We start from the raw sequence: 138,502 nt of genomic DNA on the forward strand, positions 1-138,502 counted from the left end.
TAAAATATATATATTTTAATTGGGCAATATACAAAAACAACTTTTGAAAAAACAAACGCACCCAGATTCATGATGTGTGTAATAAATATGTTTTTGTAATTTATATCCAACACACTTGTATCATTGTAATTACTTCTCTTGCATAAAGTCTTGAACTTGTGGATGAATTTGAATCCCTTTCGTAATTGATATGTTACCTAAGCTTTTGTTGTGAAGGTACACATCGGAAGTGTTTGTTTTAGTTAACTGCATTTCTCCCAAAGACGCGAAGCATGTTGAAGTTTCACTTTCCCACAGTTGCAATTTTTTACGTTGACTGCAAAGTCACAATGAGGACGTGAATAGTTTCTACTTGGCGTACAGAAGTCGGCAATGATGGCGTTTCAGTAATGGCTGCACTACAAACTTAGGAGCCAAACTTCTTTGCACTTGGAATCTCTCTCACCCAAATCTGGCCTCTCTCTCTAAATTCGGGAAAAGAGCAGTACCATGGCACACTGCGTTTACAATCCTATTTTTGCATTTGTTTGCAGCGTTTGCCTAATCGGCGTGAGCAAGAGTTATTTGTCCATACCTCTGAAAATCTACCCGGGGAAGTACAACGTGTCCTCGCCCGTGGGTTTGTCCGTCACTCGCCTTGTAGCGCTCGCTGCTGATGGGAAGGGTCTCTCACTGGCTTCCGATCCTAGCGGTCAAGTCAACTTTATGGACATGGTGGGTAACCTCCAAGGGGACTCCGGCAGAGGCTACTACATCGAATTGTTGATAGGCACTCCCGCACAACGGGTAAGTGTCGTTTAAGCTCTTAATGCTTATTTAAATTCACTTTTTCTCATTTGATCTGGATCAGTCAAGACCTCAATCACAAATGACATTACTTTGACATTTTTGTTGTTGTGCCATCATCCTCAGAGGTTCATAAAATCAACAAGTCTAATTTGACAAAGTAAGGTGTATAAAGTGCTACTGTCTGTTTTTCAAATGCAGGGGTAAAAGAAAAATGTTGTTATTCAAATAAATACTAGTACAGATACCTGAATGTTTTACTCATTTCTCACTAGGGCAGGAAACACCCTTAATAACTTTATTAATTCACTGCCTGCCAGTCATTGGTAAAAAAATGTACAAAGAATTTCACGATGATTCCAGGACTCGTTACAAAAGATCTCAAACCCAAACTACAAGTTTCCGCCCTTAAGTATGGGCCAACACCGAGATCAACGAGATCCTACAGATTTTGTTTCAGAGAGTGCACGAGACAATGAGAATTGTGGACATAACTTGTGGCTGCTTGACAATGCATCTGTGCATCTGACACTTCCTGGTCAAGAAGAAATCGTCATGGTGGGGCAACCTCCCTCATCAACTGATCTTGCTCCGTGTGATTTTACAAAAATGAATAGAAAACAAACAAACAAACAAATAAATAAACAAATATTTTTACCCTTTCTGGGTTATCAGAAGGACCCATCTTGAAGAGGTCTGTCTGCATGACCATATACCGCATCATAATGGGGCACAACTATTTCCTCTCTAACTTGTGGAACCTGTTTTGTTGTTCCATTACGTGCTTCACATAGTATTTGCACCAAGAAAATGAGGAAGAAACACAAAAGCAATCTGTTGTTAATCAGAATTTTCTGATTCTTCTCTACTGTATACATTTCTTAAATTGTCTTGAGTAGTTTTAAATATAAAAGCTAAAAGATATTTAGAAAAATACAAATTCACACCAATTATAAATGAATAAAATTTCTTTCCACATAAAAATCTATTAACAAACCGTCAAATTCATTCCAAAGCAACAGGTGAGATGACGTCACCATTATCGTGTAACTGTAATTTGAGGAAAGTCATTTCTGGAAAAGAAGAAGTAACAACAATGGCAAATCAAGGAAAGAAGTTCTAATCATACGTGGAGACTCAGAGTCAAGTTAATTTATTCCTGAAAATCGAATTTGAATCTAAAGTTGCCAAAACACAGACAACACCTGCAACATTGTGCGGGTTTGCCACTTTTCATATCTACATCCAAATACTAAAAACTTGGCCTGAAATTGAGTTTACAATAGAGTTACACTTTCCATTTTTCATGCTTGAAAACGGGAGTCTAAAAACAGAGGGCCTCCACGTGCCTGTTAAGCAATGGGATGAGCAAGTAGATCAAATCAGAGAATTTAGAACAGGGCCGCGGTATCATTCACAACACATACAGTGTTGATTTTAGTTGTGTGTAGTTGGTGTGCATGTGTGTGTTATTGTTGAACAAGAATTGTTTTGACGATCTGCCACATTATCGGTTCAGGCATGAAATGGTCATTTCGGTAAAGCCCAGCTAAAACAGCTATGTTCTCTCGCCCTCCTACTTTTTATGAAAAATCTGGCTTCTGAATTTTAAAGCCACTCATATTAGGACTCTCCACTGCATCAAATAAATCGTTTATTTACATATACCGTATTTTCCGGACTATAAGGCGCACCTTCAATGAATGGCCCATTTTAAAACTTTGTCCTTATATAAGGCACACCGAACTATAAGGCACACCATTAATGAATCATGTCAGATTTTTAATCCAAATCAAATCATTCTCCATTTTATCTTTTTTTATTTCAACTTCAGACGCAACAAATTACTTTATAATCACAAAATAATGATCCATCGTCTTTTTGATTCATGATTCATAGTCTTCAGGGGGCCACTTATGATTGATTTCATGACACAATGCTTCGGGCCACTTTAAATTTAGGGATTTGGTCCATATATAAGGCGCACCGGACTATAAGGCGCACTGTTGGCTTTTGAGAAACTTTTAGGTTTTTAGGTGCGCCTTATAGTCTGGAAAATACGGTAAATGAAGAGCAAAATATGATGTCAAAACCATCGATTTTAGATGATTTATACACAAGGATACGTTTCACATACATTGCGGCTTCATGTTGTGCCGCTTGACGCAATGCGAATGTGCTCTCCTGCGCTCTTGCCGACATGCGTCAGATATCGTTTGCTAATTTAACACTTCTTTCATAAATCAGTATAACCAGTATGGTGTTCTGCGGAGTGCTTGCAAAAGCTGCACTTTACAGCCCGGAGGTGTGTAGGTAGACTTAGCCCCGCTCACATGCGCTCACATGATGTTGGCCTGTGAGAACCACTGTTTCTTAGCAGGCAGCTGACCGGGATTACGAGGCACCCATGAGCGCTGAGCTGCCCCCGTACTTGCACTGAGCAGCCACTCTCCAGTCTCGGTTCTGCATTCTGGTTTTCATCGCGATTAGACAGAAATATGCTCGTTTTCAACCACTTTGTTTAGCTTACTTGATATGTAAAGTGCCTAACAAGGTCATATTAAAGTTTAAGGGTGTTTAAATGGTCCCGGGCGGATTGGGCGATTAAAAATACATAATGCTTCAGGGTGTTGTAGGTTTAACTCTGTTTTCTCGTTCTGGCGAAAGATCTCATTAGTAATTTCACACAGTCTTCTCAACCGTGTCAAGTTACACAGATGAGAGCTTGTGAAGACACTTAGCACTTGAGCCTCCAGTGTCGCTACCCTGCTTTGTCAACTTCAGAGCTAGACTTGCTTATGTGTAGTTTTAACACAACTGTAGGAATAAAAACATCCACAGCAGGCATATTTCTGTTGGATGACACGATGTTTTGTAGAAACAGCTTTCGCTTCATCGTGGTATGGTTTGGCCCAGCATTGTTGGTTTGCATTTCAAAAGCGGAATGGCCAGTATTGGAGAAGAAAGTGTGCTGACACTAATGAAGAAATACTTGCAATCTGTGCTTTCTCAATTCAGATTTTTTTGTCAAATCCAACTTGGCACACTTTCATAAGTAATCCTTGATTGGAGACTGATTTTTTTTTTTTTATTTGCAATGGTACCTTAGTATGATGGCCTGGTCGCCTTTGGTATCTGACCTTCATTTCATCCAAAGTCCTAAATGCACTCTGTATGGGTGGAAGGAGAGTGCTTGGAGCTGGGAAATCAAATCTGCAAAGTTGTTTTGAGTAACAGTATTGACTTTGTATTTGACTCGAATTGAATCCCACTTGAAACATCTCCTCTGGAGATATAAGAGGATAAAAAAATTAACCACTACACGTTGCGATCACATTTATAAATATAGCTATAAAACATCCATGTGATTTCACAATATTGTGTTAAACCTTCATGTGAAGATGATGATGTGATTACATTAACAGCGCCAGTGTTAAATGAGGCGCTGTCTAAATGAGCCGCTAATTGTCGCATCTGTTAGCATGTGGCGGCGACACGGGTTGAGGCGGCGGCGGCGGCGGTGGCGGCTGGAGAGCTCCTCATTCGCTAATTGCTACAAACAGGTGTCAGATGCACATTGTCGCCACAGACGCCACCAATTAGACAGTGAGAGATCAACTACGTGTGACTGCAGGCCGCTTCAGCATCACACTGGGAGTGTTTGCCCGAGGCACAGTAGCCAAGCGGAGAGAGGAAAGTGCGACACAGGCGGATCACCATGAGGAAATGCCCAACGCACCATTTCACGTGTTTGTTTCAGTACGACTTGTTTGGCAGGGATGCCATCCAAAAATCACAGTTGGTATTTTACATGGCGCAAGTTACCGCACGTGGACTTGTTCCACTGCAGTGAGGGGGGGGGGAAGCGATAAGCAACACATTGACGATAACAACCTACGTCAAGGAAGTTAAGGTGCCAAGACATTGTGTGAAAACTGGACAGAGGGTGAACCAAGGAAGAATTCTTTGCATTCAGGAACGATTGCTTAAAAGATAGCAAGAAAAATTTTTTCATGGCCTTGCTGATTGAAATAACTCTTGATTGTACTTTGTTTTTATACATGCTATGAATAACAGTGTTATTCTTATCTGAAGGGATGAACAAGACAATTCGAGGAAGTCGTTGAGATTGTTTATAAATTAGGTAAAAATCCCCCTGGAACCGGAAATGTAGTCAGCTAAGGTTGAATTGAACTGTGTTGATGTTGTAGCATAGCACTCTAATACTGTCACAGCCATAAATGAAGGTTGGCAACAGATTGGTTTTTAAACTTGTTTTTTTTTTTTTTTTTCTGGCCTGAAATCAGCCAAGACTTTCTGCAAAAAGCGGCTTGTGGGTCAAATCTTGAGTGGCTCCGTGGCTGTGAGTTACCATATTAGGTTAATGACCCCATCAGGGTAAAGGGACACTTGCACAAGGGTGTTAATGTGGCCTTCCATTGAGTGGTGAAGGTTAAAGACGTCACAAGCAAATTATTTCCCGCTCATTAATTTGATGCCTGGAAGACAGCATTATCTCAACTGCAGTTAGTTAGCCGCTTGCCACTTTGCGCATAACACGTAGCAGGAGAGCTGGACACGTCATGCCAGAGCCTGCAGTCTGTTATGGTCCACTTGAGGATAACATTGTCGAGTAACCCTTACAAGCAAGGTGGTTTATCTTAAATAATAGTTTGCCTGACACTAGAATGTGTGCAAATCGAGGTGGGGCAGGGTTGTAGCTCAAAGGCAATGTTTGCTAACGCAGCAGCTCCTACTTGGTGTCTTTCAGCTGAACATCCTGGTGGATACCGGCAGCAGTAACTTTGCAGTGGCCGCGGCGCCGCACCCATTTATTACGAGCTACTTCAACACTGCACTGTGAGTAACATGTTTGGAAATGTTGTTCGATGGAATGAATGTAGTGATTTGACGCTTGTGATGACTTAATAAGTCACAAATTTTAGCCATGATTTTCCTGTGATGTCACCAATTTGCCCTACAGATGCAAATATTTAGTTATACTGTGACATGTTGTAAAAAGTTACAGATAATGTTACATTTCAAGGTCTGTTTGAATTTGGCTACTGTGTGTGTGTAGCTCCAGTTCCTTCAGGTCAGATGGCCAAAGTGTAGCTGTCAGGTACACCCAGGGAAACTGGATGGGGGAGCTCGGTGTTGACCGTATCTCCATCCCCAATGGACCGAATGGTACCATCAGTGTCAACATCGCTACCATCTTGTCATCTGAAGGCTTCTTCCTACCTGGGATTAACTGGCAGGGCATCCTCGGACTAGCCTATCCCATGCTGTCTCGGGTAAGTTCAATCAGATGTGCTGCTTCGAAATGATCAAACAAAAAACAATGTGATGTTCCATTAATTTAAACTGGACACATTGTTTCATCATTATACACAGTCAATGACAAAGCTATGCATCAAACACTTTAAGGGGTTATTTCACATAACATCGACTGATTTTTGTCTGGTTTATTTTTCCATTCACTTAATATGTCTTTTCTTTTATGTCTTGAACACTGACCATAGCAGATGCTGACTGTACTGTATAGAAAAATCATTGATAATAAATATCGGCTGTGGTCGCCTACCACCGTTTTTAAATGCAGTACTCTGGAGACAGAAGAAAAAACACGAGTATGCTTTTGGGCCATTGCAAGCTGTCCGATTTCTGTAAATTCTATGTTAGTGGGGGAGGAATAGCTTTTCCGTCAGTGCTGGTTAAAACGACTTGCGTGGTGAAATGATACCGACATATAATAATATTGGCATTATTTAAATGTAATAATGATATGCCTAAAGAATCTATAAAAGTAAAGCGTGTGTGAAAATGAAATGTAGGGAATTTGAAGGGATTACCTTTGCTGTAATCAATGGTGCTACGTGATGGAGGAGTCGTTACAGCTTCATTTCATTCCTGTATTACTGCCTTGTGGCCATATCGAATGGGAAATAAATGTCAAATAAAGCAACCGTTGTTGTTTATGTAATTTCAATGTTTGGGAAATGTCCTGGTTCCGTCAGGAAAATGGAATCACCTCGCAAAAGGGAAATGTGCCTTGACTAGCACAAATAAGTGATTTTGTTTGCTTTTTTGTTTTGTTTCAATCAGCCAGATTCATCTGTGGAACCATTCTTCGACTCTGTGGTCAAACAGCTCGCTATCCCGGATATCTTTTCCTTACAGATGTGCGGGACTGGAATTTCTGCTAGCAGCGTCGTCGACCCTCCGGGTGGTAGTCTTGTGAGTAGTCAGCAGGGTTTAGCGCACAGAGGAATTTGAGTTGGAAATAATAATACATCACAAGGATGGATTGTTTCAGAAAAAAAAAAAAGTGACTTCATGTGGAGGAAATGGAAGTGTTATTGTGGCAACGATCCATTGCCAAATGTCTGATCATATGGTGTGTGTGGGTTTTTTTTTTTGTGTGTGTGTATGCTTCAGATCTTGGGTGGGGCTGAACCAACTCTGTATCGGGGGCAAATGTGGTACACCCCTATAGTTGAGGAATGGTACTACCAAGTAGAGGTTCTAAAGCTGGAGGTCGGTGAGCAGAACCTGGACCTTGACTGCAGAGAGGTGATTGTTGGATTCAGTGAAATAGTCAACAACTGCATGCACAATAAGTCAAACTAACAAACAATTGACATTCCAAGATGAAATCAACCTTAAGCACATGTTCAAATCAACGACAAAAGCCTCACCAAAAGAAAATTGAAAGTATGCTGAAGTGACAAGCTCTACTCGTCTGTCTCACCTTTCCTTTTCAGTATAACATGGATAAAGCGATAGTTGACAGCGGCACGACGCTACTGCGACTTCCCGTCAACGTTTACAACGCAGTGGTAGACGCCATCACTCGCAGCTCTCTGGTACGCCAACGTCTTTCGACGGGGAATGATGAAACATTTTGTCAGTGCAAAAGAGATGAAGGGGCGGATGGCACTGTCACTCAAGGATGCAGTTTCTATAGCACAATTCAGAATGTACTACGGGGGGGGTTATCCTACATTTTATCTTTATTTCTTATTTGAAAATGCCCAAAACATGATGGACTGCATCAATGCCAATAAATAGAGTATTTAGAGCTCTTGGTGTGTTGCTAGTGGGACTTTTTTTTTTTTTTCTTTCATTCATTCAGATCCAGGAGTTTTCATCAGGCTTCTGGGATGGGACCAAGTTAGCATGCTGGATGAGGGGCGATACCCCCTGGAGATTTTTCCCCAAACTATCCATCTACCTAAGGGACACCAACACCAGCGAGTCCTTCCGTATCACCATCCTTCCTCAGGTACAGAGAGGCAAGCACGGAGCTTCCTCAAAAGATTCCTAACCAGTCTATCATCATCATGACATTTTTTTTTTTTTTTTTTTTTTTTGAAAGCTGTACATCCAGCCAATCACAGATGTGGATGGCACGCTAGACTGCTACCGCTTCGGCGTGTCGTCATCTGCTAACGGCCTTGTCATTGGAGCGACGGTTATGGAGGGTTTCTACGTGGTGTTCGATCGGGCCAACCGTAGACTGGGCTTTGCCCTCAGCAACTGTGCCGGTGAGCAAATGTAGAAGGAATAGTTCCTGCAGTTGAATGATTGCATTTCTAGAGAATTACAATGTCCCATCACTGGAAAGCTATTTTTAGGACAAGCTCACGGGCTACTCATGAGGTCCTAATGGGCGACCTGGTGTCCATGGGCACCACATTGGTGACCCCTGCGCAATACTATAGTTACTTTACTTTAAGGCACAACCTATTACACCATCAGCGATGCATTGCCAGATTTAAAAATTCAGAATCATTTTTGTTGAGGTATGAGAAGTAGTTTGGCTCCTGTGTTGTTTGTGGTGTTTCTGCTTGAATTGCTTTCCTGTAGTCGGATGTTCTTGTTTCTTTTCTATTCTGCCCTCCCGAAACACGCCGTGTGTCGTTGGGCAGATAGCAAACAGTTCTCTCAAAGAGAGGCTAAGTGTTCTTTGCTTTGAGCTGTTTAGTGGTCTCCATAAATCACGGCAATTTCCCATCATTATATAGGATCTAATGTTTCAGAGATGGAATAACAACTTTTGTAAAGCATAATTATTGTATATTTATATACTGTCTCATCTTGTACCTCTAATTGCCAACAAATTAGAGACAAAAGTTTTGGCTTAAGAGCTAGCGGCCAATCATTCGTGCTGACCTTTTATCTCGTTAACCCAGAAAAGCTCATTTACTTTTACACGAAACGTAATTGTTTTGAAGTTTTATTTTTAAATAGGGACTGCCTGTATACTGTTATTGTGACTTTCAGCTTTTCCCAGTTGCTACATTTGAATCGTGCGGGTTTCCTTCTAATGTGACGTTTCTCCACAGTGAGCGGCGGTGTGGCTCTGTCCGAAATCGACGGGCCCTTCTCGGCAGCAGACGTGGCGTCAGACTGCTCCGGCCGAGCGCTGAAGGAGCCTCTCCTTTGGGTGATCTCCTACGCGCTCATGGCCGTGTGCGCCGTCATCCTCATCATCCTGCTGCTTCTGCTGGTCCTGCCTTGTCGACGGCGGGGCTACTCCGGGGAGATAACCGACCAGTCTTCTCTGGTGCGACACCGTATCAAGTGACTGAGAGCGAGGGCAACAGGCGCAAACGGGCGGGGTGCAAGCGAGCAAAGCGCCACCGCTGAAGTGGTGGGAAAAGAAGTGATGCTGCACAAGGTTGATGTGGAAGCATCCACCTTCTCCGAAAAGGACAATCCTTCTGATAAAATCTCAAAAGACACTGTCACTGGTGTAAGATGAACTTGTGGTTTGTAATTTAATTTTTGATTGTTCATCAGAAGTGCTGCGTCTATGTGGATGGTTGAACCGATCTTTGAATCATCAAAAGATGCCTGCCCTCACAACCGGATATTGAAAAAGCAAGCGGTGCAAAAGGCACTGAAACATTTAACAGTTGCACATATCAAAAGGTAGAATGGTCATAATGCCGTTAAAGTTCATGCTGAAATTTTAAGCCCACTATGCATAACCTTTTGGGAGTGGTGTACATTACACATCATTAGGCAAACCAATCCAAATCATTTTTGCTACGTATATTTAAATATGCCTTCTGCCTGTGATCAGTGCTTTTTAAATCCACTCCCAAATTATGGTGAAATGCATGTTGGATAAGCAGCTAGGACAATTACTGACACTTTGGTAGTATTTGAAAATATGTTTACATTGCTCGTAGTGCCTTCGAAAACTCTTAGTGTTTGTCCACTCTTAGACAACACTGTCATGAAACCGAGTCCACCATGCTTACATGGCTTACACAGACCCAAAACTCCACAAGCAAGGGGCTTTATGTATTCTTCTGGCAGTGTGTCAGAACTGTGCCAAAATATTCTCTTTTTTAAAAAAAAAAATGTATTAAATAAAATGATCCGCCATTGTAGTTCCAATCTACACTCATGAAACTCAGCTCAGTTCAGTTCAGCACTTGACATTTTGTTACATTAGTCATTATAGAAAGATTTGACAAGAGTGCCTCAACATTCTGACCTGAAAGGCACAAAATGGGGAGCTTCACCTTTCTCTTAACATGATTCCTTATGAAGCCAAAGTTGCTTGTTTTATTCATTGTATCTATGTTCAATTTATTACTGAAATTATTTGAATGTGAGTTTAATCTGAATTTTGGCACACGCTGCACATTTGCCAAAAAAAAAGATCCGAAACATGGGTTTTAGCTTCTTTTCAAACCGAAATGCAGTATCTTCCGCCATCTAGTGGAAAAACTGGCGATTGCAAGCAACTGACTCGTGATGACCGCGAAGCCAAAGCTACTACGAGTTCTTGAAAATTATTTATATTATGTAAAGTGTATTTTTCGGTACTAAAATTTCTGTAAATAAAGACCTTATTACCACTTTGTATAGCAAGTTAATTGTAACTCTGTGCTCGATTGTGATGAAATAATGATCCTCATTCACAAGAAGAATGGCTGGCCTGAGATTGATGATATGAACTCTGGCAAAGCGTGTTTCATTTTCTAATAAGTGACGCCTGTCTAACTCACCTAAATTGAACATACTATCATTTCACGTGTAAAGTTATGCAAGATGTGCAGCAGTTGAAATGTGACATCTTTATCAAATTCAGATTATGGCTGCACTCGCTATGTACTAAATTGTAGGTTTAGGAAAATAGCGATAACCATTAATTTATTTAGAATAATTCCACATAAAGCACAAACACAAAAGAATGCATTATGGAAATGACTTACATTATGTCGGCAATGAATAAGAACATTTAATCCAAGTGTAAAATTGATGAGGTCATGTCTTCAGTCATTTTGATTTTTCTGCAAATACAAAGAGTTAAGGTGATCATGGAAATTTGTCCTCATCAAAAATAGGTTGATTGATCATTTTGAGATATCGTCAGTCAATGGTGCTTTTGAATCGGTGTATAAACAGATCGACAGTTACCTTCATCTGATGGTATATCCAGTCCAAAAAATAGGTGACATTGCTATAAACACCAGGTTTGTTCAGGTCAGTGCAACCTTCTGGCCACATGTTATCTCCAACAAGCCACCATGAGCCATCCCTCTGCCACACCAGAGGACCACCACTATCAGTCTGAAAAATAAAACAGAAAAAAAAAAATTCACATGATCTGATGATTATGAATCAAATATCAAATGGAACTGCAGCCCTTACTTTGCATCCACCAGATTCAGTCTGCACCCCTTTGGTACACAGCATGTCTTTTGATATTTGTCCTTTGTAAGTCATGGAGCTGTTGCATTTCGCAACATCTATGAGGGAAACCTGAGCCTCAATCAGGTATGGAGAATCTGAGGCACAATAGATGTGCAAATATGTCAACTTCAGGAAACTGACTTGAGTTACGCGATACAAAGCGGGACTCCGGCAAAAGGTGACACGTAACTCTTGACTTTCTAATTGCATCGACATAGTTGGATCTCCTTTGCCTTTTTTTTTTTTTTAATGAATATATTTAAGCATTAGAATTATTCCAGGAAAGTGTTTAGAATTTTGACAGTTTTTTTTTTTAAAAATACAAAATCGCTAATTGCCTTTTTGAAAATAGAGTCAATAATTAAAGCGACGCGGAGTAGCTGCCAGCTTCGTGGCAACAAGCTCTCCACCTTCACTCATTATGGTAACAAACGCTCTCTACTCAGCTTTTTAAAAAAAAAAAAAAAAAAACAGAATTACCCGCCAAAACAGAAGAATTGTAACCGGAGTCAACATGTGGATGTTTTATAATTCATGCTATATGGTAACTCTTGGGAAACCTGACTATCCTATTTCTCCTTTAAGACAGCCATATTTTGTGCATTTTCCCTTGACTAAGCAAAAAAGCCACTTGAGTAGTTTCTCACCTCCATCGGCTGAAATACCATAACCTGTTGTCCAACCATTTAGTGGGATTGAGATGTTTAGACCAACATTTGGAAGGCACACGGGACCAACATTACCAGAGGCTGCCAAGGCAAATAGATACAGTATATCAAAAAATACATAATTGAGCAAATTAATCTATTTAATTGAACTGCAGCTTTTATTTGAGAGGATATATTGTATGCTTGTGTATTGGTAAAACAATTGATCAGTTGATTTCTTTTAATTGATTTCTCTTTTGGTAATTCAATGTGGTTGATTAAAGTTTAGCACTTGCTTAGGAATGAAGACCAATATTTTGTGGGCTACTTGAGCTTGCTAATGGATGGATAAATTCAAATCATTTATTCTGCATACACATTGCCACTAGTGTTTAATGTATTTTGGCAAATACGTCATATATGAAACTCAGATGAGCTTTGCTGTCTCTTACCTGTGAAGTCCAAAGGTTTGCCCAGCCTCATCAGAGCAATGTCATTCGTGTAAGTAACTCTGTCGAAGCCTTCATGAGCAATGACACGGTTCACAACGCCCAAAGGTTTCACAAGTCCTGCATACACTGACCAGTCTCTCGGACTGGAAGCCCTAATAGAGGAGATACCAAACACAACAGCTTGGGTACAAAAGACGACGTCCATTTCGACTTCAGCTCCGGCTGGGGACTCACTTTACTGCACAACGGGCCGCTGTGACAATCCAGTAGGGGGAAATGATAACGCCGCCACAGCGGTGGGAGCCCGCAAGTCGTAGGCTGACCTGCCATGGCCATGCTTCGAGGGAGCCGTGGTGGCCCCGAGAGGATCTGCTAGAATTTCCTCCACCTGTACAATCTGACACGTTCTTTTTCTATACTGCTTGTTCTCATTAGGTTTGAGGCCGAGCTATCTTGTTCAAAATATCAAAATATATATTACAACAACATTCCAAGTATTAGAAGCTATACCTGTACATCGCAGAGTCACCACAGTGTTATTTGGGCACGTGTTGCTGCAGAAGGGAAAGAAAACAAAAAGTGAGATGCAGTTAGTTGATTCTGCATGTTTTTAAGTTTAGCATTCTACCAACCTGACAGTGAGCTGCTGCACTAAGGGTAAATGAGGCTTCGGGTTGGATTTCACCATCACAAATGCGTCATCCGAGTGTGCCTCATGAAGGCCCGATGTAACACTTGTGCTCCTGTCAAAATACATGATAGGAAACACAACATAATGCAAATGCATCATTTGAGATGCTTTCGTACCATAATATAGATGTACTAACAAAGGGCAGCCATCTTACGTTGCCAGTTACTGACAACTTTTGTTTGGTTTGTGCATGTAGCGTTTATCCCAAACTTACTGGTAAAACAGTTTGCCACATATTGTGGAATTTTTGCCATGAGACAAAAAGAAAGATGAAAAGGCCGAAAATGAAGCAATATATTCGAGGCAAGCGCTTAGCAACGCAAGATGAGCATCGGTGGCTTTGCTTCTCTCTATAGTAAGTAAGCGGCATTGTTAGTCCATCATATATGACGCCATGCTTTTTACCCGCTGTATCCAATGTCCTGGCAGCTTGCTCGACCCAGTTGGGCTGTCCAGCCATGCGAACAAACAGCCCTCCATTGTTTGGTCTGAGTTGAGATCTGAAGCAGGAAACCGGAACCATAAATCCTCACTGGCCACGGAAAGAAAACAAAGCAGAGTGGAATCTTAAATCATGGAATGAAAACATTTTAGAAATAGTCTCTCATTTTAAGTTTGTTAGCCTACAACAATCAGTTTTCATGATGATATTAAATTATTACCACAATGAGCTTCATCTTGCCCCCCCGGACAGTCCACCACGCCATCACACCACTGAGACTCCCACACACAGCCTGTATTACTACCGCATGGTATTCCATGCACACAGGTGGAGGAATCTGCAAGAAAGAAAAGCGTAGAGACTTGAAGTCATAAGATGAGTGTTTAGTCGACTGGGGAGGAGGAGCAGATGAAGACGTACTTACAGTAATAACCCAGGAGGATACCCACCAGCAGCAGGAGCAGCAGCAAGCAGATTACAGCAACCACACTACACTTAACACACCTCTGCTTGAAATCTCTCACAAAACAAACAAATTATGATTATTTAAAAGTTGTAGAATTTCCATCATCAGGAGAGCATTTGAAAGGAATTTGTGTGTTCAACTAAATCAACCCTGCTTTCTCATTACATAAGTAAATCTCGGAGTAAATTGAGATGATTATTATTTCAGTATTTATACTTTGTTTGAAATCTAAAGTACCTTTTTGCTGTGGAGTCGTGAGGGTAATTTCAGGCAGGGACTTTGGGGCCAAATGGTGAACATACTGAGGCTTGATTTCTGACCGATTAGGAGGACGCCTCCCGTCAATGGCCACCCACTGAGTATTTCAGAGGAAAACTTTAGACATGAGAATCTTTATTTGTTTATTTTGTCTAAGGCACGACCCTCGTGTTATACAGGAGCATTCATTAGAATCTAAAGAATGACCAGGGGGGGGCTACCAAGGAGGATTCAGTATCAGAAAAGGAAGAAAGCAATGAAATGGTGATGGATCCAACATACGGGTACACACCACACACACATGATAAATTATTTTTTTTACAGTAGTAAATAAAATATTAGTAAAATAAACTATTAGATGCATTTCTAAAGTTTAGTTTTATTTACCTGGCTCATTCATCTTAACAGAATAAATTCTGAACAAGAGTTTGAAGACAGGAGTAACCCAGAATTGATTAATAATGAAGTATTAAATGGCAGACAACAAAAAGGGACAAAAGGCATGTCAATAAGGAGGGTCTTACACACATTACGACTTGTAATGGCATAATAAAAGCATTTATTTGATTTAATTATACAAAAGTTACTATGAAAATAATTTTGAGAAACTTACCCGATTGGTGCTCATTTCTATTTTTCGTACTATGTCCGTCAGCTCAAGAATATTTTTCGGTCAGGATAGATTAAATGCCCCACATTCAAATCTGTTCAAAACTAACTGTTAGCAGCCAATGGAAAGAATGAAATAGTGTTATTCTTGAATAGCGGCTCCTTCAAAAAAAAAAAAAAAAAAGGTCTCTCTCTAATGTCACTGGGCTGTGTCACCAGAGTGACCAAATGAATGATGGTGAGGCTACATGGACACGCCTTGTTAGTATCTGACATCTAAAGTTTTCCACCTCAGCCTACAAAAAGCACAATGAGCTTTGTTCACTTGTCTAAACACCGAGCTACGCTCGAGTGCACAGTCCAAACACTCCAAATGTGTATTTTTTTTTTTTTTAGTTTATTTTAGCTGTATGTAATAAAATTACCAAGTAAGAGGATCACCAACGTATGACATTTAGCAAGGTAATCAACTTAAAAGCATTCAAATTACAGTAAAGAATTAAAAAATGGCAACAAGCAGCACGTTTGCAAACATCATAATGAATAGCTTTCCATTTTTTATGTAAAAATGAAGATACAGATAATGTTAGAACCTGTTCTGGTGTGTCATCTACACCCAGGCTTGCCAGCCTGGGAAGAGCCTGCTAAGGTTTTTGGGGTCCATGGCCTGTTGGATGAGCAGATTAACCTGCCCACCCACTGAGAGCACCGTGCCTCCCTCCACTCCCTTCAGTTTTTCCTGCAGTCGCAGCAGCACTCGCTCCGCCACTTTGTTGAAGTTCTGGCTGTCACTGTGAGAGGAAGAGCATGTGTGCCACACGATGTAACACGTTTATTACCCAGGAGTGCCTTAGACTGTCCACCGTAATGTAAACAAGATCATATCTGAAAACAATACACACATCGATAGATCGATCGACATAATATTTTTATGACTTACTGCATTGAGCATGCAATAAAACAAATAGTGCGGCACCTGTGTTTACGATGATTGTCCAAGTCGTCCCCTCCCATGGTTGAACCCAGCGTGGCGTTGAGCTCCTGCTGCTCGTCATGTTGCAGGTTAAAGGCTTTTAAGGGGCTCATGGTCCAGTCGAACAAGGGGTCATAGAGCAGAACCTGCATGACGGAAACCACATAGGGACACACACAAGCACAACGTTCACTGGACTTATATTTCAATCAAAGAAACATTGGACACGTTTTATGTTAGTGTGAATAATCAATCAGTTGGGTGTGAGGGAGTTTTTGAGGTACCTCCACAATGGTCAGCAAAGCTTCTTGAGAGCTTCTCATGACCCTCATGGTCTTCTCACAACATCTGAACAGGGGGAAAATTACAGTTAACAGTTGTTTGATTATTCATTCACAGATAAATTAAAAGTGAATTAGCTATTTGTATTAGATTTATAGATTTTTGGAATCTGTTTATTGTGAATCCAATGAATTTGAAATTTTCAAAGGTATTTTAATTTCCTGAGATGAACATGTAGTCATTATGTACAGTTGCCACTGACTATTTGACTCATAATACCTCATGCTGTAAAAATGTACATGGGTGTTTCATTATTCTGCACAGATAAAAAAAAAATATTATTTCACTACTTCATTCTATCCCAAAAAAGAAACCACCGAAAACAATCAGCACCAGTCACATTTTAAACAACAGTCACAGTTTCCTCCATCAGTGCCTCCTCCTAACCTTCTGAAAACTCCCTCTACTCCAGTGATGCCCATCCCATCCACAATGTCCCTGGAGAGCCTGAAGGGGACGGTCTCTGGAGTGGGCAGAATCTTGCCTTGCTCAAATGCCACACCTGCACAGAACCATAACGCAGCGTCATGGTCAAAGGTCGTGGTCGTAATCCTAGTCACTCAAGTGTCGGATTAATACCATTTAATGATCCTCATTGTAGAATTGATGATGATGTACATACCTAAGTCAATGTGCACCAGCTCAGCGGTCTGCTCATCAATCAGGATGTTCTGAATGTGTCGGTCACCGAGGCCAACGATGTAGCCGACTGTTGGTAACAAAAACAGTCATGATATTCACCCGCCATTTCAAAACATCACATCTTTGCCATTGTCATGATAAAAACATAGATCTTACTGAGGCTACGCCCACATGAATGTGGGCTACTTATCATAAATTGTTCAGCATCCAAACAACTGTTTGGACTTGGCGTGTATCAATCAAAAGTTAAATTGTTTTTGAGTACCAATGGAAGAAGTAGCCACACTGCGGGTGTAGGCCAGCCGCTTTTCCATCCACACTGCGGGATCCACGAAGCGTTCCATGCAGAAATATCGGAAAACAGGCTTGAAGTTTTTGCACACCTCCATGTAAGCATGCAGCTTCTCGTCAAACCCATGTAGCTGCACTTCCTACAATGACAGGTTCATAAAAAAGTGAGATTTATTTTGTTTCAATGCATAATAATTATGGTCATGGCCCCGGTCTTCCAGAAATAAGTTTATAAACCATGAAGGGGTGATTCCCAACCACTCGGCAGCAGCACTTTTGTGTCGCGTGAGAGATCATCCTGTGTGCTACGAAAGGTTGTCCAATTTCATTTTTGTTCGAAATGTTTGGGAGGCCGTGAGAGTTTTGTAAAATATGTGCCTTGGCTCAACAGAGGTTGGGAAACACTACCCAGAGCAATGATTATAGGGTACCATCATCTTCTTGCGGCAGGCTAGGTTGGACGCGTCCTGTGGTCTGTATCGCTTGTGGGCCCCTTTGGTGGGGTTCGCCAGGAACTCTCCAAGGGGAACCGTACCGGAGCACCATTCCAGAACCCCGCTGCACTGAGAGAACGGCACCACCTTGCAGCAAGCATAAAATGATCATTCCTTTATAAATATCATGAAAGGAAATACAGTAGGTACTTATGACAGATTTTAGTCTGTACGGTGGTGACGTAACCTGAAAGTCACAACAAGCCGTAGTCGTTCACTTAGATGCACTAAAGAAATAAAAAAGAATCTTCCTCGTGATTGATTGATTTAATAAATCTAAACGAATTAAATGAAAAACAGTATGTACAACTTTCTGCATCTCGTAGAGAAAGGATTTATCTGACACTAATGTGGCTCAAAATATGAATCTGAGCTATGAAAGCATGAGACCTTGTATCTTCTGATGTTGAGCTTCCTCTTGCGAGTATCGGTGTTGCGCTGCAGCAACATGGAGCACATGGCAAACACCTGCTGCATCACCGCATCTTGCCGCAGGTCGTCTTTACCCTGTTCACAAAGAGAGACAATTCTGATGATCACGTGTTTTTATTGTTCAGAAATTATTCTCATTTGTTCACAATACAAAACACTAAATGGAAATTTACAATTGTAAGAGAAAATAAGTCACTATTCTATGATGACTGTGTCAAATAGTAAATGATTAGCTTTTAGGTTCTTCCACATACACACATTTAAAAACATACACTCCACTATTGGAGATAAAGGTGCAAAAAAACTATTTGTCATCTACAAACTTAGTGTTTGCCTGCACAAAGAAACACCATTAATTATTAATAGAGGGCAAAACGAGAGACGTCACCAATCAAACAGATGAGTACCTGGGACTAAACCAGAATAAACATTTAAGAAAAAGAAAAAAAAAACACTTTTGTGACTGGCACTCAGTGTAACCAGAACTTCAAAGCCAGATTTTGAAATGAGCTGGAAACACACACACCCAGCAAATAAACATCCACCCACCTTAACCAACTGCCTTCTGCACTTGCCATCAGAGCCGACGCAGTCTATGATCTTGGGCCGGTTGGCTCCTCCAGCCAGGTGATAATGAGGCATGAACGAACGGACAGTCACCACGTCATCATAGCAACCCGACGGGTCAACCTATTAGAGCAGGATAACAAATGGTTTAACTTTTGCAAAATATTGAAACAAATCTGGCGTTATGGGTGCCATTTATGTAATATACGTGGTTACACTATTGTTGAAAATAATTCTCGAGTTAAGGGGTACAGTAGACCCACGGAACTTGACTGGTTTTGTGGTAAGAAAGTGGAATTCAAACTATAAAGTGAAATGAAAATGTAAAACAAACAAACAAAAACATTTAAGTAAGGCTAGTTTGGACATCAGGAAATGGCTGATTTCACTTCTACGGAAGAGGATTAGGGCTAGTGAAGAAGAAAAGAAAGGGGGTGACAGGATTCTGACTTTTTTTCTCAGAATTCTGACTTTAAAGTGAGAATTCCCACTTTCCGACTTTAAAAATCAGAATTCTGACTTTATCAGAATTCTAACTTTAAAGTGGGAATTCTGACTTTACAATTTCCACTTTAAAGTCAGAATTCTCACTTTAAATTGGGAATTCTCTAAAGTCGGAATTCTCACTTTAAAGTCAGAATTCTGAGAGAAAAAGTCAGAATCTTGTCACCCCCCCTTTTCTTTTCTTCTTCACTGGTCCTTATCCTTTTCTGTACACTTCTCACTCCTCCAAGCATGTATTTTTTTTTGTTTGATAAAGTCTTCCAAGCAGGGAGGACACAATATAAGTACAGTATATGTATAGGAAAACTTAACGGTACTAAATGGGGACTTATTTTCTTCACTGTGTATGTTTTATGAAAAGAATATTACAAAAAAAAATAATAATAATCAATTCAATTTCATTATTTCAAAACTTATCAGCTCCCCATGTGTTCAATTGCCGTTGAGCACCTTGATCTCAAGAGTGGGAATAGCAACGTCATCCAGGTCTTTGATTTGATGAATGGGCTGATCTCCAGGAATGGGAATTGCCTCTGTGATGAATGACACAGAATTGAAATTAGTGCACTGTGACTAGACATTAACTGTACTTAAGTATTCCTAACATCCAGTACAGTGAAAAGCTGTTCACCAGAATTGTTTGTACTACAGTTTGACTGTTTTACTCACTCCTATCTGGCTTGTGCCTGCTGGTATCCAAATAAGCAAGTGTGATATAAGCATCACATAGTCGCTCGATATCCCGGATCATCTTGCCTCTCTTTTTCCTGATGGCATCGGTGATCTTCCGGGCCATATCTGAACGCTCCTACAAGTCAAAATATACTTTAAATTGAACTGAATCCATGTATTTGTTTTTCTCAAACAGTTGCAAAAAAAAAAAATCACCAAATATAAAGGGAATGAGAGGAACCGCTTCCATGGGCCAAAAAGATAATCGATGGCTATGTTCACAACTACGCAAAGCCCATTTCTAACTGTAACGCCCTACCATATCAAATGGCGATGACTGATGTGGAGCACTCTTAGTTAGCCGACTAGTACAAAATTGTTCATCTTTGTTGGCGTTGACCAGGGCAAAGATGATGAACAGTGTATGATGTGGATGCTCAAGACAGGAGCGGAAGATCAACTGTGAGGAGACAAAATAAGTGTAAAAGCAGTAAAAGTCACAACAGAAGTCATGTTCACATCACTCACGTCACTAAGGATGTCATGGAAGCCCACATCGTCCCCTATGCCAGACGCCATCTTGGTTCCCATACGGGCAGCAAGCTGATACATAAGGGGTAAAAACTTGTAGGAGGGGATCGTCTTCACTCCTTTCTGCAACATGTGACAGAAGGACGATGAGTCCAAATTGCAAACTCGTACACCAGACCATACAAGGCAAAAACTGCAATGAGAAACTAATCTAATTTTTCGGGACAAACCTTCATCATTTCATTGACTGGCATAATGTCAGCATTTTCCAGCCAGAGAGATGCCAAGCGGAACACCCAGGTGTCGTGCTCCTCACCTTGCTCCAGACATTGTATGTAGTTCTCTACTGCCTTACACAGGTAGAGCTGTCTGTCTGTCTGCAGGTTGTGAAGGGCCCTCTCATCCAGCTCCAGCTCTCTTTCAACCTTTACTGTATACCTGGTTGCAGAAGAAACACAAGTGAATTGCCATCAATTTCAAAAGCTTGTAAATTGGGGAGGATCTAAAATGAGCTTGGATTGTTAGTGGAGTGAGGGAGAGTCTTCCCCAGCATGTGCAATAATAAATAATTTGGGGAGCATCACTGACTAATTTTTCCCCACTTTTCCCTATCTATGTAGAGCACAAAATAAAACACAATGAAAATCAAAATACTCCATGTATTGTTGCAAACCTGTTCATTCTCACGTTACGCTCCTTCATTAAATCCACTTCTTGTTTAGCCTTCTCCAGCAAGGCTTGCTTATTCTCAAACTCAGATGAAGTCATGTATTTATCAATGCTCTGGTACTGGGCGTCTGAAAAACGAGCCAGCGACAGGAAGGCCTCCATTCGTTCATTCTGAAGCTGGGCGTCCAGCACTCCAGACTCGCGCTCAATTACCTCAACAGCCTGAAAGAATATTACAAAAAGACACATTTACCGCACTGGTGAAAGGTTTTTGGATAAAATAGGACAGGTAGTTTTTTTTTTTTTGCTTCATGAGTTCAGATAAGTGGGAAAAAAGTGCAGGCAAGCTCCTACCCTCTCTAAGTACTTCTCTAAAATGACTCCAGGACTTTCCTGGCACGCTTCAGCCAGCCAGTTACCACAGAGCCTGAGGCACTCAGTGTAGATAGGTGCCAGAGCAGGATTGAAGTCAATCTGTGAACAGATACAAAAAGACAACGAATAAGGATGACTTTTTTGCTCAAGTTCTTGTTCTCTTCTAATTACGCCAATCAACAGTTCAAGGAGTGAAAAAAAGTTTTGAGTTGTCTTACCTTTTCCTCAAGCTTCTGTACCATCTGTCTCAGGAGGCCAAGAGCCAGACCCTGTTCTCCCTTCACCCAGAACACTTGCGCTTCCTCCAGTTGCCACGGTGATACGGGTGATGCAGGGTGGTATCCTTCAACTCCATGCTGCTTCATCTGAAACACTGCTCGCTCTGCCAACTGGACTCAGGAGGTGGCATGTTGATAACAATGAGAGGGCTACAGTCACTCATACGATGTGAAACCTTCTTACTAGGAGTTAGTCTGGGTGGTGGAGCAATGAGAATGTCAATTAAAATTGCATTTTAGGGTAAATTGAAGTTGACCCACACCTACATGATTGATATTTTTGCCATTGAAAATCGTGAATAAACGGATAAATGCTCCAAAGGCATAAGAGGTTATCAGAAAAGATGATTAAATGCATCAGCATCAGGTCACCCATGGTTACACAAACCAAATTAGGGTTTATCATCCAAAACATATTACAATTCTCGAATGTGAGTTTCTGTGGACGTTACCTGCGTGTTCCCTGCTTTACGAGCCAGCTGGCACATCTCCAGTAAGTGGTCGGTAAGTACCGAGCTGAGATACTGAGCAATGTCGGGGTCCAGCGCCTTGGACATCAGAGTGTTGTAGGACACAGACCGAATGGCCAAGATGGGCTCCACCAAAGCAAACTCACTGTTGGCTAGCAGCTGGGAATGCTGCCGCCACTGGTTACATACATTCTTCACAGCCAGCGCTGAGAATGGTCTGATGGTGGTAAGGATTAAAATGGCAATTTTAACAGTTTTAAGACACACATTAATATTCCGCTACTACCTTGAGAACAGCAGTTTGATGCTCTCCAGCTCTCTGATGCTCTGCAGGTTCCTGAGGGCTGGGTACAGTGACGACACTGCCTCCAGACTGCCTCTGCAGAGCTCCTCTACTTCTCTACCCCTTAAGGGGGAAAAAAAGTCCAATTATTTGACCATCTTCTTTTATGACATCACATCAATACCTAAAAAGGCAACTCACCTCGCCCGTTTGAGTGTATCATCAAACATGGAGAACTCCTTGTCCCTCAAAGCTTGCAAAGCAGAGAACACAGATTCGTGGAATCCTGGCTTGTGTTTGTCACCACTGAAATTCATGAAGAATACCAAGTTATACTTCACGTCATAACATACAATTAAGGCCCATCTCCCCTCACCTCACCTCTCAGACAGATCACAGTCCCACTGGGTGTTCCTCCAGGCAGCCTGGAAACGGAGCTCTCTCAGTTCAGCTCCCCACTCCACCCCTTCACTCTCCAGACCCCTCATGTAGGTGGTAAGGATGCTACTCAGACCAAAGTTCTGCAGACCCTGTAAGAGTCATACTTATGTGAGAGACAAACATAAAATAAGCACAATGCATGGACACACATATTGGGCCAGAAACAATTTAAACGGCACTGTGTGCTGATCTATATTTAAGATGAGTGAATGAGTGTGCACTTCATGTGCAGATAATCTGCAAATTGACATGGGCTGGTATATTTAACTTGCCTCGACAATTCCCACTTGTCGAGTGACATCTGGCAGGGTTGAGTGAAGGTCATATGAGGTCAGAGCTTTCCCCCACATAGCTTCATGCTCGTATGTTCGAATCCTGCAAAATCGGTTTGACATACTTCTATGAGTCTGATCAGCTGCTGAGAACATGCCACATTGAAAGGGATGTCTGATTACCTTGTTAGTGGACTGGTCATTGTTTCTCCTCCACAGCCATAAAGACTGTCGGGCTCGCCGATGCTACGGTAGACATCGATTAGCAGCTCCTATGATTATGTTAATAAATGTGTTACATCATGCTATGATAAATACAGCTTTACTTCTCCTGCTAAAAATCTAATTCAGCCTTCTAATGTGATGAACTAATTTAATAAGCAAAAAAAAACATGTAGCTAAGAGGAAATCTAATAATGTTCCTTGAAAGTGTCGCATCAGACACAAGGCTGACCTGCAGGCTGATATTGGAGTCCTTCATACTTTTCTCAGTCAGGCTGGCGATGGTGACATTTTGGCTGTTCTCTTCAAAGTTGATCTTGCGTGTTGCTCTTCCTTTAGTTCTGCTCATTCAATAGAGATCACAGAACACAACCAAAATACAAGTGTGAAAACAAGCAATGTAGCATCCCTCAGAAAATTAATAAAGCCATTGATAATTAAATTTATCAACCCACAATTTCCTGGGATTTTATCAAATGACTTCATGATAACTAGAGTACTGTACATACCGGCTACTGTCCTCCAAATTAGCTTTAATCTTATCCACATATATCTCAGTGTAGAGCAGAGCAGTGAAGTGAGCCGAGCATGACTGTGCAGATTTGGCCACCTCCAGGTAGTTCAGGTCCAGCCAGAAATTGGAATCACACACGGTGCCACAAGACTCGCTAGAAGATAAACATGCAAGTTATGGAATAAGTGTCTGCAGACTGACAGACCATTTAAGCGCTCTATACAAATTCTTGGGTGTGTGCCCAGCTATAAAGTCTAATTTTCTATCATCTGAAAATGCATCTGTGAGCGAGTGGTTCTTAATTTGCCCTATTGTTACATGACCATGAGAGGGGGGAGTTATTTGTGTTTTCCAATGAGTCTGCATAGATCTACTACAAATGATGTGTTAGTCAGCTGTTTGGTGACCAAGTGCTGTCGCTACATTGCTCTGTAGGGAGTCTCAAAGTTTCCAGTGGCTGGTTGATTTTTGGTTGCTCAACATATAAATATAGTGACAAATTTACCAAGTTTGCACCACTATAGGCCTCGCTTAAGCGCAATGCATTAGTTTAATCCTTAATCATCACCTAACACAATAAGCAACTTCAACCAGTGTGGAAAAAAATGTCACCTTTGAGAACTTTTATCTCATGGGAGCTTTTTTAAATGGTGGAAAAAATGTATACAATATATCTCTTTTAAATGAATACAGTTTTGGTTTACAATATATATAAATAAAAACCTCAAGGGTCTCTGCTGGTGTCTCAGATAGTCAATAACTGCCAGCATGGTACGCAGAGATGCCTTGTCGTACAAGCCTTGGCTGGCGGAGTCAGTCTCTGCAAGAATAATTTATGCTAATAACACAAAAATATGACAAATCACTGTTATCTACTGTCAAGTCATGATACCAGAGTCAACGTTGAGTGGTGTGGTGGAGCGGCTCGCAGCCTGAGCACTTCTGGAACAAAAACTGAAGAAGTCCTGGATATGGGAAGAAAGCATCTCTCTCCAGGAGCCCTGATTGTCATCCAGGAGGATAGAATGAATGATGAGCGGAAGCAGCCTCTGGCAACAGTCCAAGTTCACCTATGGGCAGAGAAGAAGCACATCAACCGATGATGACAAAATAGTGGTATTAGAAAAAGTTGAAATGTTGCTTCTCGGGCTGCTTACTAGACAAAGAGGTCGGGACAGTAGGAGAGCCTCACTCTTGACTCCTCCGCTGTCCAACAGGGCGGTACATAGAGACTTCAGCCAGACTGTGTGGCTTCCCATCTGTGGGATCCAAAAGTCTTGGTTCTCTAGCTTCTCCCTGCCCTGCGAACCTTCCTCAGCACTCACAGCAGCCGCCTGACAATAAGAACAAACAGTGCTAATGCGTAACTCCAACGTGGTTCCGTTTGAAATATAAACCGAAGGAATCAAAGGATGACAAGCAATAGATTTGTCATGATTCAAATAGTCCTTTATGCAACCTTGTTAAAGTTATCAAATGAGCACATTTCCATCTGTGTTTTCAGTTTACACAAACCCACCTTCCTGTTGGCTTTTCTAAATGGGTTTAAGTATGCCAACATAGAGTCTCTACTTTGTTCGTGCTGCTCCCAAAAGTTGATACCAGACTGAGTGGCAAGGATGTCCTTCACAGATTGAGTCGCTGCTTGCCTCACATCAATACTGCCACCAAATCACAGAGTGGAAGAGTTACGCAATAGCTCCCTTCACTTCAACACATTCACAGACATTAAAGTTACCCCCTTACCATTGGTGTGTGAGCGAGTCGTTGATGCAGTTAAGGATGATGTAAACACACTGCGAAGCAGTGGACGGGAAGAGGCTCACAGCCTTTTCATAAAGCGGATCTCTGCCGTGGAGCAAGACGATGGTGGAGAGATCTACAGGGCCCAGTTCTCCCAGAATACTTCCTGCGGCCTCTGGAGGACACATTATAGTTTGAATATGCAAAGCACAGTCCCCAAACGCTTGAATAAGCATACCGAGAATATCAGTTCCATCAGGGTGGTTGGTTGCCATCTTACAGAGCTGCAGCAGATTCAGAACCAATTTTACTAGGATACTGTTGGTGGGCTCCACTAAGGTGGAGAAAACCAGAATGTATTAGAGATCATGTCTAATGAACATAGGACATAACACGAAATGAACCCGGTGTCCTACCATGGCACTCTTTGAGTAACTGTTTTATCTCATCCTTGTTGTCATGTAGTTTTTGGGAAAGTTGCTCAATTCCCTCAAGTCTTGTCAGGGGTAATGAGTCAGAGGGCATCACAGACAAGAAGTGTGATATCTCCTGTTGATAAAAAAAAGTGAGGCAGTTCAACAGAATATCACATAAATGTTATCAAAATATGTCTAACCACAAAGTAATCATTGCTGTCACAACATAAAATACCAGAAAATTCTAACCTGTCTCAATGTGAAGGTTCCAGAATTGTATTTGAGATTGTTCTGGACAGAACGCAGCTCTTGGAATTTAGGTAGGTCAGGAAATGACTCCAATTTGCAAATGGCTTCCTTCAATTTGTGTTGATTTTTAATTATAAGAAAGTGCAATAGACCAAGCACCTAGAGGCCCACAGAAGAGACATAAATATGGTGAGGTTACTTCAAAAGAATATATTACATTGCATAAAAATTCCCCTAATTATAAATAACATATCATTGGAACATGCCATGATTTGAGGTATATTTCATCCTGTTTGCTGAGGCTTAAATTATCATTAATATTTCTTTTGACTTTTAAACAGCCATTCATTATCTGAACCACTGTTATGCTTGAATATTCAAAAGGTTTAAAAGCAACTTTCGGAACCTTGTGCAAAAAAAAAAATGTAACAACTGAATTATTCTGTAAAGCATTGAGGTCAATGTGTGAGTTCTTTTAAAATGAAAAGCTTACCTGCTGAGAGATAGCTGGCTGGCTGGTCACCTGTGCAGTGAGACTACCAACAATGACCTTTAGATGACAGTCTAGAGCATCATCACAGAACTGCAGAGCAGTCTGACACACCACAGTCAAGAGGTCACAGCACAGGGACAAGCTTCGGCTGGATACCTCATCACATGGAACTGGTCTGGGGGGGGATGTAAACAATTTCCTTTTATCAAAATTAAGCCATCTTTTTGAAGTCTTGTCCTACACAACTAGAAAGATTATCGAAGCGTGAATAGTGTGTGCATGTGCAATACTATCAATTGACCTGTGTGTATCTGGATGCACCAGCCAGCTGTTGATATGGTGGATGAGTGTGTAGATGATGTCCCTGAGGACAAAGGCCCAGGCTCCTCCAAGACCATCTTTCACCTCCTTGAGCAGTAGGTTGACAAAGAGGTGATACATCAGGAGGATGCGATGCCGTTCGTAACCGTTTGTTGTCATTGCTGCCTTTTCACACACTGCCAGCAGAATGCTCTGTATAGATATCTGAGGAAGATAAGAATAAAAGGGACATCTTATATAGTACACAGAATGTATGATAAACAAGAAAAGTAGTGTTATAATCAGACAAGAACATCTTACTGGAGTTTTTGACAGAATGGTCACCAGGGACTTATGGTTTGCGCTATGGCATTTGCTGAGATAGTCCAGTGTAGCTTTGATGACATGAGAGCTGAAGTATGGTGGGTTAGGGACAGGATCCAATTCCCTAAGAAGAAGTTAACATTGGCCCTTTTTAGTAAGCTTTGTATTCAAATAGACATAATATGGTGTTACATAAGCCAAGTACTTGAATCCAAATTATACAATGAACAAATTAGTAACTGAAAAACTAAGTGCAAAATGCAGGTCTGAAAAAATGGTTAACAAAAAAAAAAATCAACATTCTTACCCTATAAAGCGTTTCAAGTCTCCTCTGTCTCCTTCAGCGGCACCCCCTTCATAGAGGGTCATAAGCAGTTCAACAACAATCTCTGGTAGGTTACTGTGGATCAGGCTGTCAATTTGCTATGGAAAATATAAAGAGGAATATGAAGTGTAGTATGGTAAATATGACATTCATTAATCATCGTATAATCCTGCATGAGAAAGCAGGTGATGTAGAATGTATCGCGACATGGTTAACACACAATGGGCTAAGGCTATAAAGTCAGCTTTACCTGTTTGCCCAAACAGTTTGCATCTTTGAGCAGGTCATACACACGATGGGCCTTCTCCCTCTGCTGTGCTACCCGTTTCTCCGGGCCAGACAGCGCAAAGTATGGGAGAATGTTGACCATGATCTTGGGGAAACAGTCAGCTAGAAGCTCTCTCCAGTCCCTCTCGAGATACCGACCAATGGACTTCACCTGCTCGAAGTCATCCAGGAAAACAAGGTGCGGGATGAGCACCTGGTAGGAAGAGCTGCAGGCAGGCAAAATTATAAGGAAGGGTTAAACAAATGATTGTTAATATTGAGAGGCATATTCAAGGTTTTTTTTTCCTAACCTATAGAACTCTTTGAGCGTGCCATGGTCAAGTAGCGTGAAAGGGAATGATTCAAGCGTGTAGCTGTCGTCAGACTGTCTCTGGGAGAGCCATTCGGCGACCAAATAGTACAGGTGAGAGCTGACGAATGTCTTGATCTTGTTGTAACCGAGTGCTCTGGATACACTACACAACATCTGTGACAAAAATAAAATTGTTGTAAAGCCTCTTCATATATTTTTGGAAAGATTCTACACTCAGTGGTCAAAGGGGTACAAATTTGAGTGGATGTTCACTTAATTTCTGTCTGATAGTTACAATAATTACAATAATAAAACTTGTCATTCATTTATATTGTACAGGTCTTTGTGTAATACAGTTCAATTACAAAGTTTTATTTAACTGCAGCTTAATGCATACATTCCAAAAACTACCTTTTTGAATAAATATAATTTTGAATGTCCTTGAAAGAGCTGCAGATTAAAGGGTTCTGGTTAGGTTGGTAAATGTTATGACAAAGCATTTCTGGCATTTTACCTTCTTAATGAGGTGCTCCTCTATATTATTTTCCTTGTATGACTGGAAGAGGGCAAACAGGGTCTGCTTCTCACAGACTGGACTACAACACAGCACAACTGACAAACTCTTCAGCAAGGTGGCCTTACAGTTGAAAATCTCATCCTGCTCGTCATCGGCCGAGTTGCTTTTCTGAATTTGAAACCAATAAATTATTGCAAATTAAAAAGCATACAAAACAAAAGAATAATAGCGACAACCAAGTCTCATACCACAGGTCTCATTCCCTCTTGAGCTTTCAGGTAAATATTCTCAAAAGCTGCTTGTTGATGCGACAACATCTTTCTCCTGTCTCTGTGTTCTGGTCTCATGTCCAGAAACAACCTGGATGCAAACGACCACAATAAAAAGTCATTTATTGCCATATAATTATTTGTCACTAAGTGACTAAGCTAGTTTTAGCACTTCACCATACCTTTCCAATGACATTGCCACAAGCATGCGGACCTGGTGATGGGAATCTGCAAGAAGAGATGGAAGGATGACAGACACTGGACGGTCTTCCTCTCTTTCAGGCTCCCTGATGCTCAATATGGCCCACCTGCAATCTGGGTCAGCCTGGCAGAGTATGCACATGATAATTCTAATCTTTACATATTGAGGAGCCTACTAAATGGAAGCAATATTTTTCCCTTAAAAGCCAAACAGATTAGTTGAATGAATTGTTTTGCAGTATATCATCTAGCACTTCCTTGGCAGAATTGTAATCTAAGAGCTAACATCCATCCATTAGGCTTACCTCTAATAAAGTAATCAGACATCGCACTAAAGCAGTTCGGACAGTGGCCGTGCATTTCCCCGTTTGGCTCAGGTAACTGCAACGGAATACCAGCATACATTTTGTTTCAAAAACAGAAACACCACCAGGTGATAAAATATTTGCAATGATACAGACCAGAACGCTGACACCACTTGTAGTAGGGACCCCCGCACATGTTTCATCTCCAATTGCATGTTGTGGGTTCTCCCCAAGCTCCTGATGGAGGGCAATAAAGCCAAAAGAAGTTCGACACACATCTCTTGATCCTGACGATGCCGAGAACAGAGGTCCCTGAGAAGATAAGCATAGTGTGTCAGTTAAAATACATATTTTAGGTTTTACTGACAAAACTAACTAACATCTAGTTCAGAGCAAGTAAAGGCAAAAATGTTTCCCTACGCCATAGGACGGAGCAGGGAGTCAAACTCTTCAGGGGTGAGAGAGTCCTCAGCGGGAAGCTTCTTTAACAGGATGAGATACTACAAGGAGAGAAGAGAAACTTTTTTCTTTGCCTGCTTGGCCTAAAAAAATTGCGGTAGAATATCTAAACCCTTATGATACCTACCATGTTGACATGGAGGGCTATGCTAGGGTCAATCTGTTCCACCAGTAGCAAGAGCCTCCGTCGCACATCTTGAGGTTTAAAAAGTTGGCCATGGACGGGCTGGACTGAACCGCACTTAGACAAGAACTCCAAGATTCCGAGGAGAGCAAGATCCTGGTGGGCCAAATGCTCGTCAGCCAACAGGCTTTTTGCACCTACAGAAAGAACACCATTGAAGTTTAAACTCATTTTGTGTATGTGCTAATCATATGAATAATAGGGTGAACGCTGTTTTGTGGAATTCATCCTTTATTTCTACAATTGATATCAAACTGTGAAGAGATTTTCTCTCACCTGGTCCACCTGACACTTCATTGTCATCTCGTCCCCTGGGTCTCTGTGTCCCACTGTGGGACTGCTCATCATCAAATAGAGGATCGTCATCTTCATGCTGAGCTTTTGTCATTTCCAAGTCATTATCCGTAGGTTCGTCTTCATCCATAAATGCAGCTCTGGGAGAAACACTGCTAAGCTGAAGATATGGAGATCCTCATTAAATGAAAGTCTGTCTTCCACCCTAAAACTACGCTAAGCACTTTACATAAAAAGGAGGTCGTCTCTAACCATGATTTTATACATTTCTGCCAGCTCGTTGACAAGACTCGCTGGGAGAGTCATTATGAAGAGACGAGAGGAGATTGTGCAAACATTTTCCTATTGAAAAAAAGTTGTAATTCATAAGGTGAAATAAAAAACTTTTTTATTTTCTTATAAAATATAAACATGGTAAACAATTAAACCAAAAGAAAGATTACCTTGTTTTTTGTTGTGACAGAAATAGTGCACAGCCTCATGACAGACTTCAGTGTGGTCATGGTCAACGCCTCACTCATCTTCACTTTCACGCTTGAAACAAATCCACTTAACTCCTGCGCCAGGGTCTTCAAACAAAACACACTTTAAGGACACAAATCTAGAGGAATTGATATCCACTTAAAGTCTTTGAATGCTCACTTTAGCTTTAGTGAATAGCTGGGACCCTCCTGCCTCATCCTCAGTCAGACAGCCTGTAGAGATGTAAGCCGCTTGAACACTTGTCAGCAGGCTCAAACAGCGCAACAGGCACTCTGGAGGGGTAGACTGAGTCTGTGGAAGGTCCAGCACGATAAGTCTTACCATGACAACGGAACACAAACATGCACGCAGTTTCAAAACTCACGTCAGGAAAGTAGCGATTTAGAAGGTTGTCGGCGACACAAAGAAGAGACTGCTCCAACTTCTTTCTGAGACTGGAGATGACTGTGAAGTGTCCATTTGTTGACGTAACCTTGGACTCCTTGTCAGGCGCTCTGCTTTGGGCCAACTGCGTGTTGAAGCTGAACTGCAAGTACAATCTCTCAACCTCGTCTAACTCCTCATCGACATTCAGCGATGCCGACTCTTTTGAAACAGCACTAAAGGAAAGAGCAACTGAAATCAGAGTACTTCAATAGAAGATGAATTTTCGGACATGGGGTTTTTTTTTTTCTGCTTTTGTTGTGTCACTGAACATTACTTCTCACCTCTCGACACCCTCAGAACCGAGAAGGAAATTCAGGCCAGTGCGGGTATCTTTTAAAGTCAAGGAGACCAGGATGTTTGCGATTAGATTGTGAGGAAAATCGCTGTAAAACACCAAAATAGAATCAAAACGTTAAGGAGACTGAACCATAAAATCATGACGGGAACTAAGACTATGAGGAAGAAAAAAAAACAGCAACCTGCAAATGATTGGATGAGGTCTGGAGCTATCCTCCATCTCATCGCTCTGATCTGTCATCAACAACCAGCCTATGAGGGTTTCCTTCAGGTTAAGTGACCCTGATCCATCTGGGAGTCCTAGATGCCTCTTAGGGACTGAACACTTCAGAAGAGCCTGGGCCAAACAAATCACTGCGCTTCTACAAAGAAATACACAGTCAAGAAGAGCTACTCGAGAGAAAAACATAAAAAATGTATATATATATTGCTGCTGTATATGTTGATGCATTTGTATTCATTCCTTTGCTTGAAAGGTTAAAGCACTGCAAGATGTTAATTAGTGTTAGCATTCAGCCAGCGGCTTGAAATTGTTTTAAATAGACAAAGCGCAATCGTTTTTGTTTTATGTTTAGCTTGACGGTAAACTTCAACTGGCAGAGGTGTTAAATGGCGAAGCTTTTCTTTTTATTAATTATTTTTAGAAACCACCACGACTATTTTGAAGTGTTTTGTTCACTGCCACCGTAGAGTACTTCTTATCTAAACGTTGACTAAAATCGACTGAATCACAGCTCATATCTTGAAAAACACATTAGTTGGGTCATTCAAGGCTCACCATATTCTTATTTTATTCATGTATTGTGGTCTGTTTCATGTTTGCCCTCATTTTACAGCTGTGTTTCTTGTTAAAGTGCTCTACAAAGTTGAAGGTGTTCCCTGCCTGAGTCTAAATCAGGATAGCAGTATAGAGAACAGACGGATGGATAATGTTTCCGAAGGAAAATGAGCAGTGACTCACTGGGATGGTTTACATGCTGATTCTGAAAAGAGTTTCCAGAACTCTCTATCCATATTGACCAGTCCACCGTGGACAATGGAGACCAGCAGGTCAAGGCTGAGCACTTCTAACTGGGGTGAGCCCACACCCCGCAGTGACAGAGGCCACACCCGACTCCATAGTCTGTCCAACTCTGGCTTGCAAACTCTGATCCTTTCTGGCAAATGGGCTTGACATCGGGCTACTTCTCGTAAACAACGCAGCACGTACGGCCCCCTTTCTCCTCTCCGGTGTTCGGCCAAGAGCTGGTGCAACACTGATAACAGTGGGACAATCGCTCGGCTGGGCACCATAGATGGGTACTTTGATACGAGCGCTTCCGTAACCTGCAACCTGAGAGTTCAAAATTAACATGTTTTTTTTTTTTTTCCTGCCTCTCAATAAATCATTAACACAATAAAATGTGTGTTGTAATTTCATACCACGGGATAATATCAAAGTCGCTACACTGAGGTTGCAGGCGGTCCAAGAGAACATTCCAACTGAGGTCAATTCGCCGTCGCTTGATTGGTGTTCCAGAGAAGGAACTAGCCATCAGGGAGGAGGATGCATACGTCGCCTCTGAGATTTGAGAGTCTTTGTCAATACTGAAAAGCTACGAAATGCAGCAAACACATGATTATAGTATCAAATATGCAAATTGAATTTAATTGATCAAATAGCGGCCGTCATCTTTGTTACCTGGTGACAAATATCAGCTGTGAGCTTGATGATGTTGTCTTTGACGTCAATGCGTCTCATGCCAGTGGCATACTTCCCTCTGCTACCAATATGACTGATTTCTCTCACTAATGCTTCGTAGAGGTTGTACATCAAATCCCGCCATTTGGCCCAGTCTTCGGCATGCGCACCTAAATAGTAGAATAACTTTATATTTACAATGCATCTAATCTACAAGTACCCAAAATACAGACACAATTGGGATCATATTGTACATGATAAGAAACCACAAGTTAAAAACACTTTCAAACACAAAATAAAAACGTTCGAAATACAATCAACTAATGAAACCATCCAGACTTTTTTTCTGTGGCCAACATGCACATGTAATACAACAAGTCTTCATTCATAAAGCAATTAATTCAATGACCTGTGTCCTGGGTCTTTGTTCCTTCGGGATGGTGTACGCAGAGCTGCAAGTTGAAGAACTCCACAATCCCCTCTTTGAGAGCAGGACTGGGCCTCATGTTGGTCCAGACATACAGTATTGACGGTAGTATTTCCTCACCGAGTCGACACACCCTCATCCGACAGTTCTTTGCCACAACTTTCAAGAAGGTGTTAAGCGCTGAGATGATATGCTCCAGAACCGTCAAGTGCTTCTCATGCCTGACGAGAACAAAGTTACATTCAAATACAGCACCATATTTGCCAGCGGCCACTTAGTCGGGAGGAAAAGGTGGTCATATTAAACATAATACCTTTCATAGTTTCAAAAGGTTCTAAAAGTTACTCACCTTGCATCGAGAAATGCTTTGGAGAAGAAGCCAAACAGGTCTCTGTTGAATCCATCAGTCTGCACGCACATGCCCTGCACCACTGTGTTGATGACCCGACTTACAAGAATGCGGTTGATGGATTTGGATGAGGAGATGAAAAAGCCACTGTATGCATCCAAAAGACCTTCCACAAACATCAATTGATCATTACCAGGCATAAATGTCTGTTGTTAAATTTCATGAAACTAAATATATCATGTTAAATGTATTGTATTCATTTTTTTCACTGACTGTGCCACTGCTGTGGAGTGATGTCACACCAGTACTTGCGAACAGACAGGATTTCCTTAAGGAGCAGGCTGCTGTAGTCTTTGCCATAGGCTGAACAGCTATATGAATTTTGAAGAACCTCAATCACATGCTTAAGAAGCTCACTGCACTTTAGCCGTGGCCCACCTGAATAGAAAGAAGAAGAAAATTACACTGTGGTACCCACCACATATTGAACAGAAATGTAACATACCCATAAGCTCTGTAAAAATACAAAGGAAACCTACTACCTCTTGCAAACATAGAGTCCTTACGTTTGTTTGCGTAGCTGACAAAAAATTTGATCAAACTGCTCATTTCGGCCATCTTCTTCTGGCGGATGGCCAGCGTTGTGCTGGTGACGTTGGATTTACTCAGTTTCATGGCTTCGGTCTCCCGTTGGAGGTAACGTTGCAGAAATCTTCAATAGCAAAAATTAAAGATGTGCAGTCAAATACTCGGACTAACATAATTCAACTAGTTTTGGAACATCACAGCTACAATTTATAGATATCAAGTTCTACCCGCCGAAAAACCTGGGCATTGCAATATGCCCTGCAGTGGTTTAGAAATTCTATTTTGACAAAAGTAGCTCTTTGCTGCCATCTCGCAGCATCTATAAGCAATTAAGAAATGTGTTTTGTATTAGATGACACCATTTAGCAAGTTGCAAGGGAATACTTAATTCCTTACACACTCTCAAGCTGAAAATCCAGAATAGTACCTGAAAACAGCATCCCATGTGAGCTGTTTGGAGCCTTTGGTTTTAAGCCCCGAGGTCCGATCAAGTTCTTGCACAATCTCAGGAGATCGAATGAGCTGTCTGAAGCGTTCCGCTTGTTTCTGAAGGCATACATTATGAACACCAACAAACAATGGGTCAGGTGGACCTGGACCATAAATGCAGCTATGGGGATCATAATATATAAAGATTTTAAAATGCTGGTGTGACTAGAGTACCTTCCTCTCTGTAGCCTTGTCATTCTCCAGTCCCCTGCAGCACACCAAGAGATCAGAAAGAACCAGACTCATAGTGCCTCAAGTTGTCAATAACACTGCAAACAGATGAGTCCACCTACAACGACAGGGTGATTAGAATTTGTTATTAGTCCAAATCATTTCTCGATCTCAGGGCACACCACCAGACAAAATTGTTACAAAAAGTGAAATAATGATTTTGTCGTCCAAAATTATTATAATAATGTAATTACTCAGTGTAAAGCCTCTGCCATTCAGTGGAAGAACCTGTATGACACAAGCATCGATAGATAATCAAGATATATTTGGAAGTAAGGAATAATATTTTTTTGGACGAATTAGGTGAAGGTGGATAACTTCTGCAACACCAATGAAGAGCTTTCACCTCACAGCACACAACCATGACAAGGCACGCTTTCCATGATCACACTACACTACTGTCACTGCAGATAATTACATATAGATTGATAGTTTGATTCGCAGTTCTAGAAAGAGTCATAACTTCTAGCGGGTCTTGTCCTTAAACTGAGTAGCCTGGAAAATCCAAAAACAAATGACTTCGAGTTCTAAATTTGCTAAACCATGCTCTCAGCTCACCTTTCGTCTCTACAGACACTTTACCAATGCCCCGTCACATAATATGATGCAGTTTAGGTGGTACAGACGAACGTGCTGTACATCCCACATAGTTTCAATTTAACATGTGTACAAAACGTAACAGGAAATTCCCGCCTCTTGAACCACTGAAAATGAAACGCAGTTTCCGGATGATACGCCATTTCCTAAAAATGACATTGACGTTTCCGTTTATTTTATGAATAACTAATTAATATTTGTACTAATAAAACAATGGTAAATTACGTATTAATACTGTGTACAAGAGTTAAGTAATTACACCAATGACAAGAAAAGGACTGTAATAGAAGTGGAACACCAAACCTGGCGTAGAACTACAAACTAGGCTTGGAACTACAACTCCCAGCTCCACAATCGCTGGTAAGAATGACTTCCGGGTCCAATGAGCTTGAGTTCCCCGCCTTTTGAGTTCAACGCCTTCCCAACAATACAGATGAAGTCTAAAGTTTGACGCTATAAAGCATCTTTCGTAGTGGACATGTGAATGAAGTACTGGAGGATATTTACTCTTTGAAGCAATCTGCTGGCAGCCATGTTGCTGCCATCCGACGTCGCTCGTCTCGTTCTGGGTAGGTCTGATCAGAACAAACGAACAAGTTGTAGCTGTAGCATTAGCTAGCATAATTATAAACACAAACAGGGTTGTCAAAAGCTTTCGCGCGTCAGCTGGGCTTTACAAAACTAATAAGTGTAAAACAATGTTCAATGTAGCAATATTTTGTTGTGTCCATCTGTTAAAATATCGTTTTCTGTCATCAGGCTATCTACAGGAAGAAGGTCTCTCCGCTACAAGCCAAGCATTCATTCAGGAGAGCCCAAACCTTAAAGAATATGCAGAACACACCATGGGAGATGGAGCTCTCCCTGCTTGTGTTTTTGTAAGTTGCACGCATATATACAGTCATGAAGAAAAGACAAGTTGAAATTAAACATGTTGTACATCTCACCATGTCTGTTATCTCTTCCCCGTAGTCTGTCTTTGGAAAGGGACTAACAACGATTTTAAATGAGTATATGGCTGCAAAAGCAAAAGGTATTCATGCCACCTTTAATATAACCAGCTAATGATTATTATTATTATTATTTTCCTAATTTCCCATTTGGTCTTTTTACAGAAAGTTGCCATGAAGTACCCGCTATGTTGACATCATTGTGGAAAAAGCTGGATTTTACACTCAAACAAATCAAGTAATACAAATTATTACCAAACAGAGTATGGCCTTGTCAGCCTTGTTCCAGTGTGGTTTTTGAATGTTCTTTCTGTGCTTGTGATGACATTCTGAACTTCATCCCACAACCATAAAACATGCTAGGTTTACTGGAGATTCGAAGTTGCCTTGTCCAAGAAAACCAGCTCAGAAAATGCATGGAGGATGGGGTTTATGATATTGTATTTATGGTTTATGATATCATCTTTCTCTAAATATAAACATTTTATCTTTCTCTCAGGTCCTTACAGAGTTCTCCAGCTATAGCAGCAAGTCAGAGAGGTGAGTAACTAAAAATAAAATGGGAAATTCTCGACGCTGTACTCTTGAACACAATTTATCTCAGAACACTTTACCCCCTCCGTTTACCACTCCCTGAGGAATTTTCCCAAAGAATACAATAAAAAATGAAATTGTGTTCCAGCATCAAACATTTTGTCTCAGAATTTATTTTACTTGGGAAGTATCATTCTTACTTGTTATTTATAAAAAAAAAAAAAAAAGATCACTCTGTGATAAATTAAATCAAATCAAACTTTGGATTTAAAAGATTCATGTTGACAAAAGTGTGGTGTCGAGAAGGAACTTCTGAAAGCAAGCCAGATTGGTGCATTGCACTCTTTAACACTCTTAATCATACAAATGTTTAAAAAACGGTGATACAATAAATTTGGTACTAACAGTAATCGAAAACAGCTGAATGGTGTCAATTCAGAGTTTCCTGTATGTGTAATGGAGGTTTAGTTGTTGCTACTGCTTTAGCTGCTTGTCGCAATACCCCTAGTCAAGTATTGCCAGTAGCCATTGTGCTGTCATCCTAAAATGATCCAAGAATGGTGTGATTGATGATTTCAACAAATTTTTAACCCCAGACCTTAACTAAACAGTTATGTAAATGGTCTTTCTCCATAATAGCACGTTCACGCATCGGACTGGCAAACTTGGCGAAACAACGAGGTTTGACGATGACTTCAACGAGCAGTCTTGTATGTTCTTCGGAAGCATCCTTAATCAGCAGCCCGGCACTCAGCACACAGAGTACGCTCAGCCACTCCATCCCTGTGAACTTCAGTTCTCCCCAAATCAGAGCCCCTCCGGGTACTGCAACAGCTCAGCAGTTCCATGATATTAGCCAATCACTCAATATACAGAGTAAGTATCTCATAGCGTCTTGGTATGTAAGGAAAAAATAAATCATATATTACCATGCTTGTCTCTATCAGGAGATTTCCCTATACAGATAATAGTTTCAGAACAGCGACCAAATCCTGGACCAATGTCCCCTGGGCGACGGAAATGGTAAGGAGCTATTATATTCGTATGCATGCTGGAAAAAATACTGGGATGTTCTTAAATGGAAAGATGTATTAGTGCATTAAACACCACAATCATGTGTTCTGTCCTCAGGGACACTCCAAGGAAAAGGAGCACTGCTCTGGGGTGCTCTAATGGTCCTGGAAAGTCGAGTACACCTGCCAGCAATGTCACTGCTGAACCACAACCTGAAGAAGTCGTTGATGAGAACTTCCCTGTAAGTATATGCGCATTTCGCTTTCAATAGGAATAATGATACAGATAGTTAGTTGTACAACTGCAAATTTCACACCAAATGTATGTCCACAGCAACTTGTGATACAAAGTGCTCGTGATAAGATTCTGGGAGACCGGTCATTACAGGAAAAACTTGCTGAGAACATCAACAAAATTCTTGCAAAGTAAGTGTTAGTTGTTTTTTTTGTTTTTTTAAACGTTCAATACTGGTAATGTGCATATTAAAATGCAGACAATACTTTCTTCTTGTTTTTCCGTCAAACTTTAGTGAGCCAACTCCCCAAACAGTAAAGGCCCCATCAAGTTCGATAGAAGAGGACCAGTCAATTGATGAGATCCTGGGATTACAGGTGCTCAGTCCTTGATTTTGTATTTTTTTTCCGTCAAGCATTCCTTGTACAGGAGTGAATGTGGTAATACATTATTACAGTTAAATATTAACCTGATTATTTTTATTCAGGGAGAAATACATATGAGTGAGGATGCGATTCATGATATTTTGGAGCAAACGGAATCGGACCCCGCATTTCAGGCCCTGTTTGACCTCTTTGACTACAGTAAATATACGTTGTTGTCTTTGTTTTAACTGTAGTAAAATATTTCAATATATAGCATGGCTCTTCTTATTTACGAATGCATAACGCAGATTTTCCTTTGCAGATAAAACACGAACTGATGGAGAACCAGGAAATATGGATATGGACAATAAGACAGGAGAGAATGATAATGCCGGACCACCATCTACAGTCGGGCAGCTTCAGAGTAACAATCCAGGTACGATGGTCAACTAATTTCAGAGCTGAATTTAAAATCCATCCGGTGACAACTAAGATTTTGTACTCTTGTCATTTAACAGGCACCACAGTGCAAGAGACATCAGATTTAACAGCGGCAACGGTGAAGAACAAACCTATCCAAGAACGCAAGACCAGAAAATCAAACACTCTGTTGAAGAAGAGTGTCATCGGGCCAAGCAGCAGATCATCCCAGTCAGACAACAGTACTGAAAAAGAAAAAGCTTCACTTTTTAGTCATAGTGTTGATGCATCACCAATGGATATTGACAGCACAGTGGATACTTCAGCTATCTTGGAGCATACACCCACTCTCGGAGAACTGTGTGTCACTAAAGACAACGTAGCCACCACGATGTCCCTCATCGACTCGACAGCTGTCCTTTCATCGAAAGCCACTCCTACGGCGGAACCGGTCGTTCGTGTGGCAACTCAAAGGGGAAGTCAACAAGAACAAGGCTCTCGAGTTGAATCTTCGGCATCTTTATCTTCGCAAGGTGATGAGCCTGTGTTTTTGTCTCCTGGTCATGTCAAGATGAGTGGAAACCCTTCTCTTACTTCAGTTGCGATCAATGCTGGAGCAATTCAACCTCAGATGAATCTCTCAGTTACGCCTCAGTCATCCATGAGCCCATTTTCTTCCGCCGACTCCACTGTTGCTAACAACACTGCAACAAATCTAGTAACGGCTTGTCCCCAGCTATCTTCTTCTCTCAGCACACCTCATACAGGTATACTTGACTCATCGACTTTTACATCCGCCCAATCCCCAATCTCTGGAATGCTCTGCGCTGCTCAATCTAGCTTGGCCACCAGCGATAACAACACCCCAAGAAAAGATGTGACCGATTCCAATAACGTGGTTTCTTTGAAGATCATCATCAGTGATAACCCAGATGAGATTTCCTCAAGTGATAAAGCTTTGACTCAGGCAATTTCCAGTATTTCTACAGAAAAGCTCCCCACAATCTACCTTTCTTCACCCGCCAAGTCCCCGAGAGAACCTGGCACACCAAGAGGCACTAACTTGGATGAAGCCGCACTGGCGGTGCATGGCTTACAAAGCTCCGAGGCACTTGCTAATTCCCCTTCCAGAGCTGGGCCACTTCTCCCATTCCATCAGTTAACCTCAGCAACACAAACACAGCTGGCAAATTCAGCTAGTAGAGCCGGAGCACTAGTTCCATTCCATCAGGTCACATCAGCAACACCTAGTAGAGTCGGAGCACTAGTTCCATTTCATCAGGTCACATCAGCAACACCTAGTAGAGCCGGAGCACTAGTTCCATTTCATCAAGTCACGTCAGCGACACCTAGTAGAGCAGGAGCGCTGAGTCCATTTGATCAGTTAACAGCGACAACACAGCAAGCTCATTCACCTAGTAGAGTCGGAGCGCTAGTTTCTTCTCACCCGTTACCGACGACGACGCCAACGGAGCAAAGCTACATTATTCAACTACCCTTGGACACTGCTAACCCTGCGCTTCAAGGAGCGAGTACAAGCTATTTCCTCATGACGGAACCCCTGACAGCAGACACTTCAAGCAGACAGGTGCAGGTGCCTGCAGGTTCCTCAAAAGGACCACTTTTGTCCCAAAACAGCCATTATAGTGTTTCAGCAGCAAATCCCGCACAAAGTATTGTCACTGGTAAGAGACGCTTCTCATCCGTTCTCATTTTTATTAGCTGCATTAGCGAGTGCTGATATTAAGAATTCTTCACAGGGCCACCACTCATCTTGCCGTCACCTGCTAAGCCTATGATGCTTCCTGTCTCTGTTGTGGGGCAGAATACGACTGGAAATGTCCAGATTGTGGCTAATCAGGTAAAAGAATATGTTCGGACTCCTATTCATTCTGCTCAAGACATTTAAGTGAATGATGAGAGTATTGATTGCTTTACAGGGTGTTGGAATACCAAACCTAGTGCCAATGCAGCACACAGTAACTTTGGATCCCAAACTTTCCATGCTTGCCGGTAACCAGTCCACAACTGGTGGTAAGTTTTAGCTGTCTTCTTTGGTAGTGATATACAGGACATTGATTTCAGAATGGTTTTGAACCTCCATGTGTTCACCGTACCCGCTCACTGCAGCTTTAATCCCCTTTTAATTTACGGTGGAAAAGCCGAATGCATGCTCATTTCTCTGACCTAATTTCTGTGTATTCTAGGAATGATGCTCAATGAAGTCACACAGAATTTGCACAATGCAAATCAGCATCACAAATCAAAGGATTCTGGTTCCAGCCATAAGAGAATTTTATGTTTTGAGTCCTCTACCAAAATTCAGCCAACAACTTCGAAACCAACAACGGCCACCTCTTCAGCTGGGAATGTGTCAACGTCACCGTGTGTCACGCCGTCTAAAAAAGGTCGTTCACAAACGACACGCTGTACAAGGCCCACTATCCTCCGTGGCAATAAGCACAAACGGAGAGTCGAGACCGTGAGGTGCTCGGCAGATCCCAAAACTGGCGGGAATTTGGATAAGAATTTTCCTTCACAACAACAAAATTGCGATGCTAACATCCCACATCAAAAACCTCAAATTGCAAGTGGGAGCAGAGTCGATGTGTCTCAAACTGAGTCGATAAAAAGCTCAGAGCCAAGAAACAAATTGAAATCAACAGCAGGGAAACACCATCCTAATGAAGTTGAGGTAAGTGATGGAACTAAGCCAAAGGATGATAGCTCAGAGTCGTCGTCATCCGATTCTGCGCTAAAATCGGGCAGTAAGAAAAAAGTTGACAGCAACAAGAAAGAGCCTCCGGAACAAACAGACGAGACCATGCGCCAACCAAACGTGATAGCCGACAAAGAAAACAAAACGATGGGTTGCTCGCCAGTGCAGCAACAGCAGCAGGCCACTCACACGCCAGCAGACATAGTACCTCCAGCTGTCACACCTACGTCAAGTTCCCAATCCATAGCTGCCAAAATTCCCTCAAAGACCACTGCTCTGGCCACAAAGGCAGCTGAGCTTCTGCAGAACATTCAAGGGCTGAACTCTCCTCCCAGACCCGCTAAGAGATTACCGGTAGGACTCAACAGCCCAGATCTCACTGGTCCACGAACCCCAGGGACTGGCGGTAGTAACCCAGAAGAGTCGATGAAAAGTCCAAGGACTCCCTTGCAACAGAAGAAGGCTAAAGATGCAGAGGGAACACCTAAGAATCTTCTTCCCCATAACACCCCAGAAGTCCCGACCTGCAGCCCCGCCAGTGAGACTGGCAGTGAAAACAGCATCAATATGGCTGCTCACACGCTAATGATCCTGTCGCGTGCCGCCATCGCCAGGACTGGCACTCCACTCAAGAATAGTTTGCGCCAAGAGGCGGGCGAAAAGTCTCCCGCAAACTTGAAGAATTCAAAGAAACGGAAGCAGTCCCCTTCCACAGCAACCCCCCCTGTTAAGAAGTCTTTAAAGCAATCTCCCACTAAAAAGCAAAAAAAGGTAAGGCACATCGACTAGGTATTATTTGAATGGATTTTAACGTTTGTTTTTTAAGGAGCCTCTTAAATCGATGGTCTTTCTGTCATAACTTGAAATTTTACTCCTGCCATTTCAAACCGAGTCAATGACAGAAATATCTAAACTGCCTCCAAGTGGTGCAAGACCACATCAGAAGATTCTGGCTCTTCTCTGTAATATCCTGACTTAAAACAGTATTTGGTGAAAAAATTATCACTTTGCAAATGAGAAAAAGAAGACAAGAACGAAAAGGCCACGCACGAACAAGCAAGGATATATAACACTATAACTATTGAGTTTGTTATGATGGTTTTGAATTTTCCACTGACAGGCAAAAATTGCATGTTCTGTTGTTAATGGCTGTTTAATATAACCTTGGAAATGATTTTATTTTATTTTTTTAATTCTCATCTAATTCCCACTCTGTTTTGAATCCTGCAGCAAAAGAAAAACCTCATAAATTGTTTCCCACATGACTTGGATGTGGATAAGTTCCTTTCTTCACTTCACTACGATGAATAAAAGCGGAACGGGAAACGGCTGCTATAACATGAACTACTTGAGTTACGTCCAGGTATAGAACAAGCCATCTGGTTCATTCGTATTACCTAACCTTACATCTTGTCAATTGAAATCAATCTGTTTTGCTCAATGAAGCTTTCTTTTTACCAGTATTGTTGATTTGCAGCAGTTGAGCAGAGATGGCACTTTTTTTTTTTTTTTCTTCCCATCATCACATTTGTTTATGATTATGATACTGTTTAGCAGCAGTAGTTGTATCACTTTGTATTTCTTTGGTCAATATTTGACTCCGGTTTGATGAAACCAACTGACAGTTAAACATGTTGCTGTGTACAAATACTTTTTGTAATGTGTTTTCCAATAAATGTATTACTCTGTTTGAATTTGATTGTTTTATCTTAAAAATGTGATGTAAATGAAAAATATGAAATGGAAATGAAACATTTTAGAATGTAAAGTTTGGGAGCAAAAATTCAGCATATCTCGAGCCTGTGATATTAACTAATTGTATTTTTTGCTGCGCAATAAAGTTGGCTTGCAGGTTTTTGTGTGTGATGATGAATGTTAAAATATCTGTATTTAAATTCACTGGAATTTTTTTGTTTTGTTCTTTGCTGTAAATGGTCAACATCTAAAAGTGTGACACATAGACCCCCTGGACAATTTTAGACAGGATATGACTTGTAATGTCCTCCAGGTTTTTAAGCATACACAGACAAATAAAGCCTCAAAGCATTTTAGTAGGCTAAACCTTCTTCAATAATGTCCACTTTACATCCTCTTGATAATAATAACAATAATAATAATATTAATACATTAATAGAAGGTGAAAACTTCACGGATCATTGCTCATCTCCCCAACACACTCGGAATTCTCAATAGAGACTCTTTGGCGACCGACTGGGCAGGCAACAGGTTTCTCGCCAGTGTGGATTCTTGAATGAGTTTTTAAGGTTCCCTTCGCTGAAAAACTTTGGCCACAAACTGAGCATGAAAAAGGTTTCTTGCCAGTGTGGATTCTTGTGTGCGTATTTAAACTTCCCCTCTGAGAGAATTTTTGGCCGCAAACTGAGCATGAAAAAGGTTTCTCGCCAGTGTGGATTCTTACATGGATTTTTAAGTTTTGCTTCTGATCAAATTTTTGCCCACAAACTGAGCATGAAAAAGGTTTCTCGCCAGTGTGGATTCTTGTATGCCTTTTTAAATGTTCCCTCCGAGGAAATTTTTGGCCACAAACTGAGCATGAAAAAGGTTTCTCACCAGTGTGGATTCTTGTATGTTTTTTTAAGTTTTCCTTTTGACCAAATCTTTGGCCACAGACTGAGCATGAAAAAGGTTTCTCACCAGTGTGGATTCTTGTGTGCCTTTTAAAAGGTTCCCTCTGAGAGAATCTTTGGCCACAAACTGAGCATGAAAAAGGTTTCTCACCAGTGTGGATTCTTGTATGTCTTTGTGAGGTTCCTTTGTCAGAGAATATTTGGCCACACACTGAGCATGAATAAGGTTTCTCACCAGTGTGGATTCTTGTATGTCTTTTTAAGGTTCCTGTGTCAGAAAACATTTGGCCACAAACTGAGCATGAAAAAGGTTTCTCGCCAGTGTGAATTCTCGTGTGCCTTTTTAAATGTCCCCTCAGAGAGAATTTTTGGCCACAAACTGAACATGAAAAAGGTTTCTCTCCAGTGTGGATTCTTGTGTGCGTTTTTAAAGATCCCCTCAGAGAGAATGTTTGGCCACAATCTGAGCAGGAAAACCTTTTCTTTCTTGTGTGCATTCTCATGTGTTGTTTTATATTACTGCTATGAGCAAAAAAAAATCCAAACTGAGAACATTGTCTGTTTTTGTTTTGAGACTCATCATCATCATCTAATGATGGAGTTGCTTGTGATACCCCACAGTGGTCTCCATCATCTTCTCTGGTCATTTGTTGACTTGAGCTGCAGCTTGGCGGCTCCGCCCCTTTGCTCACCTCATGTTGACCCTCATCTAAACTCTTCAAATGGATACCAGTCAATGGCATCTTGCAGGCATCCTCCTCCTCTTCCTTTTTAATGTCATAGGAGTCTTCTCTCTCGTTTTTAATGTCGCAGGAGTCCTCTCCCTCCTCTTTTATACTGCAAAGAAACTTCTGCTCCATTTGTTCATTGAAGTGATGGACCTCTTTGGCCACATCTTCCTCTTTCATGCGAGTGCGCTCTGGCTCCTTCTGCTTAGCACAAATAGCTTCACTGATGTCTGCAAAACAACACAAACCCATTAACAATGAAAGTTACAGTTGAAGAGAAACTGGTCAAACTTATACAAGACCTTTTTTCAATCTGCCAATGATTTTGATAGAATTCTACTGAAAATAAACACTGGAAGAGGATTCAAAATAGAAAATAGCCATCTACTGACCTGCTCTGTGCAACACAACGTAAGGCTGCAGCCAAAGAGCTTCCGGTCGTTGACTACGGCCCTTTTCTTCCACGTACTTTGCTGTGGTCCTTGTAGACATTTTCACACTGCAACCACTGTCAGGTCGAAGTAGGTACAGACATTAATTCACACACTGAAACACCACCAGACTCACCAACAGCTTCATACTCCAGGCTGTTAGGATCCTGAACTCTCTCCCCCACTCAGCTGCATAACGTCCTGGCATTTTGGGCCACCTTGGATACCTTGCACTCCTCCTGTACTTTTGCGTTATGTTCTGGATGCCCACTGTATGATGCACACTTGCTCCATTTCAACCATGTTGCTCTTACTTATTCATTCATTTATTAATTATTATTAGTTATTATTATTATTATTATTATTTACTCATTGCTCTTATTTATTCATTGTATGTGCCTTCTTGTTTTTACTTTTTGTCTTGTTTACTTGAATGTTTTGTTTGTCCGTGGACCAATATAATATATGTGCGTGCGTGCGTGCGTGCGTGCGTGCGTGCGTGCGTGCGTGCGTGCGTGCGTGCGTGCGTGCGTGCGTGCGTGCGTGCGTGCGTGCGTGCGTGCGTGCGTGCGATGTCTCGTCACCGTGGGATACGCAATTTCGACTTTTTTGAGTCTTGACGTGAAGAAGATGACAATAAAGCAGACTTTGACTTTGAAGAGAAAAAGACAACCAGTATTTATTTGACTCGCGAGTTTTCAGGAGCATGCCTGCAACCATCATTGGTAATCCTCGACTTTGAGTATTCCCACAGTACGGTATTACTCTTGGTACAGGCAAGATCCAACATTCGTCGAGGATAATCAAGCTAAATCTCATAAAGTTAGCACTGTGGTAGCTACCATGCTAATAACAGCGAGCTGCACTCCTGTACTCCAACCAAGCAGTACTACAAATAACATTGCTAACATGCTGCTAGCATGATAACTTAGGTCCAGAGTCGTAACTTGCCTCTTTCGTCGTTGCGGTTGTCGTGTAGCTAATGTTAGTGATTCGTCACATAAGTTGCGTGTTTATCTAATGCAGCCGAATAGAAAGCGATACGCTTAGTGTTGGCTCGTGAGTGAGTGATTCGTTCAAAAAGAACGTATCTTTTCAGTGAACGAGAGTCAATGAATCACTTCCTGAAGTGGGATTCTTTTGAACGAATCGTTTGAGTGAACTAATTCTAAAGATTCGGTTCACTTGAGAACTGGAATGCACATCACTAATATAGACTGCCTCTAGGTGGTGCAAGATCACGTTAGAATATTCGGGCTGTTCTCTGTAAAATACTGACTTAAAACAGTATTTGGTTAAAATATTATGACTTTGCAAATGAAAAAAAAGACAAGAACAAAAAGGCCATGAACAAGCAAGGATATGGTTTTGCTTTTGATGCCAGCAGTCACCCAAATACCACATGTTGGCACTATAACTATTTAGTTTGTTACTATGGTTTTTGATTTTTTTTTTTGACTGACAGGCAAAAAAATGCATGTTCTGTTTCTGTTGTTATTAATGGCTGTTTGATGTAACCTTGGAAATTATTTTTTTTAAATCCTCATCTAATTTCCACTCTCTTTTGAATCCTGCAGCAAAAGAAAAACCTCATAAATTGTTTTCCACATGACTTGGATGTGGATAAGTTCCTTTCTTCACTTCACTCCGATGAATAAAAGTAGAACGGGAAACGGCTGCTATAACATGACCTACTTGAGTTACGTCCAGGAATAGAACAAGCCATCTGGTTCATTCGTATAACTCAATCTTACATCTTGTCAATTGAAATTAATCTGTTTCGCTCAATTAAGCTTTGTTTTTAACAGTATTGTTGATTTGCAGCAGTTGAGCAAACATGACACTTTTTTTCCATCATCACACTTGTTTATGATTATGATTCTGTTTAAGCAGTAGTTGTATTACTTTGTATAGTTGTCCGTTCTCCAGGATGGATATTTGACTCCGGTTTGATGAAACCAACTGACAGTTAAACATGTTGGCTGTGTACAAATACATTTTGTAATGTGTTTTCCGATAAATGTATTCATCTGTTTGAATGTGATTGTTTTATCTTAAAAAAAAAAAAAAAAAAAAGGTGATGTAAATGAGAATTATGAAATGGAAATGACAATTTTAGAATGTGAATGTGAAGTTTGGGAGCAAAAATACAGCATATCTCGAGCCTGTGATATTAACTAATTGTATTTTTTGCTGCGCAATAAAGATGGCTTGCAGGTTTTTGTGTGTGATGACAAATGTTAAAATATCTGTTTTTAAATACACTGGATTTTTTGTTGTTGTTCTTAGTTGTAGTCTTAAACTGAATTGCAATGTGCTGCGGTTGGTTGATAAATATAGCAAACAGTGATTGGGTCATTAAAAAATAGCTAAAGGATCTGGTTAAAGATGACACTCGCTGAGATGCTGGCGGGCACAAGTATTTTGTTTTTGTTTTATGCTCTATTGCTCAAATGTAGATGCCCCTTCAACAAGACAAAAACTGTCAGTAGACGATCATTGACTGTCCGGCGAACAATGTGGACCCCCAGCCTCCCCACCCACCCTCCATCCCCTCTGAACGCCCCTGCTTTAGCCAACGTTCAATCTTACAAGTCCTCCCTGGCCTTACATCTCAAATCTTACTTTGTTAATCTGGCATAAAAGACATCATAAACCCATTTACAACAGATGAAATGAAGAGCAATTCTTTTCATTGAGCGCCGCAAATGAAATAAAGAGCAACTATTTTCATTGAGCGCCGCAAAGCATCGTCGCTCGTATCAATATAATTTTCACATTAAAAGCATATGATTTAAAAAGCCGAGTGGACTTTACTCTAAAACCAGAATATCGATTGAAAAGTAAGTACTGACTGTTGATAATCATTCCACCAACAATTCTGTGTTTTTCTTTGAAAATTTATTTATTACATATTTCTGTTCACAAGCAACCATATTAGTTTTTATTTTGACGTCCCACGTTTGTTTCCGGGTGAAGAAGGCAGGAAATAGGTATGGCTGTCATTTCATTTGAACAAGTACCACTCGATTATCTCCATATATAACGCAATTTGGGCAAAACTATATCTACCGGGAACATAGGAGCGTTTCTCATATCACGATTAAGAGGTTCGTTTTGACCTTTGAAGTGCATGTTTGGTTGTAGCGTTCAAAGGTCCCACTCTCACCGGGTTGGCTAACCGGTTAGCAAGTGGGGGTGAAGAAGTGTGTTGCAATCATGTCCCATAATGAAGACTGCCACTGCCTAGCTTAACTAGCAAGGTTATTTCTGGCAAGTGTTGACGAAAGAGTGTGGTGGCACTCGGAAACTTTTCGTTTAATTTTCCTAATGTACATTGTTTTGTGTTTTTAAACATTGCAATCGAATGTTTTTAAACACCGCTTAAAGCTGTCAAGGCAAGGAGCCGTAGTAGTCGACTGACAACACTATGGTTGCTCGAACATCAACTTGTAATGCTAATGTGTCCTCTGTCTTCTCTGTCGCAGACTTTCCAGCTAAGTTAGACATTGACTGACATGGCAGCCAATGGAGACAGTTGTGACAAACCTCAAAGACGCACAGGAAATAAAGAAAAACAGAATGGCAACTCCACAGGTTGGTTATTAGTAATATTCCGACTCATTATTGCAAAATTCAGTTCGTTTAATCGTTGTCACACAACTCCGCTGTTGTCACGTGATTGCAAATAAATTGATGATTGCGCAAGTCCGCAAGCAGGTCGATTTTTGGTTGTAAAAGTCACATCACAGAACAGAATTGGATCAGATGCAGTATGCATTCAGCATTGACCATTGATCATAATGTAGTAATTGGTGCAGATGAAAGTTTAGAATGTCTGGATCATCAGAATTGTGATTTGTTTGCAGATTCAACAATAAGAGAGAGGCGACAGAAAGATAAGGAAGAGCGCCTATCTCTTGTGTTATGGAGGAGGCCTGTTATTACACTACATTACTTCCTTCTAGAGACCTTAATCAAGCTAAAGGAGTGGACAATAAAGTAAGAAGCTCAACTGGTTTTTCTCTTTGGTCTTTAGTCTTTCATCATTTTTTACACACTTGACTTTTTACCCATGTATGGCATTTTGTTGACTTTGTCCTCTTGTGTAAAATTCAAGAGTCCATGACTTAACGAAAAAGACAGAATTAAAATGTTCTGATTTTTGTTTTTGTGTTCTCTTTCTCAGGCTTTGGCAACGGCGAAGCATTGTGTTCTTATTTTTGGTGTTATGTAGTCTCTTCTCTGCCGCCTACTCCATAGAAGGATCACATCAAAAAGTAAGGTTGAGTTTTGTCTGTGCGTGTGAGTGAAAGATAAACAGCACCATTCTTATATCACCCGTTTAAAGGTTACAGATAAGTCACACTTTAAAACACTTCCATGAGTTATATACTGGACACAGTTCAATAATTATTTATTTCCTACATGTTTAAATCGTTGTTGTTAACTATTGTGATTAAATCATTAATATGAGCAGTGTTTTGACACATTTTTATAATAACCTAAATATAATTTGAGGAAATGTGTTATTTTAGAAATGTGTATATAGGTATTCATTTTTCAAATCCATAAGGAAGGATTGTTCTTTTTGTTTTTCAGTATGTCCAGTACCTAGAGAAAAAGTTCCTCTGGTGTGCGTACTGGGTAGGTTTAGGTATTCTGTCCTCTGTTGGCCTTGGGACTGGTCTGCACACCTTCCTTCTTTATCTGGTAAGATTCCAGTTATGTTTGGGAAAGGTTGCTGTTACGCATGGTATTTATCTTGTAAATATGAATGCAGGATTTACTTTGAAGTTTGAACATCATGGAAAAATACTGAAGTTTGAACATCATGGAAAAATACAGTTGAACAACAGCCACTCTACACTCAAGGCTGAGTTTCCCGGATTTACCAAGCACTAGCAGCTAAGGTTGTTCATCGGGACTAATATTGTCACTGTGCGGTATAACGATTCTATATAGGCCCTATTTGGGAATGGAAAGCGGGACGTTTTTCTGAATTTGGTGTTTGTCTGACATTTGTTTCGAAACACACTGCTAATGGACATCTAGATATACAAAACAGCTCTCAAGTTTTGCAATTTGGTTCACTTTTGTTGTTCATTTAGCCTTTCATGAAAGTCTGATCTGCCCGAGAACATTTTCCATTCTTTGAAATATGGATGAATCACTGAAAACTGCTCTGTAGATTTCGACCCATCAAGTTAGAGCTAGAATTGTTTCTTGAAATACAGTTCTGAGAAGCCATATTGTTTCGTCTTGCAGTGTATAATTGAATGGAACAAAGCGCTTTCAACATTTCCCAGAAGTATAAAAATGTTCCAGTATTTAGTCTTACTTAGGATCCTTCTAGTATATTCCGGTGACTTTTGATGCTGTCATGAAGCGCATTTGTCTCTCAATGAATGTCTTTTTATCCATCGTTTTCGTTGGACAGCGACTGGGTACTTTTTACTGAATATCCCTACAAAATATTTGGATTGGCTCCTCAGATTTCTGCTTCACTTCTAATTTGACCTCCTTGATTTTCATCTTCCGTACTCATTGTTTACCCCAGCAAAATATCATGTCTTTCAACAAGCAGTTGCTGAATGACCACGCATAACTTTAAAGTGGTGTGAGGGTGTGTATGTGTGTGGTTTTTGGGAAAGATGAGGAATCCAGAGATGCAAGCAGATGGGGAGGCTATAAATTGGCGTGGTAATATGTGCTTACACTGGGCACATGATTCAGCTATTTCCATCCCCTTATTTTTTTCCTTTTGTTGTTTCACACAGTTTCTAGCTTACAAAGCACACAAAGAGATCTGAAAATGTTAATGTCTATGTTAGTGGTCGTGTGATTCATGTGGAGAAGGTGACCTAATCCGCTCGCCCATCTGTGTGTGTGTGTGAGGGAGGTTTGACCGCCAGTATGAAACATGGCATCCATTATCTATTTTTTGTTTTATTATATTATTGGTGGCAGTGAAGAATGTCAACCAAAAAAAGGACTGTTTTAATGGAGGCATATGTTTGTAAATAATTTGGTTGGGGTGTTGCTACTGGGCCTGAGAGTGATTTTATTTGGTGGATGGGGGTGACGGAGAGCACTTTCTCACCACCAGTGTAATCCCCCCAACGACGATGATGACATCATTTTGTTCATGGAAAGGGGATTTAATCAGATGATTATCTTATTTTGAATCACAATTCTCATTTTTGGACGTTACTACGGATTGCTTTGAAATACATAAACACTATCAATGGCTGTATTGTTTGTTTGAATTTTCTTTTTGCGTGACATAATGGCGCAACTTCAGATTGCAGGACAGGTTGCCGTCATCACGCCGTAATTGTACGCTGTCCTTCTTATGTCAGAGTTGCTTCTCTCACTTGAAGGCGGCATAATGGAGTCGCTGTGGTGTGGCTACAGGTGGGCCCATTCTTATTGAGGCCAGGTGGTGAAGCCTAACAACGGCATCTTTTCAAACATTTAAGATGACATGGCAGACTACACTTTGTGACTCAGCCACTGTCTGTCTGTGGTTTCAGGGAGGTGATACTGCTTGTGTGAAATAATTTTGTATGGTATGGATGTGCTGTAAATATGATTGAAAAATTACTGCAGCGGTCCAAAAACATGACTTTAAAAAAAAAAAAAAGTTCCAAAGCCTCTCAGCAATAAATGCCCATAATATACAATAATTTGTTTGATGTTTGCATCATATTTTTCAAAGCAAACTTAGCCTAGCCAGCACACAACTTTAAAGCTCCAGTACTTCCCTTGCATTGTTCATTTTGTTCCCTAAGATACAATGTAACATACAGTAGTAGATTGAATGTGTTTCTGTTTTTGTTTCTCGAAGGGCCCTCATATAGCATCAGTGACACTGGCAGCCTACGAGTGCAGCTCAACAGATTTCCCAGAGCCTCCATACCCAGACCAGATTGTGTGTCCTCAACTTGCAGGGCCTGAGGGAAGCATCTCCCTCTTCTCTATCATGTCGAAGGTCCGCCTGGAAGCCTGCATGTGGGTAAGTGGATGTTGTTTTTAATACTGAGGAAAAAGTGTTGGTTAGTACCAGGAGCATGTCACACAGAACTGACCCCAGGCATTTAGGCCAGAATTTCTACCGGAGCACAAATACGGTCAATCTTGTTCTTACCAAAATCTCAAGTGCGTGTTCCTCAGAAAGCTGCAGTTTATGTCTCATGTGTCTTTTTAGGGTGCAGGCACTGCCATCGGAGAACTGCCTCCATACTTCATGGCCAGAGCAGCACGTCAATCTGGGACTGACCCTGAAGATGAAGAATATGAGGAGTTTGAGGAGATGCTGGAGCAGGCGGAGAACGCACAGGTCAGCGTTGCACACAGGCATTGATAAGTGAGGTGTAGGCTTTCTATAGCCATTGTGAATATGGATTTATCATAACCTTAATTTCCTCATCTACCTACATATGATGCATAACACATATGCAGCTCCTATCAAAACGGGTAGTCGCTAGTCCTCATAATGCCAACTGTCCAGTCATTGGTCCCATACTGCCACGTGACTTCAGTGAAGCCCCTCCCTCTTTACGCTTCCAGTAAATCCTTGTGTGTGCGCGTGAGTCACCCTGAGCACTGCTCCCCCTTTAATCATCCTCCGGGCTTTGTGCTGTCTGCATTTCTCCCGCCCTCCCCTCTTTTTTCACGGGTCTCTAATTTGAATGACAGACAGCTCTGTCAGGAAGCAGGTTCACATGACTGGACACTGCTGAGATCAGATGCTGAGTCAGCGGAACGGTAATTGGAGAAACCCTGGTGTACAGTACATTTTCACCATCCCCATCATTCCATCTCTCCTCATTAGATCACACTTGATTGTCACCATAAGAAAACTTGATTGTCTTCTGTGTATTGTATGATGATCATAACATACCATTTTCTCGCAATATATTGGACATTCAATGCAATAGAATCACTTTTAATGTGGAGAGGACATTGACCTTGATTGATTCAGTTGTGAAAGATCAATTCAGTTAGATTCCTTTGGTTAATAAATGAGGAATTACTTATGAATGTATGATATTTCATATTTAATATCTACTGTATATGATACTGTTGTTAGAGAGAGAAATTAAAATGTTTGACAGGTATTAGAATTTGAAATGAATTTTATATATTATAGATTTTCAATGTGTATATTTTATGTATTTTGAAACATATTGTATAGTAAAATGGCAAAGTTAAACGCAAATACGACATGTATATTAAATTGAACTATTTTAGCATTATTCCAACTGAAACCAACATAAACACACAAAATAAACAAAAAAGCGAATGACTTACCCAATTTTACTCGCATTGATATTGTGATTTTGAAAAAAATACTTATTGTTTACTACATTTGTCCTGAATCAGCATACCGTTTTTAAATTGCTGTTTATTGTATGTTATTATGAAGAGTGGCACACCCAAGGAGAATTGAACACATCTGGTTACACTAATGTTGTAACTTAGTTTTGTACAATTTCTTCTTTCCTCTTTCAGGATTTTGTCACCAGAGCAAAAATGGGAGTCCAACACATGGTGCAGAAAGTGGGATTCTTTGGGATCTTGGCTTGTGCTTCGGTAGGAAAGATTGGTGTTTTTGTATTTCTTTACCATTACGTAGAGGACAATTTTCAAACCATTTGATATCTGTCTTTTTAGATCCCCAATCCACTTTTTGACTTGGCGGGAATCACGTGTGGACACTTCCTGGTTCCTTTTTGGACCTTCTTTGGGGCCACGCTCATTGGGAAAGCCATCATTAAGATGCACATACAGGTTCGTCCCTCCATTCAACCTGGTCAGAAGCTGGCAAGTCGATGCCAACTTCTACCAAAATAAAACACTAATTGTGCTGTAATCATGACCCACAGTGGATAAAAAAACTAAGACAGGAATAAAGGATGTAGAACAGATGGAAGCCTGCCAATGAAAGAGATCTTTTTTCAGTCTTCTCCACAAGTGGCTGATAAGTCTTTGACTGACTCCATCTGTGAGTCTTATACCTTTCCATCCCTTGGTGGTACCAGACGGTGACCTCACCATCACACATTTCTGACAAAGGGTCCTGTCACACAGCAGGGGGTTTGAGAGGATGTAAAGTGGACATTATTGAAGGAGGTTTAGCCTACTAAAATGCTTTGAGGCTTTATTTTATTTGTGCATGCTTTGAACCTGGAGGACATTACAAGTCATATCCTGTCTAGAATTGTCCAGGGGGTCTATGTGTCACACTTTCAAATGTTGATCACTTTCATGAGTGGAGGAGAATATTGTTGTATGCCCCCCACTAACACTATAAACCACAAAAAGCTCCTGGCAGCTTGAAATCGAACTTATTGTCAGATTTAGATTTTGCAATTAGTAAATATCGGTAGATCTGTTGTCAATTTCAGCCTTGGTCTGATGTCAGATAAAAGTTCAATGTCGCGAGGTGCATTTTTCTGCTTTACAGCATTTTGTTGTATTTGTCATTTGTCAACAGAAGCTGTTTGTTATCATCACCTTCAGCAAGCACATTGTGGAACAAATGGTGTCTCTCATTGGGTAAGTATCTTTAATGTGAGTGAGTCAGGTGCTCCAGTGGTTCTCAACTGCTGTCATCTTGAAACCTGGATCCATTGTTGTTGCAAAGCCATGGCCCTCTGTTACGTAGAATTTGCGAGTTCAATTGTAAAATAAGATCCAAAACATGTTTATCGGGGATGAGGATTTTCGGATTTCCGTGTTTTTTTTCCCGTCGAAAGTATTTTTGTGAATCGTGTAAATCCATTGAGAAAATGATTTTTTTATATAGGGGGGGAAGCGATGTTAGCAACGGCGACTCGCGAGCATTCCCCTGCGGCGCCATATATGGATCCCCCCCCCCCGTTATTTTTCCATGCTTTTTCATATTTTCCATTCTCATCCCCGGATTACTGTATTTTCTAACAAATGCGCCCACAATTAGGCAATGTGGATTTTGGGTGCGTGTTCGAATTCTACATTTCTTAGTCTGTTTTTCTCAAATAACCCCCCCAAAAATACAACTTGTACTCCAGAGCAACATGTTTTTTTCTTCATGATGAATTTTTGATTATTCTGATTTATAGTCCCAAAAATAAGGTAAGTGCTCTCACTGGAGGGGGAAGAGGGGACGGGTGTCCGCATTTCCCGCCAGACATTTGTAACTCTTCAGTATTGGTGGTCAGGCATGTGAGGTCCCATTCAGACATGTCGATATGACTCACAGAGTTCAACAATATTCCCTAGCAGTGTGGGGAAACTTGAACCTCGACTTAAATAATTAAAACCGTCTGCCACAATAGCTATCTTATAGCTAATTTATCTTGTGCGTTTTGGACATCAGATGTAATATCCAAGTCATCTGCATTTGGAGTCTAGTTGTAAACAACATGGTGCAAAATCAACCCAGTTAACAATATTGTCAAGGTTAAAACTGTATGATGTCAAGCCATGATTAGGTCATATCTTACTGGGAAAAAAATATATACGTATAATAAAAAATATTATTTTTGGGGTTATTTTCTGATCTAATCTCAGCATAGTATAACAAACACCACAGCATAAAATCATCTCAAATTAACCTTACGCCCAATAAATAACTTATTACAATGCCCACAAATAATGAATGGACTTTGATGACACTCAGTAGATGGCTGAATAGGGATCCCACTCATGTTTTGCGAAATCCGTGACATTCTGATCGAACCCTGCTGACTCGCTGTGATGCACGGCCTATTGTGGAGTATAACAACATGACGCGGTAACAAGTCAGTCGAAGTGAAATCAGCCATCATTGACGTCGGTTAGTCGTGTCTCTAGTTTTGCTTAGTCGAGTCTAGACAGTAACCTTTTGTACTGATCCTATATTCTGTGATTCACTCACTTTTATTTACTTTTTTTTTTTTTTTTCAATGAATAATTTGCTTTTAAAGCACAGAAATCATGGGCCCCATTGTTCTTTGCTCCGTCACCTGAAGAGATAGCATACCCAGCCTAATAAGGATGCAAGTATGCCTTGATTAGATGTCTTTGCACCCAGATGGTGGTAAGAGTGATGACATCATGTCGAGTCACTTCCCGGTTGAAGCGGCTGACACAAGAGCCTGAGGAGAGCTAAGGAGTATAAAAGGAGGGCTGAGGACCAAGTACTTCAGTTGCCTCTCCTCCTACTGGACTCACATGCAGGATGGCTGCTCTTGGGATCTTTGCTTGAAAATGAATAGAAAAAGTCTTATTGTTCTTTTTGTTCCTTTCTAGATATCTGGGTAAGTACTAATAGTCATTCTGAGGCTCTGTTTTGATTTGTTCTTTGCCAGGTCTATACCTAAAGTAGGACCGGCACTCCAGAAGCCCTTCAGCCAGTACCTGGAAGCACAAAGGAACAAGCTGCATCATGGCCAAGGAAGCAAGTCATCGGTAAGGACAAACTATTTCATTTGCACACAGTTATCTTTCATCTCACACGAAGAACTTTGGTTACTAATCAATTGCTAGACGTGATAGTTACATGGCTCGGCACTTGACTTACTACTTTAAATGCTTATGTCCAAAAGTATTTTAACACCAATGTGCGTGAGGCTACGTTGTATGATTTTATTTTTCCCTTTATGCCTGTCATCATAATGGCGTTTAAGTACAATAAAAAGTTTCGATATATACGTAATAGACACAATTCCTCAATTTTTAGGAGCTTTTATGTTTGAGTTGCTATTACTGAAAAGCAACTTTTCAAGGCAAGACCAGCTTATTTGTATAGCACTGTATTTTAAACTGTGAAAACTCGTAAAAAAAAGATTGTTTCAAAATACCACAATATTCTGGAAGTGCAAATGCTGACTTGCAATATAGCTGGGAAGCATTGTCTAAGTTACCCAGAGAAATCATTTCATGAAGCTTTCATTTAGCAGTATTCTGGTGTGGTAATCAATGATCTACTGTCACTGTTGCTTTCCAGGATGAGAATTGGCTTTCCTGGCTGTTTGAGAAGCTGGTGCTGGTCATGGTCTGCTACTTTGTCATCTCCATTGTCAACTCCATGGCTCAGAGTTATGCCAAGCGGCTTCAGCAGCAAAGGCACTTGGTGGAGAAAACCAAGTGACAACAGGCGGTACAGACATCCAAGAAATGACTGCTGCTCAGACCGTGTCCGCTCATGACTTGCCACCAAACCTCACCCTCCTCCACGCTCAGAAGGCTGCGCGCTCCAAAGCGGACTATGTCCTTGGTATGTGCGTGTTTGCATTTTGAAGGTCCGTCTCCATCATTTTTGTAAATTGTCTCGTCTCACTCAAGTGTGCGCAAAGCGTCCCGGTTATTGTGCTAATTTAATTGGTCTTACTTTCCGATGATTCCATACTTTGACCTCACACGTGAAGCAGTAGTTGGGTGGTGGTGTCTTCTGTGTACAGGCACTGCCTATCAGATGCGATGCCTTATGCAAAGATGGGAAAGTCTTGACTTCTTCCCTTGACAGTAGTTCTTGACTTTTTATTTAATTTTGTAATCTTAATGTATGAATGGTTGTTGATTTGTGTGCGGTGTGCTGCCAGGATAACTGCTCTCTTTTCAGGGTTGGGATATTCATATTTTTGACTTTATTTACTGGAATTGTCAGTTCTCCAAAAAAAAAGAAAAGAAAAAGCAATATCAATGTAAATTGTGTTGTTGGTTTGCACATTGTGTAGATAACTTAATCATGGACATTATGGATTTGGATTCTAATACTATATGGGCAGGAGACACCTTGAATCCAACAAATGACAGTTTGCAGTGACACTAAGGCAACTAGAACCATTTCTAATTCTGTTGTGTAAAATTAGACATTGGATTGGATCATATATAAACTCAATAATGACACTGCGTGATTCATTGCTTTGCTTATTGTTAGAAATGTATATGTCTCTTGAAGAAAATGATCATCTTGCAGGTAAGTGAACAAATTGGTACCGCTTTCCACAGATGGCTGCGTCCAAATTACGGTTGGTATCAGTGGTTCAATGTTGGCCTCCTATCTATCCTTCATGATTCTTGTTTCAGCTTGCCAGTGTGCATCGGGACCATCAAGTGTCCACCTTCTCAGCTAGCTTATCAGACTGGTGTTGGCTGTTAAGTCTCACGTGGCAACAGTGGTCTGTAAGCTGACTGAAGTTGTGGGTCATCATCAACGGTCTTTTAATTATTATGTAGCGTGTAGTGAACTTGGACTAATGGACTGTCTTTAATTTAACCAATGCTAAAGATGTTGTTTGAATTACTAGACAATAAATCAGTTGACATTATGTGAGTGTTGTTCCTTTGAAATTGCATTCTGTTGTATTTCGTATGCTTCGAGCAATAAAATTATTTATTAGACATATAGATAAAAAAAAAACGTATGTATAGTATTTACAGCATGCATGTATTGTTTATGTTGGAGTCCTTGAGGTAAAAACACAGCGGCCATTCTGTTTTATCCATTACAGCCGAGTTGACTGTAGCTGGAAAGGATTTGCTCTACAAAAGCAAAGCTTTCAAGGAAATCATCTTCTGAGATTCCAAACTTTGTGTACTGATGGATGTAGGCCCTGTAACAAAAAATAATAATACTAGAATAACTTCCACAAAAAAAACGTGACAAGAATGGTCATACACTGATATTTGATACAATATTTTATTCTAACCATATGAGGAATAACTAATCTGGTTCAACCCACCTTGCAGCAAACATATTCCAAGCTTTTTTCACTATGTTGTCCAATGGTTCGATCAGAGCTTGACTGTTGCTGACCAACGTAGCCGTTTTTTCGTACTTATTAAACGACACCGGACATTTCCAAACGTTGAAAGCGTCTTTCGGCGAGAGCCACGAAGTGTAAAGGGCTGCGTCGGCAAAGTTACCTAATGTGGAATTTCGATTCACGTTAGTACTTTGAACAGAGGTGTGAAACGTACACATGTTGAACTGATCTGTCCAACCTGTCTCTGCACTGAACACGTCTTTGCCTCTCAGTATGAGCAGATTGGCCAAGGAAGTGTTGACACTGGATCCAGTCAGAGTCCTGGTCCGCTCTGAGACACCCAATGGACGTACCTGCCAGTCTATACCTGCCAATGTAGTGTTTTATTATATCACATAAGCTTCCGACAGATGTGTTAATGTCAGAATAATGCTAAAATGGGAAATGTTTTTAGTAAGACTGTGACACTCCAGTTGCAAAGTCCTCACAGATGAGCTATTGCTGCTCCAATCACTATAATAACTAATTCAATTCATTTATTCAGAAGTTTACATATTTTTGAGTGACGAGTCTCATTTGCAACATTCATAGGACTGTTCTTCCATATAACAAATTGTTAAAGGAAACTTAATAAATTGAGTTGTGCTGTATTCATATTGAGCATGTAAATTCATGAAAATGAAATTCCATTGATAACCCACTCCGTCCCCCAAACATAATTCATGCATTTTACAGACTAGACTGTCAATTGGCCTTGAGAATTAATAGAACCCTTTTCTGGCTACACTTGCCTTCCTCCATCTTGGTGTTGGAGATGAGCATTTGGCGCAAGTGTTTGATCAGAGCTGGCCATCTGAAATTGGTGAATGCGATGGAGGAACTCGGCATCTGTGGTATGGTGCTCATACTGAGCAGCTTGTACTCTGGGTGGCATGCTAGGGCGCTCACAAGTTCACCTGAAGGCAAAGCAGAAGATTCACTTCTGTATGAATAAAGATCTTCAACTCACTTCATCACGGTTCCATGGCACCGAGATGTGTGAGTTTACTGTCATGTGTTAAGACTTGGAAATGCAAATCAATCACGCAATGTGTCTCTCACCAAGAGGATTCCTGCTGTAGACTCCGTTGGAGTCAGCAGTGAGCACAGGCTGAAGGACGGTGCCCAGCTGATGAGCGATGGCCATGTTGATATCAGCAATGGAGATGTCTTTAATATGGAGCAGCTGACTGCAAATCCTGTGCACCGTGTCATTCTCATGCACCAGGAGGCCATCCGACAGCTGGTAGAGGTGACCCAGTGTCAATACCGAGTTGTAGTTCTGGACAATCACCTGAAAGCCACATAGCGATTATTCCTTTTTAACAGCACATCTTCATACCAAGTCTTCATACCTCGCCTGTGCCGTACGGCCAGGTTAGGTGGTTGACAATGAAGGATTTGGGGAAGACGTCCCGCAGACATTGAGTGACATAGGTGCCCACTCCAGAACCCGTCCCACCCGCTACACTCATCATGGCCAAGAAACCACGCAGTCCATCACAGCGCTCCGCCTCACGCCGCAAGATATCTTCCATGGCTTCTCTGTGACGCGGGCCTTGGATGTAAAACCTGGAGGCAGGTTTTGAGCTAGTCATGCATAATATCACTGAGGATTTGTTTTGATATTTAAGAGTACATGAATTAAAAAAATTTGCATTTATTTTTTACAATTTAAAAAAAACAATCACAGGTGCAAGAAATATTCTAGTTCAATTACAATTGATATTGAAACAATCCTCTTCATTATGCGGATCACATTTTGATGAGTTGTCAATTATCATGTTTGGAATGCGGGGGGAAAGCAGAAAAGCCATTGTTCGGATTCAAAACCTAGTTATGCTAACCACAAGGACATTATGCAGCCTGGGCCCAAACCCACCTTTTTTTTAATAAAAAAATATAATAGTTAACTAGTTGTAATTTACAATGACCTTTTGACATAAATCATAAAACGTGGCCAATTCACCCGTTGGCCCAGTTGTTTCCACTCCCCTGCCACTGGTTGAAGCTTGATGCACCGTCATACTTCCACTTGCCAGATTTGGCAGTCTTTTTGAAATTCTGATTGATGACCTTTGGCTCCATGTCAATCAGCACTGCCCTGGCAATAAGATCTAAATCAAGGATGGAAATGAAAAAAAAGTATCAATTGGTGGTTGTTGTCACAAATAATATACAATATTTGAAACTACAAATCCCCTTTAAAATAATCTTGCTGTAGCCTGACACTATTCTAGCCTTCTCTGCCACTGTCATCCCTTCATGCACTCCCGGAGTGATTCTTCCGGGATCCTCCGCATCTTCGTTGTCATGACAACCTGAATGCCGTCCATGTCTACAAAAAGAGGTTCCCTTAATGATTGATCGTTTATCCCACGTTGAAAGGGGAAAGCGTTTGTACTTTCGGTTTGTGACATCACATGAGTCTTGGGACTTTTCTGACACAAACAAACATGAGTCGACGGTTTGCAAAATTGCTTGTTTTGAAAAGAAAAAAACAGTACAACTATCAAGGGAAAGTAGGTAAAAGTCGATATAAAATGACACGCAATAGGAGACATGTTACCTGCATCCTCGGTTTGGTAGAAAAAGCGTTCACAGCTGGCAGTAGCGTATGTTTTCTTCTGGCATGCTTGAACGTCATTGTAAAGGGTGTCAAACAACTCCAGACCTACTTGATTGCCGCACTGACCCAACTGAACCGTAACCACTGACATTTTTTTTCTTTCAATATAAGATGCCTATTTATACATAGAGGCAATTGGCTACTGATAACAACTACAGTTGGTCATGTTTGGATTTGGAAGCGACGGCGCCGGAGATGTGTTTCACGGTTGCCGCCACCGCGACAGCGGAATTTCCGTCACGAAATAGTTGTACTTTCAAACTAAATGCAAAGTAGGTCAATCAAAGACGCGATACATTTGAGAAATTCGGCTTTACAAAAAAAAATATTCATTTGGTGAGAGAAATGAAATTATTTAAAGTATCTATTAACGCTTGCAAGCGATACACATACAGCAGTCTTTTTGGGGAGAGACATACACAAAGCAGTAAGTATAAAATTATTATATCGTTGCATACTTTTAAATTTCATCATCATAATCACCATGAAGGAGCTGCTATGTACTTGTATACAAAAATAGTTCTGCATAAAGATTTAATTTTAGGAAAATAAGATCATATTTTTTCTAGGGGGTGTAATATTACGTGAATAAATTTAATATCTTGATCTAGGAAATAGACTAATTTCTTCTTGCAAAATATAAGATATTCTTTTCTTGTAAGAATAAATCTCCTTTTTTTCCCTATGGCCTTTGAGTATATTTACAAACTACAAGCTCGATCATTTACGGGTACATTTATATGCACAATAAAACAAATAATTCCGATGTGTAGCCACCACGTTTAGATCCTAAACAAATGATTTAGGTCGGCAAGGCGGGGACTTTTGATTCAGGGTTCATTGTTTTGTGACAAAATGAAAACAAACAAACAAAAAGAACGAAAAAAAGGTTACCGCCCACCGCCCCTTTGGTTGTGCAGAGCACTGCGCATGCTCAGTGTAGTAGCCGGTCATGGCGGCGGTGTGTGTTTGTCCATGAGGTGGGGGACGTAATTCTTGCGGTCTGTGACAGAGCGAACCGAAGCGCTGCCATGGCCGGAGTGTTTGACATTGATTTGGACCAGCCGGAGCAAAATGTCTCCGATGATGAGACTGACGAGGTACTTTAAATCTTCTGAGCGGAGCCGTTTGGCTTGTCACAGCAGAAACTCTTAATGCACAGTAGCTAGCGAGCTAGCTGTTAGCCGCTTTTCCGCCTGCCAACCACCGCAGGCCTTATTCCCGCAGCCGGAGTTCCCGGGCCTCCTTACGGGTAGCGTTAGCACAAGCTAACATGCGCGCCACTTTCAACCCGCACATCTTTCTGAGCAGTCAAATTAGTTGACTTAGATTCTGCCTAATAGCTGCTAGTGGGACTGCGACGCTGTTACGTTAAAATGCCATAGCTGTCATTTTGGAGTTGTGCAAGCACAGCCTTACTTGGCTTACTGGGCAGTAGTGATAAATGTGTCTCAGTGTGCAACAGTTTATTTTGGCAGTACTGTAACAGAGTGGCTCTGTGTGGATGGAAGTTGTTAGCTTGTAGTGCGGGAATCTGCCCAAATGCACTCCACACTACTGTTAGTTGGATGCAGGCATTACCCCAGGACAACACACCCTTCTGTCTACTGTTAAAGGAATTTCAGAGTTAATAGCATTATCACAAACTAATGTGAATTAAAATCAAGCTTATGCTTGTGATTAGGGTTATTGTTTTCTTTTTTTTTTTTTAGCTAGTGAGTGTTTAAATTTAGACCATTGCTAAACGTCTTGCGTCATGTTGATGTTCAGGAAACAGTGATGCACCGCAACAGTTCATATTTATTATGATAAGCAGCACTTTCACTTGAAATAGACAAACCTCACTTAGTGTAATATAGTGAAAGCATATAGCTGGATTCAAATCATTACTTTGCAGGAGACATTCCCAAAACCGCATGTTTCGTATCTTTTATGTTCCTCTTTTAACATCATAGCTTCAAAGAGCACAAGCCATTTTTAACACTTAAGATTGGTAAAAAAAAAAAAAAAAAAAGAAACCTTCACATGTGGAGTGACTAATAGTATTGATTTATGAAAAAATACACCAGATTGTGACATCTCCATCCACCTTTTACTATTGTGTTGTTACGTGTTTATAAACTTTATTGTTTCCATAAATGTTAATAAGGCCAACCAGGACACTGGAAATAAAAAAAATATATCTTAATTTAGTGATGAGTTTAAGATCATGGGATGTTCGAGAATAATTTTTATTTTATCGTACATGTGAAGCCCTTTGAGACTTGCCTGTGATTTAGGGCTATATAAATAAACTATTCTTGACTTGATGTTAATGCATAGGTAAAAAGACATTGTTTTATTGTCCACCTTGCTATTTTCTTTGTTTCACATCAGCATCTGCTCTTTCTTCCAGGCACAAATCAATGACATCATGGACCAGTGCAGCGGATTTGAATTGTAAGTATTGAATTTCGATGCTCACTCGAGTTTGTATGACCACAACATGTTTTTCTGTATTGGATGTCTCTTGGCAGTAACATGGAAGGTTGCGAGAAGATAGAGATATCAGAAGATAATGTCAATCAGGGGACTGAAAATATTAGACCAGAGTGTTTTGAACTGCTAAGAGTTCTGGGTAAAGGCGGTTATGGAAAGGTATGTGTTGAAGAGGCACAAAGCCTGGCCCTATTTTATCTTTCAATGTTTCTTTTGACAAGCTCGTAAATAACGTTTCCCCTATTTTGCAGGTATTTCAAGTTCGAAAAGTCGTCGGAGCCGCTTCAGGCAAAATATTTGCCATGAAAGTCTTAAAAAAGGTATTTTTTTTATATCCTAAATCCAAGTTCTATAGATATTCCGACACAAAGCAAGCCGTGCACGCGCAGGCGAACAGAGGTTTCAAGCGATATTCTGATATCTCGTATGAGGTCATGGACTATGACAGATTGAAATGCAAAGCTTTGCAACTTCAACATTAATATTGAAGGCTTTTAATTTTTGAGGTTCCTTGAGGCCAGTGGTTGTAGTGTTGAAAAAAAATTTGGGCCAGTTTGGAAGTTTGCCATGTGTGCTGCTGTGCTGCAGCCTTGGCACCGAAAGTGCGCTTGCCTCAGAAGATTCTGCTTGTTTTCCCTTTGATTGGCCCCAACAACCCCCGTGACTTGTTGAAGACCTATTTTTGAAGTTGCAAATCATTCTTTTTCATGTGGTGTTACATGTTGAGACTATTATTATTTATTTAGAATTTTAAAATTGGAAAAATCCGCGTGTGTACCAGGCCCAAGTTGGTCATTCCCAACCACTGTGTCGTGAGAGACTTGAAGAAATTTCACTTAGTTATCTTTCCCGGCCAGCCATGTAGTGTGACGACGTCAATAAGGAAACAACTCTTTTACTCACGCTACGATATGTTGTTTCAGTACATATAGTGACTTTTTCAGTGAGGATTTGTCAAATATGGCTCTGTGATTTACTCACTCATAAAAAATCTGCCATGTTAGCAATCATTAACAAATGTCACTATCTATGTGGAGGTGGATCAATGACTCAGCTCAGATCACTCCTCCCACTTTTCCAGTTAAGTGAGCAAACGGTTTGATTGGGTCTTATAACAACTTCATGTTTTGTTTTTATCGTGGTTGGGTCTGTGACAGGCAATGATTGTACGCAATGCCAAGGACACAGCCCACACCAAGGCAGAGAGGAACATCCTGGAGGAGGTGAAGCACCCTTTCATTGTTGATCTCATCTACGCCTTTCAGACAGGCGGGAAGCTGTACCTCATCCTGGAGTACCTGAGCGGTCAGTGCTACAATGTGCACACCTGACACACAAATATTGGCACAATCATTTTCACGAGGTTGATCGACCTGCAATTTGTTCGGATTTGAATGCCGTTATCAAAAAACAAAGCACGTAGTAATTGAATATCCCTGCCGAACACGCTAGTCTGCTATGAATGAAATCCGCTTGTCTCACTTGTTATGTATTACATATGATGTCTTGCGAGATTTGTGAGTGTCATGCATGTCACAATTGAGTGGGATATTTCCAATTGGCTGGGGACCAATCCAGGATGTACGCCGCCACCGCCTCTTGCCCAAAATCGGCTGGAATTGGCGCCAGCTCACCTGTGTGACTCAAATGAGAACCATGATACTACTTTAAGGGCATTTAAATGTCAAGTTTCCACCTCCATTATCCGCTGTGTTGTACTCATTGGACTGTCTTATATTGACGCTGTCTAAAATTTGTGGTGGGAAAACATGAAGCTGTGCTTGTCTGCAGAGGAGTCAAGGACGGGCTACCAGGTGACGTGTGCATTCACTCATGCCGCTGTGTTTTTCCCTGCAGGAGGAGAACTCTTCATGCAGCTGGAGAGGGAGGGAATTTTCATGGAAGACACAGCTTGGTGAGAAGATTTTTCAAAATTCCGGGGGTGTGGGTATGTTCTGTGAGGTCATTTAGTCAAGGCTTGAAATGTGAACAGTGCAAATAAGGGTATTGTCTTTCCCGGTAGTTTTTACCTAGCTGAGATTTCGATGGCTCTGGGTCACCTGCACCAGAAGGGCATCATCTACAGAGACCTGAAACCTGAGAACATCATGCTGAACAATCAAGGTGCGTGAGAGTGTTAAGATATTGGTCAGATCACAAAAGTGTGCGACACCAACCGCTAGATCAGTGCTTTCCATCCTTCACTGAGTCAAGGAACCCATTTTGCATTCGGAAAATCTCATTAAAAGTGTATGAATACTGAGATGATTCTCATTTTATGCATCCAACAATAACGTCAAGATTCCACCAGATAGCGCCAAAGTGATGTTATTTATGTGTCTTGAGCAGGAACCAGAATAGAATAGAATTGAACTTCAAATCTTGATTGACGTTACACAGCACACAACAAAATAAAAGTCTTTGACTGAAGACCGTTAGTGGATTTGCAAAAACCAAAATTCAGATATTTGGGGGTTCGCCATATAACTGATGTGTGTGTGTGCATGCATGCGTGTTCCTTCCAGGCCATGTCAAGTTAACAGATTTCGGACTGTGCAAAGAGTCGATTCACGACGGTACAGTCACTCACACTTTCTGTGGTACCATCGAATACATGTAAGTAACTCCGCCTCCGCCTGACACTAATATGCATGCACAATTTTACTTTTGGATCGCCCACAAATTCTTTTCTGCTTTTTGAATGAGACATGCCTTCTTATTATCGGTACAGGGCCCCGGAGATATTAATGCGAAGTGGACACAATCGAGCCGTAGACTGGTGGAGTCTGGGCGCTCTGATGTATGACATGCTCACCGGGGCGGTCAGTGTGGCTTTTTCTTGCCCACGTTTCCCAATCCTTATGTAGAACGAGTCCCGTGAACAGTTCTTTTTTCACCTCCGTCCGTCTATAGCCGCCATTCACTGGCGAAAACCGCAAGAAGACCATCGACAAAATCTTGAAGTGCAAGCTTAGCCTGCCACCCTACCTCACACAGGAAGCCAGAGATCTCCTGAAACGGGTAGCGTTTTTTAATTTTATTTTTGTTTACCTCAACATGTTTCTGTAAAGTTTGAATATGCTTTTTTTAATGACTTGAAATGTGCGTTCAGTTACTTAAGAGAAACGCCTCGTCGCGGTTGGGAGCAGGCGCCGACGATGCCAAGGAGGTGCAGGTGAGCATCCATTTTAAATGAGAAGAGGTGCAACTTCTGAGAATCGTACGACATGTCAGCATTAAGGAACTCTTGCAAGGCCTTGACATACCTCACTAGAGCATTCGGCGACATGTGAAAAGACAGAGCGTTCCTAACAAGGCTTGTTAAGAACGTGTGAAGAGAAGGTTTGGTCTGCTGTACGTGTTATCATTTGTCTCCATGAGGCACATTTGCGAGGCGACTTTTATTATGCCCTCATGAATGGAGGAACCTGCACTAGCAAGTTCCCCCCAATTCAGTGTGTTCTGCATTAAAGGAACAGGCAAATGAATTCCGTGTCTACTACGACATCAATTAACCATCATCGTTGTCCCACAGGCACATCTCTTCTTCCGACACATCAACTGGGAAGATTTGCTGGCTCGGAAAGTCGAGCCTCCTTTCAAACCTTTCTTGGTGAGTAGGGGGCCCACGTGTTGTTTTCTTATGCAGGCCTGATTTAGGCTCAGTTTGTTGTTTACCATTCCTATCCACAAAATTGCATAATGTAGGTATTGGTCATGACTATAAAACAATGAAACGATAAGTTTAGCAGTAACGGAGTGAGGGTTCTGTTCTTCGTGGCATTCTCACGCCGTCCACCGTTTGTTATATAAATTGTAATGACTAGATAGTGATGTGTCAGCTGGAATCACTTCATCTGGTTGTAAACATCTAGGCGGGAGTTTTGGCCTAATCCTTGCAAGTGTTTTCATTTTGTATTTAGGTGATTGACTGCTCGTCCCGTTCAATAAAGTCTGAAAATGCATTATCGTATTTTTTTTTTTTTTTCGAGCCATGACATATCCAAAGCTTGCTTGTAATTCAAATTGTGGCTTGTAGTACAAAGTCAAAACAATTATTTTGGGGGACGCCAAAATCAAGTTGCCAATGTGTTTCTCTGAATGTTTTTCCTTCTGATGCATTTCCCTCTGACTTTGCAGCAATCAGCCGAAGATGTGAGTCAGTTTGATTCTAAATTCACCAGTCAGACGCCAGTCGACAGCCCCGATGACTCGACGTTGAGTGAAAGTGCTAATCAAGCTTTCTTGGTAACTTCTGCTCATTTGGACTCTTTGATTTTTTTTTTTTGACCGGAAATACTCACCGTGCTTTCATACGTTGGTTCACACAGGGCTTCACCTATGTGGCTCCTTCAGTCCTGGAAAATATCAAAGAGAAATTCTCCTTTGAACCAAAAATCCGTTCGCCTCGGCGATTCATTGGCAGCCCTAGAACGCCTCTCAGGTAAAACAGCTTGATGTTGATGTCTGTCAGAATGTGCTCAATGCTGAGGAACCCTAACCTAACATTAGCTTGCATAGAACATCATGTTACTTTCATCCTTGTAAAAGTCAAAACATTTTCTCAACGGATTTACACGATTCACGAAAATGATACTTTCGACGCAAGAAAACACCGAAATCCGCGGAAAATGTTCATCCCTGCGTATAGAACGAATCAGTCATCTTTGTAAAGGCAGAATTTTGATACATGTGGGATCTCATTCGATTCTCGAGACTACATTCAGTTCGTACAGTCTCCGCAACCGTTATGAAATCAATTTGTGAAATTTGCACTGCTAAAAGGTATATGTTAAACCCCCATTTACGAGAATTGTGAATTAGCAGTGGATGTTTACATTCGTCATGTCTTCTATTCCCCTTCCATCCTTTCAGCCCAGTCAAATTTTCAGGAGGGGACTGCTGGCTACGGAGTTCCCTCCTCCCTAGCGGAGGACCAACTCTCCTCCAGTCTTCTCAGGACCAGGCTATGGAAGTGTCCACTCCAGAGCAGATGGATGTGACCACCAACTCGGAAGCCTCGGCCCCTCTTCCAATTCGTCAACCTGCCGGGGTCAACCTGGCTCAGATGAAGCATCAAGCATACCCTGTGATGGCCAAAAGGCCCGAGCATTTACGTATGAACCTATGACCCTACTCCCCCCTCCAGTTTATTTCTTGACTTTTTCCTTTTTTGTTGATATTTTTAAGAAGCAAAGCAAAAACGTACGGATGCTAGAGACAATTTCAATCAAACCTTGCCCATCCACACACTACACGTGCTGTCGGCCCGGCGGTGGAATGCTGATCCGAGAAGCCAGCGTGCCTCGGTTCATACATCAGTGTTACCATCTCGCCACATTTCTGGTTTGATCCCCCTCCCACATCTTACTGAGCTGGTGCTAGGAAGGACCGAAGACATTCGGAGGAGCTCCAGCGAGAGAATATTTTTTAGCAAAAAGAGCAATCTGCTGTACAAGAAGACATCCAAGTGCTTTAATGCTGATTTAGTGAATGCCATTGAAGTTGCTCATGTTGCTGGGAGACAGCAAATGATTTCTGATTCTGTGAAGAAAAAAAAAAAAGAGGCAATTAGGTCTATAGTGGTGGCTGTAGCTTTCATCTAATATTGTGCTATGCATCAATTATGAATAAGAGCCTAAATGAAACATATCAATTATGTTTGAACTTTTTGCCATTTGGAAGGAGGGGCATTATGGGTTCGATGTGCTTGGAGACCCATACAAAATTAATCTGCCCCGCCCCCTCTTAGGATCCTGTCTGATTGCATTATTGTCATTTAACATAACACCAATAAGCATCCCACTGTCACTGCGCCCAGTGACATCTGGGCACTTTTTCCAGTTTGAATGCTCTCAGAAGTTTGGGCTTATTCGCTACCTCCAAGCTCATTTGTTTAGGAGGACATTTGAAAATTCCTGGTTAAGCAAGGGAAGTTATAATAAAATAGAAAAAAAGTGTTGTTTTTGTGTATTTTGTGTGTGACAGCACTTTACAGCCACAAGTCAATGTTTAATGACAGATATTTTTCAAGTCACTTCTCATATCAATCTCAAGATAAACATTTACACAACTGTACCACCCTGTTTTCATTATAATTTGAATTCTCGATTTTAACACAAGACATCATTCTTGTGACCAATTAAATCAACCCAAAAAAACAATTCAAAATACCATATGTAATCTCAAAAGGCATTTTAGGATGACTATTTTCAGTCACTAGATTTAACGCAAAGCTTGCCAGGCTTTGTGGGATGGAAATAACAGATTCATTGATCATGGAAAAAAATTCTGGTAAATTATTGTCAACAAAAAAAAAAGCTCAAAATACATGCCAACATCCGACCCCACAGCGAAGTGGTACTTTGTGATAGAAAAAAAATTAACTCGTGGGAATCTGGCAAACAAAATCCTGTATGCTCGGTCTCGAAAACAAATGAGTGGGTCATTGTCACAATTCATACATCTTTAGTAACTTTTGACTTTTCATTTATAATGGTGATGTTCTACAGGTGGATTGGCTGTCAACCAATTCAGGGTGTCCCCCGCCTGCTGCCCGATGACGGCTGGGATAGGCTACGGCACGCCCGCGACCCCCGTGGGGACAAAGCGGTTCAGAAAATGAATGAATGCTCTACAGGTGTAAGTAAACCTGTACTAATTTCTTAACTTGTAACAGGCAAATGCGTTAGTTCTTGGCAGAAAGTGGGTTTCAAGTATGCATGCAAACACAAAGCTGTTAACCCCCCCACACAAAATAAAATGGTTATTTTGAATAGACCTTCATATTGAATCTCCCCAGTTGAAAAGGCACACATCACATGTAAAACTACATAACAAATCAAATCCAAGTGGAGAGAGCAGTGAAACACCCCCCCCCCTGCACAAACAGACAAAAATAGCTTACAAAATTCAAACATCGAAACCATCCATTTGAATTTGCTATATACACCAGCATCTAGAACATTGATAATAAATAGAAATAGAAATGACACTCGTTCCAGGAAAGAGGTCTAATCCCACCTGGTTGGGAATTACAGACCTGTAACACTAAAATAGAAGATGGAAGGGGGGGGGGGTTGTTTTACAAAAAACTGTAAATTAAAAAGGGTTATGGCTTGTGCAAGTGCACTAAATTTCCAGTGAAACATTGTGCTACCATATTCTTCAGACTGTCAGTCACTAAGTGACACTTTTTCTTTCATAGTTTTATTGTTGCTGGCTTTTATATTAGGATGTGATTTGTATATGTTACATTAGAGCTCAGACTGCAACACAAAATCCTTGTCCCTATTGACGTTAGATTTCTTTTGGCGGAATACTTTGCGTATTACAGCCATCCTTAGTCCAAGTGCAGTAATGCACCCAAGAAATTCACCAACTGCCAAAAAATTCCAAGCTCTGCTGTTCTTGGTTTGTTTTAGTAAAATGAATTTCCCCTTTAAAAGATATATGTTTATATATAAATTATAATTTTTTTAACAATTTCCCAACAAAGCACACAAAGAAACTATGCGATCCACTTAAAATTGCTGTTTCTTTCCCATCAGTTAATAAAGCAAACCAGAAGGTGATGTGTCAGGTATGTTGCATAGTTACATTCTTCCCTTATGATGCATATGGTAGTCCAATCCTTATTTGATAGTGTTGGAGCCAGCTGATTTGGTCACTCCTCAGCAAAGAAACAAATGGCCCGATGCGAAATTAAAGGGTCCAGCATTCCAGATGTTGGTTTGCACGAGAAAAAAAAAAAAATAGGACTGCTTTAGTCATCGACCGCAACTCTGCATCTCCACGCAGCTGGACTGTGCTCCTGCAGCCTCTTCAACTTGGGTCCTAACCACACCCACCAGACAAAGCCGATGAGCATGCATACCACTGACTCCACATAGTAACCGTCTAGCGTTGTGACGCAGGAACCACCTTCCTTGACGCACAGCTGGAAAACAAGAGTCCGTGCTGCATTCAATACATTCGGTGCACTAGCAGAAGACACACTTACCCCCGCTGCCTCGGGCGAGACACAAGTTTGGTTGACGGCGCCCCGACACTCCTTGCTTGTGAGCGGATCCACCAGCCAAAGCGCAAGAGTGGACGGCCAGTTTCCTCCCAGGTTAGTGACCGTGTTCAGCAATGTCATGTAGGTTCCCCCTATGAGTGGGTCACTCACTTTGGCGTGGAAGGCCATACCGGCCACATACATGCTGTATAAAGCCAACTGTAGGCAGAAACTTTTGGTTAGTACCTCACATTATCATTTTTCATTTTATGAAGGGGGGGAGAAAAAGTCAAACTTGTAACGTTCAGGGGGAAATCATTTTAGGTCACCATTTTCGAGGACTTTTTTTCTTTTATGAGACAATTTTCATTTTGCTAAATTGTTCATGTTTGGTGAAATGACTGCAAACTAATAACAACTGAATTGATATGATTTTATAATCTATTTCAAATGAATTGAAACTCCTTCACTGCTCACCTGGTGCACCGCATAGCTGAGCAGTACGACGACGTAGTAGTAAACGGGGAAGCCTCCTTCTTGCCGCACGCTCGGTGTCCACGCGACAAGCAGAGCGAACCCCAGGCCAACCATTAACCTGCCACAATACCAGCCCTTAACTAAATGTGCAACCTACAGAACAGTACACTTGCCTTACAACCTTAAAGGGAAGGCTTTGTAGAAGACATCCAACGGTCTGGGCCCTGCTGTGTATTTACTGATCACCACCGGTAGAAGGATCTGCAGAGGCACCATAGGCACGGCCAGCAAAGCCAACTGCGCCTTCGGAACGCCGGCCTCCACCAACTTCAGACCGGTCACCGCGTCGGCTGCGGAGAAGCCGATCTGTCACGAGAGGCCAAAATGGTCGTTAGCCTCTGCGGCGCTCAAATTCCTCCACAAGAGTGCTTACTTTGGCAGTGAGCAGCAGCACACAGAAGGTGAAGACGGCCGGCATCTTGACGATAGTGAAGAGCAACTTGTAGGTTTGGAAAACCCCCTGCGTCTCCTCGGGATCTTTTCCCCTGTCTTTGCGAGGCTCGTTCTCACTTTTCAAGATGGCCACCAGCGTTGTAGAAAGCAGGAACACCACTCCCCAGAAAAACAGGAAGTCTGCAACCAAACGGCAAACATTAGATGTTGAAAATGACAGCAGTGTGGCATTGAACGACATGCTAACCAAGTTACCTGCCAAGGTGACGATTCCAATCTCCTTGGGCTCCGTTCTGAGGTATTTGTTGCAGAAATCGGCAGACTCCAGCGCCAAAAACAGCACGTTACCCAGAAAGTAGCCAGCGGTCTGGCCCACAGAGTTACACGTGGATGCATAGCCGACGTTCTCTCGCGATAGCATGGTTAGCGCCCAGCCATCGACAGCAATGTCCTGACAAAGACAGGAGAAAAATGATTGCATCTTACATCTTGCAGTAAAAAAACCAAAACAAAAAAAAAAACATCCTTTGTCTCGCTAATATGGTAGTGACACTTTAACGATAGAATTCGAGTGTGTCGGCCTAGCATGACGTTTATGGATAGCTACCTGCGTGGCTGCCAGAAATGCCAGCATAAAGAAGACCGTTGTCAGCGCGACCACGTTCGGGCCTCCCTTGCTCTGCAGCAGCGAATCAACTCGTAGAGAAAGGTAGAGCATGAAGAGGCCCAGTAGGTACTGCGTGGGTACCAGCCACGATTTCCTTCAGTGACATGGGCATGACGATAGAGGCTCAACTTGCATAATCCAAACTTACAGTGCATTTTACATATCCATGAAATGTTTTATTACCTTCTACCAAACTTGGTGAAGTAGAGAGCATCCACCAGCGGCGCCCATAAAAGCTTGAGACTAAATGGCCAAAAAACAAAGCTAAAGACAGCTTGGTTCTTGTAGCTGACATTCTTACTCTGTAAAATCAGCGGAATGCTGCCAGCCAGTCCGAGGGGAATCCCTTGCAGCACATAGAGGAAGAGAAGAAGCAGCACGTTCCACAACTCGGTTCGAATACCTCGACGCACTTTGGGATGCATCTTCTCCTCGGAGTCTGACCCTACGATAAGGTTGTCCGTTACCCCGTCTACTTCTGTCTCAGAGATGCTCATCGGTGTCATGTCACAGTCCTTCAAGTTTAGAGAATGGTGGAGGGAAGCACCAACTTGCTTTCTCTGCCGCCCATTCTTATGTTTAATTAGATCGGGATTATGGTGCTCCATGGTAACACCGGAGTCATTGAAGAGTGCAGTGCAATCAGCAAATCTGGAATACAGTTTGAACAAAATCACTTTATATGACTTAAAACAAAAAAAAAGACAACAAAGCAAGTTGTCTTGCTTTGGGGCAGATATGGCTGATGATATGGGCGGTAAGCTTAGAGGGGTATTCAGTTGCTCATAATATTGTGTGAATAAACTTTTTTTTTTTTATGTGCATGGAAGCATCTGGCCAAGTTGTGTTTTCAAATTTGACATCGTCCAGTTTTATGCAAGGTCAACCTTTAACAATTGCATAAGGCACTTTGGACTTTGTTTTGCGACATGGAAGAAAATAGCAAGGTAGGCTAAAGATGTTTTTTTTCAAACTGATACATTACATTTCCTGTAGAGTAAATTCCAAAAATACATCTTTAAACAGGGAGATCGGAGGGGTGAAGAAAATTATTTGATAGCATGCATACCTGATTGCAATGGCAGCGGAATAAGCGACATGCTGAACATTAAGAAAAGCACACAAAAAGCCAAATTACACATACATTTGTGAAATTTGTTGGACGGCGTAAATGTGACAAAACAAAAGCAGGCTACACACGAAACACTTAAAAGAGCTTACCGTATGCGTTTGACGATTCACAAAGATAAAATTCTACACCGGTGTCAGATGCACCAGGAAGTATATTTGTGTGTAACGTTCAAATGTTTCCGATTCACTACAGCTGACGTGTCAAAACTTGAGCTCATTTGTTCCGTTTTTGTTACTGCCTGTTCCGATTGGAGTACTGTAGTGATGCTGAAGCGCACTTTGTAAAGATAAATCAAGCTCAACGTCGTTGTTCGCTTGCATTTGTTTCTTTTGGCAATTGTTACGTTCAGGGTGGGACAAGTTATTGCGATTGTGATGTCATCAAACGTTAAAGCGCAAAGGATTAAAACTTTGACTACATACTTGTGACAATATCAACTAAAAAAAAAAAACCCTGATATTTCCTAAACAAAAAACCTCTTGAAGATTAGTGTTCTACTGAGCTTGACCGATACATAGGTGGTGCTGAGAATATGACATACTGTAGAACACTGGTGTCAAATCCAAGGCCCGGGGGCCAGATACGGCCCGCCACATCATTTTATGTGGCCCGCGAAGACAAATTGTGCATCAAATTCGTGTTCACTAGAATTGCAAATTGTCTTCACTTTTAATAATATCTTTTTTTACCCCGACTTCCTCAACATCCCAAAACATGCATTTTAGGTTCATTGACAGCTTTTACTAAATTGTCCATAGTTGTGAGTGTGAGTTTGAATGGTTGTTTGTCCACATAAAGAAGCATTCATGGTACGGATACTGAAGAAGAATGGTATTTATATTTCTGAGTATAATGATTTAGGGGTGCCGCCATGAATTTGTTGTTTTACGATTGGTAATAAAAAGGTTATTCAGTTATTCAACTAAACCAATCCCAGTGTTAAGGTCAGCTCAAGTAAAAGCTATTTTAAAGTGATTTGAGTCCATGAGAAAGAAAACACAATTGAATCAAAGTTGAAGAATGAGACACAGTGTTGGCCCAAGTTGAGATGACAACTAAAAGACACAAAATTTTAATTTTTGAACCATGTAAAACTGTGACTTGTGTTCTGCTCACAAAAACAATAACAGACTTTGCAAGACAGACAGATTTTAGGCCCGAAGAAATTATGAGTGAATTGTGACTGCACATATTCTTTTACAACGCTGAGAATCTTCTACTTGTCTACTATAAAAAAAAAAAGGTTTATTTCTAAACAGGAACATTCTCTGCCATCAAAAGGCCATGATACCATACTCCAGTCAAAGGTAATGAATGGCAGCACGCTTTGCCTTGCGGTTGCTATAAGCGCATGTGAAAGTGTTTATCACCCCAGATGGCATGTGACAGGACGCAGGCATGTTTGAAGATCAGCATGTGATGAGGACAGGCTGGATCATAACCACGTGATCGTGTGTGTGTCTGTCGTTGTTGCCCTTCACTTACAGTCAGTTGTTAGTTGTTTGATTGCATATCTACTGTTTAATCCTTCTGACTCCGATGTTAACATTCAACATAAAAGGAAAAAAAACTGAAAATGCAAATCTGAGGGTTCCAAACTGCAAATATGCAGGGGTTGACTTTTGTTTTAAATTGTAATATCACTAATACCACTAGATGGCAGACACATCTTAGTTGCTGGGTCTTAGTTTAAGACTTAAACTGCCTTAAAGAAGAGTAGGCCAATTTTCCTCCCTTGAGAATATGCAGGGCAAACAGTACTTTGACATAAAATCTGAAGTTAATTGATTTTTTTCGGGGGGAAAAAAAACAATTCTTTCTTTCGATGTCATTTTCTTGTTCAGCAGTTTTGTGCTGTCCTTGAATGGTCATTTCTATGCATTTTTTCACTGGGATAAAAATGCATTCTTGTTATAACGAATGCGTTGGTCCGTATATACATAGGGACATCTGGCATTTATATGTTATTGGTAAGCCAAAAATACAAATGTACATTTAGTTATTACGAGTAGATAGCAGGAAGTCAGTGTGGTTCGTTGTGTTTTACGCGTGTCAGTCAGTCGGCGTGCTGTCTGGAGCTGCAAGTGAGCGTCTGTCTGTCTGTCTGTCTGTCTGTCGTCTCTCTCCCTCTCTCTTTTTTTCCCCCTCCCTCCCTCTCTCTCTCTCGCTCCTACCGACCGACCGCGTACATCAAGGCGAAAGAGGAGCGCTCATTCCACCACACAGCAGTCCTCCATGGCTATGTGCAACGGAGACAGCAAGGTCGGTGGAACCGGTATCAGCAGCCGTCGCTGCTATGACATAACTTGCTCTCGTGTGGTGCTTTCACGCTGCCATTTCTTGTACCTTTCACTACGGCCTGCGTTGATTTGCGTGGAAAGTTTTTAGAGCGTGTTTGTTAACATTGACCACCGGGGGGAGGAATGTACACTGGCTGTGCCTGTTGCCGCTTTACGTGAACATGTCGCTCCCCGTCGCTAATGTCGTCAATTAACTAAGGTTAAGCACACATGAATATTCGACAACGTTGTCCTCTAATATCTCTAGTTTGGTGTAAGGCTGGACCCTCACCAGCTGAAGACACCGCGTGGGTTTAGCATAGCTCCGCTAACTTAGCTCCGCTCCTTCCAGTACGTGCTAACATGCTATGCTCGTTCCTGCTTATTTTGACTCTCCACCAGATGGGACATTGTCATAATTTGTTACCTTGAGCAGTTAAATTGATCAAATGGTACGTTTACTTTTGATTGCTCACGAGAAAGCAATGCTACCCGTCCAGTGATGGTGAAACTTAACGTTTGGCTAGCTAAATTATGTCGTTGGAGCACTCGCTGTCACAAACTTGGAGCAATAATAACGTCAAATCTTGGCAGTTTGCTAACATCGTTTGCGGGCTTGAGAGAGGTAAATACCTTTTCAGTACCTCAATATTATTATTAATCTATGTATTTCCCCCCTACAAGTGTACTATCCTTTTACGTTATTGACAGTGTAATAAGGGGCACTTCACTGATGTGAGGGAACCGAGCGTAGTTTAAACCACGTGGGTTTATGTTGCCTACCTATTCATTTTTCATAATCGAATTGCATGTCACATTTTATTTATACAGGTCAATTCGTGAGTATTGTAAGATTAATCGACCCGTGCATCTCATCAGGAGTTACCTGGCAAAACTGTGTTTTATGAAATTGTCATAAACATTGACATTTATGAGCCTTTTTTTTTCTAAATATATGTTTGTTGCTTTGATGACTTGTATCTAGCCATAGTTGTTGAGAGTCATGGAATAAAGACATGTTCCCGACTTCTGCCACTATAAAAATATAACCCCCTAACCCGTGTTGATTATTGGGACCAATACAGACATGAGCAATAAGCATTTGTTCACTTGGTCAGAATTATGCGGTTCTGCTGGTTGGAAGTGGTTCTAAGATTTAAACTGCATGCAAGCAAGACCAACCGCTAAATACAGTATTGTATATGCTGGGCAATTTTGCAGGGAATTCATTTGGTGACTCTTTAACTTGAAATAATATGAAACACTGTTGGGCAACGTGTTGAAATATTTTAAAATCTTGACCAAAGTATTCAATAAATGCATAATTGTCTAAGTGACATCCTCTTGCTCATGTGATTCTCTCGATTGCTTGTTTCAACATGTTTATTAAGACCTTGTCAGTCACATGCCATTGATAAGGACAAGCTTAACATAGTCAAATTACTCTGGTAAGCATAGAGGGTAGAAATGGATCTGAGTTAAGTCAAGGAGTGAGTTGCCAATAATTAAGATTTGTATTTCATAGGCAAATATGTGACTTTGTGACTGTGACTCTCAGCTGCAGATTGGCAGCGTGGAGCAGAATGGGTCACATGAGGGCGCCGTGGCCATCCTGGATGCTGGCGCCCAGTATGGCAAAGTCATTGACAGACGTGTGCGTGAGCTGTGTGTGCGCTCAGAGATCCTGCCATTGGAGACACCGGCCTTTGCGATTAGAGAACAAGGTTACAGGTAAATATATCAAGTATTTTGTATCTGTCTGACGGACACTGTTTTTTTTTTCTTTTTAATTAATACGTGACCGATTTCCTACTGGGTCAAATTGCTACTGCTCTTATAATCTTTATTCTTCAGGCAATGGTTTGAGTAGAATTCAACAACAGACTAACTTTAGCTTTTGGGATATATCATTATAACGCCACAACAACATGTCACACACTTGGAGTTAAATATTTGTTTGATAACGCCACAACAATATGTCACACACTTGGAGTTAAATATTTGTTTGATAAACCAACAATACAGTGTAGGTGAGTTGTTGTGTGACTTTAGTAAGATTTCAAATTGTACAACTTCCAGGGCAATCTGCTTTTAGGGTTTCGGTGTGATACTGTTCTTCTACCACCCTTATGTGTGCTAATGTGCCTTTTCTTGTAGGGCAATCATCATTTCAGGGGGCCCTGCTTCTGTTTATGCAGAGGATGCACCATGGTTTGACCCTGCAATATTCACTATAGGAAAGCCTGTCCTGGGGATTTGCTATGGAATGCAGGTACATGCGGTACAAATCCTATGTTTAGCTGCAAGTACCACCTAAAAAAAAAACACTTGGCTCTGCAAGTATCACAATCATGACCAACATCAAGTAGTTCCAACTAATAATGGGGAAATGAAGCTTAAAATTAATACAAATAATGATTCAATTAAAATGAGATCATATTTTCAATATAGCTATAAAAATAAAAATGTGAACTGAAATGTTTAAAGGTGTTTTTTCAAGATTAAATGCAAATGCATTGAACTTATAAGTAAACTAAAAGTGAAGTGTACTCAGGCAACTGTTGTATCACATAGCACGAGAGGGGAACTGCATGCAATACCACACAGAGAATCACTTGTCCCAAGGCATTTATTTATCCAAGTAAGGAGATGTTCTGTGTATTCACTCAGAGTATCTGAGTAGCTTTCACTTTACCACAATTTCCTGGCTGCTGTTCTGCTCTCATGGCCCAGCTGGGATTTCATCATTTTGCTTCAAGGGCACATTGAAACTAACTGAGGAAGATAAAAGCATCATTAGCTCTTTTTTCCCAGGCAGCTTGGAGGTTTAAACCATCATCTCTCTAATCAAAAGCATATTTCTCCATACTGCATGCAGTTATCACATCAAATTAACAAAGTATTTTAACATTATTATCTGTGGTTTATTTTCAGATGATGAACAAAGTTTTTGGTGGAACAGTTCACAAAAAATGTGTGAGGGAAGATGGGGTGTTTAGTATTGGAGTGGACAACACTTGCTCACTGTTCAGGTACTCCTTCTTTTCCATTTATAAACCAGTAAGTGATAACTTAAGGTGTCCAAACCTTTGATACACAGGAGGAAGCTTTGACATTCCTAACGTTGAAATTAACATAAAAACTAATAATCCCCCAGTAAAAATGTGAATAGGTAAAACATGTTTTGTGTATTAAACCCATTTGATATTATTAGAAGGAAGAAAAAAACAGACAAAAAAAATTGCTAAGCAAGTAAAGCAAAAAGTGAAACATTTTGGCGCTGTCAGTAGCCCTGTTATCCCACTCGAATGGATCCCTCCAGAACTGAGCAGTAGCTAAATGACATGCAAAGGTGACAGACTAAGTCTGTACCTGTCTGTGTGTATCTTAACAGAGGCCTTCAGAAGGAGGAGGTGGTTCTTCTGACTCATGGAGACAGTGTGGATAAAGTCGCTGATGGCTTTAAAGTGGTGGCCCAATCAGGAAACATCATTGCAGGTGAATGTTGACTTCAACCAGATTGGATTTCATTTATACATTGCAGTGCTTTATGAAGTATTTTATGAGAGCTTTTACAAATAGCCTCTCCATGTTTACTGCTTACTAGGTATTTCTAATGAGCAGAAGAAGCTGTACGGTACTCAGTTTCACCCCGAGGTTGACCTGACAGAGCGTGGCATGGAGATGCTTCGCAACTTCGTCTTTGAGATTGCAGGATGCTCAAGTAACTTTACTGTCCAGAACCGCCAGCAAGCCTGCATCAGCGACATCCGAGAAAAAGTCGGCACGTCCAAAGTGTTGGTGAGCATAACATTAAAACAAGACACAGGGAAGTAGTGACCACATCAGTCAAGGCAATTAAACAGTCAAATGAAACAGGTCTGTCTGAAAAGTGCCTATCGACTTCCTAAGTCCCTTTATAAACTAGGCTTCCTCTCAGGAGGGTGTGGCGATAAGTCTTTTATTTAGTGGCAAGTGAACCCATGTCGCTTGCACTAAATTCAGACGAGTGTGCTATCATGACACCATCAGTGCCTTGGGGGGGGGTTGTTATATTTCACAAAATTCAAGTACATTTTAATGTTTGTCTAACTGGTACATCTCTGATCATATAAGGCATGTCTCTTGTTTCTTGACTGCAGTTGGGTAACCTGAAAAATGTCTTATGCGATTGCTTGCAAAAAAAGATTGAACATTAGTTGCCTGCATATATAGCAGTGTAATTCATGGTACGTCTCATATTTGTGGAATTTCTTTGGCGTAGCGTGCCATCTTATGATGTAAGATACAATCCCAGTCTCAATACAGGCGAAGAAAGACTGCACTGAAGGAGATGTAGTGTTTGATGGCGGCAAGAATTTTTCACTCTGGTGATTTGGTTTGCAATAATTGTCTCAGGTGCTGTTGAGCGGTGGCGTCGACTCGACTGTGTGCACTGCCCTCCTCAACAAAGCTTTGAACCAGGACCAAGTGATTGCGGTTCACATTGACAATGGCTTCATGAGGAAGAGAGAGAGCCAGAGTGTAGAGGAGGCCCTCACCAAATTAGGCATCAAACTTAAAGGTGGGTGTGGTCTGAATGATGGAATATGTGGTGTTTTTTTTAAAGCCTCGTGTCAAATGTCTAATCAATGCTGTGTGAGCTTTACATAACCAAATAAAATTTTTGATTTTCCACCTTTGACTCCGCGCGCCTTTCAGTGGTGAATGCCTCACACACTTTCTACAATGGGACAACAACACTTCCCATCTCAGAGGAGGACAGAACACCTCGGAAACGGATCAGTAAGACCTTGAATATGACCACCAACCCTGAAGAGAAAAGAAAAATAATTGGGGATACTTTCGTCAAGGTACATCTTCAAGTTAATCTTTTTTTACATTTACGTACTTCTATTTTGAGATTGCCAACCTAATTTACACAATCACGAGACGGCCAAGTACCGGCGCTGACGATCGTGCAATAACCCTCTCAAATTTTAAAAGCGTGTCCCTTGAAAGGCTTACACAATTGGTTAGTGCGGCCAAACAAACAACATGTTCACTCGACCCGCTTCCAGCCAAACTATTTAAAGAATTATTTCTTCAAGCATTTTCTATTTGGGCTCCAGAGCTTTGGAATGCCCTACCAAGAGATATTAGAAAACTGCTACCTCAGTAGAAACATTTAAGACACGTTTAAAGACACATTTCCCTGATATGGCCTTTAATTAACCTGTAGTGGCTGATTGGGCTGGAGTTTGTGTTTTCGCTTGGCTTGATGTGTATGCCGGCTTGCTTTTTCCTTTTGTTTGATACTTCGGTGACATTTTGTGGATTGTTTTTGTTTTTCAGGTGGCAAATGAGGTGATAGGCGAGATGAATCTAAAACCGGAAGAGGTTCTCTTAGCCCAGGGCACCCTGAGACCTGATCTCATAGAAAGTGCCTCTCATCTTGCCAGCGGGAAGGCAGAGGTCATCAAAACACACCACAATGACACCGAGCTCATCCGCAAACTCAGAGATGAGGTACTTCAAAGGCAGAAATTATGTAGCAATAATTCTGTTAATGTGTTAGCGCATATAGCCTGTCTCAAAGTATAGTGAGTTAGGACTTTTTTTTTTTTTTTTAACGACAGAACTGCCAACCTAAACATGTTTGCTTTTGTAAAAATGCTGAATGCTCTGGTTTGTGATCCTGCAGGGAAAAGTAATCGAACCGTTGAAAGATTTCCATAAAGATGAGGTTCGAGCCCTCGGGAGAGAATTGGGTCTACCAGAGGAAATAGTCTCGCGACACCCTTTCCCCGGCAAGTAGATAAACGCACCTACTGAATGTTTTTTTTTTTTAAAAACAGTCCTGACATAGTTTTTGCAGATCAGTACGCAATAAAACACTTCTATTGTATTCCGGATTTTTTTTTCCCCATTTGATTCTTATTCATGACCTCCAAGTGTTTTCATTCAAATATGTACAATAATTAAGACTTTCTGTGTTACCGGAGGTTTATTGTCTTGCGTCCAAAATCACCTTATGTCACCACGACCAAACTTTGTCACAATTTCAATTTGCATGAACAAGGCATTCATAAAATTCCTGATATCTCATCTTTTTCGATTTTATTTGCAAGGGTAGGTTTGGTCAATTCACAACTGTAGCTCATTCTTTTTCCCTTCAAACACAGGTCCTGGTCTGTCTATCCGAGTCATCTGTGCAGAGGAGCCATACATCTGCAAAGACTTTGCTGAAACCAACAATATCCTCAAAATTGTTACAGACTTTTCTGCTAGCGTCAAAAAGGTCAATAGTTTAGTCCAATACATTTCCCACCACGGCAGAATAGCAAGACCCTGAATTAAAAGTTCAGACACGGCATATCTTGCGTAAGCTGTTGAACCCAATGATCGTTTTCAGGGATCTTCTTTCTCTCTCCAGCCTCATACCTTGCTGCAGAGAGTCAAGTCGTGCATATCAGACGAGGAGGAAGAGAAACTCATGCAGATCACCAGCCTTCATTCACTCAATGCCTTCCTGCTGCCCATCAAAACTGTTGGCGTCCAGGTGATTGAGAAATGTTTTGGTCACAGGGTCACACACACACAAACACACACAGACATAAAGTTCCTCTGATTTTTCTATATTTGGTCTCCTTCCTCCGTCTGGAAGGACTTGGAGACGTGTGGTTCACATTTTGTATATCTGAGGGAATGGAAACTGTGTCAAATGTTACAACTTGGTCAAAAACGTTCTTATACTGTTCTTAAAAGTGACTTTTAGCATTCGGGAAAAATCCGTTCTTAAGTTTGGTGCTTTAAGAAGACTTTTTTTTGGATGTGTTTTTCCCCATTTCCCTCTTGTTTTCTCACTTAAATTTTAATTTGAGCCTAAACCTCAAAGGTTTGGTAGAGACAGTAGACAAACGTTGTAAAGTTTAACTCCTCATGCGTCGTTGTTTACAGATGTCAAGGGATGAGTTTTGGGTTTTGTTTTGTTTTTTAGCGTGGGGGTAAAGGTTTTAGTTTTGTATCTTCTTGTTTCCTTACTGAATAAGATATTTTCTCATCCAGGGAGATTGCCGCTCTTACAGTTATGTGTGTGGCATCACAAGCAAAGAATCACCTCACTGGGAATCTCTCATGTTCCTGGCCAGACTTATCCCTCGCATGTGCCATAGCATCAATAGGTAACACACAAAGCAACTATATAGATGTATTTGATTAGCATTCGACGATAAGTGGAGCATTCATAACTATACCATGTTTTTAATACTCCCTCCTCCCCCTTTCAGAGTTGTCTATGTATTCGGTTCCCATGTGAAGGAGCCACCAATAGACATCACTCCCACTTTCCTGACCACAGGCGTTCTCGGCACCCTCAGACAGGCTGACTTTGTTGCTCATTCTATCCTCAGAGAGTCTGGTGAGTGTTGTGGTTTGAATCAATGTTTCAATCTGGGAAAGAGGTCATTTTACACACACTACTTCAAATGAGTCAGTCGAGAGACTAGGGCTAGGAAATAATTCCAAATTTATACGCAATTTTTGGATTCTCACAGTCATAAAAACATTCTAATAAAAGAAAAACAATATGTTGAATGACGGCATGTTTTTAAGTTTCTGTATTTGCCAAAGCACCATGAATGTAGTTGGTATAAAGACCATGTAAAATGCCATTGACATTCTAAGGGTAAATTTACGGCTGTGATATTGCTTCAATTAACCAACACGTAGAGAAAGCCAATACAGTACTTGTAGGCATAAATTCTTTCTAATTTGTGAAAATGAGTTATATCAATAAAGCTCAAACGCAACTTGCTTTCAATATATATATTTTTTTATTGCTGTTTTTCCCCCAAAACATTTTTATTGCTTTTTTTCTTCTTTCAAGTCACACTCGCATTTGCATTTTCAACAATGCAAGGAATTTTTTGTGGCAAGACACATTGATATGGCACAAAACATGACAGCCAGTGTCCCAAGTTAATAAAAGTCAAACTAAATTGGATAAAAATGAAAGAGACTTGAATTGCACATGTTTTATCAGAATGTACCTGACAAAGAAAGTGTTCAAGGGTGAAGGAATGAGGAGGCATGGGGGTTGATGGTAGGTTGCAGTAGTTGAATAAATGCAAAGTTTTGAAATCAGCAATTAATTGTTTTTCATTATACTGATTTTATTATGAATCAAAATAAGTGATTATTTTTTCCATAATCGCCCAGCCTCACAAACTATTCTAAATAGTGAAGCATGTGCAGTGCAACCTGAAGAATTTGTGGGGAGACACACAAGTTTGCCTTTGAGAAGGCACATAAGTTGACTCGCTGCATATTTGCATCCACAAGGGGAATGTCTCATAGCTAGAAGAAAACGAACTGTACTACTTCTCCTCTCAGGATACTCGGGAAAGATCAGCCAGATGCCAGTCATCCTTACCCCTCTGCACTTTGATCGTGACCCACTGCAAAAGCAGCCATCCTGCCGACGCTCTGTCGTGGTCCGCACGTTTATCACCAGCGACTTCATGACTGGCATCGCTGCCACGCCGGGGAACCAAATCCCAGAGGAGGTATGGCAAGGTTCAAGGTTCTGGAAATTGTCTTAATAAATAACTGGTTTTAACGCACATGGAGCAGCAACACCTGCATACAGCAATCCTCACATCCGTATGACTGGAATTCAAAGTCGGAGGGTGCTATTCAGCGTTTTTTTTAAATTTATTTTTTAAAATATGGTATTGGTGCAGGCTATTTAAAATGCATATTTGATCTCACAGCACTGTCTTTTCCTCCCCAGGTGGTGCTGAAGATGGTCAACGAGATCAGAAAGATCCCAGGTATCTCGAGAGTCATGTATGACTTGACCTCCAAGCCACCTGGCACCACAGAGTGGGAATAAAGAAAAAAAAAAAAAGAAACCACATGAAAATGATAGTAGACAGACACAAACACACACATCCATATATACGCAAACACACACACACACGCAGCATCGAAGTTATCAGAGAAGGCCAGGGAACTCGTTCCAACCTTTCATCTCCCCCGTACACCCCTTCGCCCCCTTTTCGTCAACATTCCCATGGACGATAGACCAGGCTTTGATTGGCGTTTTTTATGCCTGTGTCTTAATAATTTTGGCGACAGAGATCGATTATAGATTTTTTTTTTTTCATCCACACTCAAAAATTGTTTTTTTAAAAAAAAAAAAATAATGGTTACCCTCTGTTGTGAGTCAGTCATCACAATGGAGTGACAGGATGCTGTGAACATTCAAGACTGTGGACTTGAAGTGCATCGCGTGGTGAACTCGGAAAACTAATGTCTTGAGAAGAGTAGAAAGAGGCTTTGTTCATCCACCTGCCCTGCCGCATTGTTGAAAACCGTAATGGGTCTGAATCTGTTCATCCACTTATTTTCACCTACCTTGTATACTGTGCTCTGAGGACGGTTGCCTGTCTGAAGTGGATCTGAACTGACAACCCAGTGTGACCAATTACCATTGTGTAAGCCGCTCTCTTTTGCCAAAAGTAGATGCTGTTGTCCTTGATGCCCCCCTAGTGGTCATTATGGAGAACTGTTAACCTGACTATCCTAGCAAGTGTGACGCTGTGCAGGAGGCCAAACTTGTTGGTAACTTTGTATGTGCCTGTTTTCTTTTTGTTTTCCTTTCTCTAATGTGACCAGTTCTGGACTGATATTTCCAGAATATAGTATAACACTTTTCATTATGCTGCATTATGTATGCTTTTTTTAAAACAATAATTACACAGCTCATTATACCTAATCATTGATAGATTGCGGTTGTCTTTTGTTGCTGCTCTTGTGTCGAACAAGAGTGCGTCTTTGCACATTTGTTGCTTTTTGAACGTAAAGCCTTCAAGCTTTATCAACAGAACCCAGTCATGGGAGGTGTGGCCATATCCAATGCTTCACTTTGTTGTGTGTTTCCAGCTCCATTTTAAATCTCTATTCTGAATCAACAGCTACTTAAATCTCGCCGTCTAAATATCACACACGGCTCAGGTTTAACTGAGTTGGAACAAAAAGTCATGGTTAAGCAGTTTGTGCCTCTAATTTTAATGGCAATGTTACCCTAATGCAAATGGTTTGACGCAATTAAGTGTTTCTTTCTGTCTTTTCATCTGCCTTTTGATGTATTTTTGTCAAATTCCTCCATGGGGGGAAAAGTAGCTTGATATCTTAAACTTAATTTTGTAGTTGAATTAAATTGCAATATTCACATTAAGTTATGCAATTGTATGTCTCATGGCTATATTTTGATGTCATCTTGCTCATTATTTTTTGGTAATGTGCCTCAAACCAAGCTACTGCATGCGGTTTCAACAACATGAAATTTATACAAAAACTGAGCTTTAATAAAGATCTCCATGTTCAAACCTCTCACTTCAGCGCCATCCTCTGTCCAGTATGTGGCACCATTTAACTATCGATCATTTGATTGATTGCTATGTCTGTCTCTTTCTCTATAGCCTGGTGCAATTTGGATGACTTAGTTTTGGAATTATTGGTTAAACTGACACTGACACACTTTTTTGGCACAGCATTTGATAGGAAACTTACTGTTGCACATTTTTAATGCATGAAAAATACTGAAAGGAAGCTCTTGCTGATTCAAGTTAATCATCCATTTTCATTAAGGTTCAGAATGTGCTGAAGCCTGTCCCTGGTGACTTCTGAAGCCTGTCCCTGGTGACTTTGGGTGAGACTAGTACACCCTCAATTGGTATGAATGGACATACAGCCATTCACATTAACATTCTGTACATGGACAAATTGGAGCAGTTATTCTCGCAGTGTGGTACAAGTGATATATGAGCTCCCTCTAGTGGAATGGATGTTGAATCCCCAAGGCTGTCTGTATATGCAATGTATTTTCGTTTAATTATTAAATATAGTTTTTTCCCTATATTCAAACTGTGTTAACATTGAAGATTTTAAATGTTATGGCATTGTACAATAATGTATTATATTATTATCTTGGATAGTCAAGGTTTAAAATAACTGATTTAGTCTTCAATTAATCCAGTGTAGGATTTTGGATTATGGTAAGAATCCCAAGGTAATTTTTTTGTCATAAATTAAGATTTTTGTCCCCCCCCCATAATGTCAATAAATTAAGGTCTGTGTTGCATAAGAAAAGTGTTTGTGTGTGTGTTGTGGGTAACAGGTGTTTATTTTCCCCTGGTGACTGAGCTGTGCAAGAGCAGGCAAGTTGACAGCCACCACAACACGCCTTCGAACTCGGGGGACACTGGCCGATTTTGGAACACTATCTTCTCTCTGATGTTGTGTACAGATATCTTGATACCACATGCGGCCAATTAACATCTGACATGCAGCTCACTTGTGTTGACTGATGTGTCTCACCTTAATACAGTATAGATCATTTTTGATAATAGAGGTATGATATATAGAAGTTTCATTGCATGTATAAAATACCCACTATCCTACCCCAACAACAAAGAGTTTGAAGCAAACCATTAGTTTTTTTTCCAGTGCAAAGGGCTAACGTGCATAAAAATTACCCATTCAAGGATGGCACAAATTGCTCAACAAGAAACAAACATCTAGTGCAAGAACTTGTTTTGTGCATGCAGTCTTTCACAAAGAGTAACTCCCTCAAAATACCAACAACATTGAACTACTTACTATGTCTCTGGAAAAAATTAGACCTGTTAATTTTTGTAGTTTTGGGCAATATATAAGATCCAGTATAAACATGTCTGCCATCATATGACAACTTGTTTTTGTTTCCCTTTTTTTTTTCTTCCCATATATTTGATTTTGCCTATTTTTCTCAGATTCTTCTGCCTGCATTTCCTTCCATTTTCTGTGAAAAACATTTATATAATATTTATCAACATTTTGGGGTGAATTGTTTGAATTTTTTTTGAAATAATGAAATGGCCACTCAGAATGTACCCATGATGCAAAATATAAGATGGGGGCAAAATATTTTGACTCACTTTCTTGAATGTAACTTGTATATCTAATTTTTTTTTTCTCTTTCAGATAAACTGAATCTCCAGCTACCGCCCGTCACCTCTCCCTGGAGGACCTAAGAAACACCTGATGCACCTACCTAGCTGCTTTCCTCAATGTCCTGACACAACAAAGCTCTCATGATTTGTCTGCACCGCCTTACCATGGAACCCTGTCGCGTTTTGCTCGGATTAAGCGTCATTTTCTACTTTTATGCTTCTGTTTCTGCAGAGGCCTCATGCAAGCTGAAGGCCAGGTTCAAGCTGAGTGGCTACAAAGATGTGGAGAAAAAGAAGGTCATCATTGGGGGGATGTTTCCTGTCCATATGAGAGTTGCTTCCAGCGCTGGCAACACTTCACACCTGCCTGCGTCCTCCGGATGTGAAGGGTGAGTCAATTTGTTTACATGACAGTTCATTTAAATATAAAGTGTTTGATGAAATTGTGTGTGGGAGAGGCGGGGGGGGAATATTTCATTTGTATTATTTGGCCAAACTAAAATATGCTCATTGTTTCAAGCTCTTTAATTATATATTATGATAGAAATAAAAGGGTAACACCCCAAGGATCAATTAGGCCGAATTGCTCAAATGATTAGTTTGTGCTCAGTAGCCGTAATAACAAGAATGAAATTAAATATTTACAAAATCTCATTTGGCTAATCAGCATCGGATTATTATCAATTTCAAGGGTTCTAAACTATTGTATAAACATTTTGGAAGTGGAAAGAACCGAGTGAAATATATCAGCTTCATTCTCCCATCACACGCTAGAATGAATTACCGAACTTTCCGCTGGACCCAGACCATGCTGTTTGCCATCAACGAAATAAACAACATGGATGAGCTGTTGCCCAACACCGACCTGGGCTACGTCATCTATGACTCCTGCTTCACCATTTCCAAGGCCGTGGAGGGCACCCTTACATATTTAACCGGCCAAGAGGAGGCCGTGCCGAACTACCGCTGTGGCACGGGCCCCCCCTTAGCTGCTCTTGTTGGGGCGGGGGGCTCTGACCTGTCCATCGCCACAGCCAGGATTCTCGGACTCTACCATTTTCCACAGGTAAATAACTATATGACAGCATCATGGAATGTCAACAGCAGAACACAATTTATTAAAAGATTTGTTTGGATTTGGACTAAATCGGAAATCATGTGTTTAAGGTTCCAACTGTCATAATTAATTCACGAGCCAAATTACTGTTTTGTGTATCGCCCTAAGGCTAAAAAGAGGTCACTCTGAACTGAAGGTTCATGGGATGTAGTTTCTCCAAAACTTTGTTGAATACCTGAATTTTACAACTTCCTGTTCATTCGACTATTCCTTAGGTTAGCTACTCCTCATCCTCCACAGCCCTGAACAGCTTTTTTCAGTTCCCGACTTTCCTGAGGACCATTCCCAGCGACAAGCACCAGTCGACCGCCATGGCCCGGCTGGTGCTGCACTTTGGTTGGACTTGGGTGGGAATCATAGCGGCAGACGATGACTACGGCAAGTACGGCATCAAAGACTTCAAAGAGCAGGTAGAAGATGCCGGCGTCTGTATCTCCTTCTCTGAAACTCTGCCAAAGGTATGTGATTTGTGATATGTGATTTTTGTTCACCTTTGGTTTCTTGTAATTAGTCTCCCTTTGTGTTTTTCTAAAAATGATTTCTCCAGGTGAATTCTCCTGAAGACATCCATCGGATCGTCCGAACCATTATTGAGTCCACGGCAAAGATCGTTGTCATCTTTTCCTCAGACGTAGACCTCAGTCCTCTGGTGGTTGAACTGATCCGGCAAAACGTGACCAATCGCACTTGGATCGCCAGTGAGGCCTGGGTCACTTCAGCCCTTATCAATCAACCTGGAGTAAGAGCCCATAGTTGTCAAGCTACCGTTATCACCATTTTGACATGCGCTCAACTATTTGCGCGCAGGTCAGCTCTGTGCTAGGCGGCACTATCGGCTTTGGGGTGAAGAGGGCCGACATTCCTGGTCTTCAGCAATATTTACTGAATCTGGATCCTTATGCTGATCCTCTCACTGAGGAATTTTGGGAGACGGTCAGTGTAATACCGTCACTGACCTTAGTGTCAATCTGATACTTTGTTGCAAGGTTGTTGTTGTTTATTTTTTTTTTTTTTTAGCTTTCTGTATTTTAACTTGAAATGTGTCTTACAGCTGTTCAACTGCACGGTAGACTACGGCAAAGCTTTAAGAGACTCCAAAGAGAGGGCCACGATGTTCAACGGGACAATGTCGAAGGCTTTTCCCGCCGGTTTGTGTACTGGCAGTGAGTCATTAGCCCACCTCAACAACACCTACTCTGACATTTCTCAGCTCCGAATCACCTACAGGTGACTTCACACTCTTGAGCTAAAGATTCATTCTTCAGTCTCCTATTAAATGTAGATTTTATCCATTGTAGTCCTATTATTATGGAGTTATCATGGTAGGCTGCAATGTCTTGCCACAGTGTATACAAAGCGGTGTATGCCGTTGCCCACGCTCTGCACAATCTGGAACACTGCGAGCCGGGACACGGGCCGTTCATTGGAATCGGCTGTGCTGATATCACCAAGTTTGAGCCGTGGCAGGTACGGGACTTTCTGTGTGTTGTCCAATCAATCCTTTATATGAGGCAAACTTGATTAAATTGACAATCACACAGATAACCGGTATTGCCATGTTTGTGTGTGTTTGATTGAAATCTGACATTTGTTTGTAGCTGATGTACTACTTGAAGAATGTACGCTTCAAAGTCCCACACACGGATGAGGAGGTCTACTTTGACGGCAAAGATGTGGAGGGATATTACGACATCATCAATTGGGGACTCGACAGTAACGGGGGAATATTATATGTAACCGTGGGGCAATACAATGCTTCCTTGGCCCCAGAGGAGAGGATGACCATTAACAATGATTCCATTTTCTGGAACAATGAAATATTGGAGGTGAGTTGGACACTGTTCACGATGGATTTATTTTCAATTTTTCGTCCAGGAAATGTCATGCAACTGCATCTGTGCTTTTCAGCCACCTCGGTCAGTGTGCAGTGAGAATTGCAAGCCCGGTACCAGGAAAGGGATCCGACAGGGAGAGCCGGTCTGCTGCTTTGACTGCATCCCGTGTGCCGATGGCGAAATTAGCAATATGACGAGTCTGTATACCATGCTCTCCAAAATACAAAAAACATCTACCTTAATGCAATCTAACTCCAGGCCTATGATGATACTTTGACCTCAGTGGCATTTGTGCAAATTAAAATGCACTTTTTATTTTTTTATTTTTTTAAAACCCTTCACAGCATCTCCTCATTCTTGTTGTTGACAGATGCCCGTGAATGTGTCCTGTGCGGTGGTGACTACTGGTCCAATGATGCTCGCGATACCTGCGTGCCAAAGATTATTGAGTTCCTGGCTTTTGGAGAGCCACTTGGCATCACTCTAATTGTCATCTCTGCTTTTGGAGCCCTTGTTACCTTTGCTATAGCGGTGAGAATAAGTAATAAAACTTGCAAAGACTGCAGAGCTGCATTAAAAGTACTGCTGTTGATTTGTAGGTGGTGTTTGTTGTACATTTTGGCACTCCTCTGGTGAAAGCCAACGATGCTCTGCTGAGCTTCTCGCTGCTCTTCTCACTGATGGTGACCTTCCTCTGCTCCATTGTTTTTCTGGGAGAACCTCAACATTGGAGCTGCATGACCAGCCAAGTCGCTCTGGCGCTGGGCTTCGCACTGTGTCTTTCCTCGCTTATGGGTAAGACGAGAAAAGTTTTCGAGCCAATTCCAGTACTGTCTTCTGTGTGATAGACTGTTTGTACTCTATTACCTCTATCATTCTACACCAGGCAAGGCAGCGTTGCTAATGCTGAGAGCGCAGGCTATAAAAGCAGCTCGTGCCAAAGCCAAAGCTGCTGCCAAAGCTCCCAAAGCTGCAGCTGAAGCAGCAGCCAACAGTGGAGGCCCTGACGTCATCACAAGCAACACAACAAACCTTAATAGCCTCGCTGCTCGTGCCAAGCCTGACATCCTCACATTTTCCCACCAGAGGGCGATCGCTGCTGTGGCAACGCTTATTCAGGTAAAAAAAACAAAACGTACATCTTTTGAATTATTTTTATTGTGACCATCCAGATTTTTGTTATCTTGGCTTCCCGCACTGGCCTGCCCATCCCCATCTTACTAGTAAACTGCTAGATTGATTGGCACAGACTTCCACCAAGACCATTCGGAAAACATTGTATTAGCAAATGTATCTGGAGTTAAATGATCAATCATATCTTTGATTTTGTAGTTATCGGCGATATTGACCAAACAACTTTCCATACAGGCTTTAGCTTGTACTGTGTGGCTCATCGTCCTGCCGCCCTATCCCATGAAGAACACTTCAGCTCAGAATATAAAGATCATTCTGGAGTGCAATGAAGGTTCTGTGGTCTTCATCTGTTGTATCTTTGCCTACGATATCCTACTGGCTCTGCTGGCCTTCATTTTCGCTTTTCTGGCTCGAAAACTGGAAGATCACTTCAGGTGGGAGAGGAGTACAGTTCTCAGGTTAAGCAACATAAGAGTCAGAAAAGTTTGGTTTCATGCAAACGTCTAATGTTGTGTTCCAGTGAGGCCAAATGTGTGACCTTCGGCATGCTGGTTTTCTTTATCGTGTGGATATCTTTCGTCCCAGCTTACCTCAGCACACGAGGCAAGTTCATGGTGGCCGTGCAAATTTTTGCCATTTTGGCTTCCAGCTTTGGCTTGCTCACCTGCATCTTCTTGCCAAAGTGCTACATTCTCCTGCTCAAACCTGAACGCAACACTGAGGAGATGATGAGACCCCGCGACAAACCACGCGATGGAACCTCAACTGGGACGTCGGCGTCACTCGCTACCTACGCCACTGAGGTCAACTCTACAATGGCATCAACCCCCATTGATGATTAGGTGACAGATAATAGGATGTAGTGTAGCTTGACAGGGCGAGATTCAATATTATATTACATAAGATGACAATTAAGGATCTTTAATTCAATACAACAAAATGAACACTATAGACTAAGAATGCACTTGGACAATGGTAGTAAATGCGGCTTTACTTTATCCCCGACTTGGGGCCCAAGACTTTATTTAGTCCCAATGGTTAATGAATGTGTATTTAGCCAATTACACTCAGGATTTATTTATGTAGATTATAAATCGAATCATATTTTGTGTACTGCTCAAGCGGCATTACGTAGATACTTTCTGAGAGGCTATTCAAGTCCGATGTATTACAAAAACAAAATAAAACTCTAATTGATAACAAATACCCGACATCCTATCATGACTCATGATCATCATCAACTTATTATAGACAAAGTAGAAATCAATGTTAAACTGAAGAAAGCAACACAAGAGCATTTTGACTAATATATTGCAAGTGCCCCAGAACAACAGTATTAATTACCAGGGGCAATATTGAGACATCAAGACATTTTAAGAGTGAAATGACAATAAGAAGCGGAGGAGAAATTCATTATGCTGCTTTAAAGTGATTTATGGACATCTCTAAAGGACTAAATGAATGAGAAACTATTACAACTCAATACAAATTGATTTTATAATTGAGTTTAATTCCAAGCTACTTTGACACTAAGGGCACTATTTTTGTATACAGCTCACGTGTGCTTGGGCGTAAATTTTGATTTTAATACAGGTGCAATTTTGGCAAACCGCATCTCAGAATCGTACATGTCATTGTATTTTTTTCATAAATATGACAATAGCATGCACTGAACCCTCTGAATCGAACCCTCCTTATAAACAAACTTTGCAAGTGTCAATCTCCTGCATTGACTCCAGAAATTCAGTTTCTGCTTCCACGATGTAGACTTGTGCCTCCCCTATGCTGGATTTAGGAGGAATGAGAGGAGCCACTGAGCAAGTTGGCTGTGTTCACTCCCACAACGGCGCAAACACAGGGCATGTCTACAAAGTTACCTAAGGGAATTAGGGAAAATAGGGCCCTAAGAGATACATGTATTCCTCCTAATATTGTCCTGGATGTTCATCCAGTGTTTTATTTTACCGTGTGGCACAATACCTTTGTGAATTCACGTGTTCATGAGCACCTGCCTTTCCAGGAATCTGTGACGCTGTGAACGTGTCCAATCAAAGTTGTCAGCGTGTACGATCATAAATTCTCCCGGTGACAGAGCGCTGAAAGAATGTGTTTCGAATTTATTGCTTGCTGACAAGCTGGGGCAGCTGCTAAATCATGTTAAAAGGTGCACATGTGCGCCATCATGGATGTGCTGCTTGTGTCATCTCTCTATACTACGCCTACTACGCTTCTTTTAGGACAATGCATTTGATCGGGCAGGACTGCTTTATGCATACAAGTGAAATTTTCATTGCAAAAATATGGATATTTTCTATACTGCTTATTCTCATTAGGGTCGTAGCTGGAACCTATCACAGCTGACATTTGGCGAGAGTATACCACTATTTAATTTAATCAGAAGGCATTTATAGTCAATCATTCACACTCATATTTCTGGGCAATTTAATTAATTTAGTTTTTTAATGTCATCTACAATTGAGTTGTTGGATTGTGGAACAAAGCGGGAACAACCGGGGAAAATGTTCGTAAGCATGAACAGAAGATTCAAGTTCAACACAGAAATGACTTAGTCGAGATCCAAACCAAGAACCTCAGGCCACGTGTCCCATGCTGTCCTACTAAATAGGACAGTTAAATATTTGCTGCTGTAGCTTTCTCAAGAAGAAAATGCTAGCAAGGACCCGCAATAATATATTCACTTCTGTGTTAGCCGAGAGTGTCCATTGCTTCCTAAAATATCACATGCATGTCTAGTTGGGTTCAATACAATTAACTATGAAGGTCATAGTAACTGATTTGCACGTTTCCTTCTGGTGAAGCCGGGCGGTGAACTTTCACACCTCGCTTGGATTCATCTGAATTTGTTCCTACACTTGCTGATTCAAGTTACAGATGAAGATGAGTCATAAAAAAAAAATGATCCTCACCTGTTCGTGGCGCTCAAGCACACTGTAAACATGATCAAGGGATCATTGTGAGAGTGGTTGCATAGAACACAGTGCAGTGGTGTATTGCAAAGCTTCAGTTAAACTGTCTTCCTCATGGCTCAACAGAGTAAAGAATCTTTTGAGCCCTGGATTAGTGTGTGTGGTTGTGATATATACTGAGAAATATCATATAATAAGTCATGCAATGTTTTTTTTTCCTGCTGGAACAATTTGGCACCAGTCCATGAAGTTGTAAGTATTTTCCTAATTCTGTTCCCAACAAAATTCTTAGGTTGATACTGATGTTAAACAGCAAAAAAATGGACTACGTCATGATGTAAACTCACAGATGGAGGCTTTCGAGAAGGAACAGATATCAAAGTAACAACAATTAACAGATAACAATACAATTAACAGATAACTGGTAATATATGGGCAACTTGGGCCATAAAAATTAGCATTCAAGAACAGCACTAAATGGCTGAACAGCAAAAATATAATCATTCAGTTTATAAACTATGTTTTTCCAGCATGTCATTCTGAATCTGCAGAAAAAAGTATTAGATGGCATATTGTTGTCATGAAAGGTGACGGGGAGAGCTCAATCGGTACTGGCCTCTACCACAAAAGTTTTTTGGGTCTGCTGTCTCAAGTTTCAAAAGCTCCTCGGGTTGGGGTAAGTTAAAAAATAACAAATATAGGACATTTCTTTTCAGTTGTGTAAACATGCCGCTATTTAGGATCTTAGTAAATTAAGTCCTGGTTGTCTGTACGAAACTAGCATCACCCTTATTTTGTGTGTTTGGTACATAAGGATCAATTCCTGTGCTGCGTAAAAGCTCAGAGCTTGCATAAGAATAAAGGAAATGTAGGCTGAAGGCTTTCCACGCTATTACATAATGGCACATGGCTTTTAAATGAACAGTTTCTTCCAAGAGGAGGTGTTCTAAAGAGGAGTAACCCTCTAGGCTACGACGATAGAGCTGCTGAATTTTGCCACCAACACGTTGGAGTGTATGCGTGTGCTGCTTTAACCTTCAGAGGGGGACTAAATTTGCACCTTTTTTTTGGATGTGCCCCCTATTATTCGAAAGATGAGAAGCCTATTGTGTTTGTGGAATAAGAATTTATCTGATTAATCCTTCTATTTTATTCAGATCATCTTTTGGCCAATACAACTTTCTGCATCATGGGACCAAACCCAGACAACACTTACCATTTTTGCCCATCTTTCCCCTTTTTTTTAGGATTTATTAGAATCAGAAATATTGCTTCACATTTCAAATTTGATGTAAAGCATGTATCCACCTACACCGGTCACTTCAAAACACTGGGAAATTTGATCTTTTAACTTTCTACATTAGGGTAGAGGGTAAGCTGGACCCCATTGCAGCTGACTTTCATGAGAAGGTGGTATCCTGCCAATCGCATGGCACATGTAGACAAACAAACATTCACACCCACATTAACACCTTCACAGTTTAGAGTCTTCAATGAAGCTACATGCATGTTTTTGGAATGTGGGACAAAGCCCAAAAAAAAATCAATGCTCCACATGGCCGAAGCCACGCGATTTGAAACACAAACTGTTTGTTTTCACAAAGAGATACTTTTAAAGTTGTAGATGTCCCAAGTTGTGCTTGCAAGATGTCACATAACTTACACGGAGTAGGCAAAGTAATCATGCAATTTGTGTTCCTCACGCACCATCCCAGAGTCTTGTGACACAAGGAATGGTGTTTAGAGCCGAAGACCTCCAACAAGTCTAGAAGGTGTGTAAATATAGAGTTGTCATTTTAAAAACCAATCAAAAGCGTTAGTGTACATGTAGACATCCATCCTTCAATGTACTTGTGGTAAATATACTTAGCTATACTTCAATTAAAACTTAAAAGCATGCGTGTGTGCTTGCCCTGGTACAAGTGTATGTTTGAGTGTATTGTTGACACCCTGGCATGTTTGTCTCCCTCCTTTTAGGCCAGCGCAGAGTGATGACGAGACAAGGAAACCCAGATCCTGTTTCAGGGTGGATGGGGCTATAAGAGGGTGAAGTGCACTCTGGAGCAAACGTGCTCAACGAGTCTAAGGAAGTCGTGAGTCTTTGGGACGGCGGAGGATGGTGAAAGGGTAAATAAGGTTGTTCCGACCGAATACCACCATGATAGCCGCTCGGAGCAGCGGAGGCGGGGTCGGGGGACACCAGCCTCCCCCGATACACAGGGAACACTCTGTGAGCTCTGCCGGTGGGACAAAAGGTCACGGTAACTCCGCTGAGGTCAAGTGCAACGCCTACTCTGGACGACAGGGGGCGCCTCATCAAAACAGAGCAGCGGTGCTTAGAGAGATGGAGAGCAATTGGTACCTGAAAATGTTTGGACAGAGCAAAGAGGAAACGGTCACTCATAAGACGGGTATGCCCTACAGGTGAGTCCCCACAATATACATTCCGTACTGTAAGAAAAAAAAAATAGGTGGAATATGTTATAAGCTACACATACAAACACACTTCTGAATTGATTATTAAATTGTGAGATACCCCTCAGAAGACAAGGGGACAAGTGTGTGTGTGTGTGTGTGTGTGTGTGTGGAGCATACTTGAAATGACAACACACAACACATACATAGTTATGTCTCCTCCTCTACACCAGCAGTCAGGAAGAATGGTTCTAATGTCTAATGTCCTCTGGTCTATCTCAATCATTCTGACTGGCAACTTAAAAAAAAATGCAGTTTTTGTAAGAAAAAGAAGCTAGGTGAACAATTGTCTTCATTCAATAAGTTTTCCTGGGTCATTTGTATTGTGAGTTGTTCCTCCATTTGTGCACGACAAGAACACACGCTTCAGCTCGCTTCCTAATTGGCTATCATGTTTCCTTTCACTTCCCAATTAAAAAGTCTGTAGCTCAGCTAAACTTGGCCTTGACCACACACAGAAGGATTTGCGTTTGCAAATATAGAACAGGGTTAATAGTTACGAATAGCAGTTGCAACTGTTTTCTGAGCAGGGCACGGAGAAAGAAAAATATTCACATACCCCATAACCACAGAATAGTGGCTTCAGATCATCTTTTCGAGACATTCAGTAATCGTTCCTTTACTGGCTTATTTAGAGAAGGTGAATTTTGGTCTGATTGTCAGCATTCCTCACTTTAGCTGATAGAGTGCCAAAGTATTTTTGGGCAAGGCTGTCAGGCTGGCCCATCATTTCATTTGTGAGTGTTGTGTGTCGCCAAAGTCTGACCCGACTTAAGGATTGTGTCACCTGATCTCACTCTATTGCTAATAGGCAGCATTCGTCCTGCTGAATTTGACCGTGTTGATGTCGCTTAACGCCATGGCGACAAAACATATTGAGCTGGCGGGAGCGTGGGATTGGTTACCAATGGTGACGTCGATTCAGAGATGCTGATCACAACCTCAACTCATGAAATTCAGAATATAATAGTCATTATCTCATGTCTTTGTTTTCTCACTTGTAGATAATGTGGTTCCCTTCCCTTCTTCCCACACTCTGTTTTTTGTTGCAAACTCTTAATCGCTCTGTGCCCCTTAGCAATCATCTAAGCTTAAAACCCCACATTCATTTTTGTCTCCAATGGCCTTCCCTCTTTCATAATTCTCTCCTAATTTTGGCTCTTCTCACTAACTCATTTAGAAAAAAAAACGAGAAATCAAAATAAACTAAAAGGTGCAATAAAAAAAACATATTTTATATTTTCAAAAGAAGAAGGACGAAATCTATTTCGTTCTACCACTTAGTCTTTAAATATATATTTTTCAAATCTTATGTCTAATGAGTATCTTGGGTTGCGGGGAGTTCAAGGCTATTTTAGCCGACTTTGTCTAAAAGTCAATCACAATCATAGCGACAGCAACCATTCCCACTCACATTCACGCTATCACTGAGTGGGAATTGGATATATGCTGCCTGCACATAAATCAGCTAAGTGAAACATTACACCAAGCGGGACATTTTTGGCAGTGTGTTTCTTTCTTTAAAACGTTGATGTCATATTGAGAACTGTGCTTCAAATTCCTCCATCAATCCTACTCAGCCAATTCCAACTGACGTTGAGTGAATGGTGGGGTGTATTTAGTCATTTAGGGGCCCAAGGCAAACCCAATCATGTGGCAAGCACATCCTTCGTGTACTATAAAGATTTTGAAAATGAATCTTTATGAGTGTGAATTGGAGAAAATGCTCCAATTTCCTATGCTAAAACAATCCTGGGATGAAAAATGTTCCGAATTTTACTGTCGAATTCATCTCTTCTGCATCCTTTTTGGTTGACACTGTCAGTCGTGTGACTGTACGAAAGGCAATGTGGTGTCACCATAAAAAAAGGTTGAAACCTTTGTACTGCTTGCCGTCCTGTTGCTTTCTTGTCTTCCACTGGGAAAACCCTAGGAAAACCTTATCAAGGAGGGACGGCGGAGCAATCCCAATTAATCCCATTAATTGAATGTAGATTAAAAAACTGGGGCAGAATATAACCACAGATTTCCCAGGGATCTTTAAATGAGCTAAAAATAGCTTTTGTGCTTTGTCCCCCAGTGTCAAAAGCAATTCATGCCAGTTCGATTCTACACATGAATGTATGCTGTACTCGACCATTTCATTTTTTGGGGGAAATTCTTGTGCACATACATTTAATCTAAATTAAGATTGTTCACAATTATAGCAGAGTAAGAAGTTGTCGGTTTTCAATTCTTTTTTATTTACAAGTTATTTTAATAATTTTTTCTTATTAAGGGTCAACTTATAGTTTGCGGCTGAAAAAAGATGTAGAAATGGTATGAACAAGGGTTTGCTTTGGGTGAGTGAAAAAATAACTTTGCAAAGATCAGTAATGTTTGGATAACTTTTAGTTTAAGTGTTAAAAATATGATCCCTACCGTGCTCTTCAGCATCAAGCGGGTTTAGATCTTCAGTGATAATAACATTGGGCTTTAGTCAGAAATGTAGGCCACCACATTGGTTTTAAATAGGAGCAGGACAGCCCCTAAGGGCTGGAAACTGATCACTGGCTTAATTATTGCTGCCATAAAGCCGGCTGAAATAAAAAGAGCGTTCTCATTTAAGTTCACTATATACTAAGATGATTTCACACTGAAGAATCAAGTACATAGCGTGGAATATACAGTAGCTTTAGACACAGCTAAATACCATAAGATTAAAAAAAAAAAGTAGCATTTTCTCTCTTGTGTTACCACTCAGCTCAGTTGAGCTTTATCAAAAATATGCATGATACTGTATGAGATTCATAGTTGTATTGGGAATGAGTGTGTGTGTGTAGGTGGTGGGGCACTGAATAAAAGCTTAATTAGTCTCATGGAGCATGAATCTGATGTAGAAATAAAAAATCAAAAAAAGGATATAGTTATGATTCAGTTCAATTTGAATACAGAATAAGGCATATTGAGGCTGGGGAGTGGGATGTTTTGGGCTTCCCTGCTGCCCCTTTGACCCGACCCCGGATAAGTGGTAGAAAATGGATGGACGTTACAAGAAAAGTGATATTAGCAGAAACCATAGAAAGATCACACAGTGAACAAATCAAACCCCCAAGTCATTACATACTACCCAGGTGCCTTTTATTTCTATTCACTACCTTTTATTAATTTAAATAGATATGACAATGAGCGAAAGGTAACAGACCATTTCCCCCCCATAGCCCCATCTTCTGGGTCTTTTGTGACTCTGTCCCACTTGCTGCAAACACCAAATTACCACTGGTGTCTATTCTTACAACTGTAAACTCAGTCACGTTGCATAGGCTCAGCTGACATTACTTCTGCCAGACAGGATCAATTTTTCCACTCTTCCTACTGGACAATTGACACAGCTGCCTCTTTGTTAGGCTTGAAATCACTGAGTGACTGAGATTGTGTTTAAGGTATCATCTTTGTATGTGAGGAAAAACATCACATTTTATTTCATTCTTTTCCTGGACTTACCTTTGTATCACAGAAGCAAAGACAGATTTTTAAAAAGGTTTTGTTATATATATTTTCAAGGGCTGTCATGCAGACACACTGCTACATGTTGTCAGTGTACAGTTTTAATAACAGTATTGCCCCCTCTTATTGTGCAACATTCAACCATTAATGTCAAAACTCTTGGCAACAAAAGTGAGTACACTTCGAAGTAAAATGTACAGACTGCTCCTATTTTTCTTTCCCAGTGTCATTATTTTATTTTATTTTATTTTATTTTATTTGAACAAAAATCAGTCAAATCTTTTACTCAAGGAGATGACAGTCTTAATTAAATCTCTTTTTAGTGTTTTTCAGTACCGGTATTTGATCTTTTAAATCTATTTGGACTGGCAACATTCCCCTGCCCCGAGCTAAAATGATTATGACAAGATTCTGCAAAACAACAATTACAATTTAGACTTTCACATTTGACATTGCGTGTCTGAAACCAAATCTCATTTGCAAGAATGACACTTGTCCCAAGTCACGTAATCCTCTGGGGAACCAGACATGATTTCATTGTCTATTCCCAATAAGAGGTCAGAGGTGTGAGACTCCATGTTGTGCAAGTGTGTGTTTGTGTGCAATGAGAGAGAGAGAGAGAGAGAGAGAGAGAGAGAGAGAGAGAGAGAGAGAGAGAGAGAGAGAGAGAGGGGGGGGGGGGGGGGGGGATAAACAGAGCAGAGTAGAGGCTTCCCCCATGATATTTTGTGGTTCACTTCATTACAAAAACATTGCCGCCAGACAGTGTGCAAATGCGCTGAACATTCTGTTGGCGGCAAATGTGCTTGTCTGTATGTGTGTTATCATAGTGTACTTTGTTTAGGAAGAGGAGAGATGACGGTCTTTGTTAAAAAAAAAAAAAAAAAGAAAAGAAAAATAAACAAAGAAAAAGATAACAGAGGCGTAGATGAAAGCAATAATTTAGATTGGGGGTGAATATGTGTAAATAATAATAACAACACCTTCAAGAATTGCACATTCCAGATGAGGAAGCTGAAAATGGGTGGAGGAAATGTTGGAGGAGAGTCAAGGGAGGAGATCAGGAGTAAGTGACAGGGAGGGAATGCTGGGACACAAAAGGGGGATGATGGAGGAAGCGAGGGTGGGTGAGAGGATGAGAGGAAGTAGGAGAGAAAAGGGGTAAAAGGATAGCGAGAGAGAGATAGAAAGAAACAAAAAAAAATAGAGTGAGAGTGAAAAGGGGAGGGAAGGAGTGAGGGAGGAAGGGAGGGTGGAAAAAATGTCCCAGATTCCCAGACCGTTTAATAGGGAGCAAAAGCAAAGTGTGCTTCCAATGCAGACTGGCTGTGCAGGGGGCAAAGTGACAGTGTGTGTGTGTGTGTGTGTGTGTGAGTGAGTGTGTGTAAAGTGTTGGGCGTGAAAGGGAGCACAGAGAGATAGAGTGCATCTATGTGTTGCTCTCTTCATCTGCATGTGCATATTGAACACATGTGACAGCCCTCTTGGAGGGGCACATGTTACTATTGGCAGCTTCATTATGGACTTTTTCCACATAAACTGGAATTTTGGGCATTTCTTCCTTTGATTTTTTTTTTTTTCCCAAACAAGAGGATTAATCTATGTGGGAATACATCCAAAGACACATCACTCACTTTGCTTTGAGCCATACTCACATGCCCACCGCCGTGTGGGCGGTGGGCCTACCTGGATTATCCCCAGCGTGCGTGTTAGTGGGACCCGCTCACAGCAAACTTAGCTGAAGGACAAGATCAAGTGAGAAGATGTATCTGTACAAAGCCACTTGCCCGGATATCCCCAACCCCAAGCAGAAGGCGTCCAGAAGGCAGAGCACGGTCCAGCAGGCTCAAGGCCTCGGTCAGGGGAGGCTGGTGGGTCAGACGTGTGTGGGATCAGGCCAGCGAGCATGCGTGCCTCTTATGCTTTGGAGCGCCAAAAAACAGCACAATACCAGAGAGCTCAAAAAGCTGGAGGAGTTTCTTAACTTCCACTCGCTGTCGCTGCACGACTCCATTAAGAACCAGACGGGCATGGCGTACAGGTAAACCCCCGCCCGTGTGTTTACGTGTGTGTGCAGAACCCCTTAAAATGTACAGTTGCTATTTCTGAAACTGAAAAACTCATCCAGGTTGCAACAGATGGTTGTCTTCTTCCGTTGCTTATTTATTTGCATTGATACTTCCGCCTCAGTGCTTGCACTTGTTAATGTTGTGAGTAGTTGACATTGTTTTGGAATGTCAAGGAAATCTGTAGTGTGGAGTTTTACTACGAAGGGGGGGGGGGTTGTTCCTCCTAATCCACTGTAGAAAATTAATGATGACTGGACAATAGCAGTTCTTCCACTAAATCAATATGTCCTATATGTCTATTTTTAAATAGAGATTTTTGATTATGCGATGATCACACCACCACAAGGAGTATTGATTGATCCTCATATAGAACCCAGAATGAACTGTCCAAAAGTCCAAGTTTTTTTTTTTTTTTTAATGTTGGAAGATGTAGCTTGTTTTAAACATGTGACTTGTCTTCGGTGTTTCAGTTGAGTACTCACTGTCCTAACAAATTATACAAGATGCCGCAATTACTACATGCAAACGAGCAAATTATGGTCATTGTCTGTGAATGGAACATCTGGACATCCGAGAAGAAATTGCATTGCATTTTTTTTCCCTCTTTTTTTTCTCTGAATCTACTTGATAAAGATGTAATTTTCAATCCAAATATGATACTCATATATATATACTCATATGTCTCTTACATGCTAATTAAGTGAGGCAACAGAATTAAACACAGATCTGAATATGATGCAGCAGTGTAAAGTGCATTCACAACAATGAACACATTTTCAGAATAATAACTGTGACAGCGTCAATTCAAACGGAATATCATTATCTGTGTCAAAGCAAAATATTTGATCCAGCTCTTGTGGTGTCATGAAAGTGCACATCTGGCTAGATTCTTGACTGTATCTTTTGAATAATAGCATTTATATTTCAACATATTTAAAGTATAAAGCTGCCTGGAATTAAGAGTTCCATACATCATAAAACCATGAATACTTAACCAATATGTATTGTAAAAAAAATATAACAACACTTGATTGATCAACACAATAGTGGAAGGAGAGTGGGGCTGATAGGACAGGTGCTATTGATAATTGACATAAATTTGAAATGAAACATAAAAAAAATAAACCATGAATATGACTTGGGAGCACAAAAGACACCAGCTTCTTCTTACATCCAGTCATCATGAAGCAAATTATGCGAGTAGCCCTATCAACTGTTTCCCTCCTTAATTCTTCCAACATATTTGAACACCTATCAATGAAGGCAAAAATAACTTGACCTTAACATAATCCATTGTTGTGTTGGTGCAAAAAGAAATGAGAATCTGAAACCGCAAAGCCCTCTATCACTGCGTTGGCAAGCTGTATTCCTTTTGGCTCGACCTGGCTTTAGGAGCTCATATGGCCGTGCGCCGTTAGCACGTTGCCCTGGGATCGTGGCATATGTGCGTTCAGGAGTGTGTACTAGCATATGTGTTGGAAAGCTTATGTTCAATCCCTTGCACTGATGTATGTACGCCATATCACAAAGCAGCTGCATTCCCCAAAGGCTTGTTTGTAATTCACAGAAACTTTGTGGAACCACCTTTTTTGTACAATTTTTATGGTTTTTCCTTTTATTCCCCCAATTTTCAAATGAAGTGACCTGATGTAAACATTTTAACCGTTTGAGTTATTTAATTTTTTGTTTTTTGTTTTTGTTTGTTGTTTTGTTGTTGTTCTATTCATGTTTATATATATATATACTATACATATTTGTATATATATATATATATATATATATATATATATATATATATATAGTATCAATTCCCGAATTCCTCCAAAATAAAACTTGTAATGTGAGGTTTAACAAGCGTTCCCAACAGTACATAAAGAAAACGAGAAGATCAGAAGATCCGATTGGTGTTGCAACTGAACTGATGGTGTTTGATTTTGTTCGAGGTTCCACCATAGTTCTCTTTTAATTTTATACATATGTGTCAATCATTTGTATACATATCGGTCATTTGCAAGGTGATCATTTTACGCAATCAAGTGCCACTCAGTATTCTGGGTTACTTTGTGTAGTGACCAAAAAGGGATGTAAATTAATCAAACAGCTGCATAAAGATAGTACATCCGCTTTTAACCGAAATGCTAATAGATGCTCAAATTAATGCCTGCAGCTTAACATTTAATCATGCCAAATTAAAGTGGACACCAATTCAATCAAGTTGCTGACATGGCTTGATCACACGCACATGATATTATTGGAAAAGGGAGCCTCGTGTTAGTAAGGGCCGTGACATTGAGGGGATATTTAGACCTCTGGGGTCCACGAGGTGACATTAGAAACCATATGTTATGTGTACACGGGTGTGTGTGTGTGTGTGTGTGTGTGTGGTGACAATCTGGATGGTTGTCAGTCTATCAGATTAAATGAACTGTGCTGACAGAGAAGAGTGTGAAGGTGACAGCATTAGTGTCATTACAGTGGTTCTGTCTCTTTGCTACTACTTTGCTTTATGTCTTCTGTCATTGAAGTATTTATAACTCAATTCACAAGTTGTAAATTAACAAGGAACGTTTTCCATTTGGATTCGTCTTTCCACCTTGGGTGGGGAGGTGGGACAATGTAAAGATGATGTTTTAGCATGAGTCACACTTGGCATTGAATTGAGCAAAGAAGAAAAACACTTTCAGTCATACATGACGGAAAGGTGTAACAATAATTATTTCTCATAGCTACTCTAAATAAATAAATAAATAAATAAATAAATAAATAAATAAATAAATACAATAAATAAATACATTTGTGTAGCGTAAACTCAGTTCCAAAATTCTCATAGTTGAAGTATCTTTAAAAAAATGTGAAGGTGTTGATCCAAGGAGATCCTTTGAAATATTTGGATCTCGATCTTTACTTTTCCTAATCTCCTTTTTGATGAGTCTAAGAGGGGCCAGTACCAATATAACCCTTCACTCAAATTTAGAATAGGCCAAGTCAAGGGTCCTCACATTATTCAAATTCTCTTGAATTAGGACTAATTTAAGAACCTTTTGTTGTTGTATTAGCTTTGTTTCTAAGTAGGGTTATCTTTGCATTACAGTACACACCCTATTTTCTATTTTTCTAAAATCCATCCAGCTTCCATATTGCCTGTCCTCATTTGAGTGGCGGAAAACAACAAAATAAAACACTTGGCTTCAATTAATTTACTATTTGTAACGTGCCATCTAGTTTGATTGCAGTGATTTTCTACAGGGTTGTACGATATAATGTTCAGATAACAGTTTCATCCAGGCATGTTTTTTTTTTAGATAATTCTGTTACCATCGTTCAAAGGCAATTTCAGATTTGCATTGTTTAATTTGATTGATTATGATTATTATATATTTTTTCCATCAACAGAGTGGTATCAACAGTTTTGCCTTTGGGTGTACATTACATTAGTCAATGGAACCTGTCAGGATGAACACGGTTCATCCTCGGACAGTAGTCATCTTCTAATTTGTTTACGTGCAAAACTTAAAAGTTGTGCAACTTCGGAGCCGCATTTTTGATCAGTTCCCAGTTGTACAAATTCAGTGCAATTGAAATAAGCAGCATAATGAGTTATTGGTTAATATATTTGCCTCATGAGTTTGAATGTGCCTTGCTGTCTAATGTCAGCAAAGCTATAGACTCCATCTCTCCTGCGACTTGAATGAGAAGAGTGCAGTATAAAAACTAGACGAATGGGTGGAATTAAGGTGTCACGAGCTCAGTCTTTCTCTCCCGGCAGGAATCTATCAAGTAATTGCCAATAGATGTTATTAAAAGGGCAGAATCTTTTAGTGGTTGCTTGAGGAGAACATCTTGCTTGCCCTACACAGCCCTGAACAAGGATGGCATTGTGCCTCAGTAAAACTTGCACGCACACATATTCTTTAATTGAAATGCTTCAGCTGATGGTCAAGGTGACATATCCTGCAGATTTTGGCAAATAACCACTACAGGCTGCAGCTCCCTGCCAAAAAGCGCACATAAGATCAATATAGTAAGGGAAGATGTCTCATTTTGAACATAAATGGTGCCATTAAGAAGGAGAGAAATGGAGAAGATAGTGTATGTGGGTGCACATGCTCACAGAGCTGCTTTACACATTACATGGAAAACCTCAAGTATCTCCAAAGCAGATTGACAGGACTGCTTGTTGCAAGACTTGCCGTTAGAGGGAGCCGTGGTCTTGCGATATGCTCTTGATGCCTGAGTATCTTGCTTGTGTGTGCATGAGCAGAAGAGTTTGAGCTTGAACAGCAGTTTTTGTGGACACTTTCACTTGGTATGATTCATTTTAAAGGTGGATCTAAAATCAACACTGTGACAAATACAAGCTTACTGCACAGACATCCCCTTAAACTGTATTGTGTATTTCCCAGCATTGCTTTTGTCAGTGTTCGTATTGATTGCCAGTCATCTAATGTCAACTCCTGATGATGCATGGGATCGGTCTTCTAGCGTTGTGTGTTTGCTCGGAGAGGAGGAATTGTTTGAAAATGAAATTCTTAAAGGATGCCGGTGTGCTCTGCTGGAGTATGACCTATCATAGATTGAAGGAAAATCTTTCAAGTCACGATTCAAGAGGAAATACAAATATCCTTCCGGAACACATTTCTGCTCCTTGTAAGCTAGTGTGGCTATTTCCCCCCCTAAGGAAAACTTTAGTTTTGAGTAATCATCCCCATTTTACTCTGCCTGTTTCGTCCTTTTTTCTGCATCTTTCCCCTTTGAACTTTCCGTTATATGGCCATACATTATATTGAATGGGTCGCTGTGTAGCCTTACACGAATACAAAGTTAAGACTTGTATCAGCACTTTAGTTCTGTCTTTCCAGACTGCAGTAAAAAAGACCCTGTGTGTGTGTGTGTGTGTGTGTGTGTGTGTGTGTGTGTGTGTGTGTGTGTGTGTGTGTGTGTGTGTGTGTGTGTGCAATTGGATTGGATTGCTCTGTGTTACAGTTATAACTTGTAAGCAAAAGCTACAGTGTTTTCCCTTTGGCCTATTTGAAGAAGAGATATCACCTAAACAAAGCGTCTATATATACACTAACTATCCTACAGATATTGTCCAGCCTTTATATCGCAGCATTCACACACCGTGACTACACTTTGGTGCAGCATTGCAGTGTGGATGCAGCAATTTGAGACTGCTCATTACAGTCTTCCAAAAGCAAAGTAAAATGTAAAATGTCAGAAAACAAACTTTGAAACTGCTTCCCAAGATGATCCTTGAATATATCTTGCATGTCTCGCATTTTAAAACAATGAGTCACCAACCACTTAACCTTCATGTTTTTGTAGGTTTCAGTTTGACCCCAATTCATTTTTAACATTTATGAATCAATGATCTGCATCAACACAAAATGAACATTAGGATATAATTCTCATGATCTGTTGGCCTATAAAGAGTTTATATATTGTCGGCACATTTTCAGTTTGACCCCAGATTGTTTTAGCTGTATAAAATACACACAAAATACAGTACATTACATAAAATAATAATAAACATAACCAAAGTAACTTTTAAATAAACTTTTTTTTTACATTTAAATGTCATATTGACCCAAGTGTTTAAAAAAAGGTTAGTAAATTTTAAACAGGAAGTCAAATAAAAAATCTTTATACGCCCCAATTTGTCCAAACACATTCTGATTAATATTAAATTTATGGAATATAAATAAAGCAGGAAAATCCATCCATTTTATCCATCTCATTGATGCGGACAATGCAAGTCAGTCAGGCGATAGATACAATCCAATGTTCCACTGAACAATGACGGAAATTCCCTTTCTGTGTTCAACCACGGCACAAATCACGTGCACATCCCAGTGTTTCATTTCTAGGTGCTGACTCCTTCCCCTCCTTCCCCTCGCGCTTGTTGATAATTAACAGAGCCAATGTCAAGCACCAGTAATTGATATGAGAGCTCTCCTTCACACTCACTTTATAGCCTCCCATTAACTTGGCGTGGGTTTTATTTTTTGCTCTTCCATGATTGAAATAATTCTACTAGAGCCAAATCTCAACAGATTCAGCTTCCGTTTCATTGAAACTTCCTTGGACACTGAATATAAAATAAAAAAATTCTGCCTGTCCCCACTCCCTAAAATTACCATGCAATATATTTATTCCTATTCACAAAATGTATTTTTTATGAAAAACAAAACACAACTCACCCTACAGTTCTCACTAAGTCGTGTTTAACCAACACATCACAATGGACAGAGATTGGACAAGAAAATCATATTTTTATGCCACAAGAGTTATGGGCCTGCCGGTCTCGCAAAATACCAAAATAAAGAAAATTCTACCTATGAGCAGTTAGATTGGGATTTGCACTAGACTTGCACTCAGAATAAAATTAGGAGCCATGGAGTTGAAAAAAAAAAAAGTCATTAATGACCTTGAGAGTTAGTTACAAAAAGCAAACGGTACCAATTCACTGAAATAGCACAAATTCTCTGAAGGAATATGGAATTGCAAAACGTGGTACGGTATTGTACTGAAAGCACACAACTCTAAATTCAAAATATGCGCATATCAGGAACCGTAAAATCCCATTAAAAAGTGATTGCTTAAAAACTCTATTATTTAGGTGGATCGCAACAATCAGCCAATTGTTAACATAGATGATGATCCACTTTTTTGTTAAGTGTGTTTGAGATGAATGTGGATCAAGCATTTCAAATGTATTCATTTATTTATTTATTATTCATTATTTTAGTACTTACCTTTTTACCTTTGCTGCTAGACTCCATGTGTGTGTGAGTGTGTGTGCTATACAACACTGCATGACAATAATAAAAGTTGTTCAGCAGAAAAGTCTTAAGATTTAAAAAGTGGCGTAAAAAAATGATTAAAGCCAAATGGGGTTTCTGCCATCTGGCAAAAATGTACTTGCCAGTGCGTGATTTTATTCGCTATGAATTTTCTGCTCTGTTGAAGAGAACTGCCACTCGCACACTCACACACACGCAAACACACACTTACATACTGTTTCCATAGCAATGCTATTAGCGAGATAATACCTTTCAGTGGTTGTTGCCACTCTTCAGTGTCGAGTGTCCATATCTGAAGAGTCTTAAACTGTAACGTGGGAGTACATCCTCATTAGGCTACATTGTCCAAATTGGATCAGAACTATTATGGCAAGCATTTAGTCATAAATGACACAAGTTGACCTTTTTTTTAAAAGTTGTCTTCATCTTCGTTTCTCTGCCCACGCAAGTCTAGTTTACTGCAGGAATCAATTCATTGAATGCGTTCCTAGTGTTATCGTCATCTTTGATGTATTTTTAAAAGCATCCCTGTACTGTGGCAGAATGTGGAGCAAAACATTTTTTGCATCTGAAACAGAACTATCTTGATCACTATATAAAAGCATTTTACTATCAATTTGGATTGATGAAATAGATTTATGAAAATAAAGTGTTGCATATAAATAATTTGATTTATTGTTATCTTCTTAGCTCAAGCTATTGAACATATACATAATCATATGGCAGATTATAGGCCTGGCCTCGTTTCCCTATTTTTTAAATATGGTGAGAAATCATTAACATGGTCAGTGTCTTCACACTAGTTACTTACAATAACATATAACAGTAACATTATTCAAATTAATCTGAGCAAATGAGTTATTTCAGAAGTGTATATCAAACTGGTAGCGCTCCTCATTAGCCCAAAAGATTTGTGGGCCCCGATTCGCCTCAAAGCTATGTTTGAATAAACCGTCGGCTGTTTTTTTAATTTATTCAGGATATTTTTATTCAAGAAATTCTCTATTTCTGTTAGGGAGCAATGTGGTTCAATTTTAAAGGTTAATGTCAATATAAAGTAAAGGATGCTTCTTTTTTTTTTTTTTGCTGTAGTTTTTCTTTCCATAACACGAGCCATTGGTCAACCACTCATGATTAAAAACTTCAATTTCATGCTGAGGTGTACATTTCTTTCCTAGTTTTTCCATCTTTCTTTCCACTCGAGAGTGTCTTACAGCACCTGCACTTTCTTTTTCATTGCCTTACTCTCTCCACCTATAGTATTTATTAACTTCTCAATTTGTTGCCTCTCTCTGAAATGAGCCCCGATTACAGTCTATTAAACCCAATTATGCAGCTCAGTGAAGAGTCACCGTACAATTTAGAATCTTTTACAGACTCACTGTACTCTGGTTGACTAACATACTGAGTGGGTAGATGGTGCTGAAAATGGGTGAGGCTCACTACAGACACATGGGATCATAGCCTCATAGCTTCCTAAAGCCAGGAACCATCACAGGCTTGTTATAACTTTGGCATCCACGCCACCCGGCGTCTTGGCAGTCACGCTTCAAATTGTCCGTGATTAAATCTCCCCCAGAGTAATGCGTGTCATCATTTACATACCTTTGAGCTCGCCAGGATGCATGCCCTACTAATAATAGATTATTGCAGAGGTGATAGTCATATGCGAAGAAGGAACATTCATTCCAAAGGTCTGCTCCGTATTCGTAGTTTGACATGCTGATGGATTTTAATGATGGGACTCGACTACATAGCTGCATTAATGACACTATTATGAAAAGTGGATTTGAACTGCAGAGGTGTCATTTCTACACGAATCAAGGTGATTTCTTTTTTTTTTTATTCTTGATTGACACAAAGATGACATTGGGTGAGTTTAAATACTTAGAGATTGGTAATGCAAACACAAATTGTCAAACAAAACAATTTGTTTTGGGGCATTCATATCAACAGCTTTGATGCAATCATCTTCAAATGCAGCCTCTGAAGGAAACAACCCTTGAACAATTTATGCATTGAGCAAAATTTCATTCCAAATGCTTTTCACTTGAAGCATTACAGCAGTGTCCACTCTGAATGCCAACCCCCCCTCACCCATACAGCTGCCACAACCGCTTCAGTCCATAGCTCAATGTGAGAACAGTTCAGCCCTTTGGGCAGTTTGTGGTCACATGACACAAGGCTGATGTTGCCCTGTCTGCTTGCGTCATAAGACGAAACTGAGAAAAGGCAGAATACTCACCACCGTATTTTGGGTGCGCCCCCCCCCCCCTTTCCACAACTTATTGCAAAATTCTAGAATTTACTTAGCACTCGGAGGATTTAAAAATCATACTATCGAAGCAATATACGAAGCTAATAGGTATGACGGGTAGGTTGAAGTGAAACAGCATAGCCATCTCAATGACATTGTCAATTGTATTTACATGAACTGTTTCAGTAGCAATAATGTCATGAATGACTCCTGCAGAAAAAAAAGAGGTTTTGAGGGTAATGAGTACAGCAGAGTGGAATAATTCTCTGTGATTCGTGTCATTGGACAATGGCCTTACACTGCAGTGTGTGTGGCGTGTGCCAGTTTTGCCGAGTTATAAAGCAGCCTGACCTCAATGTGTTGCTGTTTTGCTTTGTTAGCTTTGTATTCTACACTCTCCAACACAGTGAGTTGCTCCGCATCCACACAACACTCAGCACTTTTTTTGCTTCTCATTTGGAGGGGGGGCGGGAGAGCATAATGGAAGTGGACTCGAGAATAAAGCATGATTGTATGTAGATGCTTGGGAATCCATACTAAATAGAAGCGATGGATTTAATCCATCTACTATATATGTGAAATTTTTTTTTTAAGCAGTGCTTGCCAAAGTAGCTCCTCTCAGATAAAAATGACAAGACAAGGCTGAAACAAGGCAAAAACAATTATCTCCTTTCTATTTAAATCAATGCAAATATTGCAGATCCAAACAAATGGGATTTTATCCCCATTATACATTCATTCATTCAGTTGTAAATCCAGAGACTGAAAATAAAAACACACCATACGCCTTGCAGTACACTCCGCTCACTCCTTTTCGTTTTTTAATTTAAAGCTTACCATTATCTGCCTTCGCTCAACATTCTCTATTGTACTCATTTCCTTACTGCTTGCTTTATTCACACCCAATTGCAAAGCAGCTTCGAACTATCCACATATTGTCTGAGTCACTTGTTAAAAAAATAAAATTTACCATTGTATTGCCTGCCGCTCTTTGCCCACAAGAAAAAAAAAGGAATGTGGTTATTTAAAAAAAGAAAAACACTCCACTACATCTCAGTCATTACATGATGGTACAATTAGTTGTGATTCACCTCAGCCTGATTTGCCAGTTGCTTGAAGTCATTTTCTGTCTTCACATTCTGAAAATCCTACACGTTCCCCATTTCAAACCTCCAACTCATGCCAGTTCACTTTGATTTGTGGCTGCCTGTGGGAGTTCTATGTAGAGCATGTATGAGGGGATCAGGAGAGGAAATGATGTTTGCACTGGATTCTCTAGTCAAATTCTGGCTTGTGCAACATTTGAGTGATTTTTTTTTTTTTTTTCCAAGCGTTGGTTGATCCAGTCCTTTTTTGCTCCACTTCAAAAGACAGTGCCCACAGTGTTCTTTGTACTTAGAAACCATTCAAAGAGAGCAGGGACAGGCAGCAAATTAAAGTGACTACTAGGGAGGAAAAAGAATAAAAATGGACAAATAGAAACAGAAATAGAATGTGAGTGATTGTTCAAAGCTGTGGGGCAGCTGAGGAAAGTGTCTAAGTCTCACGAGTGAGACAGGTGCACAGCGAGCTGAAGAGGAAAGAGAGGAGTGGGAGGCGTGCTGTAACGCAAACCTTTTGTGCACTCTCGATGGAGTTGCTGAGGAAATACAAGAACCAGAGGAAAGCACCGCAAGTGCAACATTTCACCTAGCTGCAGGTTTTGGGGACAGCGGGAAAGTCTGTTTGAAGATCCTGAGTCAGGAACTGGAAGAAGTGGAAGTGAGTCGGTAAAGTGCTGATAGCACCTATGTAACCGTGCACCCTGGCGGGACCTCAGCGCGACTCTCCCACCCCCATCTTGTTCCCCCCTTCCACTCTGACCCTCTCCCATTTACCCTCCTCCTCTCTCACACACTATTACGCGCTCCAAAGTGAGAGCAGCACGAGTGCAGCATCTCTGCCTCTCTCTCTCTCGCTTTCTCTCTCCCACTCTCTTGCTTCCATCGCTCCCTCCAGCTCCTCCGATTGTCATTCTGCAGCTGGAAGCGGCATCAGACCGGTGAAGAGAAAGTCCATCGAGGGGAGAACTTGCAGATTGCACAGTAAGCAAATAAGAAATGCCAAGTTTTCGAGGCTGACCTTTTCGTTTCTTTTCCTCCTACAAAGAAAGGCTTATTAGGAGAGTGTTTGAAAAGAGCAAAAGCTTTATGTTGCTTCATCGAGCAAGCTGATGCACATGGAGAGGCAGAAAACGAAGACTCCATCTGTCTCTTGCAAAACTTAAGCCTGAACATACAGACTTTTCAAAAGAAGACAGGATTGAAGAGAGTTTGATCTCCCCCACTGCTGACCCCCAGTCATGCAGGTGTCCATCGCCTGCACGGACCACAACCTGAAGCGGGGCAATGGCGACCACAGCAAGCAGAGCGCTACCAGCCCCAGTGTGGTCAACCAAGCCAGGGCCAAGTTTCGCACGGTGGCCATCATCGCTCGCAGCTTTGGCTCCTTCACTCCACGGCACATTTCACTCAAGGAGTCCACCGGGAAACACACAGGAATGAAGTACAGGTGTGTCTTTATCCACCTGCAAATATTTTATGTTCCATTACTTTTTGATATTACTGAATGATGAAATCATTTTTATCCTGCAAAAGACAAATTTATCGTTATCATTCCATAACTAACTAAAGGAAAGCAAAGCAGTATGGGCTCACTATTTGGCCAGGTCACTTAGCTGTTATTATTAACAACTATAGAACATTTTTGTTGACAAAAAGGAAACGTTAGGAACTTTGAGTATGGATATTTTCAAATGTAACATTGGTTTCAACCACAATGTCAGGAGACTTCAGTGAGGAAGCTTCTCATGTCAAACATGACGAGGCTTGTGAATATAAGTTGCCCAGATTGATAGCTGATGTTTCTCATTAGCAAGAAACTTTTTTTTCCTCTTTCCTTCCGCCTCTCACCTCATTTTTTGTCTTTCCTCGCCAACACTCTAATATTCTACCTGCTTTCAAGCACCATGAATGGAAAAGAGCTCATATGCTTCTACTTCTCTCCCACGCGAGAAAAACACACCCTCATGCCTTTTTACTGTGGTTGGATGACACAGATCTGCAGCGTGGGCAGAACGTCTGAATCCGATTTGACCTCTGCCAACTTGTGTGTTTGACTTTCACGGTCTCCAGCTGAGAATTCTGTGTAGAATGCCGCTTGCATATTCTCATGCTCTTTACAGTGTATTTATGTGGGGGTGTGACAGATTGCAGATGGAAAGTGATGCTATTAAGGGATTGTATGATCAATGCAAGTCTTTACTAAGGCAGGGAAGGTACAGCAAAAATAGTGAGATTTGCAGCACATGCCATTGTCTGTCCATTAGTTTTGTTTCTCTCTCTCTGGTGTACTGATGAGAATCATGCAAAATTCAAGTTTGGTAAATGATAGCTTTGGAATGCGGGTCATTATTTGTACAGGTATTACAATGTCCATTTCTTTTAGAACCCTACTCAAGTTACTCAATGTATTGAAAATATCATGAGAGCTTTGAGACTGGTTACCATTCTATGGGTTTGGTCACACTTTCTTGAATTGAAAAAAAAAATGCGGGAATCAAGACAAAACATTTTATTCTTTCATGGTGGATCAGACATTGAAAGACATTTATACGGCTACAAATAATTAATTGATCGTCACAGAGAATCCGAAACTACTCACGCCTCTCAACATGGATGTGGGTGACAGATGGGTGCATGATGCTTCTTGGCAGAAAGTGACTAGAGGTTTTATCGACCAGTTAGCTTTGTCTACAAATATGATGGACACGTATTCTTATACCTGCCAATGTTCAAGCTGTTTCAGATCACACTCAGATTTTATTCTTAAATATGAAATTAGATGACTCTCCAAAAAGATGCATAAATGTGGATGTGTCTTTGGAGTAGACAATAACTATGCACTATACTTCTAATTGGGTTTAACATATCATTGCAACACAAGCTAAGATAAATAAATGCTGTCTATAATTTTAAAACCTAAAAGGAATTTATGACCTCACGCTGATACCTTTCTGTACTGTACAGATTTTGTATTTACTGGTCTCGCTACAGGTCAATCAAAAGCGCTAAGTGGTGGCGAGGTCACTTACTCACACTGCTGTCTTTTTTTCCCCTTTCCTTTTCCTTTTCCTTGCCAAGGGCATCTCAGGGGTTTGCAAAACAAATTGTTTTATTTTCCAAACCCTCAGAATTCTTCCAAAAAAAAATGCAGATAAAAGTTCTGTGTCCTAACGAGGATCAGGTGAAAATATGGAAAAGAAAATCCCAGAAAAATCATAAAATACCCAACAGTCAATAATCTGTCTCATTACCTGGGGTTCCAAGCATATCCTTCATTCGCTCGCTTAGCTACAGTTCAGTCATTACATGATTACCCTCCATTGCCATCGTGGTAACTTTGAAATTAAGCATGTTAAATTACGAGGAAGACTGTACATTGCTTTACATTGGTCTGTGTATTCTTTCATTTTGCTCCTTGCCTTTTCACACAAGCACTTCTTTATAGAAAGCTGTCTGTCAGTTATCCTTATTGAATTTTCTACAATTTGAACCGTAACTCATTTGCAAAGGAAACCTCAGGAGGAGTATGTTGGATAACATCAGTTTGGTTATTTGTCAGCATGATTTTGTGTGACTTACCTGTGGGCCATGTAAGCGGTGTTGTCTGAACACCCTCTTTGCTCTTTTAATGCTATTTCAAGGATTTCTGTTCAATAATAAATCAGCTTCAGAGCCGTTTTCCCCTTTCTACTACAACCAAAAGCTTGTTCAAAGGGGCAGTCATCTGACAAGGCCTCGCTTGGAATAAGTGCGCCTTTCCTCCCAGTCCAGTGAGTAAACAGCGTAGCGGCAAGATGCTATTTAACAAGGTGCACTATAAGTTTATAGGATTGATTGTTACACAATCCATCTGATGGCAATCAGACAATGCCTGGGGGAGGTGTATCCTGGTAAACACATATTGTGACTGCTGCAGATGGTTTTAATTCCATGGTGGCAATGAAAACAATTAAGATGGCAATCACAAGAGTAACAATACAGTATTATTAATGCCAATGGTTGAATAAACGCAGCCAGTGTGAATCCCAGTATAGAACTGGACTCATCTCAGGTCGTGTCACAATAACCAGCACTTTCTCACGTTCGCAGTTCTCTGAAAAAGAGGGAACGAAGGCAAAAAAAAAAAAATGCAAACAAAATAAAATTCATATTCAATTTCAGCATGATATCAAAGAATAAACTAAACTATAAAACAAACACAACTAAAAGTATATTTTTATACAGTCAAATGGGTAGTCACATCATTTTCTCCCATCATTTCTACTCAGGATCTTCACATCCTGTCCATTTTGCAGCGAAGCCTTAACGACACTTCCTCTGCTGAGATATTTGCACTGCATAGTAATTCAAAAGGCCACATTAGTGATGCATGTAAATGAGTTAGTGTTTGATATCATTAGCCAAGCAATTGAGCAGCGATGAAAAAGTTGATGGAACCTCATGGACCTTTTTTGGCCATATTCTAATAAAATATGGGTGACACAATTCATAAAACTACACAACTAACCAAAGTTCTCTTGTTGCTAAGAAAATCCCGTCCTTTACTTTTTTGGTTATATTTATGGTTGTAGGTCTGCCTGCATTCATGTCCTTGTGCGTAAGTAGACATTAATGTCGGACATGAGGTCAAAAGAGATGCAATGGGATATGAAGCATCAAATGAGTCATAAATTGCATGCTTCTTTGAAAACGCAGCATGAAGACATCAGAAAGCAAAAATAAAGAGCCTCAAAACGAAGAAGCCTTTGAAAAGATGTTGATGATCTGTTTGTGTATTGGCTACATTACAGAAAAAGGGACTGGGTGTGTATGTATATGAAGGCCATGTAATTGACTTTCTGTCTCCATGGAGATGGAAATGACTGAAAAAACTGTGAGCGGGAGGCTTTCTGTTATGTGGGTTTTTTCTCACGTGTGTTTGCGTGTCTTCGCAGCGGTTTTACGGTAGTGTTTGTAGATGTGAGGTTAGGTCCGTACAAATGTGGTGTGAAAAAACAAAACAAAACGAGCTGGTAGGAATTTGTTATTTTCTTCTCAGCCGAGTGAGGGGATCGTGTCATCCTTTAGAAGCTGCTTTTGTGTGAAACACCCACACGCATCCACACACACAAACACATGCACGGGCAAATGGCTCAACTTAAATTAAAAGGAAATTGAAAAGTGTGCGATTGTAAAATACGTGTGGCATTAGATCCAGTGAGTGAAACAAGATGAGACGAAGTGATTGAGAACTGATAGATATATTCCATCATACTGTATGCCAGGAAACCCCTCAGCAAATTGTCAAATTCCACCAAGATTGATTTGCTCTGCTCCCTCTCCACTTTCTTCCCATCTGGTTATGTGTCAGCATTTAAGTAAATCTTTCCAATTAGTAGTTTGACATTGGCGCACTGCTTTTGACCTTAATGACGCTTCTTATCGACTCAGGAAATTCACTTGACTTCAAGTGAATAGACTTTCAGAGGTAATATAGACTCTATCATGATGGGGAAATGAAGCTTCAAATTTGCTTTATGAACCAGTTGTATTTTTTCACTCCTCTAGAGGACACTGTTGGTTTAATGAAAAGCATTTAAATTTCATTGAACTCCATGAAAATAAAATGAATGAATTTCCCCATTTCGGATCCATCCATCTATTTTATAAATGCTGATTCCGTTGAGGAGCCTATCCCAGCTGATTATATTCTGGACATGGTACCAGTACTTGTATTGTAGGGCACATTTACAGATAAGCAATCATCACGTTGATCATCACACCCTCATTGACCTACAAGTCAAGTCAGCAGTCAACCATTTGACTGTTAATCAGCAGAATGAATGACCAATTAATATTGAAAAATGATTGCTCTCTAGGATCACATCCTTGAATCCACAGGAAACAAATTTCGGATTAGATTGCTCACTCACAATGTTGCCTCTGTTTTTCATGAACCTCTGAAAAGGTGCAGGGCCACCAATTCAATTGGTGACTGGGGCCACTTAATCACTTTCCGTCAGACTACTTTTTAGTGTTTTAGAGGCTCAGTAAGTCTTGTTCTCGTGCTTCTTGCAGTTGAATCTGGCCTGATACATTTCCACAGCCACATCCTAACCTATTCTCTGGCACTTTCGAATGGCTTTCTTTTTTTTACGTCAGAATACCCGAAGCATGTATCTTGATGAGTTTATCACAGAGACAAAATAGTGGATGCTAACCTGCATGTGGTGATATTGGGACATTAAATAACTAACATTTATTTCACCTTAATAGTTTGAACATCCAACATCTGTTGAGCTTAATTGCCTTTCTATTTCTGGCCATCCCATTATTTTTCTCTGCGTCCAACACTTTTCTCAAGGGCCAAACATGTGATTAGTGTCGGATACAATTGCATGACAACATAGTATCACATGTTGCCAACTCTAGCTTTATTGAACAACCCCCTTCCTATTTCAAGCCCCCTTAGTTGGCCTGTAATTAGAGCTCCTTCCTAGCTTCATCCCTTCTCCTGCCTTGATCTTTGGACCCACAACAATGAGATAACGTGTGTTGACAGACCTTTGGGATTAAAAAAAGCAAGACATGCCTAGAAAGACAAAGGAGATAAAGAAGGCCCTGGAGATCTCGATTATTTTTTTTTATTTCGTGACAAAAACAGGGCTTCATTAAGTTGTAAGCACATTATTAAAGTGCTTGCATGGCCTCATTATGGCCGTATTCATGCCCATTCCGTGACAAACTAATGAGCACATTAGATCAACACCTGAAAAGCACATAAGGGAGGAATGAAGTATTTTCACTGTGTTCACTTTTTGACTGCTCTTAACCCAAACATGAAGAGGTACTTTGGTCTGACAACATACTTTAAATTTAAAGTATGTCCTATTTTATTTATTGTATTTGCCTCTTTGCTTCTCAGATGGTTGCACTCGAATGCATTGGATCTCATTAGATTGTGCAGGTTTGCCTAAAGCTGAGGCTGAAGGAGCATACATCAGTTCAAACAGGTCAAATCTAAAAGGCTCCAGTGGCTATAATAATGGCTGCTGCAGTGAGGTCACAGCCGAGTGAGCTAGAAAGCGATGTAGTGAATAATGCAGTGGTGAAGCTTAGCATGGTCAGTGTCTATATGAACTCATTAGTAGTTTGCATTCATTGCATGCAGCAGACCTCATTTTGATGAGAGCATCCAACGGCATCATTGATGGACTGGTGGAATTTTTAAACAGCATCAAGATAGCTGAAGACATTAGAGAGACCAAAGTATTGGCACTTTGGGATACTGTATGTTGTTTGCATTCACTACAAGGGAAATTTCAAGATTTTTGGAAAATGTGGAGTTGGTCTCTCTTTTGCAGCTACAGTATAAGTGTCCACATTTCTGTCAAGGCTTTGAAATAAGTGTCCTCTTTGCAATTGTCCAAACTGCCCTGTTTCAGAATCAAGTCTTAGGATCCACTCCAAGCAAAAGAAAAGGTTAATCGTTAGTTCATTTAAAAAGTATAGATATATATTTTTAATACAGATGTGTTTATGCCTGGGGGATATTTCATTGCCACCAAGATTGTGTTAGGTATTGTTTTGATCACTGTAGCGTGTATACCCTAAATGTCAAATGCTAGCTACGGTATTGTAAATCCCAATGTTTTAAAAGAAGTGAGCGAGCTGTTACAAAAGCCCCAAATATATAGAAGAAGCTAGCGATCTGTTACAAAACCCCCAAGTATATAGAAGAAGACCTGATATGCAATCGAATATGCATTATGCAGATAGGAAAATGAGGCCAAGCACTTGCGGGAAAATACACGAGAAGACAAGACTTACTTTTTGCATATGATTGCAATGTATAGTCATCGACTTAACTGATAAGCATCGCTAATTGATTCCCTCTAGAATACTTGGAATTACTGGTTGGTTCACTGTATTCATCTATTAGCAATATGTGTGTGTGTACTATATATAAACAGCAATAACTAATTTCTAGAAAAATATTGTTTTCATTCAGTGTGACGTAGACAATTGTTTTATGTGTGCCAATGTGCAGTATATAAAGGAGTAATGAAAATCCATCCAGCAACTCGGCTCTTTAGCTCCTTGGGACTTATTGTGTCTCCATCATCCACACCAGTGGCCACCAAATGTGCTGGCTCTGACTTTTCTCCAATTCCCATGAGTAGATGTCACCGATGGCCCTATGAGAAAATGCACATGCTGGATTTTTACTCGAGTATGTAGGACATGGGAATGCTTGTAAGCGTAAGCATTTGTCTTGGTAAATTTAACACGGTTTATTAATCTGTTTATATGTGAAAATTGAAATTAAAAGTAATTTAACATCACATGTGCAAGCACAACATCGCTATATCATCTGCATATGTTAATTTTAATATTCTGTCTTCCTTGTTTTCTTTATATCTGTACTATACCTGAATACTAATTGTGTCATCCTTTTCTTTTAAGTTTTGTTCATTGAGCAAAAGTAATAAAACTCACGGATTGGAATGAAAAAGCATTTTCGAGATGTAATGTGTAAGCCAAATGATGAAAGAAATAATTATCAATTTGAATAATTGATTAGAACCCAGGTCTCATTGTTTAATAGAACTTTGGATCAAAATTGTTTTTCCAGCATGAATTGAATCACATGAAAGGATGATGTCACGTGTTTTTATCATGTGTCTTTTAACTATGTCAGCTGTTTCTCTCCATTCGCTGACTACAAAATAAATGAATTCCTGCATAATGGCACAAATTAAATATTGAATTGTCAATAAAATATTGAATTCCAATGGAATTGAGTAAATCAAATCAAACAAGACTAAGATATAATAAATAGATTTCATTCAAAGTGGAAAGCACTAGTTTGCACGTCCGCCTCACAGTGCAGAGGTTGTGAGTTTGATTCCGGCTCCGGCCTTCCTGTGTGGAAGCACACCTGCCATCCTCATGAGGATAAGCAGTTCGGAAGATCAACCTGCTACAGATGAGCATTCATGTCATTCATGAGGCTGTTGCGATAGTAATATTTAAACGCAAAGTCCAAAGGAGCCACACTATGTTTAAACATAATTGGATCTGACAGTGGAAGTAATATAACAAGATAATTTATGTCATCCAACAGATTGTCTGAACAGACGCTCACATACGTAGAAGTGCAATCATTAATCTGCTTGACTTCTGCAAAATGGTGGATGCTGGGTGGTAAAATAAAAACAATGCAGAAACAACAGTTGGGCTGGTAAGAATTTGTTGTCTTTGAATTGCAAAATTTCTATCACTTTTTGGCACCATATAAGACTTGATAATGTCACTATGTAAGAGTATAAATCATATGGTGATTTGGAAATCAATGTGTGTGCATATATTTTTTATACAACACTCCATATTTCAATGAAAGTGGTAACAAGAATTATTACCATTGACACAGTGTTTCTACTGTTGAATTTTAAATGATGTGAAAGTGATTTATTACATTCTCACAGTGTTATACTATACTGTGTGTTCTGCTCCTCCGCTTAGCCTCCATTCTATTCCCATCAATTTGAATTTCAATTAGATGTGTTCTCCTAAAAATGGTCCAAAAAGAACACAGAATTATATTATACTTATGTAAATACCTTGAATAAATAGTAAAGGGTTGAAATGGGATTGGGTATGTTTTTGATTTTTCTTCCAATAGAGTAAGTGTCACTTTTTTTCAGCCATCATGCACTGACTATATTTTTTTCATCAAATTTGTTAAAAATAAATATATACTAATTTATATTTTGTACATCTACATATGTATATACATTTAACTATTTGATCACAAGTGTATGCTTGCGTTAGTCACAAAATATCCAACTAAAAGACTTTTGGTCACCGAAGACGGGTGATAGGTATTTCTTTTTCAACTGAATAGGAATAGAGCAAAAAAAAAAAAAAATAATGTAGCAGATCAAACATGATCAGAACCATCTACATGATGACTGGTAATTACCCTCACCTATAATGTAACCTATTGGACTGAAAAACTGGACGAAAGACGACAGTGGCTGTAATTCTAGTTCGATTGAAAACAGTTGTGATGAAGCACAATCCAAGGCAAGTGAATAAATAATGGGAAAATCTCAAAACCATGAAAGTCAGGGACAAATGTAATGCTGGAAAGAAAAAAGCAGTTAAATACATGAGAGTCCCTGGAAAATCAGGAGGATTGGCCAGTGTGTGCTGCTACCGCGTAGTCGGATTTATTCTGAATCCAAAGACAGAACAAAAGCAATATGGTAAGCGGATTAGGGAACTCTAGTGTCGACCACTGAGAAATATGCGTCCTGGTGTGTCGTAAAAAGGATATTTTATTTAAGCCTTGGTGGCGACAAGGCTGCGCTGAGCTTCGGGGGGAAGCAGTAGTCGAGCTGAGCAAACTCGATAATGAAACCATAGGGAGACACTGAGCCAAAAGAAAATCCAGAACCGGGGAGAGACGAGGGCAAGGCGACACGAGTCGCTCAGGGTGCTAAGTGAGGAAGAAAAGTTTACAAGGCTGGTTCGACGACCTTGCGGAGAGGAAGTGGAAGGTCATTTGAGGGGATTTGATAATTGGAGTCGTTCAGCTGGTGAAGACCTGCTCTGGATTCAAGCGACATAACACATCACAGTCATCATAAACAAGTCCCTCAGATTCACATGGTGACATTAAGTTACAAGCAAGAGTAAGAAACCTAAGATTTTAGAGCGTCACTCAAGTCTGTCTCCATTATAGAATGTTTTTGTTTGTTTTGTTTTGGAAAACATACAAACAGGGCAACCAACCAGACAGCATTAGGGGGTGATGGGAAAAAAAAGAGCAGAACACAACCTCCCACCCACTTTGGTGCTCTCAGTGGTTTTATATTTTCAGCAGTTTATTCATCAATAAATGATGAACACGGTATGTTGCAGATGACTGTTTGTAAAATCTCTTGGAAGTTATCCAAGAAAGTCACTTGTATCCGAGTCAAGGTTTTAATTAGACCTTAAGGCACACACCGATGCTAATACAGTATTTTTCACGGGTTTATTCATTCAACACATATCTGGGGGAAGATTTTCATATTTCCAGGTCGTCAGCCGGTAATTACGTTTTATTGATAGCATCATCTTACATGTACACAATAAAAAATGGGAAATTTCCAGTATGTACCCTGTGATTGGTTGTTGATCAGTCCCGGAATTTTTTTATTTATTTGGATTTATTTCTTAAACACACAGTGAAGGTGGTAAACGAAATAAGATTTTCTATGTCGTGAATGGTTTTCTTCCACAATTATTTGTTAATGAAAGAGTTTTTATATTTTTTATGAGTCTTAATTTTTTTTCCAAATCTCAGTGGTACTGAATGTAACTTCTTGCATCTGTGGCTCCCAGCTCTTTGAAACTAGTCTTACTGATGGTGAATACAACTGGGTCACAAAACAGCTGAACGAAGAGATTCTTACAAAGTGTTTATTTATTGAGGTCTAATCCCAGGATGCATATGGAGCTGACTCAACATGGATTTGAATGAGGGCCAATTCATTTGGCTCAAGAATGATGCCCACTTTGATTCGGGTCATTTAATTGGATGTCGTGGGCTGTCTACACACAAAGTAACACACCGTCTTTTCATATTCCGGTCCGTCAATTTTTTTCAGTTGTTATAGTATGATTAATGTTTTCTTTCTTCTGTCCTGGACAAAAAGTAAGTCTCCAACTTCCCACTGCATCACTGCTTCTTTTAATTACTGAATGATGCCTTTTGTCAAAGGCACGCATGCTTTATTTCATCTGTGGCTGGTGCAATTTATCATTGTCACAAACACTTTTCTTTTGTCACCTCTGCATTTCCTTTTATTTCTAAATCTAGCTACATCAAGCCTGCACGATATTGACAGCCTGTATGACAGCCGGAACTTTGTGATAGTTAAAAGAGCTTTTAAGGTTGTCATCTGCAGTGGACTCAATTTAAATGAATGATGTTGGATTTTGTTTGGAGTAACTCATTACACAGTCAATGAAAAATAGAGCTATAACATTCTCCTAATCAGCAAAGTATTGGTAATTTACCTCGGATGTTTCTTTTTTAGTCACATATGAATTAAGTATACTGTATTACTTTGGTCCTATGATCTCATTTGTGGTGCAAGCTAAATTGCGTGGAATTATGATGGTTATGATGTTAATACATTTTCTGTGATGATTCACAAAACTTCCGCCATTTGTCCGTCAAACTTTATTGTTCATTTACGTGGCACTCTATTCAAATGTCAGAAGACGTAACATGATAGATATGGACTTAGTGGTTTGAGCGATTGCAGTTGAAGTTAATTAGAATTATCATCCAACGTTATTTTGCTATGAAGCTGGGGAGTAAATCATGGAGACTATTGCATCAAAAAGACTGAGGGGGAGAATCTTCTTCACTTGCAACAAGAGACAAATCGCATCACGGCAGGGATATAGAGAAAGTCATTACTGTCCATCATGTAGCAAATGAAGACGTGTTTAGGTAAAGATGAATAGCTTCATTGACAAGGGAGGCTTGTTATGCTAGATCTGTTTGGAAAAGCGATTACAGGGGTTTAAAATTTCAATAAATATTTGATGGCCCAGGATGGCTGCCCACTGTGCTTGCCTGAGTGTACATGCGGCGCACTAAGCGGAGGTGGTGTGTGCGGCCTCTAAGTGTTTGCAAGAGCCTTTTGAGACACATTACAAATAATGACGGCAATGCATTTTACAAGTGGGAAATCTTATTTTCTTCCACCTGCATCTCCTCATTGGTCATTTGCTTCAGCGCTGTCGTTCTTCCAATCTTCATCAAACCTCTCCTGCTCATGTATGCTTACCCAACCAATAAGATTATAATAAATTAAATATAAACATTTTCAAGTAGTTGGAGCACCTCTAATGATACCTCAAAGGTCAAGCAAAATCCCTTCTGTTGCTGGTTGACTTCTGATTTGTTTACCCCTTCGATAGCGAATTTCTCACTGAGATTGCATAATTGAATGGGGAATAATTACCTTCATGATTATACTAATTTTCTGGACTGTCACCCTCTTTGGGTTTGATGAACAATCATTTTCAACTATCACGGGAGTGAAAAAGCCGGACAAAAGTACTTGTAGACTGCTGGAGTCGATACAAAATCTCATTAGGTAGGTCTTAGAGAGACGTGTTGGGCTGTCATGATGTAAATCCGTGCGTATCAATGTCAGGATGCGATGGAATTAAACCCACAAACGGTTTTGCTGCTGGTGTGGTGTGAAGAACTGTCTTGTGGGGATCTAGTGCATCATCAAAAATTGATTACCTTAGGATGGTTTCATTCAGATGTCCAATTAAGCATTTCGATATGAAATGGCAGTGAAGTCATGTCAGCAATAAATCATTTCAGTGATTTTGACAGGCGAGTGAAACTGGGAGATTGGTGAAAACTCCAATTATTTTGCTGACAGGTAAACAGTTGCTCATTGCAGATGTGATGTTGTCTGATGACGTGAGCCGAATGAAAATCTCGAAATATTGGATTGACACATATTTCTTTTGTTGTGAAACGGTGTGCATGCAAATGTATTTTTAAAGTACCACTAAATGAAGTCGTTTTCTTCTGTGATTACAGGAACCTTGGAAAGTCAGGACTAAGGGTGTCATGCCTAGGACTTGGTAAGTAAATTTCACCTTACCCTTGTCTCATTCAGTGAATCAGGACATTAAAAATGTTCATTTTGTGAATAAAGAGCTGTAGAGATTCAAAATCAACTAGGAGGAACAAAAATGGAAATGCAGATGCATAGCAGATTAAGATTATCTAGCGAGGTCCTTCTCTTTGGAATAAATGTCCCATATAGCCCACTACCTAAAAAAAGGAAAATCCAAATCCATTGGCCATTATGAGTGTGACAGCTACCTTGTTTTTGACTTGTTTACTTCACATAAGTGGTCTCCTTCAATTTGATGGAGCTGCACAGTACAGAAAAGGTCAACTGAATGGCAGCTGTCTGTCACAGGTTGCGCCTTGGGTGGACACCATGATGACAGGGCGAGAGGGGCTATAGAGAAAAGATGTTGTCGAGATCAGACCGGATGTGTAGATGTACTTGATTGTAAAAATACAAAAAGGGACTTGTTGCTAGAGGGATAGCCAGTATGTTTTCTGTGTCCTTGTACGAGGCACTAAATGCCCCCAAACTGCTTAAGGGGAACAACACAGTCAAGTTGCCCTTCACACTGACATCTTTCCCCTGAGTGCATGCCTGTTGGATGTTTTTTGTGCATACTGCATGCATGATTTTCAACAAAAAGACAACAGTGTAAAAATAAAAAAAAAAGAGAAACAAAGAAATTAGAGCCGTGCCTCCAATGTCGAACACTCCCAACACTATATTTCACACCTGTTGTTTAAAACATTGACTCTCGAGTTAATATTTTTTCTTTTTTTATTTTGATAATATGTAATATATAAACAATGAATAAAGAGGTTTTCTTTCATTCATATCTAAAGGGGGATTTTTTTTCAATTTAATTTAATTTCCTTTGAATTTGTATTCTATTTTTCAAAGCAAGCAACTTAAAAGTTCAGCATTAGCTTTTCAGATAGGCACAGTACTGTATGCCTCTTTTCCCCTGTTGTCATTCTGTCGCTCAATTCTTTTTGTTAAATTCTAATTTAATCTTTAATTGCATAATGTGAGCCATTCAGTGCTATTAAAATTTCCCAGACAATGAAAAGAACTTATTCCACATTCAGCATGAAATGAGTTCATTTTTAAAATAGAAGCCATTTCCTTAGTCCCAATAAAACTGTTCCCAATTTAAATGAAATTGAAGTTATTATTTTCAACAGGCGTCGGAATGTCGGATGGTGTTGTTGACAAACTGAGGTGATTTGTGTGATCAATCCAAACTTTCTATGCATCTATTCTTTCACAGCAAATCAGAACGGCCACGGTACGTTTTGAGCTGCTTTACCGTGATGTCAACTGATGCTAATTGGTTGTGGACTGCGCACATCCAAACACACACAGAGACACCAGTTCATTATCAGCATTATCAGGACCATCAGCACTTGTACACGAGCTCATTATTTTTTTCCAATTATGATGCCTACTTGTCACAGAGGAAGGAGGGCTTTAATTAATGCGTGCCATCGACTGATGAATGCTTGCAATATTTTGCCCTGGATGAAAACTCCTACAGTGCAAAAAAGGCAATGAGAGGACGGATCGGTGCTGTGGAGGACAAGTTACTGCAGCTTTTCATCCTCTAATGGACCCTCTCACTCACTGAGCGTGTCAAATTTTCACCTCCCCAAGTTCTTCCCTTTCACACTCTCGTTTCTGAAGCCGCTGACTGGCGAGGTTCGTCTGTAAAATCCAATGAGACTTATTTGACTTCATTAAGCTTAAGTAGGAAATGATATTAGCAACAGCTCCCAGTATGATGGTGTCTAATTATAAACTAGTTCAAAGTACAACAAAAGTTCTAAACCAAAATAAATGAAATGTCCTGTGAATGTATAATAAGCATAAAGGCCATAATGAATTCGTTTGTACTGTTTACTTATAATCCCTAGTTTATATCACCAAAAGGTCACTGACGTGAGTTGTGAAGTTGAGTTTTCAGCCAAAGTGTAACATTATTTTTATGCTGTTTATGTTGCTCTCTCCGCCCACTGAAAGCAGCAGTCGAAATGTAGACAAGACAGAAAAAAAAACACAACAGTAGTCAAAAGGTGATTCAAACGTTGTTCTGAAGAAGTCAATAAAAATTGAAGAGGCAGTGCAGTAGACGGCCCCAAAAATAGATCCAAAGGTTGTTGTGTTAGACAGAATGCTGATGCAGTCCTTGTTTAGTCTGTTTAGGAATTTAGCATTTGCGATTTTGTATCGTTCCACCCATGGAGATCTGAGGCTTCAATCCTCAGGAAACAAGCTACAAGTCAAGTCAAGTCAAGTCACGACCACTTCCGGTTTCTGTTTTGTGACTATAACTTGCTCGAATCAGGTGTAAATTCTGAACCTGCTTTCTGACTTTCAATCCTCTCGGATTCAGGAGCAAGCCTCTCAAAGTTATCGGATTTACAATTGTTGCATAGCAACCTTACGTACATCCATCGGCGCAGAGAAAAAAAAATCATGTTTGACGTTCACGGGGATTCAATTTCCATCAAAGAGCAAAAACTCTGCTGATCCCTGATGTGCGCTGGCCTTGACACTCGAGCTCTGCAGGGTTTTCATCCCACACTGATTCTCCCACTCAGACACAAAACAGCAACTGGACATCCGCAGCAGTAATTACAATTCTGCCACACTGGAAATAGCTTAAAGGGCTGACTGAAAAGACTCACGCGCCTGCAGAGAGATGTTCAAAACACACTTTTCACAGGTGAGTGGGAAATGTAGACAAAAAATATTGACTGCAAAGACTCCACATAATGGCTGTGGACATACAATAGCTCAGACTGTCGTGAAGTTTCCAGGGTTACTGACCGCAACAATTTCTCAAATCAACCCCCATCGCCAGTGATGAGATGTTACACATGTCAAAAACAGCTGGATTTGCTTTGCGCTACCACAACGCATCCAAGGGCATTATGTGTAAGTGAGACTAAATCACAGCTCAGAGGAGCTGTTCCGATCCAAATGTGTAGCCTAATGGCTTCTGTTGTCATAAAGTTGAGCATGTGCTTAACTGCCTTTTTACTAGGCCTTGTTCATCCCTCGATGACAGTGGAGCAGCACAAGTCAACAGTGGACATATAAGAATTGTTATGTGTGGGAGTGTGAAAGGAAACATTGCTACATGGTGAGATTTTGTCGTTATTTTCTTTCGGATTTGTCCTCATTGGTCGCAGAGGAGCTGGAAGCTTCACCAGATGACTCTGGGTGAGAGGTTGCTCACATAGTACAACATGTTTTCTTCCCTAAGGCACCATTGACTCTAATGAATTCTGCTTAGGAACAAAAGCCGCAACTGGGAGAAAATAGAATTTCCTTATTAGCTAAAAGTGTAGTTGCAGAATGAATCACCAAGTATGCTGTTTGTGTGAATCAAATAAATAAATAAATAAATAAATAAATAAATAAATAAATAAATAAATAAATAAATAAATAAATAAATACATACATAAATACATAAATACATAAATACATACATACATAAATAAATAAATAAATAAATAAATAAATAGATGGATGGATGGATGGATGGATGGATGGATGGATGGATGGATGGATGGATGGATGGATGGATGGATGGATGGATGGATGGATGGATGGATAGATGGATGGATGGATGGATAGATGGATAGATGGATAGATGGATAGATGGATAGATGGATAGATAGATAGGTAGGTAGGTAGGTAGGTAGGTAGGTAGGTAGGTAGGTAGGTAGGTAGGTAGATAGATAGATAGATAGATAGATAGATAGATAGATAGATAGATAGATAGATAGATAGATAGATAGATAGATAGATAGATAGATAGATAGATAGATAGATAGATAGATAGATAGATAGATAGATAGATAGTTCTGAGAAAAAAGAAAAAAATATTGGTTCAGCATCTTTTTCCTGGAAATGAACAAAAGGAAAAGTACATAAAATAGGATGGTGGCAGGTCACCTCTCCTAGAGGTGTCAGCTTCTTTTTCTGTTGTCAAGCAAATCTTAAAATCCCCTGAGCAACACTAAAAGCCATGCAGCATTTGAAGGTTTGAAGTAGACACAAATTGGCATTCCTGTCGCAGACAATTTTGTGGCAATGTCAATTTCTGGATTGCTGCAACAGTTTTGAACGGGAAGCGTTTTGACTCACATCAGAGCTATATTAATAATTCAGTGAAGGGATTTGCTGAGGAATTTTTCTGCTTGTAGTGTCTTAACCTTTTGTATGTCATCAGAGTTGTTTACGTTCCAATCAGCAGCGGGTATTATACACGCTGCACGATACGGAAACACCCGCTCACTCACTCACTCACTCACTCACTCACTCACTCACTCACTCACTCACTCACTCACATATGCATCACTATTAAAAAGCGCTAACAGGCAGTTACACTATTCATCATTCATTAAATGATACATTGTTTCTCTTGGGGACATGACAGCCTTGTTAGGTTACACTCATATGTCACAATTTACAAAATGACGCGTGTCACAAAATGTTATTTAAAGTCTAATTGAAAATGTCACTTTCTGTTTTTTCGCCAGGAACATGGGTGACATTTGGGGGTCAGATAACAGATGAGGTATGATGCTATTTTTCCCCACTTCTAATCTTTCATGCTTTTATTAAAGAAGAAAACTGCGAGGTGACCGTCTGTGTTGCCTGCCCAGTTGCCGCATCTCTCACACACGTGCACACACAGCGTGCACAATGCAAGAGACACACAAACAGTACATTTATGTAACTATATCATTTGTCTTACCCTAAAGACTTAGTGCGATGGAGTCACATGTCTTCCTCCCAGCCATTATTCCCCAGTTCAATGTCACTGGTGACATCCTGTCTCTTTCACAGTTTGAATTCCAACCAGGTTATGAAAATTGTATATGCACCGTCCGAGTCCGCCGCTGGATAATCTTTGAGAACTATCCAATAATTAGTCCTTTGCTGAGTCAAAGTACTAACATTTGTCTTGATTACCATTATGTGTGGCATCCTTCTTAGGAACACCCCTTCTTTTATTTATGTTGACATCAACAGATCTTCTCTATGCCTGATTAGGCTTAAAGAGAGACAACCACACAAGCATTGTTAGACAATACCTGCTGGCACCGTTTTATTGTGATAAATGATCACTGGCTCAACATGGTGGACTTTATTGTTGCCCTTTAATTAAAGACAATTTGTTTCTCTGTTTATATTAAAGTACTTGGTCAGCAGATACACAATCGGGATTAAGCCCCGCTTTAATGTATCATGGTGATATCTGCAAAACAAAGGCTTGTCCAACAGATGGCTAGTCTTAAAGACATCATTGAGCGTGTTTGCATCGTTAAATAATGAATGTGTTTTTCTTTACTCCTTCATGGGCAGCGGAACCAACAGCAATCACAGATGATAGTTTAGACAAATGATCAGTAGGAAATTGGAATTGTTAACTGTGTAGTCATGAAGCTGGCGTGTGGGAGGTTTGAGTAGCCTTTTTTTTTTTTTTTATGTCAACCAAGAAAATGTATTCTGGTTTGCCTCACTGGATGATGCATATCTTCCAGTCAAGTGTTCCCACACCACCTGAGAATAAACAGCAGCAACCACCTAAACACAAAACCTCTCCACAAGTAGCTCTGCAAACTCACAGTGACTCTCTAGTGATGAGTCAGTCTACCAGGTGTGTCAGAACTTGTTAAAAATCATTACCACCCATTTTTATTCATTTGACATGTTTTCATCTTTCATCATAAACATATTTTATGGGAAGCTATTGAATTTAACTGCTGATCCATTTGGCCTGCAGCATAAACGCTCCACAAGTATGTACACAAAGAATATTTCCTGCAAAAAGTTGGTGAATGCCTTCATCAATTACATATGACAGTAAGATTGAACTTAAAGAAGAAAATGCAGTTATTGCTGCATTGCTACTTGAGCAGAAGAAAAAGTGCCCTTTTTTATATTACTTGGAAAACAACATTATATCAAAACCACAATTGCTTTTATTGTTTGTTAGTATTTTGCATTCAAATATGAAGGTGGCATTTTCTTCCTCAGTGTGAAAAGCAATTTGGGTGCATATTTATTTAAAAAAAAACTTGGGGCTATTCAAGTGTGCTTATTTTGTCTCGTTGTGGAATTGAGCTTTTAGTCCTCTCGGTTCAACTTATGTTGCCAGGTTGCAGAGCAACTGATGACCATCGCCTACGAGAACGGGGTCAATCTGTTTGACACAGCTGAAGTCTATGCGGGCGGCAGGTGGGTGTTGTTCCAGCTTTTCGGGTTTTCCGCACTTCCGCTTCAACTCACATGTAAGGAGTATTCCATAGATGTCAACGGGAACTGAATTTTTCTTCAAACTTTGTGTTGCTTTCAATTGACATCAGCTCAATCCTACAAAGAACATATGTATCAGTGGAACAAATCCAAAATCAACATTTCTCTAGTTCTACTGATTTTTATTCTGCCTTGCAGGGCTGAAGTGATTCTTGGAACCATTATCAAGAAGAAATGCTGGAGGTAATGACAGCATTTTAATATCTGAACACTATCCATCTTAGTACTGTGGCTTGAAAAAAATAAAATCAAGAACAAATAATGAGGACATGAAAGCCAAAGCAGCTAAACTTAAACTGTGACTGTAGGCAGCAAAACATTTGATTTGAAGACTAGAATAATAATTTAGATAGAGACAGACAGCGAGACACTGTATCGATCTTGAAGCTTATTTACCACTGATCTTAAAATCAATACAGCACGCATCTTTCCAGGTTTCTTTTATTTTCTGTTTTGCTATTTTGTAGGAGATCCAGCTTGGTCATTACAACCAAACTATACTGGGGAGGAAAGTAAGTGAGGAGTTAACGATGCAATTTTTTTTCGCCATGTTAGAAAACTTTGCAAATCGTTTTTTTTTTTTTTTTTTCCATCAGAGCAGAGACAGAGAGAGGCCTGTCCAGAAAGCACATTATTGAAGGTATGGATCAAGCATTACAACATGTCTGACTTTATGCTTTTGTTCATCTAAATGAACCCTCACGTGTGCTCCCCAGGTCTGAAAGGCTCGTTACAGAGGATGCAGTTGGAGTACGTCGATGTCGTTTTTGCCAACCGCCCTGACACTAACACGCCAATGGAAGGTGAGGCAGCAACCACACCAGGGTCCTGTGAAATTGCAATCACGTCAACATGTCCATGACTTAGACTGTAATATCAACTTCTACTGTTCTGGGAGGTGTTTCTACAAGTCAAGGATAACAATCTCCATCTAAGTTCAAGTTCATTCTACAGTTGCTCGATAGACCTCTGGGTTCTGTGTGGTGCGGCAGTAGCCTATCTCTAAGTTCTTGAGCTTTAGGTTTGAGTCCCGCTGCGGACAAAAATGTGGCAACTGGTTGTTAGAAAGACGCTTGTCCGTTACTGTCAAGGTGCCCCCCCCATCTGAAATGGCGCTGCACTCTGTGTATACCCATTGTACGCTGGCATCTCTTTTTGCATGCTTAGGTGTATTTGATTTTGTTCCCTGTCATGAAACAGCTCGGTGCATGTTGAATTTCCCTCCAGGGATTATTTCAGGAAAATTTCAATAAATTTTGAATTCAATCAAAAACTACTACACCAAATTCATTCTAACGTGTCTTTATGAACCTTCATTTATTTCTTTTGTAGAATTAAAACTTTGGTCCATTTCCCAAAGTTTTCTCTATGTCTTACTGTCTTTTGCTTAAATCCAATCCTGCTCTTACCTGCTGTAGAAACAGGAAAATAAGTGTGATGCTATCCATGTGGGAGATTGCGGTGCAATTAAGAGTGATGGCGGCTTGATGATGAATGGCCTTAATGACAGTCCCGAGTCTGAGTTTTTGTTGGCTCATGCTGTCAGCACAGTTTGAGGCTAATTGCATCATTAGAGCTGCGGTAAACTTGAACATAAGGCTCTCATCGTGTGATTGTTAGGATGGTGGATTGGGATTGGTAACGAGTTGTGAGGAAACTACATTGAAAAATGCAACCGTGCATTGTGTGCTATCCCGTCTGGATTCATTTGTTGTTTACTTAACAATTTTGGAGAGAATACATTGATAGACACTTTACGCAGTCCCACTCACAATTCCTTTTGGGAGCCAAAGATTGAAGATATTTTTTGTAGCTCTGGACTATAATGTAATACGGCCATAACAAAAAACGTCATAAAACATATACTGAATTATTTCTCCTAGCAAAAATAAATCTGTTGGAAATGTTTTAAACCCATCAGCAAAACAATTATCTGACTATAACACAAAAAGTTAATTGGAAATTTTTTACTGCCTACACATATCAGAAAGAAAATACTTTCGAACCAAAAATATCGGTGAACACTTTTATTTGAAGACAAGAAAGTCTTGCTAGAGCAATATATTTTTCTTGAGCATGTGAAAAAGCCATCAGTGATGAATTAATATTGAAATTTGGCATTAGGACATGCCCCCCCCCCCCCCCCCCCACACACACACACACACACACACATTTCAAAATACTATCCCACTCACTGCAGCTAACTAACAGTTTGCTTTTATCTGACAGAGATCGTCCGGGCCATGACCTATGTGATCAACCAAGGCATGGCAATGTACTGGGGAACATCTCGATGGACGGCCATGGAGATCATGGTATAAAAAACCAAAAAAACCAAAGAAAAAACAATTTATTCTACTTTTGCGATGGACATTTTTGTAATAAATAGCCATTACTGACCAAAATTAGAATTAGTTTTAATTCTACTAAATTAGAACATGTAACAAATATGAATTTGTTGACATATGAATTAGTGGATGATTGCCACCATTTGATAATAATAATAATAATAATAATAATAATATAATCTATAATCCATCTCCCCTCTCTTTAAATGCGTCCCGTCAGTTGCTTCTTTTCCCCTTCTCTGTCTTCTATAGTGACAAAGAAACAGAGTAATGAGTCCATCCGGCTTCCCAATTCTTACTGTGTCTTTGTTCTTGCAGGAGGCTTACTCAGTGGCAAGACAGTTTAATCTGATCCCTCCGGTGTGCGAGCAGGCCGAGTACCATCTCTTCCAGAGGGAGAAAGTTGAAGTGCAACTGCCTGAACTTTATCACAAGATAGGCAAGGACTCTTCACTGTCATCCTGTCATATTTTCTACCTTTCACAGTTCTTATGTTAACGTGCCTCTTGTCTATGGCCGCAGGAGTCGGAGCGATGACTTGGTCACCGCTAGCGTGTGGCATCATCACAGGGAAATATGAGAATGGTATTCCTGAATCTTCCAGGGCTTCCATGAAGGTATGCACACTAATTGGATTTTTGTGAGTTTTTTCTCCTGGTTCTTCTACAATGTTAGGTTAATTGAAGATGGTTGAAATTTGGAGGAGGTTTAAAAAATATCAATTTCAAATGAAACTAAGAAAACTTGAACAATACAACCTTCCTTTTTTTTTTTTATATAAATTATTTCAGAAAATTAATGAAAATGTATGTGAATGAAAAAGTTCCTCTGCCTTTTGTTTTCC

At 40.4% G+C, this 138,502-nt stretch overlaps 12 protein-coding genes across 25 annotated transcripts in view; 7 read left to right on the top strand and 5 right to left on the bottom strand.

The window, feature by feature from the left end:
* Positions 1–220: 220 nt before the first annotated feature.
* Positions 221–10,667, top strand: bace2 (beta-secretase 2). 5 transcript variants are annotated; one of them, XM_085916490.1, is made up of 10 exons: positions 4,379–4,584; positions 5,094–5,149; positions 5,558–5,646; positions 5,867–6,083; positions 6,895–7,026; positions 7,228–7,362; positions 7,554–7,655; positions 7,925–8,074; positions 8,168–8,336; positions 9,138–10,667. In XM_085916490.1, the coding sequence occupies exons 1-10, from the start codon at positions 4,566–4,568 to the stop codon at positions 9,377–9,379; spliced, it is 1,311 nt and encodes a 436-aa protein (XP_085772616.1). In that variant the 5' UTR covers positions 4,379–4,565; the 3' UTR covers positions 9,380–10,667. The 5 variants fall into 5 exon arrangements, with proteins under 5 accessions (XP_085772614.1, XP_085772615.1, XP_085772617.1 ...); XM_085916488.1 differs by lacking the exons at positions 4,379–4,584; positions 5,094–5,149 and adding an exon at positions 221–786; XM_085916489.1 differs by lacking the exons at positions 4,379–4,584; positions 5,094–5,149 and adding an exon at positions 3,199–4,349.
* A 288-nt stretch (positions 10,668–10,955) lies between these two features.
* LOC147054675 (transmembrane protease serine 2-like) lies at positions 10,956–15,089 on the bottom strand. Its single transcript, XM_085916407.1, has 13 exons — positions 15,075–15,089; positions 14,441–14,558; positions 14,162–14,254; positions 13,958–14,074; positions 13,701–13,827; positions 13,237–13,347; positions 13,115–13,158; positions 12,839–13,001; positions 12,605–12,756; positions 12,153–12,254; positions 11,464–11,600; positions 11,230–11,382; positions 10,956–11,102 (listed from the first exon to the last, which is right to left on the bottom strand). The coding sequence occupies exons 1-13, from the start codon at positions 15,087–15,089 to the stop codon at positions 11,085–11,087; spliced, it is 1,350 nt and encodes a 449-aa protein (XP_085772533.1). The 3' UTR covers positions 10,956–11,084.
* Positions 14,949–36,376, bottom strand: atm (ATM serine/threonine kinase). The gene is made up of 63 exons (XM_085916558.1): positions 36,231–36,376; positions 35,616–35,730; positions 35,380–35,498; positions 34,931–35,076; positions 34,638–34,802; positions 34,365–34,530; positions 33,998–34,236; positions 33,589–33,758; positions 33,330–33,502; positions 32,869–33,240; positions 32,090–32,269; positions 31,892–31,993; positions 31,549–31,783; positions 31,344–31,475; positions 31,145–31,270; positions 30,954–31,043; positions 30,684–30,861; positions 30,351–30,544; positions 30,185–30,264; positions 29,921–30,076; positions 29,765–29,840; positions 29,441–29,583; positions 29,238–29,349; positions 28,987–29,157; positions 28,471–28,646; positions 28,143–28,386; positions 27,875–27,990; positions 27,565–27,691; positions 27,245–27,468; positions 26,944–27,118; positions 26,451–26,609; positions 26,202–26,334; positions 26,024–26,119; positions 25,789–25,960; positions 25,562–25,703; positions 25,200–25,376; positions 24,935–25,112; positions 24,766–24,862; positions 24,038–24,196; positions 23,761–23,869; positions 23,490–23,578; positions 23,307–23,409; positions 22,975–23,123; positions 22,795–22,899; positions 22,597–22,716; positions 22,293–22,527; positions 21,781–21,951; positions 21,542–21,661; positions 21,192–21,409; positions 20,749–20,956; positions 20,516–20,641; positions 20,307–20,447; positions 19,985–20,123; positions 19,766–19,848; positions 18,794–18,934; positions 18,203–18,319; positions 17,750–17,899; positions 17,293–17,458; positions 17,008–17,094; positions 16,773–16,887; positions 16,328–16,391; positions 16,047–16,189; positions 14,949–15,861 (listed from the first exon to the last, which is right to left on the bottom strand). The coding sequence occupies exons 2-63, from the start codon at positions 35,685–35,687 to the stop codon at positions 15,681–15,683; spliced, it is 9,252 nt and encodes a 3,083-aa protein (XP_085772684.1). The 5' UTR covers positions 35,688–35,730; positions 36,231–36,376; the 3' UTR covers positions 14,949–15,680.
* Positions 36,377–36,634: 258 nt separating this feature from the next.
* Positions 36,635–44,197, top strand: npat (nuclear protein, ataxia-telangiectasia locus). The gene is made up of 17 exons (XM_085915766.1): positions 36,635–36,838; positions 37,029–37,147; positions 37,242–37,302; positions 37,385–37,457; positions 37,719–37,759; positions 38,393–38,629; positions 38,701–38,776; positions 38,885–39,008; positions 39,101–39,192; positions 39,297–39,378; positions 39,489–39,585; positions 39,689–39,802; positions 39,885–41,471; positions 41,547–41,647; positions 41,727–41,820; positions 41,994–43,276; positions 43,736–44,197. The coding sequence occupies exons 1-17, from the start codon at positions 36,802–36,804 to the stop codon at positions 43,814–43,816; spliced, it is 4,299 nt and encodes a 1,432-aa protein (XP_085771892.1). The 5' UTR covers positions 36,635–36,801; the 3' UTR covers positions 43,817–44,197.
* Positions 43,606–47,326, bottom strand: LOC147054678 (uncharacterized). Its single transcript, XM_085915774.1, has 3 exons — positions 47,204–47,326; positions 46,214–46,329; positions 43,606–46,051 (listed from the first exon to the last, which is right to left on the bottom strand). The coding sequence occupies exons 2-3, from the start codon at positions 46,311–46,313 to the stop codon at positions 44,652–44,654; spliced, it is 1,500 nt and encodes a 499-aa protein (XP_085771900.1). The 5' UTR covers positions 46,314–46,329; positions 47,204–47,326; the 3' UTR covers positions 43,606–44,651.
* A 1,872-nt stretch (positions 47,327–49,198) lies between these two features.
* vmp1 (vacuole membrane protein 1) lies at positions 49,199–60,647 on the top strand. Of its 4 annotated transcripts, none has more exons than XM_085915779.1 (12): positions 49,199–49,245; positions 49,741–49,849; positions 50,122–50,254; positions 50,442–50,532; positions 50,855–50,965; positions 53,103–53,270; positions 53,463–53,594; positions 54,770–54,850; positions 54,932–55,048; positions 55,755–55,816; positions 57,592–57,691; positions 58,230–60,647. In XM_085915779.1, the coding sequence occupies exons 2-12, from the start codon at positions 49,771–49,773 to the stop codon at positions 58,371–58,373; spliced, it is 1,218 nt and encodes a 405-aa protein (XP_085771905.1). In that variant the 5' UTR covers positions 49,199–49,245; positions 49,741–49,770; the 3' UTR covers positions 58,374–60,647. The 4 variants fall into 4 exon arrangements, with proteins under 4 accessions (XP_085771905.1, XP_085771904.1, XP_085771908.1 ...); XM_085915778.1 differs by having other exon boundaries at positions 49,235–49,362; XM_085915782.1 differs by lacking the exon at positions 49,199–49,245 and adding an exon at positions 49,455–49,525.
* tubd1 (tubulin, delta 1) lies at positions 58,837–62,925 on the bottom strand. Of its 3 annotated transcripts, none has more exons than XM_085915777.1 (8): positions 62,600–62,735; positions 62,000–62,368; positions 61,386–61,602; positions 61,093–61,324; positions 60,783–60,947; positions 60,230–60,358; positions 59,968–60,151; positions 58,841–59,838 (listed from the first exon to the last, which is right to left on the bottom strand). In XM_085915777.1, exons 2-8 carry the CDS (start codon positions 62,116–62,118, stop codon positions 59,724–59,726), a joined length of 1,161 nt encoding a protein of 386 aa, XP_085771903.1. In that variant the 5' UTR covers positions 62,119–62,368; positions 62,600–62,735; the 3' UTR covers positions 58,841–59,723. The 3 variants fall into 3 exon arrangements, with proteins under 3 accessions (XP_085771901.1, XP_085771903.1, XP_085771902.1); XM_085915776.1 differs by having other exon boundaries at positions 58,843–59,838; positions 62,000–62,147; positions 62,600–62,919; XM_085915775.1 differs by having other exon boundaries at positions 58,837–59,838; positions 59,968–60,358; positions 62,000–62,147; positions 62,600–62,925.
* Positions 62,711–71,099, top strand: rps6kb1b (ribosomal protein S6 kinase B1b). Of its 2 annotated transcripts, none has more exons than XM_085915773.1 (15): positions 62,711–63,086; positions 65,055–65,098; positions 65,176–65,296; positions 65,389–65,457; positions 66,295–66,442; positions 66,995–67,052; positions 67,161–67,261; positions 67,663–67,753; positions 67,869–67,959; positions 68,051–68,158; positions 68,250–68,312; positions 68,673–68,750; positions 69,278–69,385; positions 69,469–69,581; positions 70,013–71,099. In XM_085915773.1, the coding sequence occupies exons 2-15, from the start codon at positions 65,073–65,075 to the stop codon at positions 70,266–70,268; spliced, it is 1,431 nt and encodes a 476-aa protein (XP_085771899.1). In that variant the 5' UTR covers positions 62,711–63,086; positions 65,055–65,072; the 3' UTR covers positions 70,269–71,099. The 2 variants fall into 2 exon arrangements, with proteins under 2 accessions (XP_085771899.1, XP_085771898.1); XM_085915772.1 differs by lacking the exon at positions 62,711–63,086 and adding an exon at positions 63,557–63,759.
* slc33a1 (solute carrier family 33 member 1) lies at positions 71,095–76,356 on the bottom strand. 2 transcript variants are annotated; one of them, XM_085915770.1, is made up of 10 exons: positions 75,955–76,355; positions 75,803–75,834; positions 74,917–75,384; positions 74,674–74,827; positions 74,322–74,517; positions 74,047–74,246; positions 73,795–73,979; positions 73,614–73,731; positions 73,140–73,355; positions 71,095–73,076 (listed from the first exon to the last, which is right to left on the bottom strand). In XM_085915770.1, the coding sequence occupies exons 3-10, from the start codon at positions 75,339–75,341 to the stop codon at positions 72,903–72,905; spliced, it is 1,668 nt and encodes a 555-aa protein (XP_085771896.1). In that variant the 5' UTR covers positions 75,342–75,384; positions 75,803–75,834; positions 75,955–76,355; the 3' UTR covers positions 71,095–72,902. The 2 variants fall into 2 exon arrangements, with proteins under 2 accessions (XP_085771896.1, XP_085771897.1); XM_085915771.1 differs by lacking the exon at positions 75,803–75,834 and having other exon boundaries at positions 75,955–76,356.
* Positions 76,357–77,962: 1,606 nt separating this feature from the next.
* On the top strand, positions 77,963–88,524 carry gmps (guanosine monophosphate synthase). 2 transcript variants are annotated; one of them, XM_085915769.1, is made up of 16 exons: positions 77,963–78,127; positions 79,703–79,875; positions 80,302–80,416; positions 81,079–81,176; positions 81,539–81,642; positions 81,752–81,945; positions 82,543–82,708; positions 82,846–82,997; positions 83,479–83,652; positions 83,828–83,933; positions 84,309–84,424; positions 84,560–84,685; positions 85,192–85,307; positions 85,413–85,543; positions 86,518–86,690; positions 86,918–88,524. In XM_085915769.1, exons 1-16 carry the CDS (start codon positions 78,101–78,103, stop codon positions 87,017–87,019), a joined length of 2,073 nt encoding a protein of 690 aa, XP_085771895.1. In that variant the 5' UTR covers positions 77,963–78,100; the 3' UTR covers positions 87,020–88,524. The 2 variants fall into 2 exon arrangements, with proteins under 2 accessions (XP_085771895.1, XP_085771893.1); XM_085915767.1 differs by lacking the exon at positions 77,963–78,127 and adding an exon at positions 78,324–78,769.
* A 1,739-nt stretch (positions 88,525–90,263) lies between these two features.
* On the top strand, positions 90,264–95,591 carry vmn2r1 (vomeronasal 2, receptor 1). Its single transcript, XM_085916016.1, has 14 exons — positions 90,264–90,511; positions 90,897–91,188; positions 91,455–91,697; positions 91,787–91,978; positions 92,047–92,172; positions 92,291–92,466; positions 92,586–92,706; positions 92,838–93,065; positions 93,148–93,271; positions 93,445–93,605; positions 93,674–93,869; positions 93,961–94,193; positions 94,443–94,642; positions 94,729–95,591. The coding sequence occupies exons 1-14, from the start codon at positions 90,264–90,266 to the stop codon at positions 95,048–95,050; spliced, it is 2,862 nt and encodes a 953-aa protein (XP_085772142.1). The 3' UTR covers positions 95,051–95,591.
* Positions 95,592–99,443: 3,852 nt separating this feature from the next.
* kcnab1a (potassium voltage-gated channel subfamily A regulatory beta subunit 1a) overlaps positions 99,444–138,502 on the top strand; it is a 41,240-nt gene continuing 2,181 nt past the window's right edge. The window contains exons 1-11 of one of the 2 annotated variants that reach the window (XM_085915887.1): positions 99,444–99,559; positions 128,938–128,981; positions 133,528–133,565; positions 135,153–135,232; positions 135,449–135,493; positions 135,778–135,822; positions 135,907–135,950; positions 136,027–136,113; positions 137,540–137,625; positions 137,977–138,097; positions 138,181–138,275. In XM_085915887.1, the coding sequence (XP_085772013.1) occupies positions 99,480–99,559; positions 128,938–128,981; positions 133,528–133,565; positions 135,153–135,232; positions 135,449–135,493; positions 135,778–135,822; positions 135,907–135,950; positions 136,027–136,113; positions 137,540–137,625; positions 137,977–138,097; positions 138,181–138,275 (765 nt within the window). In that variant the 5' untranslated portion in view covers positions 99,444–99,479. Of the gene's footprint in view, positions 99,560–124,458; positions 124,552–128,937; positions 128,982–133,527; positions 133,566–135,152; positions 135,233–135,448; positions 135,494–135,777; positions 135,823–135,906; positions 135,951–136,026; positions 136,114–137,539; positions 137,626–137,976; positions 138,098–138,180; positions 138,276–138,502 lie in introns of those variants that run through there. The other variant, XM_085915889.1, reaches the window with a different exon arrangement.

Source organism: Syngnathus leptorhynchus, chromosome 7 (genome assembly GCF_054491065.1).
Source record: "Syngnathus leptorhynchus isolate UIUO chromosome 7, UIUO_Slep, whole genome shotgun sequence".
Lineage (NCBI taxonomy): Eukaryota > Metazoa > Chordata > Actinopteri > Syngnathiformes > Syngnathidae > Syngnathus > Syngnathus leptorhynchus.

What these genes read in the sequence shown, in the direction of transcription:
- vmn2r1 (XM_085916016.1), top strand. Translation starts at nt 90,264, where the DNA reads ATGATTTGTCTGCACCGCCTTACCATGGAACCCTGTCGCGTTTTGCTC. An exon ending in CAGCTCCGAATCACCTACAG is followed by an intron (nt 92,467 to 92,585) that starts GTGACTTCACAC and finishes GTCTTGCCACAG; the next exon opens with TGTATACAAAGCGGTGTATG. An exon ending in GGAACAATGAAATATTGGAG is followed by an intron (nt 93,066 to 93,147) that starts GTGAGTTGGACA and finishes TGTGCTTTTCAG; the next exon opens with CCACCTCGGTCAGTGTGCAG.
- gmps (XM_085915767.1), top strand. Translation starts at nt 78,647, where the DNA reads ATGGTGAAACTTAACGTTTGGCTAGCTAAATTATGTCGTTGGAGCACT. An exon ending in ATCAGGAAACATCATTGCAG is followed by an intron (nt 81,643 to 81,751) that starts GTGAATGTTGAC and finishes ACTGCTTACTAG; the next exon opens with GTATTTCTAATGAGCAGAAG. An exon ending in TTGGGGATACTTTCGTCAAG is followed by an intron (nt 82,998 to 83,478) that starts GTACATCTTCAA and finishes TTTGTTTTTCAG; the next exon opens with GTGGCAAATGAGGTGATAGG.
- tubd1 (XM_085915775.1), bottom strand. Translation starts at nt 62,750, where the DNA reads ATGTCAGTGGTTACGGTTCAGTTGGGTCAGTGCGGCAATCAAGTAGGT. An exon ending in GGCCGTACGGCACAGGCGAG is followed by an intron (nt 61,325 to 61,385) that starts GTATGAAGACTT and finishes TGTGGCTTTCAG; the next exon opens with GTGATTGTCCAGAACTACAA. An exon ending in CAACACCAAGATGGAGGAAG is followed by an intron (nt 60,359 to 60,782) that starts GCAAGTGTAGCC and finishes CTACATTGGCAG; the next exon opens with GTATAGACTGGCAGGTACGT.
- atm (XM_085916558.1), bottom strand. Translation starts at nt 35,687, where the DNA reads ATGAGTCTGGTTCTTTCTGATCTCTTGGTGTGCTGCAGGGGACTGGAG. An exon ending in ACATGGGATGCTGTTTTCAG is followed by an intron (nt 35,077 to 35,379) that starts GTACTATTCTGG and finishes TTGCTATTGAAG; the next exon opens with ATTTCTGCAACGTTACCTCC. An exon ending in CAGGCACAAGCCAGATAGGA is followed by an intron (nt 19,849 to 19,984) that starts GTGAGTAAAACA and finishes CATTCATCACAG; the next exon opens with AGGCAATTCCCATTCCTGGA.
- vmp1 (XM_085915779.1), top strand. Translation starts at nt 49,771, where the DNA reads ATGGCAGCCAATGGAGACAGTTGTGACAAACCTCAAAGACGCACAGGA. An exon ending in CTAAAGGAGTGGACAATAAA is followed by an intron (nt 50,255 to 50,441) that starts GTAAGAAGCTCA and finishes TCTCTTTCTCAG; the next exon opens with GCTTTGGCAACGGCGAAGCA. An exon ending in TAGAAGGATCACATCAAAAA is followed by an intron (nt 50,533 to 50,854) that starts GTAAGGTTGAGT and finishes TTTGTTTTTCAG; the next exon opens with TATGTCCAGTACCTAGAGAA.
- rps6kb1b (XM_085915772.1), top strand. Translation starts at nt 63,691, where the DNA reads ATGGCCGGAGTGTTTGACATTGATTTGGACCAGCCGGAGCAAAATGTC. An exon ending in CAGTGCAGCGGATTTGAATT is followed by an intron (nt 65,099 to 65,175) that starts GTAAGTATTGAA and finishes GTCTCTTGGCAG; the next exon opens with TAACATGGAAGGTTGCGAGA. An exon ending in ATGACATGCTCACCGGGGCG is followed by an intron (nt 67,960 to 68,050) that starts GTCAGTGTGGCT and finishes GTCCGTCTATAG; the next exon opens with CCGCCATTCACTGGCGAAAA.
- bace2 (XM_085916488.1), top strand. Translation starts at nt 490, where the DNA reads ATGGCACACTGCGTTTACAATCCTATTTTTGCATTTGTTTGCAGCGTT. An exon ending in ACCCTCCGGGTGGTAGTCTT is followed by an intron (nt 7,027 to 7,227) that starts GTGAGTAGTCAG and finishes TGTATGCTTCAG; the next exon opens with ATCTTGGGTGGGGCTGAACC. An exon ending in TGGACCTTGACTGCAGAGAG is followed by an intron (nt 7,363 to 7,553) that starts GTGATTGTTGGA and finishes TTTCCTTTTCAG; the next exon opens with TATAACATGGATAAAGCGAT.
- LOC147054678 (XM_085915774.1), bottom strand. Translation starts at nt 46,313, where the DNA reads ATGTCTACAAGGACCACAGCAAAGTACGTGGAAGAAAAGGGCCGTAGT. An exon ending in CGTTGTGTTGCACAGAGCAG is followed by an intron (nt 46,052 to 46,213) that starts GTCAGTAGATGG and finishes GTTGTTTTGCAG; the next exon opens with ACATCAGTGAAGCTATTTGT.
- slc33a1 (XM_085915771.1), bottom strand. Translation starts at nt 75,341, where the DNA reads ATGGAGCACCATAATCCCGATCTAATTAAACATAAGAATGGGCGGCAG. An exon ending in TTCACCAAGTTTGGTAGAAG is followed by an intron (nt 74,828 to 74,916) that starts GTAATAAAACAT and finishes ATGTCACTGAAG; the next exon opens with GAAATCGTGGCTGGTACCCA. An exon ending in TACAAAGCCTTCCCTTTAAG is followed by an intron (nt 73,732 to 73,794) that starts GTTGTAAGGCAA and finishes GTATTGTGGCAG; the next exon opens with GTTAATGGTTGGCCTGGGGT.
- LOC147054675 (XM_085916407.1), bottom strand. An exon ending in GTGCAGCAGCTCACTGTCAG is followed by an intron (nt 13,159 to 13,236) that starts GTTGGTAGAATG and finishes TCCCTTCTGCAG; the next exon opens with CAACACGTGCCCAAATAACA. An exon ending in TGGTATTTCAGCCGATGGAG is followed by an intron (nt 11,601 to 12,152) that starts GTGAGAAACTAC and finishes ATTGTGCCTCAG; the next exon opens with ATTCTCCATACCTGATTGAG.
- npat (XM_085915766.1), top strand. Translation starts at nt 36,802, where the DNA reads ATGTTGCTGCCATCCGACGTCGCTCGTCTCGTTCTGG. An exon ending in TATAGCAGCAAGTCAGAGAG is followed by an intron (nt 37,760 to 38,392) that starts GTGAGTAACTAA and finishes TCTCCATAATAG; the next exon opens with CACGTTCACGCATCGGACTG. An exon ending in TCCCCTGGGCGACGGAAATG is followed by an intron (nt 38,777 to 38,884) that starts GTAAGGAGCTAT and finishes TTCTGTCCTCAG; the next exon opens with GGACACTCCAAGGAAAAGGA.